At 36.5% G+C, this 136544-nt stretch overlaps 1 protein-coding gene across 3 annotated transcripts; it reads right to left on the bottom strand.

Moving 5' to 3' along the window:
* Nucleotides 1-59305: 59305 nt before the first annotated feature.
* On the bottom strand, nt 59306-107298 carry LOC137396652 (uncharacterized). Of its 3 annotated transcripts, none has more exons than XM_068082971.1 (5): nt 107245-107298; nt 101144-101394; nt 62031-62312; nt 61258-61311; nt 59306-59580 (listed from the first exon to the last, which is right to left on the bottom strand). In XM_068082971.1, the coding sequence occupies exons 1-5, from the start codon at nt 107256-107258 to the stop codon at nt 59492-59494; spliced, it is 690 nt and encodes a 229-aa protein (XP_067939072.1). In that variant the 5' UTR covers nt 107259-107298; the 3' UTR covers nt 59306-59491. The 3 variants fall into 3 exon arrangements, with proteins under 3 accessions (XP_067939072.1, XP_067939071.1, XP_067939070.1); XM_068082970.1 differs by lacking the exon at nt 101144-101394 and adding an exon at nt 63606-63856 and having other exon boundaries at nt 107245-107297; XM_068082969.1 differs by lacking the exons at nt 59306-59580; nt 61258-61311; nt 62031-62312 and adding exons at nt 96895-97348; nt 98697-98750; nt 99458-99739.
* Nucleotides 107299-136544: the final 29246 nt, after the last annotated feature.

The raw sequence follows: 136544 nt of genomic DNA, 5'->3' as shown, positions 1-136544 counted from the left end.
AATTTCATTAAGTTTTTCCTTTTCATCACAATCAACCATGATCTACCAACAAGCGAGTCTTATTATTTTTTGCATGATATTGCGGCAATAAAAATTTGTTATTATAAGAAAAGAAGTAAGTAGATAGAGATATTTGAAATCAGTCAAAATGGATGACTAATGGAAATTAAATTCCTAACCTACTGCTCTGTGCAAGAATTAATTTGATTGGTTTACGCTGTTCCTTAGAAACAGCATTTGTAAACAGAGTCATGTGAATGCTGATATTCTGGCCTTTTAGACTTCTAACACACCCTATGCAATGTCGAAATACTAGCCATGTGGTTTTAAAAGGTTAATTTATTAAAAAGAATATGCGTGTAAAACTCTTTGCCAAATAGATGAATTAATTAAAAATGGAAGTTAGGTTTCTAGCCTATTGCAAGAATTAATTTGATTGGTTTACGCTGTTATTTAGAAACAGCATTTGTAAACATGGCCATGTGAATGCCGGTATTCTGGCCATTGGGATTTCTGACACACCCTTTGCAATGCCGAAATGCTAGCCGTGTGGCTTCAAAAGATTAATTTATTAAAAATAATTTTTGTGTCAAACTCTATGCTAAATAGACGAATGTTGTTAATATGAAACTTTTAAGACAAAAGTAAAGGCATTCAAAGCCAAAGGATACTTGCAAGAAGTTGGCTTAGAAATGATTATTTAAAATTTAATGTTTTGCTTTGAGCTGCTTTGTCAAATAAGAGTAATCAACACTCTTTAAACTCATTCATTTTATTTAATCGGTTTATCTTAACTTTTAACTTATGTTAACTTTTATCTTAACTTTTAACTTATGTTAACTTTTATGTTAACTTTTAACTTTTACCAAGTAATTTTACAACCAAACATGTGCTTATACACTTGCTATTGCTTTTCCAAAGATACATCAAGCAAGTCTTTTGATTATTAATGTTAGAACTAACTTGATGCCATCAAAACGACCTCATTGAATTATTCTGTTATCTAATCAAAACATGTGTTGGTAAATCATATTAAAGCGCTAATGCATAAAACACTAGGGAAGCTTCAGTTATCATCTCTGTCTTTGAGCCATTAACTAAAAAGGTTATTAAGGATGCCGGGCTTTTAATTATTAGGAGAGCTTTGCCACTAACCTACAACTAAAACTATACCATATGATGACGATTTTATCATTTATATAATATAAAAGTTAAATAACTATTACTTTTCTTGTTAACAATCATTATTGGTATCGATCATTGTTAATGAAAATAAGGCAGCATTTCGAATTTGCTGAAACTACCATACATTCTTACGTATCATGACTGCTTTTTTTGGAGTCAGGTTCTTGCAGCTTAAGGATTGACAGCTAGCAGATATCTGAGAAAAAATAGCAGTATTTCATAGTCAGGAGCAATTTTCCTTCACAGGGCTCAATTCACACGAGCTGAGCTGACTGTAAAACACTAGTAATAATCAATAATGTCATATTAAAGATTTAAGAGACCAGCAAGAATAATATCATTTAGTTTTTTCTTCAATGTGCTTCTATAAATGAACTTTCAATAAAATTTGTCAATAATTGTAGTTTTTCATTTATGCTACTGTCTTTGTTAACTTCACAGATGTAGCATTTTTATTAATTCAACTCAACATAGCTACATGTATCTGTACTATTTGGTTCAGTAAAACTCTAGAAACATTTCCTAAGTATCTCTGCCAAAAATTTGAATAAACAATTCATTAATTCATTTCATAGGTAATACTTTTTTCTGCATAACTTCTCAGCAATTTAGGAAAAACTGTTTTTCAAAGTCACTAGTTTTGCGTTATAAAGCACTTGTGCTCTAGAAGTCTCGAGTGTTCAAATAAATTTCAGGTTTAGCAGTAAAGCCTAAACGTAAATGTGAGATAATACGAAGCAATTAATAGACAAAGGTGGAAATCTGCCAAGTAGTGACGCTGAATGTCATGGTTTCGAGTCACATTCCATGCAGTCTTTTTTCTCAGCTTCCGGCCATTTCTTTGGATGCATTGACACTGAGCTTACAATGGAAAAATTAGTGTATCTACACCGACCTTAAATAAGAGATAAAAGTTTAGTTTTACTGAATTCGCATCACACTGCTGAAATGAGACTTTTTAAAACGGTTTTTATAAGTATTAAATTCACAGTCGAAACTATGGCATCATGAGCATAGTCCATCTAGTAAACAAAAAATGAAAAAGAAAACTGTCATTTTAGTCTAGTCATTGATGTTCTCAGAGTACCTATTCTATGTAATCTTTGGCAGATTTAGCCCATATATATTAGTTTGCGTTAAATGGTTATTATTGAAAATTTATGTTAGTGAAGAACATACCTTTAACACTTTAACAAATACTAGAAATTGTATACCAACATATTGATTGCAGCTTGAGCCATTAATAATTTAACGAAACAATAAAGAACTGTTTTTCTAAGTATCCGATGGCAATAATACAACCAAAGATGAATATGTTACGAAAAGCCATTTTGAATAGACTGTCAGAAAATATTAATCACGTTATTTCCCTTGCTGTCAATGATTTATTTATGCTGCTTATTTTAAAAAGTCAGTCAAGCCTTTTTAAACAGTTTTGTTGTATTCAGAAGAGAAGCCACTTGATTGAACAAACAATAGATGAATGTCTGGAATAGAATCCATATATCTGTGGTGACGACCTTAAAGGAGACTGATGTGCGTCATTGTAAGCCCAAAGGCAGGGTATTTAGTACTGGCTTTGAGTGCTCGGCAGATTTTAACTAATGCAGTCATCAGTTTTATGTAAAGGATTTGCGCGATCATCTTTATTTGCTCCATATGTATGAATAATTCATTGCGCTTTATGTTTTTTCATGTATTGACATGGTTTATGCGATTAAAACATAAAACATGCAACAGTACACAAACAGGGACGTATGGCTTCTACTGGCTAACTTGTGAGTGACGTCTTCAATAGGTGGCAAGGCCCTCCTTCCATGTAGGGCTTGCTAGGGCCAGCTTAGGTCATCCCGGCTTGGGTTGTCTCAGATTGAGTTGGTTTTATTAAGTTTGTATGCTAAACAAAGTTAGCACAATAAAAACAAATCATAGCTTTTGACATTTACATTATTCGATCCAAAAAGCAGTTTCGCAGGATCTAGCTGAAATAATGAGGAAATTAAAGGTTTTTAACTGTTTCCTGTGCTATTAAAACACATATTCCTTTGATCAATAAAGCTGAATCAACGCATTGTAAAAATAAAACAACTATTGACTCCTTTAGCTGTAAGTTGTTTACTAAAACACACGCCTGAGTTGTGTCTAGACTAACAAAATTAAGTATGGCTGCTTCTCTCAACCGAATTATTAGGTGTTGACAGTTTTTGGGTGGTTTATTGAATTACCACAAAGAGCATTAAATATTTTTTATTTGCACCTGCTAATAATCATGAGCTTGAAGCAAGATTTTTGATCATTCTTCCCATTTTTTAAGCTTTTTAACTTTTTTTGCTCAGTAAGGTAAAAAGATGTAAATAATCGGTAATTTGACTTTGGTTCTAAAATAAAACTTCACTGAGCTCAGAATCCTTGGTGTAAGACAATTGTGACATGTTGAAAATCTTGTTTCAAAAGATATCCTGTTATTTGTAAACCCCATTTTATTTTCTGTAGGTGGTACTGAACCCCACCATTCAGTCTTTTTGAAATCAGACAAAAAACTACATTATAAACGTTTTGGCTATGTCTACCAATGTATTGTCCAGTGCATCTGTTGCTATTCCTATACACTTTTAGCCATTTAACAAAAAGTTTTAAACTGAGCTTTACATCATTTTTATAGATTAAAAAGACCTTCAATGTAGTGTTGACTAATTTATTGCAGAGCTATAAAGCATCCTAAATATATTTATTTAAGCCTTTTGCTCGAGTAATTGCTTAAAGATTGGCACATCACCTTTTTTTAGACACTAGCTGTTGAAATCTTTACTTTTCTGTGGAAAAACCTTTGCTTGCTTTGAAGATATCGCTGAAGCTTGTGGTAAAAGTCAAATTGAAGAAGACATATGCATCTCCCCAACAAACCCCTCAATAACTAAAACTCGAAAAGCGAGAACAGACATAGAGTGTGTTCTTGGCTGCAATGAGCTAAGCAGCTGTGCCTCTGTCTTTAGAGATACTGAAGGTAAGTGGTATTCTTAAGGCTGCCCAGCAATATTTATTAAGTGCAGCCTTACTGGTAATTGCTAGCTCATCATAACTAATGTAAGAGGTCTAACTGATAAAAATCCTGTTTAAACTGATTTTAGGAAAATCTAAAAAAACGAATTTTTGCTTTTATTTATTTTAAATTTGGGGGCAACTAATTATTATTTGTTAAAAGAATGAAGATACATAGTTATGATAAGATTTGATTATATAGTGACTACTGAAATAAAAGCGTTGCCTCACTATCTATTTTACATTTAAAAGCATAAAAATGTTTCTTTATAGGTTAGCATTTAAAACTTCAGACTTTATCTAGTGATGAACTGTTAATATATATTTGCTAAAAGAGTATTAAAATCAATTCAATTTTCATTGTAAGTATTCAATTGCAGTATTGGAGTATTTAATTTTTATTGTAAATGGAAAAAGATAACTAAAAATCAGTTTAAATTATTTCAGGCTCCGAGATGTGATCTCTGCCTCATTATCCATCTTTTGTTAGAAAATTTATTTTATACTTTTATGGGTCAGCCTTTAAAGCAACGAGGTTCATTTATTAGATAACACACAGACTATATACATATATACAAATATGCATATTAGGTTAAATGGAAGTAGCGTTCAACCAAAGAGTGGAGCTTTATTTTTCAAAACTTCTCTTTTAGTGGCGATCACGTCGAGGTGCCGTTAAATGAAATGAGGTGTTCAATTGAAGGTGGCAATAAATAGGAGCTGTTACAATATATATATGTGTATACATTCCAATATGTATCTTTTTGTATATATAGATATATATATATTTTTTGCATTAATTGTTTCATTACCGAATTACCAAATCATCTTTTATTGTAATCGTAGCGAAACTGATTTAATCTAGCTATTACTTGCTAACTATTTCACGTTCACATCTAAACCTTTTTATAGTTGTTTTATTTTTTGTAATTTATTTGACCCTCACAAAACATTTTCCCCATGATATGAAGTTTGAAAGTTACAGTTGTTTGACAACGTTTGAAAACCTTTACAGTTGTTTTATTTTCTTTCTTAAATTATTTCAACTACACAAAACACTTTTCTCATGATACGTAGTTTGAAAGTTATAATGGCAAATGTTGGTATATGTTAAATACAAATCAAGTTTTTGACCAAATACTTTTTTATTACCCAGGCAACACTGAGTAGGCCAGCTAGCACTAAATTCATTGTAGGTACCACTAGTTACTAAGGTTAACATAATATTTTGGTACTATTTTTAATGATGATGACTTTTACTAGAAGGTGATTGTATTAGATAATGACTATGAGTTTCTACATTACTCTATTGCTTACGATATTTTCACATGCCAACACTGAAGCAAACTGAAATCATATAATTGTATACCAAATAATTTTTTTATTGTAATCATAGTGAAATAAACTATATTTAGCCATTACTCTCTAATGAGCTCACATTTACATTTAAACACTCTAACATTTTTAGCTATCTTTCAAATTTATTTCAATGAAACACTTCTTTCAAGTTATAAAATTTTTAACTTACAATTGTTTGAAACCCTTTACAATTGCTTTATTTATTTTTAATTTAGATTTTAATTAAACTTTTTCCTCATGATATGAAGTTTGAAAGTTAAAGTTAGTTGAAAAAGTTTGAAAACCTTTGCAGTTGCTTTTATTTTTTTCCCTAATTTGATTCAACTATACAAAACATTTCTCTCATTATATGTAGTTAGAAAGTTAGAATGACAAATGTTGTTATATATTAAATACAAATCAGTTTTCTGTGCAGAGACTTTTTGTTACCGGGGCAACGCCGGTTGGCACAGGTGAGCATGGGAAACTCTAGCTTTGTACTTACAAATGTTTGGAAGCAATGGATTTCAGTTGTGAATAATATACTTAGTTTTCCCTTTTTAACATTTGAATATTCCTATACAAAGCAAGAAATTTCACATCGACATAACGATCAACAACGCAGAGACCTACTAATTAACCCAGATTAGTTCAACAGCAACTGTAAACGTTATTTATCATGTGCTTTCAATCAATAGAACAATGGAAACCTTCCCCTTATAACATCAAAGAACTTTCTTAAATTTTTCAACAAACAAGTTCATTTAACTGTGTTTGAAAATAGTTCAACACTTTGATGATGATAAAATGTAGAGTGTTCACAAATTTATCCATATTTTTAGATAGATTATGCAAAAAGATTTATCCCATTGGTGATCATTGTACCAACCTAATAGCTAGACCACGCAGCTTATTTAGGCTAATTTCCTAGTAACGCCTGAAGGTTCTATCAGCATTGATTTGTAAGGGATGCATCTCTGACAGGTACCTGCTATGAGTTGTCAACATCAGATGTTGATCAGGTGGAGAGGGGTATTGGAATCCCGAGTGGCAGCCAAGTCAAGCTGATCAAAACAGGGGATGTAAGCATGTCAAACTATAATAAGAGCTGCCAATATCCAAATTAGTTATTTGGTGGTGTTGTAAGCGGTCTTGAGCTCTTTGCACTTAAAAAACAGGCAATGCTGAAATTAGTTGAAAAAAGCCCACATGTTCCATTGTTAGTAGAATCACCAAATAGTTTCTATATTTTTTTAAAGGCGTTGTTTTAATACATATTTAATTCTAATTTAATTTAGTTTTATTCAAAAATAGGAAGTTATGAACTAGTTTACACATTTTTTTGCTTTATTTCATGCTTTTGCGTAACACCACTTCAAATCGTTATAATTCAGTAAGAGTTTTAACCTTTGTAAAGATAAGTATTTTTATTTATAAGTTTCTGTGCTAGAGTGTAAGATGGCTTTGCTTTATTTTCTTAAGCATGTAGTTGGGTGCTTTCTTTTGAATAAAATGTCTATCTATTAACTCCCTCAGGCTGACAGCTGTGGTAGCTACATGTATAACTGCTCACAAAATGAAGTTTGCTTTCAAGGATGTGGAAATACAAAACTAAATGACTCTCTCTGTGTTGGTAAGACTTCTTACAAACAATAAATTAAATAACAACTTATCAGTGATTGATTTTCAACAGATTGGTTAAACTAGGCACATCCTTTTTTAGTTTTTTACATATTTAACTTTAAAGATTAGACTCGAAATGATGCATTTAAAGGTATTATTAGCATTTAGTTTAATATTTTTAGAGGTGATAGCTTCTAACACTCCGTAGGGTCGGTGCAACCAAGAAACTATTTGTTAGTGGTATATAGCAAAGTATATTAGTCCTTTGGCAGGGTTGAAGCCCAGCAAAAACACCTGAAAGTCGTGTAATTAATTTTTAAAAATTCAATAAAATCCGTATTCCATAAACAGGTAAAGCTCAAACAGAATATTATTTCTATTGAATAAATATTTTTTACATAAACATGCATTTACATACATGTATGTACTAGTACAAAAAGCTACGGCTATGTACAGTTGTCCCTGTATGAAATGGTTGAAGGCACTCTTTTCGGTAGAGTCCAACACTACATCGTAGCCGTGCGAGCTACAATAATGATCACTTTTTCTCTGCATATTCAAAAGCCCTTAAAATTTATATCACTTCTATCATCTGAATTATTTTTATACTGATCAAACCAAAAACTCACTAACGATTGCAGGATCAAATAAGTTTTTAATTTACCGTTTTGAACATCGAGCCGAAGTTGACTGGTTTTTCCAACTTCCCTATTTTCAAGAGGCGCCATTTCTTTAGCTTTTGGCACAAGGCAACGCTTCTCAGATAATCGTTTCATAATGTGATTTATCGACTAATGTCTTGTTGATGATATGTAAATTTTACTAGCGTTCATATCCTCTGTTTAACGCCACTCGGCGACAGCTTTATAAACGTCTACTGAAAGCGACATGAAATTCGTTTCCCATGCAACCTATAAACGACATTTTTGTCGTTTTCTCAGCCAACGGGTAAAGCTTTTCTATTCTTTCCCAAAACTTCAAGCAAAAGGTTTTTCTTTGCTATCAATGAGAAATATTCCATTTTGCATGACACAGATGTATTATATATATATACATACATATATCTACATATACATGTATATCATACATGTATACTATATATATACAATATATATAGTATATATAAATCCTTTTCTCACTATTGACAAGAAAAAATTGTAACATCTGTCAGCCATAACTGGAAAAGTTACACACTAACATTTTTTCAACCATGACTTATCATGACAGGTAATGAAGCCTGAATTGTTGATAAGTGAATTGTAAAAAATAGACATAGTAGTTTATGTACTAACAATGATCACATACTCTCTAACTTACCGAAAGTACTATGATGTGCAAAACATATTGAAATACCTATCAGTTGGAATAAATTAGTTGTACTGTATGACACTGCTAACAAATATTTAGTAATTTTACAGCTGATGCCAGAAGAAACTGTCAACTTGGCCAAGAGTATAGTAATGCACGCTATTATTGGACACCTAAAACTGCTGATAGTCGAGACGCTGGTAAAGTAATGGTGAGTTTAGCAAAATGACAAAATATTGCATAAACTGGTGTATTATAATTTAACATTGATTAGAAACATTTTATTTCTAACTCACCTTACCGACTTTTTATATGACATAGTAACACATTGAAGAATACGCTAAAACAGAAAAATACTTTTTAAACCTTACAGTGTTAATAAATGCAATATTAGGGAGGACATGTTACATTCAAAAATACAAAAGAGCATTGTTCCTGCATTAGGAAAACAGTTGAAGTGTAAAGAATTTCTCGAGAGCAAACTCCTGTTTTTTTTGCATATACAAATAGTCAGATGTCAGGCAAAGCATTGGAAAGTGAGCTAGCTCAAACTCTGCACAGGTATTTAGTTATCAGTCAATGAGTAGTATTGACTGTTTTGCGCCGCGTGCAACAACTTCAGACTGTAATTAAGAAAAGTACTTAAGGAAATTAGATAAAGACACATAGCACAGAACTGTTGCACTGATGAATTAATTATTTTTATAAATTTTCTCTCAGTTTTTGCCAGTCATAAAGATTTTACAGATGCCAAATATCTCTGTAAAATATTAAAATGAAAGCACACAAAAACTCGGTTATCTGAAGTGAAATTAGGACAACCCACAAACCAGGCAAAGCAGGAACTGATGCTTGGTTACAGTAGCCGAGGCACCTCTAATAATTAACTACATTTTGACACTACCAGCGTAGAGACTGTTAATACCGATTCGCTATCATGCAGCCAATAGTAGATGATGGATATACAAAAACAATGCCAGCGATGGCTGACAACTCAGACACTATACAACACAGCCAATAGCTGACTGTGTATATACTAGCACAACCCAAGCAAGAGCCAATAAATCAGACTGTATATCGCAGCCGATAGCAGACTGTGTATATAGAAGCGCAGCCCCAACAAGAGCCAATAATACAGACTCTATATATCACACCTTATAGCAGACTGTGTATATACATGTACTAGCACAACCTTTGAGCCAAGCTGTTTAAGTTACAAAAGAAGATGATTTATGCTCAAATAAGTTTATTATAGTATTATAGTATGTCTCACCATACTAGCCAAATTCTGACTACTTTTACAAGACAGAAACGACTAAGCTAGCAGAAGAAAACAAGACATATGATTAGTGGTTATGAGTAATTAAAGTTTGTTGGTCAAAATGGCAGTTATTTTTCAAAAAAGCAAACACTATTTACAAATAAATACACACTGTAAAAACTTTGCTACATTTTTGTACTGTGTTAATTAATATGGAAAACAAAGTTAACAACAACACAAAGAACCAACGAATATTCTTTCTGAAATTTCAGAGGATTTTCTGCTCATAAGTCCGAGGTAGCGTGTGCATCATATTTTTTTTAGCGGGCACACTTTAGCTTGTATTTATTCTAATAAGCGTCTTAGCTTTGAATAGCCCTTCAAATACAGCCTAATTTATATTGTTTGGTTGGATAAATAAGCATTGGTTGACTTGCTACTATGGTTTTAGCCTTTCCTTCCATCCTCTCTTCAGCCGTTCTCACTGATACCAGCAGTTAATAAAGAGTTGTTCTTTTGCTTTATTGTTGGAATGTCTTTTTCATAAATTTTACACAAATTTACTGCATCACCCTCTTCCATTTTGCATTTGTCCCAGAATGGAACGGCTAGGTGTCTCTGCTTGCCATTGGTGGAGTCAGTATTATTCTAGGTGCAAAGGTTTTTGGGTTTGTTTAGTAGGCCACTTGTATGACCCTGAGAGTAGGCCATGTTGCATGACCCTGAGGAGCAAACTCTATAGACTTTAATCTATCTGGGTTCCCCATTTGTTCGGTTGGAGAAATGCAGCTGGATTGGTCGTTTCCATTGAGTTAACATCTAAAACTAACTTTTCAGATTTTCCCAAACACAGTTTGATCCGCCCTTCATGCTGTACTGTCAACTTCTCGTTTCACAGCATTTCATAAGTGACATAAAGAAGCGGCTTTATGATACGGTAAGGACTGACATATTTTGGCTTGGGCTTCATCTTCTTGACTCCTGAGTAAAATGACTTGAGTCAGTTTATCACCATTCCTGAAAGTTGAGGGTTCATCGCCAGTGGTAGTGCGCATGGTTCCCTGCTGTTGACGCTGCTTCTTGTAAATTAGTTTGAAGCTGAGTGACATATTCTGCTTTGGCATTTGTTTCTGATGCTTTACATTCTTGCCCTTGTGTTTCAGACATTGTAGTTTTTCTTCTGAACACCGCATAATTTTTTGTGTCTTTAGTACTGCGGTGTGGAGACGTCCTGACCGCCCTGATGATTTGTGGCAGCAATTCATTACATTTTTTTTGCTCCATACAACAGATGAGCACTCGTAATAAAATTCCCAATGTATGATTTGACCTTTTGATCACCAAACTTCCTTGTGCACGATATGGGGTGATTCTGATTTTCTGGTTTCTCCACAGCCTGCCGCATTTGGCGAAAAAATTTGCCTCAAATTGGCTTCATTGATCGCTATGTATGACTTCTGGTATACCAAAATAAGAAAACACTCTCTCATCTAATGTTTTGGCAACAGTTTCTGTATTGCCATCTGAAATGGAAATGGTATCACACCATCTTGTGAAATGATCTGCTAAAACTGATATTTGTGTGTCTTCTCGGTTTGTTTCTGAGAATGGTTCGCAAAGGTCAACAGCCACTACCTACCAAGGTCTTCCTCCATAAACATGGTTTCTCTTTAAACTAGTAATAATCTTTTTCAGACTAATGTTTGAAAGCAACTTGTTTTACGGAGTCATAGATATACCCTTGTTCCATCTACGACTATTTAATTTAAATTTGCATATATTATCTATGCAGATTTCTAGTTCTATTGTCATATTAATATAACGCTTTTTTCTGAAACCCTAAAATCTAAAGTAAGGTGTAAATAAAAGTTGAAAATTATGCATAAACTAATGCTGGATCCACAAAACTGCATTTTATGTTCATTGAGCTATGACTGACTCGTTGTTTTTGTGGAGTTTAGGCTGAAGATAACACAAAAAAATATGCTTTGCAAATTTTGCCATTTTAATAAAAAATCATATAACGTGATATGTAAAACTAATTTCGATATTATAATTACACAGATCTTCATTTTTGTTTTTATAGTTTGACTGAACTTTAGCTAAATTATATGCACCTTCAGATCATTTCAGATGAAGCTAACCAAGTTCAAACAGTAAATGCTAAGATCACGGGTCTGTGAGACTTTGTGAGTTTTCAAGAACAAATTGAATGAGCTATAGATAGCTATAATAAACTTTACTACTATTTTGTTGAGTATGACATTGCGATGGTTTTTAATTAGATGAAGTACTCTATACTCAAATGAGTTGTCTCTTCTCAAAATGGACACATAACTTCAAATTATAGAAAAAAGCCACCATGCTTCACTGCATTTGCAGCTTTGTAAATAATGTACATAACATGTTACATTTTTAGACGGTAACTTTCCCTAAGCAGAGAGCTTCTAGTGGACTTAGAGTGATTATGCACATGAACGTTAGAGGTCATAAAAACGCTGCCGGCTGTCATCACTGGTACTTGACTTTTGATGATTTGAAGTGTACGAACCCTCACAACATTGAACAACTAGACTACAGCGCTAGAACAGAAGAATTACACAGGGCTATGGATAGTAAGTCTGAACCAAAGGAAGTTTCTTAGGTTTCATGATTAACATTCATGTATTGTGACCAATAGCCAATAATTTAAAATGACCAGTTACTTACATAGATGCCTGGTCAGTGCCTCAGGGGCTAGAAGAGTCAGAATCTTCTAGTTATTAATATAGACCCTGTTAGGAGAAGCAAGATATAATTTAAAACTACCATGGTGATCATGAATGTGGAATTTTGACAGTTGATGGAACTTGCTATGGATTAGAAAAGGGAAGTCGAGTGGTAAACCTAGTTCTTAGGCAGTGTGATGGATATGGATCTTCAGATGCAGACACTGGCTGGAATGCCCCACGTAGTATGATCATCATGGAAGTGGTACCCCAACCCATGGCTGGTATGAGTTACATTTCTCTGTTTTTGACTAGAAAACCAAATACACCAGAGGTACCAAGCTACAAATTCTTTGTCTGACCACAAAACTGGAGAAGCTAAATCTGTGTGTATATTAAGGGATAACTTGTTTGGAGTTTTTCTAGCGTTTTTGAAACAGCAAACTTGCATTACAAGCCAACAGGGTAAACAAAAGGCTAAGGTGAAGAAGCTGGAAAAGAGGCGACATGCTCAAAGACATCCATTACAATATTATTTTATTAAACTAAGTCTCAGATTTCCAGAATCATGGCAACTAATTCATCCATCTATAAAGAAGCTGTTAAAATCTGTTCAAGTATATTTTAGTGTACTCACAGTTATAGACATGAGAACTTCATTTTATTTACTTGACAAGTTTGCTTTTTTTATTTCGAACAACACAGAGGCATAATTTTCTCAAAGTGTTCCATTTTTTTCTATCTCTTTTTGATACAGAGGGACACCGGCTTTGAGCGGCGTGAAACAAAATGGAAAATATATGGTTCTGGTGATAGGCCAGGTTTATTTTACACCAATCTTTCTGAGCTGAGTTAGGGCATGGGTTGATGATCTAGTTTTGAGATAAAAAAATCGACATAATTTAAGAACTGTAAATGATTGTCTATTTGTATGCCCAGAAGATTGAGGCTCAGTATTTTATGCTCACATTGTTTATTGTGGAACAAATGCTTATGGATTTGCTGGAGGTAAAACTGATAGTATGTGATTTGGCTGAAACAAAAAAAAAGAGTTTTGGTTTACACCAAGGTTATGCGTAACTTCTGGTGATGTCACATGCTGTAGTTTGTTTTAACCAGTAAGTGGTATTGCTGATTTAGTTTCGATTGACTCAGATATTTTAAACAGTCTGATATTATATGGTTATCTATTAATTGTAAAATTATTGAAGAAAATTTGCTCAAGAGGATTTGCTCTCTAAAGATTAGGAAATTTTCAAGTTTTGATATTTGTTTTATGGGTTTGAGCTGGCTAATTGGTTAATTTTTTAGATAATTAGTACAGTCAACCCCTTTTCACATAATACCATTATTTTACCTATAGATTATTTTACGTTTTTAGCGCTCGGAGTGTCTTCTCTAAAAAGCTGCCCTCACTCTGTAGTTTTCAATTACCAGTACCATTCTTGGAATGAGGCATTAGACAGAACTTTTGACACCACCACGACCTCAGAAATAGTCAAGGTAAGCAATAAATTAAACAAATATGTTCACTAAACTGTGCTTTTTCTTATAACCTAATCACTCCACAGGTAAATAGTGCTGCTATTAAAAACACAATCACTTATTAGCATCAGAAGATCATTTTTTAATCTATTTATGAATGTAAATTAATCTAATACCGATAAATACAAACGCTATTGTTCTTTTAACATGAGTAAGACAAATTGCAGCTCAACCCAGTGTTAGCATGCTAAGTATATACTTACTATGTGCTACAAGTTTGGAGAGAGAGCGAAACATTGAAGTTTTGGTTGATTTGTAGGTATTAATTAAAGTTAATTTTAACCCAAAGCTAAATACCGCCTGTTATCATTGTCAGTTGTGTATCGGATAAATGCTAATTACTAACAGTGCCTAATTTAGCAATTCACCTAAAATACCCATCTCTAAAAACATGCAGAAAGCTTTACCAATTTTACTTTTTACTAATTACTAACTTTACTACAAAATGAAATGTTGAATTAAAGGCTACGGTAGTCGTCGTGCTTAACGATGTATTAATAAAAGTTTTTCATTCTTCAGGCAGTTACCTACACCAAACTGTCTACTGATACAAGCTTGAGGATAAAATACAATGCACTTCTTGGTGTAAAGGTCACAAATGATGGATCCAGATACTGTGGTCGGTGGTAAGTATATACATGAAGACCTGTAAGAAACTTTGCAAACTATTACTTCATGATGTCATGTTTATTTGGATTGTTTACCAAATAAGCTGATGCAGAAAATATTTTAAGAAAGACTTGAAGAAAATAAATGGCTTTGAAGTAAGACTGCTATTCTATTCTTTAGTAAAATGCCCACAAAAATCTTGAAACTAAATATTCTTGCAAAATATTTTACGATACATTTCAATTATTATACTATTTGTTTTGTTAGAATCAAGTCAACTTTTGGAATTAACTCTATTGTGATGTAGAAATGCCTCAAAGCTTGTAGTCTCGCCTTCGCTGTTAAAATTTGCTCTGGTTACTCTACCATAAGATCAAGCACAGTCCCTCACAAACATGTATTTCATGTTAAGAAGTGATGAGCATAGTTTTATTGTCCTTACACAATTTTTGACAGTATTTTATATTGTTGTATGCTCATTTAAAAATGTATAATTTACCTTATTAAATCTCAAAAAAGAATGAGCATAATTGTTACATTGTCTTTTAAAGATAATAACACAATAAGTTTTACTTTATTCTTACTTTATTGTAGCTCGAATATATGTAATCCATTCCAAAGTCTAACAATATGTCAATCATATCTTATCAACATAGCTTTACTACTTTCAACTCATGACGGTGATACAATTAGTGTTTAAGAGTTTCAGAGCCATGATAAAAAACTAAACAGAATGTTTCATCATTTGTAAACTCTTCAGCTTTATGTTGCTAGTTTACTGTTTATATTATAAAAACTGTCCAAAAACTGTCCAAACAAACAGAACATTTTAGCTTTGATTTTTATTGACTAAAGCCAAATTGAAATGTAATACTCTATTTATTCATTAAGTCAATTAGGTGGTAAATGCTTTACTTTTTGCAATTATTCCGAATTACTTTAAAATTGTTTAGTTGTATAATAAAAATTATATGATTTCCAGATGGCAACACAGATGCGTTTTATTAGGAGTATTTTTAGATATTTGAGGTTTACCTTACGTAATGTGTTAACCTTGTAGATTACAATAGTGAATACAGATAGTTTTTTTGATCATTTGTTAGCTCAATGGTACTTTGTATTCCATTAAGGTATATAGCCATTGACGGAACCGAGTGTACACCCAAAGCTGATGTTATAATCAGCCATGATGATTCCAACTCATATGATTACTGGTCACACCATGTTAGGGTCTACACGGGTGAGTAGTCTAAAAAAATAGTACTGCCTATATATAGCCCAACTGTATAATGTAAGTAAAATGTTTGCAGCTTATCAAAAATAAAAAAAGAGATTTTACGTAATGAAAAATCTGAGTAACACAATGACTGATATGAATCAATAATGCATAATGATGTTCTAACTGTTAAAGGTTGACTTGCAATAAAATTCACATTACAGTTATTTGGTATCAAAAGATTCGCCATGTCTTACTCTGTTGTGTTGTAGGTGCCAAATATGTGGGAATGTGATTAAAAGCTCTTAAAAGCTCAAAAACGAACAGAAAATCGCAGCCACACGAGACCGCCCTAGTTTGGATTCGTTTCCAAAACGGCTAAAATGTGACGTACGTGTGCGAGATAGTTTATGTTTACACTTTCATGCATCCTTATTCATCGAACTATTTTCACAAATATACTTCACGCTTGCAATAAAAACCATGTCTATTGTTCTTACGCATCTGTTTTATCAGCATCGTAATGCTGTAACTTTGAGCAGTGATATCTCAAAACCTAGCATAAAAATATGTTTAGTTTTTTTAACTTAGCTTGAACGATTGCATATCATCCTCTGATAAACATGATGAGCCTTATGGTCTGCTATGATGGTCGAAAAATGCTGTAGAAATTGTTCGCGCCATATGGCGGGAATTGTAAGTCACATGATCAGATAATATTAGTTTCAGTTCAAGTTTGATCTATCGCAAATAACAGACACGCTTTTTCGTATTAAACTTGTTAATTTCAATTCGTCATAATGTCTAACGCGCCACATCATGTTTGTGCAGCTGGCAAGCTGAGAAGCACCTTTTTTTGGCCAAGAGCAGAGAAAAGACCAGACCATCACCGGGCGTGGAGCAACTGGGTGAAGCTGGATGTGACAAACTTTATTTATTCGCCTGCTTACTCTTACCTTTGTTTTCGCCATTTCAAAGACAACATGTTTTCTAACCTGTTTGCATACTCCACATGTCACCAAAGCACGTGAGTAATTTATTTTATGAACTACTTGTATTAGTAGTAGTAACTCGGGTTATTTTCTAGTATTCTCTTAATACTACTGTATTAATCTATATTTAATATTACAATACTGTCATTTAATTGTAATATGATATTATTAGTATTTTATCTTTTTAATTACGTGTATTATTCTTATTATAATAACAAAACTAATTCATACTGCATGTCTATCTGTAAAACGTAATACATTAATCTATAATTGATAAAATAATGTTATAAGTTTCACGATTAATTTCACCAAATTTCTTAACCCCACTCACTTATAGATATGTTATATAAAACAGTTATTGTCATTTTCTGGCATCATCGTTAATAGCATATTAGTATTATTAGATGATTATTATTAGTATTAGATGAGTTTGAGCGTTATGTTGGACAGCGTCAAACACTCTCCAATTACATGTAAGATAGAGCTGAACTTAACCAAACTTGACAAAATATAAAGAATATCCATAGAGTTATTACTCACATTTTTATGTTTACAATATCATGGATTTTGATAAGGTTTTGTAAAATCTGTGTCATGATTGCATGGCTATATATTTATTATTTTTCTGATCAAGCAAATATGATATAATAACAGGAAATGATGTTGTACAAATCTTATTGCCAGTCAACTATTGTGTTGTGATTTCAGACCCGAATCCTCTTTCAAAGAGGAGAAAATAATAGTAAGGGTGACAACACTCCAGCGACTATTTCACTGTCACGCCTGCACCCTCTCCTGCTCATTCATGATGATGCAAGAAGGCGGATGGGTAGAGTTCAAGGTTACATGTGCCACCTGTCACCAATCGTATACTTGGGAAACAACTGCCAGGGTGAACAGAGCTCACTTCATCAACCCCTTGCTGGAAGCTGCATCACTCTTTTCTGGCGGATGCCTTACGCAGAACCTCCGTTTTCTGTTGCTCCTGAACATTGCGATACCAAGCCACAGCGTTTGCCTCTACCATCAAAGAGAATACTTACATGGTGTGAGTGTTAATATTTACCCATAAACTTGGAAAATGTGAGTAAAAGCTAGGCACACTAATTAAATAATGACATTTAGAAACAATTTTTTTCTTGAAATGAAAATAAGTCATCCTTCAAGCGAAATATATAATAATTTAAAATTCTGATTCTTCATCATAATATAACACAAAAAGGGGGAAGAGGATTCTACATTCTTAGACTAATGATAATGATACAAATTAATCTTGTATAATGAAGTTTTACAATATTTTACAGTGTATTGCTGAGCAGTACACCCTGCATAACGAGGGATTGATGGCAGCAATCGATTGGGAGCTTGATTTGGCAGGTGACGGTAGATGCGATAGTCCGGGGCATTGCGCACTATACGGGGCCTACACTATGATGGATCAGAGCTGCGGTTTAATAGTCAGCAGCCATTTTGTCAAGGTAAAACTTTGACAGTTTTTACTTCACAGCCTGACAAAAACCCAAATTTTTTAGTAGTTATCAATACATAAACATGAAGTTGCTGATCTAGCTAAATAATTCGTTCAAATAATGTGAAAGTGATTGTTGGTCGTAACCTTTTTTACTTTGCAGTCAACGGAGACCACGAGCTCTAACGCCATGGAGCTGGAAGGCTTCAAGCGATGCCAGTCCGATCTAATTTTCCACGACCTGAGAGTGAGGTCCATTACAACAGATGTTGTTACAAAGGTTGTGTGCATACCGCAAGCTTGTGTTTTGGTTTATGCCGCAAGTTCGTCGCGGTGAGCGACGGCCTCTACCTGCCTGCTTGGTGTCTAAGATTCGGGCTCTTTTCCCACCAAAGGATGATGAAGAAGAGTTTGCAGACTTGCAAACAAGATTTGCGGCATAAACCAAAACACAAAATTGCGGTATGCACACAACCTTTTCCGAGCATTTGGCGATGGCTCTCCAAATGGGAATATATAATCTACCAAAACAATTATTGAAAAACAATAATTGCTGATCATCAAAATAATCTTGATCTTGATATAATAAAATCATAAAACTAACACACTCTCTACTGCAGTAAGTGTAGAAGCCAAATATAACAATTCTCCTTGTGTTCCACGAGGTCAGAATATGTGTGTTCAACCGATGCAATAACTGTGTAACACAAGAATTGTAGATAATGCTTGACACATTAGCATAGCTTTGGTGTTGTGGCATTAAATGAAAATCCAACTCACTATGATATCGCAGGTAATTATTCCACCCCAACTAAAGGGGTGCAGGCGCCACAAGTTCGTCCACACTACGATGCATACACAAGCATTCATGCTCCCCGCGGTCATGGAGACGATGTGCAAACTCAGCATCATGGCAGCACAAACATTCAGGAAGAGATGGCATGTCTTGACAGCGCTTGCAGACACATCACTCTGTAGCCGGTGGTATTAGCTCCTGAAGAAATGAACAGATATGTCTATGCAACCATAGCAAATACATCAGGTCGATGTTATCCAACAGTATATCAGTGCAGCACTAGGTTTAAATATTAAAATTGTTAATGTTGTCATTCGAGAAAAATCTGTAATTATTTTTTCGCAATATGAAGCGATAATTATCATCATTAAAATCATATATACATAATCATATTCGTTTTATCACTCTCTAGCTAAAACTATTACTACTAGCTAGCTTGGCACATAAGAGCTGGCTAGTGGCGGTGCTTACTTGCTGGGAAGTTTGATTCTGTTGAGGATCTTCTTCAGATAGAGTGTCAGGCTTGAAACGCCAGGGTCTTAATTTTTCAGAATTTGACATTTTTTATGATCGCAACTCGGACATGTACACGTATGTTGAATAGTCAGACGAAATGGCCAAGCTGAAACTGTAAAGTAGCGAGAATTTATATTTGATACGGGGTCTTAGGTAAAACCGGAAGTGTTTGTCATAAACTATTGCTACGATAAGTTTTATATTGAGCTTTGTATTGGCCTTTCAATTCACGCAAGAACATCACGTGACAAGACAATAACCAAACTCCCCGGATACGTCATCGAAATCAAGAGATTCCAATCTACGGCGGCTTTCCGTTTTTGAGCTTTTAAGAACTTGTAATCACATTTCCACATATTTGGCACCTACACACAATAGAGTAAGACATGGTGAATCTTCAGATACCAAATAACTGTAATGTGAATTTTGTTGCAAGTCAACCTTTAAGTATTTAAAGATATAGTAAGGAATATCAAATAGAAAGCTGCACATCAACTTTAAAAATGTATATAACAATGTAAATCTGAGCTAGAACTGATTTTAGTTCACAAGCGTTGTGGATATAATTTAATGAGCCTGATGTATGATAGCATTTTTGTTTTGAGTTGAATGATTTGGAATTCAATGTGAAGCTAATTTACAATCTACTGACTAGCAATAGGTTCTAGGAAATAATTTGCTATGCGATAAAAGTATTTAAACTTTATTTTTAGTCGAGGGGATTTGTGACAATGAGTTGGAGGCAGGTGTACACAGCATTGAAATCTACATGGGAAAGTGCTACTGGAGCCTAACTGAACCAACTAACTTCATAGTCAACTCTCATAATTCTCCTTCAAGACTTCACATCGAGGAAGTAAGAAAGGAGAAGAAAGTAGATGGAGGTAAACAGTGTGAATCTACTAAAACGTTTGTAAAGTTCTTTTGTTAACACATAGTGTATTTTTGAACTAACTAAAATAAAATTTAGTTTTGATTAAATTGAAAAGCAAAACCAAATCCTTTATAGTCAATAATTTAAGCAGTTTTAGCCAATACTATTTTCGTAAATATTGTTGACAACTGAGGTCTAATTGTTTGTGATGGTGGCGTGAATCTTTGGGCACAAAATGGAAAACTCTTGATTGCCTTACTTTGCAACCTGTTATAGTTATTTATCTTTTTACTTCAGTGTACAGTGAACAACACACCGTGTTTAGAAGTCTTACGGGCTACCTCGCTAGATACCACTACTATGATTTGAATGATGATACAAATGATGGAATTCTCCTTACCGTAGTCTACCAGAAGCAATTTGATGAGACAGCTCTAAGGCTGACAGCTAGTGGGACTCACTCTTCAGATGTGAATGGTTCATTTAGCGATTGCTCCAGATGGTAATATTACAAACAAAAATTATTTTACTCATTGACATCAGTATGACTGATCATTGTTTATAAAACTTTATTACGATGAATACATTGATTCACCTGTTCAGATCCAAATTAAAAAAAAAATGTTGCAGGATTTGAATTCTTTTTTATAATAAACTTGCACCTGCCCATATGTTCGTTTCAACTATGAGAGGTTAAAGCATATCAATTATGTAATTTTTTTATTATATATTTCAATTTATCAGAGTCTTGGATTTTGAATGAGCCTATATTCAATACACAAAAAATAATAGAACTATGAAAAACAGGGTGTCAAAAGTATGTCCTGCAAAAAAACACACCTGATCCAGGTTCTCACAATGTGATGTCACAATTATTATTTAGCCTTAGGTAGTCGATCCCTTTTACTGCCATTGAGGCTGCCCTTTTCTGTGACAATTAGTGCTGTTGAACCCAGAGGGCGCGAATAATAAACTAGGATTATAAATTATCAACAATGCCCGAGATCGTGCTAACGCTGACCAATACAAACACATGTTCTAGGTTAATTAATTATGCTTCAATACATGTACTGTCGTTGATAAAAGTAAGGAAATCACACCGATTAAATTGTGACCTGCGGTTGCGTGGCTCTAGGACTATATGACAATCGCACTTTCGCGAGATCACACAATGCTTGGAACTAATTAGTCCCAGTCGCGACCCTCAAAATCACAATAAAATGAGAGGGCTAGTGCATAATATCATCAGGAAAACATAGTATGGTGATTGGAATCTTGATTGGAGCTTTTTATCATAGAAATAATCTGTACATAGAGAACTAATGACACTGATTCCTTTGTCATTTTCATTGGTTCTCTGGAGTTGTCCTACCTTCACCTGACACTAACGACATTATCGTAGTTGATAAATATAAGCGGTAAGCAAAGAAATAGGCGGTAAGAGCACACAACACCTCATATGAAAATTGTGACGGCACAATTTCCGAGCCTATGTCAGTAAACATTTTTGCGGTAGAGCTCTGGGGAAATCCTATAAACACAAACCAATGTCTGTCTCACCATGGCAAACAATAGCTCATTCGAAAACCAAGACTCTGATGTATTGAAATATACAATAAAGAATTATGTAATTTATGCGCTTTAAATAAATGTTTGCTATGAAAAGATTTGAATTTGATACATTCAATTTACTAGACTGACACTCTGAAACTTGCACCTATCAAATCTTTCCTGGTGTTTCAGGATAGTTGTGCAGATTGTTATTTGTTGTATTTTATTTGCACACTCGACAATCTCTAGCAACAAAACAACTGCTAGGGAGCTTTTCGATATGAAATTAGAATTTTGATAGTGTTGAACATTTTAAACTGTTTAAATAAAAGGTTATGAGGGAATGTATCACTCCATTTTGGTATTTCACCAATCACCCATTTTGCACTTTTTATCAATTGCCTCATACGGAATCTATTTACATTTTTAGATTTGACTTTTTCACAATCTTAATTTTAACTTGATCAGGATTTCTTATTTTATCTTTGATTCAAAAATATATGTTTTTAACCATTTGATCAAGTTAATGAATTCATCTTTGAATTTTATTATTTATTCAAAAAGATATTGTCATGCAAGTGCCAAGTATTATTGGTACTTTGCCAACAAACATTATGCTTTTTAGCTAAAGCTTTATACAAGCTAATATTATATAGTACTGTCTCATTATAGCTATTAATAATGCTTGTAGCTTTTTACAAAGCTTTTCTATGACCAAACATATAAATACTTGGGTTTTCTGTTATCAAATCAGTTGTCTCTGGAGTGTGCAATAAACCATTTCTCTAATTTAATACTCTATTTAATTGCTTCTGTGCAGAAACATAACAGAAGCTAATTGGCGACAAGGATTTCTCTTTTGAACAGTTACAAAGAGTTTTGTTCAGATTTTATCATTGATAAAATCGATACAAAGAGTTCTAGTTTATTACAAGAGTAACTGTTCAAAATTGCACCACTACAATGGCAGAAGTAGCAGACCTGATCAAGCTAATGCAGAAGCAGCAGGAGGACCAGAGACAGCAGCAAGAGGAGCAGAGAAAGCAGCAAGAAGAGCATAGACAACAGCAGCATGAGGAGTTCAAGCAGCAACAAGAGGAATACAGACGTCAGCAAGATGAAAGAATGGAGGAGAATAAGAAACTGATGGAGCTACTACTACAAAACCTACAACGGAAACAAGAAACAGCTGCAACCGCTGTTCCAGCCTTCCCAGGTTTTGACCCAACAGCAGAGCTACTAACAGATTACATAGACAGATTCAACACATTCATTGCAGCAAATTCTATTCATCAAGACAGGATTGCTGGCACTTTTCTCACCAACCAACAGCCTACACTCTACAAGCAGCTTAGTAATATGGCAGCTCAGCTTTCAACACCCAAGCAGATCAACGACCTCAACATGGATGAAATACTGGAATTTCTCAAAGACCAGTATGACCCTAAGCGCTTCATTGTTAGAGAGCGTTACAAGTATTGGAGTGACATGCAGAGGAAACCTGGAGAAACTATTCAAAAGTTAGCTGCCAGAATTCGTCAAGATGCAACTACATGTGCCTTCATAGACATTACAGATCCATTAGATGCGGCTCTCAGAACAAGATTTATCTGCTCTGTAAACAATGAAGCAGTTCTCAAATCTCTCTTCAAGGTCAAGGACAATGAACTCAACTTCAACAAAGCTATACAGGTAGCACAGGAAACAGAAGAAGCAGCTAAAGTTGCCAAAGAGACAGTTTATGGAAACTCGTCTAAAGTCAACAAGGTTGCTCAACAGAAATCAAGATACAAACCAATCCAGAAAAACAACTCTACACCTGACAAGCAGAAGGAAGGAAAGCTATGCTACAGATGTGACCGAACTAACCATACAGCGGATGACTGCAGATTCAAAGCAGCCACCTGCAACTTTTGTTCTAAACAAGGTCACATAGAAAGAGCATGCAAGAAAAAGAAATCATCTGCAGATGAAAAACCAGTAAAGATGATAGAATGCACATCAACCAAGATGGTGAAACTTGCTGAAAACATCAAACTGGAGGGAGACAACTTCACACTTGAACTGGACACTGGAGCATGTGACAACTTCATATGTAAATCAATATGGGAGAAGCTAGGAAAGCCAAACCTAAAACCTACTACAGTTAACTACAAATCAGCCTCAGGACATCTCATAGAGACGCTTGGCAGATGTGAGCTAACTGCCCAATTGGATGCACAGAAAGAAGTCAGACTACCATTTGTGATTAGTGCTGTACAAGATCTCAACCTACTAGGAAGAACTGCTATACAGCAACTAGGCATCTCTATTGATGACAAGCTACAACAGAACCTTGTATCAACAATCACAGAGAACCAGCCAGATGGGAGGTTACAAATCAAGTGTAAGGAGATGTGCAAAGAATTTCCAGAAATATTCAAAGACGAGCTAGGATGTCTCAAGAACTTTGAACTAGAGATAAACTTCAAACCTTCAACAAAGCCAGTCTTCTGCCGACCCAGACCAGTTCCTATTGCCTTGACAGAAGAGCTCAACCAAGCATACGAAGCAGGGGTAGCTAAAGGCATATGGGAACCAACTCAATTCAACCAGTATGGAACACCAGTTGTACCTGTACGCAAATCTACAACAGGTCAAGCTGCAGGGAAGATCAGAGTATGTGGAGACTACTACAAGACTATCAATAATCAGCTAGAAACACATAGGAAACCTATCCCACTACCAGAAGAACTAATCAGAAAACTAGGTGGAGGCTATTGCTACACAAAGATTGATTTAGCAGATGCCTACAATAAAATATTGTTGGCACCAGAAAGTCAACGACGACTAGCACTATCAACACACCGAGGAGTACTACTACAGAAGAGGTTGCCCTTTGGCATAAGCTCAGCACCAGGGTATTTTCAAGAAATCATGGAGCAACTGACACAAGACCTCCCAGGAGTAGCAGTATACCTAGATGATATACTAGTGAGTGGAGCCAATGCAGAGAGCCATCTACAAAACTTACGTCGACTTCTTCAAAGATTAAAAGAAAGAGGGCTCAGATGTAGAAAAGACAAGTGCTGTTTTGCTCAACCTACAGTAGAGTATCTGGGACACAAACTCACTTCAAAGGGAATCACTAAAGGAAAGAAGGCAGATGCAGTACAACAGATGCCAGTCCCAACAGACTTAACTCAGCTAAGATCTTTCTTAGGAGCTACACAATTCTACAGCAAGTTCATACCCAATCTGTCACAACTCACAGGACCATTGCACAAACTGACACGCAAAGGAGAGACCTGGAAAAGGGGCACTGAACAAGAAAAGAGCTTCAACAAACTGAAAGATATGCTATCAACTGATAGTGTCTTAGCACACTTCAACCCAGATCTTGACATTGGAATCTCATGTGATGCTTCAGAAACTGGACTGGGAGCTGTACTATTTCATCGTTATCCTGATGGAAGTGAGAGACCAATAGCCAATGTTTCAAAAACACTGACCAGCACACAGAGGAAATATGGACAAATACAAAAAGAAGCTCTCTCAATCATATTTGCTCTAAAAAAGTATCACCAGTACCTGTATGGTCGACGGTTTATCTTGGTAACTGACCACAGACCTCTTCTCACACTTCATGGACCTAGACGCAACAGACAACCTAGATGGGTTCCAGCCATTGTTACTAAGATATATGGAACTCGTAGTCTCAATGTCAAAGTGGTACCAAAGGGACCTACTTGGAGAAGACATGTTGACCAACTCAGACCAAGATACTCAACAGAAAAAGATCAAGACCCTGGAGATAAACCTGATATAACAGAGGAGACAAAACTGCAACTACCAGCCCCTACAACTGTAACAGAGCAACCTCCGTCTAGAAGAAGACCACGCAACCCTCGTCTACCTGATGGAGATGAGTACAGCAGAGACAAACCCCGAAGGTCTAAGAGAACCAGAAAGAACCTTTAGCTTAGTGAGGAGGTGTCATGCAAGTGCCAAGTATTATTGGTACTTTGCCAACAAACATTATGCTTTTTAGCTAAAGCTTTATACAAGCTAATATTATATAGTACTGTCTCATTATAGCTATTAATAATGCTTGTAGCTTTTTACAAAGCTTTTCTATGACCAAACATATAAATACTTGGGTTTTCTGTTATCAAATCAGTTGTCTCTGGAGTGTGCAATAAACCATTCCTCTAATTTAATACTCTATTTAATTGCTTCTGTGCAGAAACATAACAGATATGTTACACATTCATACTAATTTAGGTTAATATTAAAAACTGAGAAAAAGTTTTTTGCTACCATAAATGTTGCAAGCGTGTGAAGTAAAATTTTGATGGGAATTTGATTTGGAGCAAAATATTTTGGTTCAACATAGCTAGCAAAACTTTAAAACAAAAAGTTAAAAATATCTGTCCTACATTCAAAAAGCTGGCAAACAATAATAACAAGAAAAATGAGCTTACTGAGTTTTATCAGAATTGACCCTTCTGACTGCAAGTCGACTACTTAAAGCATTATATATAATTTTCAACCCTTTTCACTGCCATCAATGTACAAGTTTAGCTATCGGCCAACTGCTAGCCATTTTACCAAAAATTGCAACTATTGCTTCATGAGATTTATACAATTTTTTTCACTTTTAAACTCTATCTGGATCATTGGTGTTATATATTTTATTTTTCCAACATATTAAAAAAAGGGTTATGCAAAATATTTAATATATCTATATTTTGTGCATTGCTAAAGCTATGTGAAGCTACGATCGCTACAAAGCTAAAACTATCCTCTACAAAATTTCTTACTCTTACAAAACTATTACTTTTGCCACCATCAGAGCCAGTGGTACTAATTTAATTATCTGTGTAATCATTAAAATCTAAATTTTAATCAGCTACAATGTCATCAAAATAAGTAATTCTTTGTTTTCTAACTCAGAAGGTTCTTACAAAAGCCGTTTCAACACTAAATAGTTTGAGCACCAGAAAAAGAAAATGTTCGTTTTTAAGTTGGAAATTCTCAAAAAGATTTTAAAATTTTCATAAATTTAAGCTATTTATTATTTTATAGATAGCCTATTGAACAACTCTGTCAGTACGATAAAAATTCTTTAAGATCGTTGGTTATGTTGTCAACAAATAGTGAAATTAAGCTACTACACGTAATTGCTGGAAAATTTGCAAAAATGTGCATACGACAGTTGACCATAGATTTTACATGAATGCGCATACGGCAGTGAAAAGGTTAATTCAATTAACTGATGAAAGCATTACTCTAATATACTTCAAAAATTTATTACACAGTAATTTAAAATCTGCTAGTGATTATCAAATATACCTTTAGTGTTGAACCGGAGTGCTAAGTTTATCAGTTCCAATGGTTTAGGAGCGAGAATCAATATTGCACGTTTGGTGTTTGTATTACCACTAAGATGGAAGATTCATCAAGAGATGAAGTTTAACAATTATTTGCAGGTACTTCATGATTGACGACTCAGCCTGCACAAATCCTGGTATTATAGAAGGCTTCAGTTTATGGTCACGAGCATCTCGATCATATCAACCGATGCAGAGTAAGTAAGGTGTTTTCTTTACCAGCATTCACACTTGTGTGTAACCATTTTAAAGTGAGTAGTTGAAACCGCGGCCAAACATGTTGGTAAAAATTTCATAGATCGTTAAGAACACCTATCAAGACTGTCAGTTAGTTAAAAATCAATCAATAAATGAAATTTGATCATGTTGGAGAAGCTATGCCCTCTTTTATAAGCATTATTTCTGGTATAAAAGCTTCTTCATAATCTTAAACAGGTAGTAAAAAATTAGTAAATTAATAACTGCTTACGCCAAAAATTATCGCAAAACTAAAACAAGGGCTAATTTTTTGTCCTTTGGGTAATACCCTCTATTAAAATTTGTTGGAGCTATTTGGTTGGAAAGTGATCCTTTAAAGATGATAATCAACTATTGCCATTTGACTAAGAGGTAGCCCATTATTCTGTTGCTAGTTATTATAAGCCGAAGACACGGACTGTTTGTTGGATGAACTTATATTCTACCTATTTGATATCCATTGCAATTATGACCTTGTTCAGCAGAATTGACTTGGCTCTACTACTGTTCCAATTGAGTGCCAAATGAGTGCGGCCAATTGAGTGTGTTAATATATATGTTTATATTTTATTGTAGTCAGCGGCATCTGTAATGGAATAGGTTCTGGAAATCGTACCGTAACTTACGCTGTCGGGCTTTGCCCCAGTAAATCAGCATCAGATGCTAAGACTGGATCAGGGGCCTCATTTCACATATTTGTTGAAGAGTTAAGAGTAGATTTGGTGAAAACATGTCATTCTAATCCAGTTCAATGTGGTGGTCCTTAGAAACTCTGTCACAGAGCTTTATCTCATTTGATGTCCTATTAGCAAACTATTATTTTGTTGTTGTTTAAATTGTAAAATGACTAAATGTGTCTTTCACATTGTCTTCTACAAACAATTAACATAGTTTTGCAACGGAACTCTAAAATTATCCTGACACAAATCTTTATTATTAGTCCAGATTTTTTGAATGTGCTTTTTATGTTTCATAAATGTTGTTTCGGTAATTTCTAAACATAATCATAAAGTGGTAACAACTGTACAAAGACCTCAGTATAATTCTATGCTACGATAGAACATTTTTCCATCATTCATTAGCTTTCCACACATCTAATGTTAGTTAAACAGATGTTTTTGCAGCTGCTTACTAGTATCATATGTCAAAAGGTTATTATCGGTCCCAAACATGTGCGAATGGCTAGAAACGGTAGAAAGGTATAAATAACAAGAAAATGTATTAAGATCATAGTTAAAACATTTTTGAAGAAAAATATTACTCAATTTCAAGACACAAATATCATAATTGATAAAAAGGGACACTTCTTTTGACACTTCTAAAGGTGAAACATATGAATCCATTTTGGATGCTTAGCCAGCACATTCTCCATTCATATACTGTTTCTCTTTTTCCAATGATAATATTTGCAGTCCTGATATGTACCATAACTTACCACAACAACCCAGTTATAATTTAATGAAACAAGCTGCATTTAAACTTGCTAACGGCTTCTCAGAGCCTGAAACTTTGTGTTGTTTAAGGTTAAGATGAAGCGATTTCTCTAATTTTTGTGTGTTCCAGTAACGCTATATATGTACTACTAAATTTTGTGTAGCGTTAGACAGAGAATGCCCTACTCTGTAGCTAAAGAGTTCTTCATGCAATTCCACCATGATTCATGTAGTTTATGAACAGACTACCAATTTATAGCCAATATTCTACCATTAACATACTATCATTGATATTAACTCCCATTAGGCAGTTACTTCAGGGCATTAAAACTGCATACTTCCCAATTAAGGTTATGTTAATATAATTTTTCTAATGATTATATATTTCACCACATACCTACATGTATGTATGTGGAACCCGCTTGCGCAAATCAAGCTGTCCATCAGACTAGTTGAGACTACTGAAAATCGTACCTGACCAGTGAAATCAGCAGTCTTAGTTATAGCATATTTCATGTCTTTATTGATGATTAATGTGAAAAATTTTCTTGAGTGCATGTGGTCGGTGTGTACCCGCATGTATAAGCAAGTGTGTCTGTGCATGTGTGACCATACGAGTATTTTTATTAGGGCTTGTCTGTGAGTGTGCATCCAAGTATTTATATCCATGTGTGCTTTACTATGCGTGTTGGTTTGCTGCTACCCCTATCGGCATAGCTCTTGTAGGTATCAAGCTGTCTGTGCAATGAATGAATTCTTTTTGCCAACTGTTACGCCATATTTGTGAGCTGGCTGATGGCATCTTGTTTTGCTATCTGCACCTTTTTTGGTAGCTTCTCCTTTGCTACTATGGTGGAGGCACCAACATGCCAGCATTCTTCTACCAAGATCTAAAAAAAATTTGGTTGTAACTTGCACGATGTCTGCTATTGAAGGAGTGGGCAACGCACTTACATAATATTTTTTGTAAGAGAGTTGTTGTGCTGGCTGTAGAAGATCTCTTTCACTTGACTTAGGTCGAGCAGGGTATACACAAAATGCACCGACTGCACCATTTTCATGACATGCTTCTACAACGGCACCTTGCTGCTTTGCTTCAGCGTGCTAAATCTGTTCTAGGCCAGTGTGGGAGACTAGTTGCAACCTGTTTAGCAAAGCATTGACAACGGCTTTGACTGGCTAAGCTTCCTGGCAATTTTCTGCTTCTTGTTTTGAAGTCTTCTTTAGGTGGAAAAGCAATGCCTTGCCGGTCTAGCAATTTGTATCGGCCTCTTTCTGAAACTACCCGATGAAGTACTCAACACTCCCAGTTCTGGTGTACTGTGGTGCCTTGAGTTGATGCACCAACATCAGAGTTTGTAGTATCATCTCATCTCCTCCATGGCCTCGATCAACTGGTTCATGCTTGAGTCGGGTCTGGTGGCCATTCACTTGAGGCAGGCAATGCTTACGTAGTCTCTTCAAGTTTTGCGCTACCATTTTTCAGGAAGGCTGTACCCAGGTTATTTTGAGGTGCTTTTCTGACTACCACTTTTAAGGCAGTGCTGCAAACTTTGTCCAAAACTAAATTGATGTGGGAATAGAGATTGAACAAATCCTACTTCCGCTCAATATAGGAATTCAACATGTACCTTTACTTTATGCTTATTATATATATGTATGTATATAAAATAATTCAACATGCCTCTTCACTTCGCCATGCCAATGTTCCAAAGTATTTGTTGTTAATTACTCAGTGCGTTGTACATTAAAAAGTGCAAGTACTTTTGCTGCCTGTTGGTACGCCCTAATTGTTCATAGCAATGGGCTTGCAAACTCCGCCCTTTAGTTTGGGTCTGAGTGATATTGAATATATCAAACAATGTTGAAGAGTGTAAGTAATACTACAAGTTAGGAGTGGATCCTACATGACAATCAGTTTGAAGTACAAGAAGTGTGATGGACTCTATTAAAACAACTTGTGTTTGTAATAAAGAGTTACTGTGGCCTGAAACACATAAATTTCTCAGGAACTATAGCTAAAAAATAAATAAATAACTAACAAATAAATAAGTAACAACACCAAAAAACTAAATTGAGTAAAGATAACTTATTCAATGAAACTAGTCAGATGTTCATTCATCTAAAAAAGGAAGAATTCATTATCAGTTTTGTTTATCAAATGAGCTGATTTGGAAAAAAAACAAACAGACAGTATAACCACAAAATCATAAGGTCATCCAGTGCACCCTCGGGATACGATTACCCTGATATACAATGTTTTACCTTACAAAGTTGAACATGGTCAGGTTTTCACCTTATTATACAAATTTTATCTTGCCATACAAATTCAAAAAAACATGTGTGCGAGTTTAAATTTGGCAGTCAGTGTGCTTATTACGTACAGTATGTCGAAATAGCCAATACGCCGAAATGGTGTTTGCCGAAAACATGTTCACAAAGTTTAAAAGATGCACAATGACCCGATTTTTTCAGGCTAGCATTCCAGGGGGGACATTTTGTGAAAAGTTCATAGGCGAGAACAATTATTCATTTTTTAGCGTTATGCTCACTTTTGCTATACGCTTTTATTCAGCATAGGTATATTACAACTATCAATATTTAATTTGTTAGCTATAACTCTGAAACGGATACAAACGTTATAAGACAAAGGAAAAAATGATTTTCGAGACAAGGTTGGAGATCATAAATAAATAAGAAAAAGGTATTGTTAATATTGCCAAGGATATGGTTGCAACCAATCAACAATTGCTATCATTATTAAAAACAAGAAATCAATTAAAGCTACAGGTACCACAATGAGGAGCTGACGACTAATGACTTGAAGGAGTTAGAAGTCCATGCATGAGATAAGCATTCAATAGGAGCAACAATTTAGTAGTGAGGAGGAAGTAGAAGAAACAGAAAAAGCTACATCGGCTGAAATCAAGGAAGCTATAAGTTGGTATGAAAACTTTACTAGAGTCATTGAAAATAAGCATCCAGAAAAGGTTCTCACAGGCCATGTTATGGCCAATATTAATGAAAGGTGCATGAGCTATTTTAGAGAAATTTTGAGGATTCATCAGAAACAGGCTTCATTTTATGGATTTTTATTCAAAAGAAGTGTCGAAAAGCACAGATGATAATGGTGAATCTAACAAAAAGATAAAGTTGAAATCACATCTAAAGAAGTACTGTTAGATTAAGTTTTCTAAAAATAATATTCAATTTTAAGTGTTCAGTTTACCGATGGGGTCTGATACATAAGAACAATAGTGTATAAGGCATGTATAATGTAAATCATTATTTATCTTCTTTGTGTGGCATGTTTTTCATGTTTTATTCATTTGGATTTTATGTTTTACTTTTTTGTTTAATCACGTCTTGGCAAGGGGGCCTGTTTTCTACTGCGTAAATACAAATCATTGTATCTGTGTAACTCATATATAACTAGCTACTCAAAATAGTTGACACGTCTACAATACCTTCTAGAACTTGCTAAAGCCCTGCTCATAGGTTATAAATATGTACACACTTCTGTATGTATGGTTACACTGATTCTTGTGCACATTTCATACAAAACACACTACAACTTTCTCTGGATCCTTTTACAAGTGTTATCTAGCTAGCAACTTTCTGCATTGCAATAGCATTTACAGTGCACCAGCAAGCATCCTCCCCAATAAGTGTCCAAGTGGGCTATCTTTTACATTGCACCAAGTTAGCTTGTTTTCTTAGAGCCCTATAAGCACCAGTAGGAAAGCTGTGTCTTCTAGGCCATTTCTGTTTTTCAGAACCGAAAAGGGGTTAACTTTTTTTTTGAAACCAGTAGAAAACTTGGAGTGGCAATTCCTTCGACATGGTCAGACAACTTCTTTTATCATACTAAAAAAAGTTCAATTCCGTTTTGCATTTAATTCATGTTTAAAGAATAGAGAAAGCATAATATTATTATGATTTATTAGTTATCTTGAGGTGTTGACTGATGTTCTGAAAAAAGAATCAAAGAGATTGACCCCCTAGAAGCTGAGATATAGACAGCCAAACACAGGTCTACCTAATAAAGAATCAGAGGAAAACCCTTCGAAAATCCCGAAAACTATGACGTATAAAATCGACTTAATGGTCATGTGCCGGAGTTGCGCACCCTTACCGCCGTTACTTATAATGATTGTTTTGGCTACGAGATGTGAAACGCTTCTCGCGATAGTAAATAATTTACATACTAGCTCTGGTTTCTCAGGAAAATCATCCAAACATTGTGTGGTAAAGGCATTTGCCCACAACCCCTCGTCATGATTTTTTAAAGCAGAAGAGCAGATTTTGACTATTGTGCTTCAAATTTTAACTCGATCTCCACGGATATGCTCCGAAGATCATCTGTTCAACGAACGGCGCGTGTATAGTCTATATGCGATATCCGCGATTGCAGTTTTTTTAGAATACGAAATAGGAATGGGACTTTTTGTTCCTTCATCATTTTTCTACTGTGTATCTACTGCAGCATTCAGTTGATTTTCATGATTATCGTCACTATTAACAGACTGGAAGTTCACTACAGCCATAATCTTAAAAAGACTAACTTGACCGTGCTGCTCTTGCTATAAGAAAAGAAAACGATAACTTTTGCTTTGATTTTTCTATTGATCTATTATCTTATCTATGATTATTTTTTATGATTTATATAATATTCATAATGCATATTATACAAAATAATAATATAACTGCGTATAGAATAAATGATGTAACTAATATAATTTGTAGAAAATTCCAAATGATAACCGAGATTGATTTAATTGATTCTATTTATTAGCTATAGTTAAAAAATCTGAACAACGCTAAAGATGAGTCTGAATAGGGAAGCTAAGTAGGAGAACAACAAAACTGAGCTGAACTAGCAAGATAGCGAAATGTTGCGAAATAATAGATGCGTGTAATTATTTTATGCTAAAACTAATCTACCCGTCAGAGGGACTGGTTCGGAATTCTAGGAGCGATGATTGTTAGGCCCAATTTGATTGTTCTATACTTCCAGGGATTAAACCAATTAAAACGCCGTGATTGTTATAGGAGAGCGCATTAGTTGGCTTAATTGACCAATGACACACAAGTCGATTTCATACGTCATATATTGATGATTACCAGAACACTTTTGTTTTTTGGTAGACCTGTGTTTGGCTGGCTATATCTCAGCTTCTGGTTGGTCAATCTCCTTGATTCTTTTTTTAGAACATCAGTCAACACCTCAAGATGAATAATAAAGCATAATAATATTATGCTTTCTCTATTCTTTAAGTGTACAGTAACATAATTAGCATTGATACATATTTACCTCTTCTCTGCTCTACTTGCTAAATGTACCAGCTCGAGTAACGTTACTCCAAAGGTATGCACGTACTGTATAGTAAATAAAATTTCATTTTTCTTTTTAATAGCCATTAAATGGTGAAGTGTGCAAGAGGTTGCTTTTGCTAGCTCCATCGCTCGACTTTTCTTGCCAAATTACGTTGAAAAAAAGTTTTACCTAGACACGCTAAATTTTATAGTGAAGGCGAAGAGAGAAACTGATAAGTGATAAAATTTTAGTGATAAAAAGTTGAAATTCAGTAAAGTACAGTGGAACCTGAGTTCTCTAATATAATCTGTTCTAGAAGGTTGTTTAAAAACCGAGTTTTTCAAGATCTGAAACAATGTGTGTGTTTGTTTGTGTGCGTGTGTGCGTATGTGTGTGCGTGTGTGCGTGTGTGTGTGCGCGTGTGTGTGCGCGTGTGTGTGTGTGTGCATGTGTGGGTGCGCGTGTGTGCGTGTGCGTGTGCGTGTATGTGTGCGTGTGTGTGCGTATGTGTGTGCGTAACTCTCTACATAATGCAAGATAATGATAAAAAAATTGAAGCTAATCTTTAGATTATTTTTTGTGGATTGTAGATTAGAATTTCAAATTGGGATATGTTAAAGAGTTTATGAGGTGCCCTCAAAAATAGACAATGTTATTCATTAGCCTTGAACCAATGTAAAACTAATAACAGTATTAGGTTGGAGTCTTTGTGTTATCTATATATATATCGTTATTTATATATATATATCTATATATATACATATATATATATATATATAAATATATATATATATATATATATAATATTATATATATATATATTTGGAGAGTGCTCCATCCAAAATCTGATATTACTAGATTGTATCTCGATAGGAAAGATGGTGGCAGGGGACTCAAAAGTATACAGCAGACAGTGAAAGAGGAAGAACAAAGCATCAAAGCCTTTGCAACTCCCATGGCCACTTCAGATAAGTTGCTAGCTGAAGTTCAATCGGCTGCTCTGATAATGGAGCTTTGCCCTGATGATGAGGAAATTGACTGGCACATGAAACCTCTTCATGATGCTTACCACTGACAAGTATCTAAGTTTGGCGATCTTCACCAGACATATATGTGGTTGAACAAAGAAAATCTAACGGCCAATACAGAGTCGCTAATCATGGCAGCCCAGGAGCAAGTGCTCCCAACAAGGCAACTCCAAACAAAAATGTATCACACTAGAGATGATCCTTGATGCAGATTGTGCACAGGTGCACGTGAGACCATTCAACACATCATCAGTGGATGCAAGCAGCTAGCAGGAAACGCATACACTGAGCGGCATAATCATGTCGCAGGTGTTATTTATAGAAGTCTATGTGATGAATATAGTCTTAATAAACCACAACACAGGTGGGAAGCTCCTGGTAAGGTGAATGAAAATGACCGTGCTAAGATTCTCTGGGACTTCTACATCCGGACTGACAAGCATGTTCTAGCAAACCAACCAGATATAGTGATGGTGAACAAGGAAAACAAGAGAGCTACTATAATAGATTTAGCAGTACCCAATGACTAAAATATAGCCAGCAAAGAAAAAGAGAAGGTAGAGAAATATCTCCCTCTTGGAGAAGAGATTGAAAAATGCTGGAATGTAAAAATAACTGTAATTCCAATAGTCATTGGGGCACTGGGCGCAATAACAATAAAATGCGGTTTGCCCAGATACCAACAGCAATCAACTCAGGTGAGTTGCAGAAAAGTGCGCTATTGGGAACAGCTAAGATCTTGAGACGAGTGATCAAACTCCCAGGTCTCTGGTAGGAGACCCGAGTTAGAGCAGACAGTACCACCCATACGGGTTAGCCGGGGTGAGGTAACAATTTATATATATATATATATAAATATATATATATATAAATATATATATACTAGCTGCATTACCCGTGTTCGGGAACAGATTTACATAAAGCAAGTTTTATTGAGAGTTGTCTTTCATACTGTAAAACAACTCCAAATATGCAATCTACTGAATTTTTGGTGCTGATCAGACTGCATACACATATGCAGTCGTGCATGTCAATAATGTTGGATAGACCAATGGAAATATGCAATGTGTTCTACAGGTAGTCTACAATGCATCAGTCTCAAGCTACTCAAATCGGAGTTGTCCTAATTTTGTACAGAACTGATAATGAAATTGACATTGCCAGGCAAACTGAAGTTCTTCAAACTAGCGGTATTGAAAAGTTTTACATATTTTAAGAAATTGTAGAAAATATTTTGCTTTTGCACTGCTTAGCTTATTACCAGCATTTATTGAATTGAGACTTCTACATGCTTAAACCACTAATCATGACTCACCAGTTCTTCGTCTATAGCCTGTGTTTTGACATGGTATATATAAACTGTGCAGCAGTAACGTGGTTGTGTTGATAAAATTTATTGTCAATAAAATTTACTATATAAACTACATATATAGCTTCTCGCCTTTCCAACTTAAGGCATTACATCTGGAGCATTTTTGGACATTCGTCTCATAGAAAAATTTAGCCCTATACTGTGTAGCAGAACTGTAGTCAAGTGGGAAGTTTTCTGCCCATACACGGCACCTGGTAACAGCTGCTGTAGTTAGTGCATCTCGCTGTTGTCGCCGTTTCATCTGTTCTGAAAATTCAGCTCGTCGAGCAGCTGTTGTAGCTAATGCATTATGTTCTTGTCACCGCTGCACCCGCCCGGAGGTTTCTGCAAGTCTGGCTGATGTAGTGGCTGCTCTGAGCCGTTTGAGTCGCTGCTGTGTTGGCTCAGCAGTCTGCACTTCTAGCAGCTGCAGCATCTATTCTGGCCTGCTCTTGATGTACTTGTTTGTTCAGCGGTTTCTGCTCTTCTAGCAGATGCTATTCTGTTTCATTGTAAGCGTAGCTGTGTTTGCTCTGCAGTTTCTGCACTTCTAGCAGCTGCAGCAGCAGTTCTGTTTCGTTGTGGGTGTAGCTGTGTTTGCTCTGCAGTTTCTGCTCGCCGAGCTTCTGCTTTGCGAATTCGGTCTCTTTCTCTACGGGAACCAATCTGTTCTTGCGTTTGACCAGTAGGCTTTTTGGGAGGCATTGTACTGCTTCAAGCGTTTCTAAAAGTGAATGAGATGGTGTACTTTTTTTGTAATATACGCTGCTCGCTTTCTTCTCCCCGTCGCCTATCGGAGTGCCCGTGCAAGTTCTGTAGTAGCTGTAGTTCTGTAGCACTTATAGCTGGAAAAAAGTAAAAGTAAGTCAGCTGCGGAAGGTAATAAACATGTTTACTATCACGAACAGTGGCAAATCCAACGTTTTTTAAGTAGTGGATGTGTGGCAATTCATAGACAATACAACATTGAATAAGACGTACTAACCTTTTCGCTGTAGAAATTTAGTAGGTAAAACGCAGTAGCAGCACCCGTGCAAGTTTGGTAGTTCTGTGGTACTCGTAGCTGGAAAAAAAAAAAGTATATCAGCTGCAGAAGGTAATGAACATGCTTACTATCATGAACAGTGGCAAATCCAACGTTTTTAAGTAGTGGATGTGTGGCAATTCATAGACAATACAACATTGAATAAGACGTACTAACCTTTTCGCTGTAGAAATTTAGTAGGTAAAACGCAGTAGCAGTACCCGTGCAAGTTCTGTAGTAGCTGTAGTTCTGTAGTACTCGTAGCTGAAAAATAAGTAAAAGTAACTTAGTTGCGGAAGGAAATGTACATGTTTACTATCACAAACAGTGGCAAATCCAACGTTTTTAACCCTTTCACTGAAGTAGACTAATTTATGCGTTTTCTATGGTCGACCGCCGTAGACGCATATTTGCGACTTTTCCAGCAATTGCTAGTAACTGAATTTTATTATTTGTTGATAACATAACCAATGGTCTTTAAGACTTTTATAGTAGTGACAGTGTTATTCGAAGATTTCTCTATAAAATTAGCCTAAAATTTAATTTTAAATCTTCGTTCGAGAATTTCTAACTTAAAAACGAAAATCTTTTGTGCGAGTTCATTAAATGCGTCCGAGTTAAAAAAACAAATAACTACTTATGTTGATGACACATGACAGATGATAAAAATGCACAAAATATAGATAAAAAGATTTATTGTATAGCAGTGCTTGTTAACATGTTGGCAAAATGAAATATATAACCAAAACAAACAGTATAGATGGAGTTTGAAATTTAAAAAATATTGTATACATATTAAGCAATATCGGCAAAATGGCTGGCATTAGGCCGAAAGCTAAATTTGTACACGGACGCAAGTGGAAGGTTTATGTAGTGGAAGTGTGGCAATTCATAGACAATACAACATTGATTAAGAAATACCTACCTTTTTTATGTAGAAATGTATGTAGTAGGTGAGAACTGCGTTTTCCCGTGACCGCAAGAAATCAACGTTCGTGTGACCTTCTCGGTACACGTTGGCAGTAAATATTAATTGCATGTAAATTACTATTCATTAATTTATTTTATTTAATGATTAGTACATTTGTATAGCTGTATATGCTGCCGAACTCAGAACTGTGCTTTTTCACACGGCCGCAATTTTACTGTTCCGAACGCACCAATGTCGTTGGGCGCCGTAAAGAGGCGCGCTAACCAGATATGACGTCCTCCGTGTAAAACTATGAATAGGTTATGTATAGAGGCGTGTAGTAATCGAAGACTCCTAGTAATGCGCCCTAGATACCTAGTAGCGGCTAATAGTCCGAAAAGTACGGTACTCTATAAAGCGGACAGACAGATAGACAGATAGATAAACAGATAGACAGACAGACAACGATTGCCGTTTATATAGTAGATATATATATATATATATATATATATATATTGTGATATCATCGACTCGGCTCGCGAGAACTCCGGCTTGACCGGAAACGAGAAAGACGCGAGACCACCGGAAGAAAACCTCTCATCGCTCTCTTACGACTAGAAGCTCGGTGAGTGTTAACGTGTTTGTTTTGCCTCCTGCTAAGTAGCTACTTGTTAAGGACCCACTGAACTAGATTAGCCCTAGTTCACATAGTACCACGAGTGTTTACTTACAGGAGAAGAGTAATACGTTTGTGTTGAGCTAAGTTGTACGATAGTCTAGTGCTAAATTAATACGACTATACAGTGATAAATCGAGGTGAGTATATTGAATTGTGTTGGACAATTGTAGAGTGTGTAGACGCTCGGCAAGGTGCATTGAGGTGTGATTACACCATAGATACACGAACGGATCTCAGCTGACCGTTCTACTATTGATACTGTTCAGTAGATTCTGTTGTAATTTTTCGAATTAAAATAGAATTATGGCTAGAAGAAGGGTGGGTGCACATACTTTTGCTAGCATGCCTGCGCTAGAGATTTTGGCTATTGATATATTCGGTAGCTGGAAAAAGTTTAGCGAAGAGTTTACCCTATGTATTGAAATTGAGGACTTTGAGATGGGGGATAGTGGGGCTACGGTGGAGGGAGAGGCCGTCGTGGTCCCCAACTTCACTCCTAGGGCTCAGTTGCTGGCACTCTTAAAAGCCATAGGCCAAGAGGGTAGGGAAACCCTAAGATCGTTGGGTTTTGAGTCCAATAACCCGAACTCAACATTTAACCAGGCTTGGGGCCTGCTGAGAGAGCATTATGAACAAAAGGAAAATGTCTACATCAAAACCCAAAAGTTTGTTTCTGCGAGACAACTTGCGGGAGAAGATGACAGAGATTTTCTCCTCAGAGTAGAACGGCTCAGTAAGCAGCTCGATTTTGGTAGGAATGACAATTCACGTAAGAGCTTTGCCCTAGTCATTGCCGTGAATGGACTGCGCGATATGAAATTGAGTAGGGAATTAATGGCCCAAAATGATCTGGATTGGAGAGGTTGACGAATCTTCTTTGAACCAGAAATGTAGTGCAAGAGGCTTCAGAGATGATCGCGGTGGAGTCTAGTTCGACTCGACCTGCTGCCGCCCAACTTAGTGAGACACAGGATGCTGCGGTGCCGACCCCAGGGGCTCGTGTCTCTTCGGAGGCGACAGGCGGTGGGGCTGGGGCACAGCAGCGTGTCAAACAGGAGGTTGGCGAGGTACGGAGGCGAGAGGACTGAGACAGTTGGCGAAAGAGAAGCGATGGTAGCAGTGACGGCTACAAGGATCGTGGGCGTCAAGGGCGTTACGATGGCTACGGACGCGGCTCTAGCAGCCATGAGGGTAGTCAGGAACGCTTTGGGTGTCGTAGTGGCTACAAAGGCGGCTCTAACAGCCGGGAAAGTAGCCACGAAGGACGTTATCGCTATCGCCGTTATAGTGTTAACAGCGATTCAGACAACCCCAAGGACCGGGTGGGCAGGAATAATTACTGGCGGAGGCGCCGTGACTCTCCCTACTGGAGAAGCGACGACTGTTGTTATGAGTGTGGCGCAGTAGATCACTTTGTTAGAGATTGCCTCCAAGTTAGATGCAATGTTTGCAAGAAACTTGGGCACATGGCAAGTGCATGCAGCAGACCAAACAGGTGCCGTACATGCGATGGCAAACATCATGCGGAGAGCGAGTGCCCCTTTAAATCAGGGAAAGACCGCAATAGCGATAAAAAGGTTAGGATAGTTTCTAACCGGGACTCTAGTTGACTGGCTGATGGTTTCAGACTCGCGCTCTCGGTCCATGGCCAAGACGTTCCTTTCTGTCTACACACTGGGGCGGATGTCACTGTGTTGACAGAGAGAACTCAAAAGTCTTTGGACTTGCCGCTCTCTCCTAGTTCCACAATTTTGGTTGGCGCAGGTGGAAAGAGGTTGAGTGTGGCAGGAGTTGCTGATATTAAGATCAACAGCAAGCGAAAGTCCACTAATTGCAAAGCACATGTGGTGCTAGGTGCTAATAGAAATTTGTTGGGAGCACAAGAAATTATAGTTTTAGGTCTTTTAGCGATTGTCAATGCTATAAACATTGAGACATTTGATCCAGTAAAGGAGTTTCCTATATAGGCTCTTTCAAGGGCTAGGAACGATGCCAGGCTTGTTTAGCATTGAACTAAAGGAAAACACTGAACCTTATCATCTTTTCTCTCTGAGGCCTATAGCTGCCGGTCTTTATGACAAGGCAAGGGCTGAAATAGAGAAGATGTTAGCGCTGGGAGTTATTGAGTGAGTAGAACAACCAACTGACTGGTGTTTGGGACTGACCATAGCTCCAAAACCTAACGGCGCTATTAGGATGTGTGTAGACCTTACCCACCTCAATAAAGGGGTGAAAAAGGAGACATATCCACTCTCAAGGGTCAGTGACATGTTGTCAAGACTGGCTGAGGATCGTATTTTCTCCAAGGTCGATGCAAATTCCGGATTTTGGCAAGTCAAGCTCGACCCTAAGAGCAAGCTCCTGATGACATTCATCTCTCCATGGGAGAGGTATTGCTTTAAACGAATGCCCTTCGGCATATCGTCAGCTCCTGAGTATTACCAAAAGGGCATGGAAAGGATATTAGGCCAGATGAACGGAGTTATCTGTCTAATGGATGATGTTTTAATTTTCGGTAAGGATGGGACCACTCACTGGAAAGGGTTGAGAAAGGTTCTATCCAAGATCGAAGCTGCTGGAGTGACACTTCGCGAAGACAAATGTGAATTTGGCTGTACTTCGGTCAAATTCCTTGGACATCTTGTCAGCGCTGAAGGCATAAGGCCAGACCCAGACAAAGTAAAAGCAATTTGTCAGTTAAATCCCCCAGAAGATAAAAAAGCTGCTAGGCGCTTCATCGGCATGGTTAACTATCTCGGCAAGTTTTCCAAAAATTTGTCGGGTTTAGCTATACCTATTTATGCAGTGATGGGAGCGCGCAGCATGTGGCTGTGGGGCAGTAGTCAACAGTTGGCTTTTGAACAGATCAAACGGGACTGTCACGAGCCCCTGTGCTATGTGCATTTGACTTGAATAAGCTGCATCGCGTGTCAGCAGATTCGAGCCAGTATGCTCTCGGTGCTGTGCTATTACAGCAGACCGAGCTGAATACTTGGCAACCAGTCGAATACGCTTCACGCAAATTGACTGAGGTCGAAACTAGGTATGCAATGGTCGAAAAAGAAGCCCTGGCAGTCACATGGGCCTGCGAAAAATTCGATTATTACCTAGTAGGTCGATATTTTGAGGTAGAGACAGACCACAAACTTTTAGCCTCCATCCTTGGTGACAAAGATCTGTCTAAGCTACCTGTGCGGGTACAACGGTTTAAAATGAGGATTATGAGGTACGGGTATTCAATCTTTCATACCCCAGGACCTCAAATGTACTTAGCAGACACACTGAGTCGGCCTAGTGCCGCTAGCAGTGAAAACATAGGTCACTGTTCTGCAGTGAAACAGTACGTCGAGACACAGGTTGCAGAGATGCTAGACCCGTGTAGGCGAACTGAGTTGTTTGACACCACTCGACGAGACACAACATCCAGAAAATGTTTGGAATACCTTGCGAAAGGGTGGCCAGACAAAAAGAAATTGGATGCAGAGCTCGCTAAGTTGTATGGTAGTCGTGATACGATTACGTCATACCAGGGTCTAATTCTGTTCAAAGGCAGAATTTACATTCCGAATGAGTTGAGGCCCATTTACCTGGTACGGGTCCATGAAAGCCATCAGGGGATCGAAAAGATGCGAGAAAAAATGAGGCAATTCACTTGGTGGCCCTCAGTGAGTGGTGATATAGACCATTATGTCTCTCGATGTAATGTCTGTATTAGACACTGTTCTATCAAACACCAGCCCATGGAGCATGCTCAGCTTCCTGAAGCTCCTTGGTTGGAGATTGGGTGTGATGTTATGGAACATCAAGGTAACTTGTACCTAGTCATGATGGATTATTACTCCAGATGAATTGAAGTACCCCGGATTCGAGCTCAGACTTCTTGTCTTGTAATCCAGGCAATGAGGCCGGTGTTTGCCAGGCTGGGGGTGCCAAACTTAGTCAGGAGTGATAACGGACCATGTTTTGCTAGCCAGGAATATCGCAACTTTGCGCAAGCATGGGGTTTCCAAATAGCCACCAGCAGCCCAACGTATGCGCCATCCAGCGGACTAGCAGAACGGGCAGTAAAAACCGTCAAATGGATGTGGGACATGTCAACGGACAAGGAAAAATCACTCCTTGATTACCGATCAACACCCCTCAAATTGGGTTACTTCCTGAGCGAGTTAATGTTTGCTAGATCGATCAGGACAACGTCGAGAAAACCTGTTCCCCGAGTTGTAGACTACAACCTATTTGAACATAAAGAACTCGAAGCCAAAGAGGCTAAGCGTGAGAAATGGAACGCTAAGCACAGGGCTAAGCCTATGTCAGACCTCCTACCGGGGCAGCGGGTATGGGTTAATGCTCAATCTGATGTCGGTAAAGAAGGGGTTGTAGTCCGGGCGGACAGCTCTCCGGAGAGCTATTGGGTTCGCGTAGGACAGAGCGACCTTCGTCGCAACCGTAAGCATTTATTTGTGCTTTCCGACTCTGATTGTAGAGAGGATGACTACCTTTTTATACATCCTACCAGTGTGGGGAATGCCGAAGAGGCAGCCATGAGTAAAAGGGTCATAGATAGACAAGCTTTTCCCGCTTTACTAACCCCTAGGGTGCCTAACTTTACTACCCCCGCTTCAATTAGAGATAACACTGGTAATGGGGAGGACGCAATAGACGACGAGGCTCACGCCAGTAGTGATAACACTTATAACAGTGACACTAATGCTTGGGGGGATGGTATCTGCAGCAATGGTGGTTACAATAACACGCTACCTGTTAACCTGAGCATAACTGATAGTATAGAAAGCGATTTAGCTTTATATACCTTGTTTTCTGACCGCTTAACAGAGGGTGAGGCTTTGCCTGACAGACCTGCAGAAGCAGGACAAACCAGTAGTAGCAGCCGGGTTGCAAACCCCGTTGCTCAGACTGGTGACAGAGTGACCAGAAGTGGTCGGACTGTCAAGACAAAGAGGCAAGATGGGTTCCTCTATTATAAATAGTGTTCTCCTTTTGTAAATTACTAAGTTCTACTACATCCAATCTACGATCCAATATTATGAAGTGTCCCAACACACACTGCAAGGAGTCAGGAGATCACCTGGGGAAAGACTGCCCGAGATGCTGGAGATGTGGAGAGACCTTCCACGCAACCGACCGGTGCACCCGCGTCAGGTGCAAGAAGTGCAGGCAGGAGGGTCACGAGAGGAACATGACGAGAGGGGTCATGTTGCAGACTATGCGGTCGGTGCCCCCGCATAGTCTGCAACATGTGTTGAGAAAAAGGGCTACACAGTAGAGGTCTGCCGGAACGCGTCGAGAAGGGGAGGAGGAAAGCCCTTCAGGCCTCCAGTATCGGCAGGTAATCCTTCAAAAACGGGACAGGCCTCAGGCCAACGAAAGGTAAAAAGACGGGAGAAAGGTGGGAGCAGGCGGCACGCGACATCCCGTACTCCGTACAACCCACCCATAGCTAGACAGGCTGCAAGTGCCACCGATGTCACCTTAGAAGACATCCAGGCAATGATCAGGGGGACTCCGGTCTCCAGACTGATTTTGAGGGAGACCTGCGGACCCTCAGAGAAGAACGTGCTGCACTAAAAAGGCGGTACGACAAGGAAATGAAAGAGCTGGAGAGACGGGAGAGTGAGCTCCACGCAAAGAGGCGGGAGCATGAGCGAGTTCGCCCTCTTCGGGAAGTCCTGGCCTCGGCTGGCTCCCCTAGTCCCCGGATGGCTCCTCAGACACCCGCGCCTCAAAAAACACCTGCGGCTACCGCCATGCCACCGCTGTCCCCTGCCAAGGACAGCAGCGAGGCATCTGGTGGAGACGATGGAAGAGACCACCTCAAAATAGAAAGTCTTCCGTTGGAAGGAGGCGGCTCCACGTCCTCCGCCACAGCTGGAGATCCCGCGACAGTAGACCGCGCTGAACAGGCGACTACGGCCGGAAACTTGCTTGCAGGAGACCGTGCTGAGCAGGCGACTTCGGCTGGAAACCTGTCCACAGGAGACCGCGCTGAACCAACCAACGAAGCCAGAGACCTTTCTCTAGAAGGAGACTGTGCGGAGGAGAAAGAAGACATGGACACCGCCAATGAGGTCCTGTTGCTCGGTCCAGGCAAAAGCGCGGTGTGAGCTTCACAAGGGGGAAGTCACGTCGGAGAGATTCCAGACTCTCGGCGATATTTGGAGAGATCCTAGACTCTCAACCCTTTTAAAGGAGTTCCCAGACTCCTTTTCCGAAACCTCGCGTTTCCAAGGATACCCGGAGTACCAAAGCGCCCTAGAAGCAAAGTAGAGTTACTAGGCTCTACTCACAGAGACACCAGACTCTGGGGGAAAGCCCATGTTTACCCATGTGCACTTGAGAGTGCAGAAGACCAGTAAGTAGTCGCCTATAGGCTATACAGGCTGCTGAGGGTTTGGCCTCATGGGATCTCCCAGAATCCACTGAACACCCCCAATAAAGGATCAGCACCAAACAAACAAAAGGAGATGTGATATCATCGACTCGGCTCGCGAGAACTCCGGCTTGACCGGAAACGAGAAAGACGCGAGACCGCCAGGAGAAAACCTCTCATCGCTCTCTTACGACTAGAAGCTCGGTGAGTGTTAACGTGTTTGTTTTGCCTCCTGCTAAGTAGCTACTTGTTGAGGACCCACTGAACTAGATTAGCCCTAGTTCACACACACACACACACATATATATATATAAAATTGAGTAAAAATGAAAGTTAAAGTTAAGTTTAAAACAACTTTATTACTAATAGTTTCATATTGCCATGCAATAATCATCAGATAAAATTGTTAGCACTGAAAACGACTTATATATAGATGGAAATAAAAGCGTAGGTCTTAAAATACCTAAATACACCACTGATACGTAGGATTAAAATTAAAATTAGCAAGCAACACGATTTAAAGCCTCAACAATGCAGAAGTTTAAAAGTTAAGTCTTAAAATTGCTTAAAAGGAATTTGCCAGCATGTCTACATGTTGAAACTAGTTCGCAGCGTTTGTTTAAGGTAGCAATGTTAGGATTGTATATAATATAAAATTTCTCATACAGACATAGGTTGCATCTGCCTGTGGTCTTGTTGTATGATGTAGCTCTTTTGACTATGCTCCACTTGATGTTATATTCTATGCCTTGGTCTTTTAAGGTCCATATGTGCTAACTGAGCTCGGTGCTTGATCTTTTCTCTACATTTCTAAAGGTTGTCATATGATTGTAATAGCGTTGTTTGAATGTGGTGTCAGTCAATCCTATGTAATGTTCGTCCGCAGATTGATCATTGGTGGTGACTGTCGCCTTATATATAATTGACTTGCTCAGGCACTTTCCTTGTAGTGGGCAGCCATTCTTATGTCGGCAGTTGCATTCTCTTGGTTCTGTAGTTATAGGGGTCTCATTGTGATGCTGCAGCAATCTGGTATTATGAGCGCTAATGATACTTGTTGAGGCTTTAAATCGTGTTGCTTGCTAATTTTAATTTTAATCCTACGTATCAGTGGTGTATTTAGGTATTTTAAGACCTACGCTTTTATTTCCATCTATATATAAGTCGTTTTCAGTGCTAACAAATTTATCTGATGATTATTGCATGGCAATATGAAACTATTAGTAATAAAGTTGTTTTAAACTTAACTTTAACTTTCATTTTTACTCAATTTTACATCGCTCTATTTTAATATTGAGCACTTTCATGCAAGAGACTGTTCATACTGCATCTACTGTATATATATATATATATATATATATATATATATTATGGATGGTTGGATGGTCTCAGGTGCAAAGATGCACCTGAGACCATCCAACACATCATCAGTGGATGCAGGGAGCTAGCAGGGAACGCATACACTGAGCGGCATAATCATGTCGCAGGTATTGTGTATAGAAGTCTATGTGATGAGTTTGGCCTTAATAAACCACAATACTGGTAAGAAGCTCCTGGTAAGGTGAATGAAAACGACCGCGCTAAGATCCTCTGGGACTTCTACATCCAAACTGACAAGCATGTCCTAGCAAACCAACCAGATATAGTGGTGGTAGACAAGGAAAACAAGAGGGCTACTATAATAGATATAGCAGTACCCAATGACTACAATATAGCCAGCAAAGAAAAAGAGAAGGTAGAGAAATATCTCCCTCTTGGAGAAGAGATTGAAAAATGCTGGAATGTAAAAATAACTGTAATTCCAATAGTCATTGGGGCACTGGGCGCAATAACACCAGCGCATAAAATGCGGTTTGCCCAGATACCAACAGCAATCAACTCAGGTGAGTTGCAGAAAAGTGCGCTATTGGGAACAGCTAAGATCTTGAGACGAGTGATCAAACTCCCAGGTCTCTGGTAGGAGACCCGAGTTAGAGCAGAATTTACCACCCAAACGGGGTATCCGGGGTGAGGAAACAATTTTATATATATATATATATATATATATACATACCCATATTTTCAAAGTTAGGAGTTGACTATATATATATATACCAGTTGAGAGGTTTTGAAGTATAAGGTAATAGGAGTTAATGCAAATATATAACGGCAAGCCTCCCATATGGTGTATATTATTCACATGGCAAAATATATATATATATATATATATATATTTATTTACCTTCTAATTAGCATATAGTTTTAGAGACAATTTAAGATGAATATGTTAACATATATGTTCAGTAAACTATCATACCTCGTATACATGCATATTAGACAAACTGTAAAAACTTGAAAATTGTCTAGAAGGTTATGGTAAATTACATATTACTTCGAAGGTAACCGTAATTTATGCCTCAATTAATCAATTACTGGACATCTACAAAAATCAAAAAGAAACACATTCATTTAAAAGTAGGAATGGTGAAAATTACTATGTATATATAAGTATATATGAATACATATATCAAAATACATCTATATATATAAATACATATATATATATATACATATATATATACACATATATATATATATATACATATATTTATATATATATATATATTTACATGCTACTATATAAAAGCGAAGGCAGTGGTTGGTAGATCTACTTTTGTCTCTTACCAATGCTTATTAAAAGTCTTGGTTTAGTTATTTTGATTTACTAAGGGCTTTGCTAAGGACAAGTGTATTTTTCAGCTGTAGATTTATTGCACCAAACTCTTTATTTTCAGTTCTCAATTTCTGTTTCAGTTCTCAGTTTCAAAGATGTATGAAAACTTTCAACTGGAATGTTGGAGCTTTGTTGTATTCTTGTAAAGAATTGAAGCCTGAAGTAGTGTAGATTGAAATGTAGTTTATTCACTGATGGAAACACACACTTGAACTGAAAATGTTGTGGGTATTTATATGGAACCAAAAGTAGCTCTATAAATATTAGCTTAGTACATGGTGAAAATACAATAGAGCGCTATATGGCTGTCTTGCTTCAGATGTAAACAGAATTGTTTTAAGCAAAATGATTACTATAGCCATAAACTATTATCTCATAATTGTCACAATCCCTTATAGCTCAATAGCCATAACACCTCCTTCCTAGCCATTGGTACATCTATGTAGTCTGGTGGTCTGCTAGTCTTTTAGATCGTCAGGGGTTTTCTGGTCCATATTTCCTCCTGTTGTTGTCCTGGGATTTTTCCACGGTTGACGACTATTGGTAACCTCTGAATGGTTTGGTGATACATGTGGCTCAGCCCTAGTACCATCTTGTTGCTTTTCATCGTCTGCTGGCTCCGAATCTTTCTCTACTCCATAGCGGGGTAGCAGCTGCTCAATGTGTCGCCTCCATGTTGATCCTCGGGAAATCACCTTGACATTCACATTTTGGGCTCCGAACACTTTGGTGACAATGGCTGAAACCCATCGAGGTTCTTTATCTCGTCGGGGCCCGAAATAGAGAGCATAGCAAGGGCTGTCAATTGTGTAGGTGTAGATCTTTGCGATAGTAGTTTTAGGTTCAGCTTCCTCGTTCTTGTCAGTTTCCTTGCTATGTCGTCCTTGGGCCTGATGTGCGGGTGAGGGCAGAAGAACATCGGTTTTGCAGCGTATTTGCCGTTCATTCAGTAGCTCACTCGGTAAATATCCTTTCCGTCAGTGGCGTACGCTGGTAATGCATGAGGAATTCTGTTAGTGCGAGCTTGGGTGGTAACTCCGATTTCTTCAGAGCTTGTTTGAATGACTGCACTAGCCGTTCTGCCGCCCTGTTTGTTGCTGGGTGGCAAGGTGCTCCGGTTAAGTGGACTATTCCACGGTCTCTGCACCATCTCTGGAACTCTTCTAACTTGAAGGTGGTGGCATTGTCCGACACTATAGGGTAAGGATAGCCAAAATGTGCAAAGCCTTGTTCCAGTAGCTCTGTGGTTGTCTTAGTGGATGTTGACGTGGTAGGGTGAATGCATGGACATTTAGAATAAGCATCCACCACTACCAGCCAGTTTGATCCCAGAAAGTTGATCGCATGGTCGATATGTATACGACTCCATGGTTTTTCTGGTAGCATCCACGGATGGTTGGGAGCCTTAGCTGGTTGGTTCTGATGTTCGGCGCAGGAGGTGCATTGCTTACATGCTTCCATGATGTCAGCCTCAATCCTTGGCCAATACAATACAGCTGCTTCATGCGTTGCATGCCAAAATGTCCTAGATGAAGTATCTGTAGAACTTGTGGTTGAAGGGTAGGCGGTATGACAACTATCGATCCGTATAATAGACAACCATCGGAAATGAAGAGTGATCCAGCAATATTTTTGAAGCATGGTACCTTGTAATCCACATGGTGAACTTGGTCTTCCGCTTTGGTGTTTGCTTCTTTGATTGCTTTAGGCCATCCTTCTCTGGTGTAGCGAATAATAGTAGAAAGAATAGGATCTTTCAAAGTCTCTTCATGTAGCAATCCTGGATCTGTCGGTTTTAGTTGCTGACCAATGGTGCGTATTGTGCAGATTGTGTCCATATCTTTGCCATCTTCCTCCTCATCAAAATGGTGATTAGGTCCGACATGGAAACGACTAAGCGCATCTGCATTGCCGTGTTTGTTGGTCTTTCTGTATTCGATGGTGCATTCGTATTGATTAAGCTGTAGACCTCATCGAGCTAATCTGTTGGCCGCTAATGCTGGCGTTTCTTTAGTCGGCCCGAACAATACTAACAATGGTCGATGATCGGTGACTAATATGAAACGTCTGCCATACAGATACTGGTGAAACTTTTTCAGTGCAAAGACGATAGCAAGTGCTTCTTTCTGTATCTGTTCGTACTTCTTCTGCATGCTGTTCAGCGTCTTTGATACATTGAAAATTGGTCGCTCTGAACAATCCGAGTATCGATGGAAAAGAACAGCGCCCACTCCTACTGATGAGGCATCGCAGGAAGTTCCAATTTCTAGTGATGGATTGAAATGAGCTAGTACAGCCTAGAGCATAGCATAGCATAGCATCTCTTTGAGTTTTTGAAAACTGGCTTCTTCTTCAGATCCCCATATCCAAGGCACATTTTTTGGAGTGAGTCGATGGAGTGGTTCTGTTACTGTTGACCAATTTGGTAGAAATTTGCTGTAGAACACCACGGATCCAAGAAATGAGCTAAGTGATGAGATATCTGTGGGTTTGGGCATGGCTTTGACTGCATTTGCCTTTTCATCTTTGGCTATGCCTCGGTGAGAAAGTAGATGTCCGAGGTAGTTGACTGCAGGTTTTGCAAATTCACACTTCTCCCTCCGACAGCGTAGGCCCTTCTCATCTAAGCGTTGCATTAGTTTTCTTAGGTTGCTTAAATGCTCCTCCGCTGTAGATCCGCTGACTAGAATATCATCCAGATAAACTGCAACACCTTCTAAGTCACTAGTGAGCTGCTCCATAATTTCTTGGAAATGCCGATGCACAATCCCTTAAAACTCAATAGCCATAACAAGCATGAAATTAAATTTTATACAATTTCCCATGAAAGTAATTATTTTTGTACATACATGTATATGCATGTTAGTTCGTCTTTTGCAACAATACTCCAGCAGTCACGCAATTCATAAGCAATGATAGTTGTTTATTGCTGTCAACTTAAGATTGTATTTGGTATACTCTTATTCAATTATGCTGCATGACTGCCGAAATGCTCTAAAGTTTTGCATTTTTGGAATTTTCCGCTTTTAGTGGCTGTGATGTTTTTGTTTTATTTTGTATATGGTAATAACAGGGTTACATAATTTGCATGTTTAGACTTAATCTACTGACACTTGCATTATACAATAACTAACCGACCCAGTCAAGGTTACCTTGGAGGCTAACCACTAAATTCTGATGGACAACTAAGCATCAATTAACCATGGAACTGGAAAGTTCATATTAAAGCATCGAGTTTTTACTTTATGCCTCAGGAAGCAGGAACTAGTTATGGAAATTCACCCGCCACCTTTTATTTCAGTCAAGCACATAAAAACACTGTACGTAGATGCCTTTTCAAATCAACAACAAATGAGACAATGCCTGAGCAATCACTCAGAACAAATAATGAAAAATATCATAAAAAGTTAATTAATCAGATTAGCTATGCAAGCGAAAACTTTGCAGGAAAACATAATACTTAGATGTGTTTTTATAGATCAATGAGGCACAACCAATCATGTCGTGTGTATGTACAGTTTACTGCCAAATGCTCAGTGAATATACAGCCACGACATTCCGCTGTGCTCATTCTCTGACCTTTTGCAAATAAGTAAATGTAAAAGCAAGAAATGTTGGGCATGTAGGAAGCTGCCTCTCATCTAAGGTACCCTGTCCTTATGATGCATGGTGAGTGAAGAAGCAGTTAGTGTGCTTCTTTACGCTTCATATTACTACTCACACTCGTCTTGTTTCATATTACCACTCACACTCATCTTGTTTCCTATTACTACTCACACTCTTCTTGTTTCATATTACTACTCACACTCACCTTGTTTCATATTACCACTTACACTGATCTTGTTTCATATTACCACTCACACTCATCTTGTTTCATATTACTACTCACACTGATCTTGTTTCATATTACTACTCACACTCATCTTGTTTCATATTACCACTCACACTCATCTTGTTTCATATTACCACTCACACTCATCTTGTTTTATATTACTACTCACACTCATCTTGTTTTATATTACTACTCACACTCATCTTGTTTCATATTACTACTCACACTCATCTTGTTTTATATTACTACTCACACTCATCTTGTTTCATATTACTACTCACACTCGTCTGTTTTCATATTACTACTCACACTCATCTTGTTTCATATTACCACTCACACTCATCTTGTTTCATATTACCACTCACACTCATCTTGTTTCATATTACTACTCACACTCATCTTGTTTCATATCACCCCTCACACTCATCTTGTTTCATATTACTACTCACACTCATCTTGTTTCATATTACCCCTCACACTGATCTTGTTTCATATTACCACTCACACTCATCTTGTTTCATATTACTACTCACCCACATCTTGTTTCATCTTACCACTCAAACTCATCTTGTTTCATACTACCACTCACACTCATCTTGTTTCACATTACCCTTCACACTCATCTTGTTTCATATTACCACTCACACTCATCTTGTTTCATATTACTACTCACACTCATCTTGTTTCATATTACCACTTACACTGATCTTGTTTCATATTACCATTCACACTCATCTTGTTTCCTATTACTACTCACACTCTTCTTGTTTCATATTACTACTCACACTCACCTTGTTTCATATTACCACTTACACTGATCTTGTTTCATATTACCACTCACACTCATCTTGTTTCATATTACTACTCACACTCATCTTGTTTCATATTACCACTTACACTGATCTTGTTTCATATTACCACTCACACTCATCTTGTTTCCTATTACTACTCACACTCTTCTTGTTTCATATTACTACTCACACTCACCTTGTTTCATATTACCACTTACACTGATCTTGTTTCATATTACCACTCACACTCATCTTGTTTCATATTACTACTCACACTGATCTTGTTTCATATTACTACTCACACTCATCTTGTTTCATATTACCACTCACACTCATCTTGTTTCATATTACCACTCACACTCATCTTGTTTTATATTACTACTCACACTCATCTTGTTTTATATTACTACTCACACTCATCTTGTTTCATATTACTACTCACACTCATCTTGTTTTATATTACTACTCACACTCATCTTGTTTTATATTACTACTCACACTCATCTTGTTTCATATTACTACTCACACTCATCTTGTTTTATATTACTACTCACACTCATCTTGTTTCATATTACTACTCACACTCGTCTGTTTTCATATTACTACTCACACTCATCTTGTTTCATATTACTACTCACACTCATCTTGTTTCATATTACCACTCACACTCATCTTGTTTCATATTACTACTCACACTCATCTTGTTTCATATCACCCCTCACACTCATCTTGTTTCATATTACCACTCACACTCATCTTGTTTCATATTACCCCTCACACTGATCTTGTTTCATATTACCACTCACACTCATCTTGTTTCATATTACTACTCACCCACATCTTGTTTCATCTTACCACTCAAACTCATCTTGTTTCATACTACCACTCACACTCATCTTGTTTCACATTACCCTTCACACTCATCTTGTTTCATATTACCACTCACACTCATCTTGTTTCATATTACTACTCACACTCATCTTGTTTCATATTACCACTTACACTGATCTTGTTTCATATTACCACTCACACTCATCTTGTTTCATATTACTACTCACCCACATCTTGTTTCATCTTACCACTCAAACTCATCTTGTTTCATACTACCACTCACACTCATCTTGTTTCACATTACCCTTCACACTCATCTTGTTTCTTATTACCACTCACATGCATCTTGTTTAATATTACCACTCACACTCGTATTGTTTCATATTACCACTTACACTGATCTTGTTTCATATTACCACTTGCACTCATCTTGTTTCATATTACTACTCAAATTCATTTTGTTTCCAATTAATACTCATGCACATCTTGTTTCATATTACCACTCACACTCATCTTGTTTCATATTACCCCTCACACTCATCTTGTTTCATACTACCACTCACACTGATCTTGTTTCATATTACTACTCACACTCATCTTGTTTCATATTACCACTTACACTGATCTTGTTTCATATTACCACTCACACTCGTCTTGTTTCATATTACCCCTCACACACATCTTGTTTCATATTACTTCTCACACTCGTCTTGTTTCATCTTACCACTCACACTCATCTTGCTTCATATTAGCACTTACACTCATCTTGTTTCATATTACCACTCACACTCATCTTGTTTCATACTACCACTCACACTGATCTTGTTTCATATCACCACTCACACTCATCTTGTTTCATATTACCACTTACACTGATCTTGTTTCATATTACCACTCACACTCATCTTGTTTCATATTACCCCTCACACTCGTCTTGTTTCATATTACCACTCACACTCATCTTGTTTCATATTACTACTCACACTCATCTTGTTTCGTATTACCACTCACATTCATCTTGTTTTATACTACCACTCACACTCATCTTGTTTTATATTACCACTCACACTCATCTTGTTTCATACTACCACTCACACCCATCTTGTTTCATATTACCACTCACACTCATCTTGTTTCATACTACCACTCACACTCGTCTTGTTTCATATTACAAATTGCGCGACATTACTAAACACTAATCATTATTATGTGACATATGGTCAGGTCCAAACTTAAAAAAATGGTTTTACCTAAAAATGTTCATTGATTTACTAAATATGAATATATTATATACCATCACTTTTAGCACATGTGAAAAAAAAGGAAGTGTTCTACAGAAGAGTGATTAAAATTAACGATGTAATAATTGCAAATGACATATATTTGCAATTTTGGTTTTGAATAAATGATCAGGCAATGTGTAGGGTGATATTGACCTTAATAAGCCTTGACTGCTTGTATGCTATTGACTAAAGTTAGAGTTGATCAAGGTAAACTTTCATTACCCATTCTTTCTGTCTGTGTCACAGAGTAGAGTCTAGACACGTAAATATGAATTTGCAAGCACTATGGTTAGATGATGCTCACTTTTCTATTACCATTTAGTGGTTAGTTTGCAGCGTAACCTTGACTTGGTCTGCAAGTTGTTGTCATATTGTATAAAAAGAAAGCAGACATCACAACTAATAAGAGAAGAACATTCCTAGAAGCAAAACTTATTTGTGCACATAAGCTGAATTGCATCATTAGTGTATACACAAGATCCTAAGGAAGACTCTCAAGTTGACAGAAATGATCGAATAAAGTTGAGCCCTTAAATACAAAACTACCAAGCACCTATTAGTTACCTAACACTTCGATGTAGTTATGACATCTAAAGGCATATGAAATAAAGGCTAAAGAAAAAATATGAATGAAATAAAGTTAAATGAAATAATCATTAAGTGTTTTACCGTAATTTATACTATCCGGAATACCTTTACACCTGCTTACACCTTGCAGCCTGTGTCAAATGAAGAAATAATCATGTGTTGGAGACACACCCATTATGTCAGCTATCTTTGTTCATGTATTGTAATGTGGGAATTCGTTTTCAATCTTACCCCAAATGTAGTAAATTCTAAAGTAAAGGTTTTTATTCTTCTCTTTGAGGAAGATGTTACTGACAATACAATCTGGAGTTGGATTATGTTGTATAATGAACAAAGTTTACCATCTAGCAGGAAATGTCACAGAATAATTTTTGTTGCCATGTTGGTTTCTGCACAGATTCATAGACTGAAAAGCATTTTTGTGCATTGAATGAACAAATCAACTGTGTGTGCCTTGCCATTACGCTACTTCAACACCAGACTTCAGATAAAGTTTCATCATTTATTTTCATATCATTTTGTGTCCGAGTGACCAAATTGTCGACAGTCTGATTTAGTTTAATTTAGAGTCTGCAAAGTATGCCCATTTAAGAAGAACTTTTTTTACACCACAAAAGTCTGTTTTATTGCATTTCTGTGCCAGTATGTTAGGAGTGCCAGGGTGCTTCTTATCAGTGCTTAAGCAAGTCCATTGAGGTTCTTTATTCCGTATGCTATCTCAACTCTTATAGCTTTGAGCAAACATAATAGTCCTATACAAGTGACTATTAGACAGTCTTATCACTAAGATTATTTTATTATCACTATCCAACTTGACCTTTAAAACCATTGATGCACTCACGTACCGCAATCACTCAGTTCTGCGTTTCTCTATAAGCCTCTTCATCTGATCATGTAGATAAGTCGGGGTTGCTTTTAGTATAATCCACATCCATTTGATAACAGAACTGAAGGTGACTCATTCCTTCCAAATTGTATCCATAATTATAATACTGCTCATTTGTTTCATTGTCACTCATTATCACCAAACCCTAAATTTAGAAAACTTGTTAGTAGTTTTACTACCCATTTCACATGTCAACAAAGGAGTTGCCACAAAAATGAACAAATCTTACCAAGTTTTAATCAGTGTTGCAAGTGATTAGAACCTGGTGACCTTTTCAAACCTGTACAAGAAAATTGGGTTTGTGTAGCCTATTATGAGAACATTCTAGGCACTTGTGCGGTTAGCTAGTAATCCAAAGCTGGCTGTTACAGAAAGTCAGAGGGCTGTTAGCATGATTTGTTAGGCCTTTGTATAGGTCAGTGAATCAGTACTGTAGAAAAAGATCAGTAAGAAGAGTAGAGAGATGAACTGGGCCTTCCTGCCTTTTTCTTTTGCTTACAGGAAAGGCAGACAGGGACCGTTGTGTATCAGTGGATGCTGTTGAGTGGTTATTGTTTTGAGCCTAGGTGTTGGAAGTAGGAACTGCCAAAAAGGTTGATATGCCATTATTGCAGTTTGATGCAGCGTAAGAACCTTTTGTTGTTTTGCTCACAGTTTAATTCAATAGAACATGAACTACTTTTGCATGCTCTAGACCACACAGAGTGCCTTGGATAAGTAACCACATCTTACATACCCCATAGCTTCAACTTTGGCATTTAAATTTTTGGCCAACAATCAGAGCATGACCACAGCATAATTTTGAGCCAATATGACAACTGAGTTGTGACAGGACTGTAAATAGACACGATATGAGTGATAAGATATTAGTGATATTTCCTGATTGCTTCGGAACAATCCGTCCGTTTGGGACATTTCCATATATAATTTGTATTTACATGTCTCATCTGACTGGTCAACAATGCAGAATATTTTGCATTATTGGCTTTGCTTGAGTGATGAGGCAGTTTCTCATCTGTTGTCTACTTGAATATGCAACAAAAGCTTATGTGAGCTCTACTAAAATAAGAGGTGACAGAGTGAACTTCCATGATACAGTTATGCTTTCTGTGTCACAAACTGCAGGTTAGATGCTTCAATATGAACTTGCAAGCTTTTTCGTGTGTTCATCAAAATTTAAGGATTATTTTGCAGCGTAACCTTGAGTGGGTCAAAGATCCAACAAGAACAAGGTTTTTGAATACCATTGGTTGGTTGTACCAAATAAATGTAGATATATCAACTACCGCCCTTGTTCTTATACATTAACAACCAGCAGCTATAGATCCTATTTAATTCAGTGTATCTCAAGGTTTACTAACAAATCATATTATCTGCATAAGTGCAAGTTGAGTGGAGAGACCAGTGGGAACTGTTTATACTTTATCATTCCATTAGATCTGATATAGAATGACGATTTTGCTTTAAAGTCTTAGTTTTACAATCCAAAGGTGATGCAGTTCTGGTTAGTTGAATAGCTTCTCTTTTGTGGCAGTTTAAATACAAAAGACTTGACACAGAACAGTTGACACAACAGCTGACTTTTATAAAGATGGTTTACTCTGAAACTAAACTTGCTTGAAATCTTGATTTTCCAATGTAAGTGGTTTGATATCATTTTCAATACTCGTTGCTAAAAATAATGTTCATCAGGATAAGTTTGTTTAATTATATTGCAATATCACAGACTATAATATACTAAAATATAAAACAATAACAAATAATAACTCTTATCAAAGGTAGATTAAATAATAGCAAAATTAGAAAGAATATAAATGAAAAATCTTTTACAATATTAAGTGAGGTTTTGAAAGATATAAAAACATACCAAAATTTATTTAGGAAAAAGCTTGCATTTTTCGTACCAACAATGAAATTTATTAGAATATTTTTATTAACAGATTTATTGAAGCAAACAAACATAAAACAGTTAAATGTATATGTTTTTTGCTATTTACTACATGTATGTAAAAATCAAGCCCTACTGTCAGACAGAAACAAATAATCAAAGGTTTGTTAAGTTCTGTGTGGTTGGTGCTACAACTGCTCACATCTAATCAACTATCCCCGCTTCAAATTCATCAAATTTTTTAATTTTTTATGTTATCATCATGATCGCCAATAACTTGTATTAGCTAACCTGAGAGACAAAATCAAATAGCTTAACTAATTTTAGATTTACTGGAAATGACATCAACTGGTAAAGATGAAATCTACAAGGTGTATAAGATGAAGAGTGACACAGGGAAGTTAATCATTAGAAAAGGCTCTTAGAATATCCATAAGTGACTGAAGAGACAGTTTTCACCAGTTTTTTATATACTGAGGTTGAAATAAACTCAAAAGGGCTATTGTTCAACTTTGATATACTAATCATAGTTTAGTACTTTGATATTAATTACAATTAATAAATTCTTCATGTGTGTATTAGAAATATAAGGTAAGGTAAGTGTGTCTTATTTATTTATGTACTTTGAAGGTAAGTGTATGTTATAAATTGATGTGTTTTGAAAAAAAGTGTATGTTGAGAATAGATGTACCCTAAATTTAAATGTGTTATAAATATATGTACACTAGAGCTAAGTTTATGCTATAAATAAATGCACACCCAATGTTCAAAGTTGAAATGCAAAAAAATTAAAATTCAAATGCTCTTTGATAAATAAAATGGGAAAGGTGAGTTCAGTTAGCAGATTAAAACTGACAAACAAACTCGGTAGACTCTGCGGTAGCTCATTATTGTGATAAAAGTGCTCACCCTTAGTCAACAATCATGACCTCACACTCATTTTCCAACTTTTCATTTTTCATGTTATGATCAAGATCTCCAATCGCTTGTACCGGGTAATCTGCAAGATGAAACCAAACTTTTTTGCAAGCCTTAACTTTGAGAGAAATGATATAAACTGGTAAAGACAAAATTTACAAAACTCATGAGTTGAGCAGTGACAGAGACAAGTTACCTGTTGAAATGAAACTCTCGGAATCTTACAGAAAACTTACAAAGAAAAAATGTATCAGTTTTTCTAAATAAGAAATTTGAAATAATCACTCATGAGAGTCTATAAAAACATTGTGTAGAGAAAAATGTCTCAGTCACCTCTACTCTTCACAAGACAGTCAAACCACAACACTGAGTGTTAAGTGCTAATGAAATATTTATTTACTAAATCTATATATTCAAATCTCAAAGTTTGTTTGTAGTTCTATTTGTAATTCGGTTTGTCCAGCTATAGCTCTTAAAATCATAGAAGGAAAATTTCATATCACAAAAGATTTGATCTCAGAACCTCCTATTTACCAGGCAATAAACTGACCAAAGGAATAATGCAAGATGCTATTGATTCATTGAACGATATGAGTCGATATCTAGGTTAAAATATGCATATCACTCTGTATTACAGCGCAACGTCACTTATTAGTAAGTTTAGCAATGCTAGCTTACTCAAATTAACTGTTGGAAATATGTCAGGCTAATGGCTAGTAGCAGGCAAATACATTACCTGCCACTTTTCTTAAGCGGTTTTTTAATACACGTGCAACGCCGGCCATTTTGCTAGTAAATATACAAGTTTACATGCATAACAGGCAATAAACCGCATGGAAAGCATGCAAAGAGTGCGCATACTGCTGTACCAAAACGATCAAATCTTCTTCCATTTATACTTTTACTTTCGTTTTAGGCTTCACCCCTATTCCTTTGTTCCACGCTCAGTTTTTCATTCATAGTTTTCTTGGTCTCTCAGTTTCTTTGTGGTATCCCGAGTGCTTTAATCGTGGCCGAGCCTTCTTCTGTGATTTGAGGGTTAGACCCTACAACCGCGGTGACCAGGAAGCCTATCGCTACGACACTAGTCCCAGCGCTCTGTCGTACCACTGGTAACAAATTGAATACGTTCTTGCGTAGGTGTCAAAAATAGACATACACTAGTTCAAGGCAAATATATGCTATAAATAGATGCACATGGATAGTAAGTTTATGCTATAAATAGATGCGCACTGAAAGTGAGTGTATGTTATGAATAGATGTTCCTGAAAGTATATGTTATTATTAATTATACCCGGAAGGTAAGTGTATGCTATGAATAGACATACATTAAAGGTAGGTCTATGTTGTAAATAGATGTACACTGAAGGTAAGTTAGCTGTATGTTTTAAGTAGATGCACACTGAAAATAAGTGTTTGCCATAAATTGATGTTTTTGAAAGTAAGTATATAGTATAAATGGATGTATTTGAAGGTGAGTGCATGCTATAAATAGATGAATGATGAAAGTAACTGTATAATATAAATAAATGTACCCTAGAGGTAAGTTTATGCTATAAACAGATGTACATTGATAGTAAGTTAATTGTATGAACAGATGTACACTGAAGGTGAATGTATGTTGTGAATAGATGCTCGTGAAGGTATGTATATGTTATTAATAAATGTACCCTAAAGGTAAGTGCTTGTTATAAATAGATGTACACTTAAGGTAAGTGGATGCTGAAGCTTACTGTTAAAACACAAAACTCTTGTATACCTGTTGAAAGCTGTAGAGACAAACTGCAGGTTTCTCCAAGTTCCTCGTGAGCCACTACAAAATAACAAGGTAAAAGCTTAAAAGACTTTGGTTAAATGCCTAGTAGTATTTATAAAATCTCATCCATAGTCTAAAACATTTACTAAAAAATTCTGTAGTAATTTGCTAGCTAATACCATTTGACTTATACTTGTAAACTAAAGAAGTTAGTTGTGTTTTGATTACAAACTTTGCATGTGGGTTTTATGATTATTTAAAAATGTTGTATATTTTCTATTATAGTAGCGTACAAATTAACAAGACTCATTTATTGGACGACTAAAATTCTCATTCACAACATTAGTACTAAATGTGAATTTAGTCAATAGCAATAAATTATATATTAAATTAATCTTCATTTTGTTCTGATTTTAAACGTAAAAGCTGCACAGCAGTAAAACTATGTTTATGTAATAATGTGAGTTGAATTCTGAACATTACATTTTTTATGGTTGAAGATAACACTCTGTACAGATATGATTACACAACATTTATTTTTATTTGCTTATTTCAAGTCATATCCATATGAGTACTCAATAAACTCATACAAAATCATCATTTTTACTTTGATATTCTCCGATAATGTTTATATTAACAGTTCATCTATGATTTATCCTTTTTGAGTGTCTAGTTTGAGTCAAAGCAACAACAGAACTTTTATTACTCTCTTTACTGAGTATGTAAAGTTAATCTGATTGAAGAGCTAAACTATAAATAACTACCTCATTACTTACCTGTTTTGTTAGTAGGCAGTTTTGCATTATTCTGAGCCTGAAGTCTCGATCTCTTCTTTTTACACTGCAGACAAAGGACCACTGAGCCAATTGTTAAAAACAGTAATAGACACGCAATAAATATCAGTGTAGCCAATACCACCAACTGTACTCTGTCAGAGGCGTTCATCTGAGTAGCCGAGGAGATTTCCGGGTTCACCCTGCTCATGCTAGAACTTGGTGCCGGCTGAGTTGCAGCCAAAGCTTCAAGGCTTTTAGTTTCACAGTAGTTGTTAAGGTATTCTAAAATATACAATTTTATTATTTTGCTCATATTTTTAGAAATATACTAGCAAAGTTCAGTGTTGTGTAAATGTTATTTTTAAAGCAAGTCACTGTTAAACCTATAATTGAATAAAAATTTTGCATCTTTCTAATTTGAAACAGAAATATTTGCTTGGCCAGTTGCATTCTGATAGTTTCTTTTGATGGAATGAACCTCTTCTGGTTGTTTAATATTTATCACAGTGTTTTCTGACCTCAACTCTTCTTTTGCATTGCTGAAATAGTCGATATTGGCGTCAAAAACGTTTTTAGCAGAGCTAAATTTCTACGAGATGCACTTTGCACAAATATATGTAGGGTCTAATGATAAACATTTACCAGCTGCATGCCTTCTAAGTGTAACTTTTAGCCTAAAATAGTCGTTCATATACCATCCTAAATTTAAACCATTTCTTTATATACATGTACTTTGAAGTGTCAAACCACATTAAACAAGGAACTGCTAATATATTAGCCTGATAGTTATTATTATTTATATGATGTTGTTTTCAAAGTTTTAAAGACAAAAAATGAAAAGCCTTGGAGTTGGACAACAAGAAAGTGAATTGTCATTGAAATAAATGATTCATTTTTAATACAATGTAATGGTGGACACCTTTTTTACTGAATACTTGCTATTATGGGTTTGTAGAAATCAAAGAACGTCAAAGAAAGGATCAAATTTGTGGCTCTTTAATTTCTAACTTTTTTTACATAGCGGCTGTCAAATAGAGGTGGCATTCAAATAGAGGTTAGGTCCAATTAGAGGAATTATGGTAATAGTAAGAACGTAATTTAAAACCTTTTAATTACCGCTTATCAAAAAACAACTATGAAAAGTTTAGTGGAATGACCTGACATGAAGATGAAATTCTGAAAGTTGGGAAATTTAATGAAATTTTCAAAATTAAAAATGGAACATGGAAAACATTAAGTTTTGCAACGAACTCTCAGGACAACCTCGATAGAGTTTTACAATGTGTTGTACCTGGTTTGAGTAAAAGAGAAAAAAGGAATCATATATAGTATACTAATGTAAGAAGAAGCAGGATGATGAATGCATTTAAACATTAATAGCACTTAATAATAGTTGATGAGATGTCTGTAAACCGTTCGTATACTAAAGCTACTTACAAATTTTAAAAGCTCATCAAAACCATCAATCCACCTTCCAGCTATCATTAATACAAAGAACTTTACAAAGTCTTCACAGACTTAAATCTAAGGTTGTACTAATATACAAAGATGTGCTGACTTTAATACTCTGATTACCTGGACAGTCAGCATTACATCTCTCCTCATCTCTAGATCTAACTTCTACTCCATCACAGACCTCATTACAAGGTTTGTACTGTGCAAAGTGGATCAGGTAGTAACAGCCATCAGTAAGACTTCTGTCTGTCTGACAATCAAGGTAGGTATACTGTGACTGTTTACCACTGCACTGCCAGATAATCTTTGCTTTGAGTAGCGCAAAGCTATCATGTGACATTAGCAAGTGAAGGAGGAGCAGCAGGCACAGCCTGTCAATACAACCAGGAAGCACTGAACTACAATCTCCAACATCTACGAGGGCGATTCGATAAGTAAAGATAATTTCCTTATAAGTTAAAATATTATTGTCATGCATGCATAATTTTTTGAAGTTATATTCTTTTAGGTGTTGTCTTCACACTTTAATCATTTTCAATAATTTTGAGGCTATAAACCTTTTTGGAGACTATTTCAAAATGGCTGCCCCTCTTGAAATTTGCTCACATGTTGAACAGAGAGCTGTAATAAGATTTTTTGTCAAGTGGAGGAGTCAGACCAAGTGACATTTATAGGAGAATGAAAGCTCAATATGGTGAGAGTTGTTTAAACCAAAACAGAGTTTTCAAATGGGCTAGCAGTTTTAAGGAAGGAAGGACCTCTCGTGAGGATGAACCAAGGTCAAGCAGGCCAAAAGAGGCAGCCACACCATCCAATTTGGAGGCTGTGGACAAGCTTGTCAGAGCAGACAGGAGGATAAAGGTAGATGAAATTGCTGAATCATTGAGCATCTCCATTGGAACAGTGCATTCCATTCTTCATGAAGATCTTGGGTACTCAAAGGTGTGCTGCAGGTGGGTACCCAAAATGCTCAGTGAAGCCAACAAAGCTAAGCGATTGGAAATGTCTAGGAAGAATCTGGACAGGGTTCTAAAAGAATGTGATTCCTTTTTAAACATACTTGTGACTTGTGATGAGATCTAGGTAGCACACTATGAGCCAGAGTCAAAGCAGCAGTCATTGAGGTGGAAACACCCATCATCTCCTGTCACAAAGAAGTTCAGAGCACAGAGAAGTGTCAAGAAAGTGATGTTGACAGTGTTTCGGGATGTGAGAGGTCCCTTTACAGTAAGCTTTCTTGAGCAGGGAACCACAGTAAACAGTGAAAATTACTGCCAACTGCTACAGTAAGTCAAGAAGGACATTAAGAACAAGAGAAGAGGCATGCAATCTCGTGGCGTCATTCTCCACCAAAACAATGCAAGGCCCCACACGGCCAATCGAACCATTGAGACCATAAACCAACTAGGTTGGGAACTGTTGGACCACCCACCTTACAGCCCTGATCTTGCACCTTCTGACTATCATCTCTTTGGTGCTCTAAAGTCCTATACCAGAGGGATTCATATGGAGACTCACGACGAGGTCAAAGCTACTGTGAGCGAATGATTACGAAGGCAATCTGCAGAATTTTATGCAGGTGGGATCAAGAAACTGGTACCAAGATGGCAGAAATGTGTTGACTTGTCTGGCAATTATGTTGAAAAAAAAGAAAAAAAGTATATAACTCAACTACAACTTGACTTATTGTAAAATTATCTTTACTTATCGAATCGCCCTGGTATTTAATCTATATCCCTGTTTAATATGATCAAGTATTTTAGATCAATTGCTTGATACCCTGTTAGTTTTATTTATCATTAAAAGAAATGAGACAAAGCAATGAAAGCTTTGAATAAGCATTGATGAATTGTCGTTTATGTTAAATCAATACAATTAACTTCAAAGTTTACTAGTAACATAGCTTATTTTCATTGAAGTGAGTAAGGACTCATGAACCCAAAAACTCACCATTGCTCATCAATCATCAAAAATTTATTAAATATACCTAGACCACAAATAACGCCAAATTTGAAAGCAGTGCTTGTGCGCTAGGTGGAAAGGTAGAAGTTTGTAAGAATACAGCATCAAAGAAACATGAAGATAAAAACAACAAGCGCTTTCTTTGTTTCAACCTCTTTCATAAATCAACTTTCAAACAGATTTATGATTTTGAATATAGTAACTTTGTTATTGTTCAAAAGTATTAATTAATTATACTTTGTAGAAAGTTTACTAGAGAAATATATAAGGGAAGGGTTCTTGTGAAGTCAATAACAAGAAAGTGACATCCTATCAGTAAACTGTGCTCCAGGTCTACATGTAGAACACAGAGATTTACTGCTGAAACAAAATAGCTGAATAAACTGGTAAAAAAAACAACAAAACAAACCTCTAACACAATATACGAGCATTATGGTTTGAGACAAATGTTTCCCATATGGAAAACTTTTCTAATAATTTTTAATCCCCAAATGGATACAAATGAAACTATAATGTTGGCGTTTAAAATTGTAATGACGGACACAGAAAATGTGAATCAAGCGCATTGTGGCTCTTCAGGTTATTGCTTGCTAAAAGTGTCAGCTCATCAATGTTCTTTATTTAAAAACCAACTTTGCGCAAAAGGCAGAAAACATTGATTATATTATATTGAGCGGTGATCAAACTAAATAATTCTGTGCACCGAGTTATACGTGTATAATAAAATTTATAGCTTTTGTGTTGCGTCATCGACTTTGTATACTAGGAGTTACAAACTGCTGAAAAAGATTAATTGATTTCTGACTCTTGTAAACATATTTACTTTCTGGGTGGTCTAGGAATTGCAATGTTTTCTACAGTCACTTTAGTTCATTGTTGAGTTGAATAACAAAACTAAGAATGAAGAGAGCCTTTATTCTTAGTAACCATTGACATTGCTTATGTAATTGTGAAGTCTTAATATTTTAATCCAGCATTGTGGCAGTTAAACAACTTGTCAATATTATTCACTTTGTAACAGGTTAGTGGTAACAATAGCCACTACACCCAGCAAAGTAAAGTTTTATTATCACATCTCAGTATATTATTTTGAAACCTTATCAAAATGTTATAGAAAATAATTTAAAAATGTGTCAGGGTTTTTTCATATCTACATGTATTAACATTTTTATGTAATTGCAAAGTCCTAATATTCTAATCCCACTTTTTTGTGATCATTTGTTAACATTCCATCCAAATTTATGCTAGCAATCATCATTGTATAAATTACTGTCGATACGTACTTTATTAAAAAGTCAACTTCTTTTGTTATAGCAACTCTTTAGCAGCAAATAACTAAAGACAGTTCTCTTTTAGGCTGTAAACACTAGTGACTGTTCCATAAAACTATTGACCATTGACAATAAGTGCAAGTATTGGACGTTGTTAATCTCTCGCAAGGCACAATCTTTCCAAAATTTACTGTACAGAAGAAGATTGGCACAAGATTACCAACAGTGTGTCACAGCTGATGTGAGATCTTTGCCAATTATCTTTTATTTTCTGCTGAAAATAGTCATTTTCAAAATGGCCTTGGGTTGCCACAAAAGCTTGGTCATGCAATAAAATGTTACCAAAATAGAGCTGTTTTCTGATTTACGGATACAGTTAAATACAACAACAGTGTTCCTGTAAGCCATATGCATAATTAGTACATTAGTACAATATGAGATAGAGCTAATGAGTTGTTAATTGTTTGCTTGCTTACTTTTATATTAAAGCTGTAAATACTATAACAATGTTCTGCTTTTCTACACTGTAATTTAGCAATAAAGTTATACAACAGACAGATAAATTAGCCAAAGAATGATCTATAGCCTGCACTAAATGCACTACTTTGTTATTGATCTGCATTACAAATATAGACCTAAGACACGAACTTCCTAGTAATGGAGCTCTTTGCAAATGCATACACAAGCAATGCACATTAGATAAAATGCATTGATTATTTTTAATGTTTCTTATGTTTACGATGGTACTGTCTGAATGACCAGTGTTGCATGAGTAAGAACATACTTTTCTACCCAGAAGTGTAGCACTAGCTGCTAAATTTAATTGCCATTGACTAAGTTTCTTTACCCAATGAATTTGAGTAACTTAGCTGCTAGCTTCAGCTTGTCTAAAGTGTTAGTACAATAAAAGCATTTTCCAAATATGCCTAATGCCAAATTCTTTGTAATCATTGATTGCTGATAATCATTACATTGCATATCAAAAGTAACTTCAGGCGTTCTAATATCAATCAATAGTATGCTGCATAAATATGTGCAGCTGCCTGTAATTGTGCTGCATAGTTGTGTGCTCAATTATTACTTAACATGAAAAAGGCAGCATAGTGCATTGGGTAGCATGCCTGCCTGCAGAAATGGTGGTTCCGAGTTCTACTCTGGTGAAGTAGTTCTTATTGGTAGATTCAAATCGCTAAAACTAGCCGAACGACAGGAAAAAGATGATAAACTAACACTAAGATTAATATATAGATAAATGGTAGAGTAAAGCAGCTTTAGTTCTCATTCAAACTGAAAATGTCCAGCATTGTGAATATACTTAGGCCTATTTGATCCCCTGACTTTAACAGCCAGGTTTATTATGACCTTCTAACCTGCAGCCTGCGCCTATTCTATGCTAAAAAGACATTTACCAAAGTGCCATGAACAGCCTCATTATTAGGCCATAGCCGATCAGCTATTCTGTTAGCTTAGGAAAAAACTCTATGGAAGAGTCATGGTCATTGTTTAGTGCTATGCTGGACTATTCTGAGGTAATGCTAGCAACTTCCTTCACCTTGCAGCAGGATCCCCATAATCTCTAGGCAGGGTTAAAAAGCTCATATTCAAGACTTCTTGAGAAGTTGTTGGTTACTCTGGCACCTACAGAAGGCTATAGCCTTATGGCTTACATGACTTATGAGCACCCGATTCATTCACTAGTAATTCTACTGCAGTATAGTATCTGCAAGTATGATACTAAAGAATGTGGGTTTGCAGGAGATATAGTGATATTATGCAAAACTGGTATAAGATGCGAACAGATTAACTAAACACACACCTCTATCACTCCAAGCAATGTGCGCATGAATTTGCTTAGAAGCTTACCTTTTAAGAGCCATCAGAGCTGATGCAATATACTTGCTTTTGAGCTGGGTGGTTATAAGGAAGTGATTGACTAGTGCCGAAACCCTCCAATAAAGGCTTGTTTTTCAGACCCTGGATAATGTGACTAGTGGGAAATACCAATAAGTTCCAATCTTGTTATGCGTTGTAAAGTGAAACTGCTTCAACGTAGCGCCTTTCACTGCCAAACAGCTACTTGAACCCAAGTATCTTTTTGGCAGTGACACAGCTTATTGGTCTATGGGGACAAAAACACATTACACCAGTAAGCTGTGCTAAGTAAGTGTACATCTGAGCCTACCTGTGTGTGCGTGCGTGCGTGCGTGTGTTTGTGTCACAAATGGCAAAGCTTAAAGCAGACTTAGATTTGACATATAGTAGTAATCACATGTATATTGTGTCCAGTAATCATGTACGCTACATGATACAGTGAAAGTGACTTGATTTGTTGCTAACCTAGATATTAAATAATGTATGACAGTCAGCATGTGAATCTGGTATGTTGCAGTATTGTATTAAAAGGGTACTATAGAGTAATTATTCCTGCCTGAGAACCAGAAAAAGACTGAAGCTTTCTGGTAGACGATCTTTGTACAATTGTTCAATTAGTTCAATCCCTTGATTACAATTGATAATGTTCTCTATTTACCTATCTGTTCAATTTTAAGGAACTTCACAATATATAATCTTTTTGAATCTATAATTAAATGCCTTCACTATTTGGGTCCTGTATACATTGTCAAACTGAAGTAAATGAAAATGGAACAGACTTGGTAAAGGTACCGGCAAAGAAAAGGGTCTACGGGATTGAAAAAAATCTGTATCATAGCCAGGTTTACGATTAAGGCATTCATAAGGTCACTGCTACGTATGAGACCCATCAAAGTGTATAACAACGCCCACAGAATTAATTGACAGAACTCCAGAGGCCAATTTCTTTAAACAACACGTAAATTGGCATATTGAAAATGAAAACAAATCTATAAAAAGTAATATATATTTTACTTTTCATATATTCATTTATATTTGTAAATACACTTTTTTGTTTCTATCATTCTGTTAAAGTTTTTGCTATTAAATATTTGCCATATTTATTCTTTTTGTTATCTTGACCCTAAGGTAAAAGGTCAGTAAATAAAATACTCTACAAACAACTTAACTTAATCTTGAAATTATTTGAGCTCACACACAAGTCTTCCTCAGCGCTACTAAATCCTTAATCCATAGTTCATTCATTTTTTCAATGTATTAAAAAAACATTATAATGCAATATAACTTGACCAAGAGGACGATTGCCTATATAGCATTAGTGACTATTGATTAAACATGTACTCTTATATTTATACAGCCTCTAGAACTTTTTCAGTTAGCTAAACTTCTATAGTAGTTAAACTCATCATATCTATTTATTACCAACTTGTGATGCTGCTGATATATGCTTTATGCATTTGTTGCAAAGCTTCCTGAATCAGTGTCCGCTAGGACTCAATTCTTTGCATTTTGTTATCAACTCTCTTGAGTTCTATTAGTTTTTAATCATGGTTATATAACCACTTTAGTTCATCTGACACTACTAGTAAGTTTGTCAATGCTATCTGATCTTCAGAAGTTTAATGTATAATATAGCCTTATGTGTTAATTGACCTTCAAAGTAAGATAACAATGGCTTATCTATTCTCTGCAGTTAGGATGATATCTACAGACAAGGGAGCTGAATAGACATAAAATATTTCATATTACATTTCAGACTAACATTAAGGATTCCATGGTAAAAACTTAACTGTTGTACATGATCTTATAAACTCTATATGATCTCTCCGAGTACAAAGGTCAACTGATGGTCAAATAAACAGCCAAACGCTGTTAAAGAGTAAACAAAAAGCCTTTTCTGTGTTGAGTGTTAATTTATTACTACATACACTACCGTGACAGGCTTGAGAATCACATAGGTGCTTCTGTACTTTGCATAGTATATTTATGCCTGACTTAACTTTAGGGAAGTACACAAATGGGACAGTGTCTGTCTTGAAAACTACATGCAATTTGTTCTGCTAAAAGTTGCAAAAGTTGCTAAAAGTTTTAAACATGTTGTTATATTTAGCTCATTAGGTAGTAGAAGTGTATTGAATTAAATTATTTTTAAGCTAGCAAACTGTTTAACTACAGTTTAAACTGGAAGCTACTGGGAGCATTTAGTTCTAGCTGAACTGTGCTGGTCAAAGGTTTATTCTGCCTTTATACAATTTAGTTAAACATTTAATTTAATATGGCATTTTGATTAGGTAACATTTGACAGCTAGTTTTGTTATTAAGGTCAACTGTTTATCTTTAGGAATAAGCACACAAGTTTGAAATAAGAAACCATTCATGATAAATTTCTAGGCACTCCTTTCATATAATATGAAACCAAACAGTTTAATAGTATTGACTGAGCGTTCCTGTTGCTTTCTAATATTAGACTGTAATGGATGTATCCACAGTTCCTTGTCAACTTTCTCATGACACTATAATACGTTGTCAAATATACAGGCTACTGGATAATTGATTACACCGTTAGCCAATAAGCTTGCTAACATTGTTTAATACAATACTGTAAATAAAGCCAAAGATTGAGAGATAAAAATAGCGGCATATACATGCAAGAGTAGTTATGTTGCCGCCTCTATGCTTCAATAATTTTCACTTCTGAACTTTTTTGCAGTGCGCAACAGTTTTGCACTGACAATATGTAAACAAGTTTTAAATAAAAAACCATGCAAGATAAACTTCTTAGCACTCCTTTCTTATAGTATGAAGCCAAACAGTTTAATAGTATTGACTGAGCCTTCCTGTTGTTTTGGAATATTCCACTGTGATGGATGTATCCACAGTTCCTTGCTAACCTATTTATTATGCTGTTAAAGATAATCAATAATACACTCTGCTGAATAAATTGCTGTACCATCAGCCAATGAGCTTGCTTCTATTGTATTAAACATAAATAAAACCGCAGCAAAGAATGAAAGATTAAACTAGCAGTGTACTCGTGTCAACCACATATAAATGCGTTGAACTGCCTGTTTAGCTTTTTGTAAAAGTTTCACAAGATCAGGCAAAGATAAAGCAAGAGATTTTGCAGAATCGACCGCATCATGGTTTCTTTACACTATCAAAATCTGTCTTTAAAGAGATTATTGTACATGTAGTATAAACTCTCTGTTTTAACTAGTTGGTTCTGTTAAAGATGTTTAGAGGACTCTAATAAAAAATGTCTACTCATATTTCTAAAAAATGTAATACTAAAAAAGGTTGTTATAGCCACCGATTCTGTCATATAGAAATGATCAACTTTGTTACTTATCACAATGTTAAATGCATGCTTTAGAAGATTACTGGCAGTGTTGAGATCTATTTTAAGTTTTTTCTCTTATAAACCGAAATCCCCAGTCAACAGGAACCAAAACTTTAGTATTAGTCTATCATAATGTGCAACTATACATATAATTATGTAACTGTATTACTATACATGTTACACGACAATATGAGAAATTGTCAACAAATTTGATTGTGTTGTACACACAGATTCCAACATTCATTGTTTCAAACCCTGACAGAGGACGCCATGACAGTAAAAAAAGTTGTTTACACTTGGGGAAAATATTCAGAAAGCAGTAACAGAAGCATAAACAAGCTACAAACAAAAATCTCCATTTTCTTCCAATACGCTTTTATTTCATATTTTTCGTTCATTTAGTATTGCAAAAACGATCGTTTTTTTCTCAAAATGGCTAAACTTTTGGTAACTAACGGAGACCAATATATTTTAGTTTACTATTAGTAAAAAAAATAAATAAAAAAACGCTATAAGTTAACCAGAAATCTATTTAGAAAAAAACGTTCGCGTGGCGACATAATAGTTGCTCTGTCCATTGGCGTCAGTATTGCTAAACGACAATAATGTCGCTTTGTCTGCCAAAGGGTTAACAGTCAAGATCATCTTCTATAGTGATATAAATGTGAAGTTCCTTTCTTCATTCTTTTTATTATATGTATATCCCCTCTAACAGCATTTGTGTTATCGACATGTCGTTGTTCGTAAAAGGAAATTTTGTCCTTTGATGATGAGGATTTCCCCTTCATTGCAGCTATCCAATAGTGTGCCTTAAACATGCCAGCTACATTACTTCAGCACTAATTTCCTACTGACTCGAATAGCAAACACTAATAGACCTCTGGTGAGCCAGACAAAATATTATAAAAATTAATTATATATCCTATTCTTCAAAAAACTTAGAGTAAGTATTATGCTTTTTACCTCTGAAAATTCAAATTTGATAAGCCAATGTAAACTTGCATTGGGTAATAACAGGCTACATAATGCTGGGTAACCATTAGCATTCATCAAATGCTGGTATTGCTTTGCTTGTCAAAACCTACTACACCATGGCACAGATTATGCATCACTTTGGTGTAAACAGAACTCTACACCTTTGACTACTGCCAAGTTAAAGACTATCAACTTATACCTTCAGGGAAGCTGTACTCAGCCCTTTCTACCAAAATAAACGATGTAAACATAAAAATATTGACAATGCCAAGCCTTTAGGCATACAAATAGACAATCATTTACGGTTCTCATGCTATTTTAACTCTACTATCTCAAAAACTAGACCATAATTGCATGCTCTAATTGAACTCTAGCAGAATTGTACATGGTCCATTTTGCTCCCAGCTGGTTCCCATTTATATCGAAAAGCGGTAAAGAAAATTGAGAACGCTCTACAAAATGACACCTTATTGTTGTGCTATCTGATATAGACAGTTATGAGTAGCTTTCAAATGACCTCAGTGCTGAAGAGCTAAATGTGTTTGTAAGTATTTACTGTTTCAAATACTGAAATCAAACTGTGAAGGATTTTACTGGCCTTTACTCAGATACGATCTGGAATGTAAGAATGGCTGCATAAAATGCAAAAGAAGTAAGAATGGTTTCGCTCATTTTAATCGAAGGAATTCCCATTGGTAGCGTACCTACCATTACTCTGCTATCCTAGCGAGATTGCTCTCTATATATGTACATATACTAGCTGTGATACCCGGCGTTGCCTGGGTAATAAAAAAGTCTTTGAACAGAAAATTGATTTATATTCAACATATAACAACATTTGCCACTCTAACTTTCAAGCTACATATCATGAGAAAAGGGTTTTGTGTAATTGAAATAAATTAAGAGAGAAAATAAAAACAACTGGGAAGGTTTTCAAACTTTTCCAAACCACTGTAACTTTCAAACTTCATATCATGAGGACAAGGTTTTCAAACCATTTTAAATTTAAAAGTTCACAACTTTCAGCGACGTATAGCTTTTAATAACGTACAGGGGAACCTAGGTTCTTGAACATAATCCGTTCCAAAAGGTTGTTATGTGTTACCCATTAGGTTAGGGTATGTGTTGGGTTGTTGTAGCGCTGCTAACCGAGTTTTTCGAGATCCGAAACAATTTTTCCCATTAAATAAAATTATGTAGATTTCAATCCGTTGCAAGATGAGAAAAACTTGGGTAAATTCAGAGATATACTTTGGTAAAGTATTTTTTTCAACATTTTACACCATAAGCTGTACCGTATACTGCATACTAAAATAGAAACGGGTATATATAGATGGTGTTTAATTTTAATAAAAGGCTTTATATTTATGATGATGGAAAAAGAAAGCAAAAGCAAACATTTCGTATGTTTGGCTTTTAAAACAACCAAAGCAACAAAGGTTAAAATACAATACTAAAAGTTGCAAAAATAGATAATGAAACAGCAAAAAATGCAACAGATAGTTACATCAAAAATCGTAGGAGAAAGAAAATATAAACAACAATGGCCTGTTTACTTTACATCTTTAAAGGAGACTCATCCTCCAAAACATTTTAGGGTAACTCGACTGGAAGGGTTATCTCCCTAGCAAATTTCTTTGGTAAAGGAGGCGTCATCCCACATGGTTTCTCCCTTTTTGTATAGATTTTATGAAGCGTAAAATGCTTATGCGTTTCCAAGAGATTCCGGAGCTTTGCTAATTGCAATGCGCATGCTCCAGTTTAGTCGAGAACCGAATTTATGTTCAAGCTCCGAGGCAAACAAATCTCAAAATCTTTGGGAGAAAACTAAGGCTAAAATAATTAGCATGCGTGGGCTGTATATTTTATATAAAAACGTATCTGATCACCATAATGGTGTTCTAGCTCTGTGGTAGAACATCCGGATAAAACACATGCCGATTCAAAAATCGTTGTAAGTTCAAATCCATCAGGTTGTGGAAAATCAAGATTTTAAGATCCATAGCCCAAAAACTCACAGATATATATCTATCTTCTATATATATATTTCTCAAAGTATGTTGTAAATCCAGCCATAGATCTTAAAATCTTGAATTAAATATTCTATACTGAAGAGGATTCGATCTCGGATCAAGCCGTTCATAAGTCTTATGCCTAGCCCACTGGACTATGGAAGTCGAATTGCTAGCCTGCCAATATAAGGCATTATATCAGAGCAATACCTAACTGCTTTATGTATGATGCGGTCATAGCATAACATCACGAGAAGCTGTTGCTCACATTATTAAACTGCCTAATAGCTAAACTCTCACTACTTCTCATTGTTTGTAATACAAAAAACTTTTCTCATGATATGTACATGTAGTTTGAAAGTTAGAATGGCAGATGTTGTTATATGTTAAATACAAATCAATTTTCTGTCCAAATACTCTTCTATTGAAAGGGCAACGCCGTGTGGCATAGCAAGGATATATATACATATATATATATATATATATATATATATATATATATATATATATATATATATATACCAATATATATATATGTATATATGTCTATGGAGTGCCATTTGTAAAATTTTGTGATATCCACACTATAAAAACATTTTTAGTATGCCAGTTTACATGTTTAATATGTCAAGATTCATGTTTAGTATGCTAATTTACATATTTAGTATGTGAAGATTCGTGTTTAGTATGTCAGTTCACATGTTTTACGTATATGGCAAGATTCATGTTTAGTATGCTAATTTACATGTTTAGTATGTGAAGATTTGTGTTTAGTATGTCAAAATTCATGTTTGGTATGCTAACTTTAATATTTTATATTGCGAAACGCGCATGTTCGCTATTCCGCTGCGATCCTGTTTAATATGCCAATACGCATTTTTGTTATTCAACTTTTATTTTACAGTATATGTTTACTTTATATGCGATTTCTTTTTTATTACATTTCGAAGAAATGCTCCTAAGTCAATCGCGCCTTTTTTTACACGTAGCCCGCGGCCCATCGATAAATAGTTGGCAAACTTGTAGAATTTCGATCAATAGCCCTGGAGAGCGAAGACACTAAAGCAAGATTTCCTCACCGCGGGCACCCGAAGCGAGCTTTGCCACATTTGTTCGTTTAATAGAACAAATTTTTAAATTCAAAAGTTACTTGACTTTAAAAAAGGTAAGAGTTAACTAAGACTCAACTTTTTAGCTTACTTACTTGTTAATTTCTCAAATACCAAGTCTTTATCACAGCAAGTGAGTATTGTAGGTTGCTGTTCTGCAGTAACAATGACGTAGATTTCTTCATCGACCTTTTTTATAATATACTGAGGAAGTTATCCATCGACTTACTGAGACTCCACTCACTCTGCATTTTTTAACTCTTGCTCGTTCAGTGGTTTTTTGTTGCAAAGAAGCTTTACCATTCATACAATTGTATTAGCAGCAAGCAAATGATTTTAATAACGGAAACTTTTGTATAGTGTGTGCGTATATATACATGTATATAAATATATAGTCACTGTCATTAGCGTCAGTGTGAGTCAATCAGTGGTCAGTCAACAAATTTTAATGGTTTTTTTTACGGTGAGTTATAAGATATCAATGCTAAAAGTGACAGCATTACAATGACAATAAAATAGACGCGTAAGAACAATAGACATAGTTTTATTGAATGCGTGAAGTATATTTGTGAAAATATTTTGATGAATGAGGTTGCATGAAAGTGTAAACAGAAAACATCCTGTGACAACTACGTCCCATTTGAGCTGTTTTAGAAAGCGGATCCAAACTACGGCGGTCCCGTGTGGCTGGGATTAAATGTTCGTTTTTTGCTTTTAAGAGCTTGTAATCACATTCCCATATATTTTGCACCTACAACACAACAGAGTAAGACATGGTGAATCTTATGATACCAAATAATTGTAATGTGAATTTTGTCGCAAGTCAACCTTTAATAATTATATATATAATCATCCTACCCATATTGGTTGTGGCATATATGGTGTTAAATGAAAGCTGATGTTAAAATGCACACTTACCAAAGACCTGTCTAGCATAAGTGTGGAACATTCGCATGATCTTATCTTCTATGACTCGACAAGCAGAGCCTTTTGGTGAAACATCAACTCTGAAGATGCGAATGAATGCAGCCATGCTTTCATGTCTTTGGACCACCATTTTTGTAACAAAAGACCAAACAGTCCCAATCGACACCAGCTGAAAGATAACTTAATACTTGAAAATATATAAATATTTAGGTTTGATAGTTGTGTGGCAATCGGGTTACGTATAGGGAAGACCCTTCTTTCTCACAGCTGAGATTGAACATGACAACCAAAAAGCAATAGTGGTGCATATTTACAGCAGCTTATAAAACAACTGTACATTGACTGTAAATTTGATTAGTCTGGTATGACCGACTCAAGCAGTCAGTAAAGAGGTAGTGTGATGCAAATAGGACGAAGCACCATAGGAGCAGGCTATTTTTATGACTGGAGAGCTACATTACTAACCTGCCAGACTCCAGTACGGGAAAGCCCTTCCACAAATTGAGTATACATGGTGCCTTCCCCCTTCCATTGCTTCAATTGAAATGTTGGGTCAGCTTGTAGTAAGCCGAGTCCTGAAAAATTACAATTATCAATCCGTGTTGCTCATGGTCTTTGTTTTTGCTGGCAGTATTCAAAGGTTCAGTAGCAGGCTAGTTATAGCATCTTGTTATGATCAAAGCCTAAAAGGCCTGTTAACTACAAAACTTATTGGGAAACAGAAACAATTTTTGCTACAATCAAACACAAAAAGGTAGCCTAATCATTTCAGCTCAAAACAAAATTGAGCCTAGGAACCCTTTCTTCCTCCACTCAAGTATTTATTTACCTATAACCAATCCAAAGCAATAATAATACTTTTTCTCCAAGAAATTTTCCACAAGATGTAGTTTCTCATTTTTAACTAAAAGGTCTCCCATTTTTTGGAGGCATAGCCTGAAGAACTCTTTTCCTGGTCCTCCAAAATCTATGCAGTCTGAATAAGAAAATTCCCTATAGATAATGAACTTGTAAAATGTTGGTTACCATTGAGTTTTTATCTACTTGATTTCATAAATAGATTTTAAACAGATGTGTATGTATACATGATTTCATAAGTTGACTTTCAAACCACTGCATCAATTAACTGTTATTAATAATTTTCTCTCCTCACTTACTTTCAAGGTTGAAGTTAACTTCAAGTGGAACCCTGCAGTCTAAACTGTCGAAGTTACAACTCTCAGCCTCAATAAGCTCCTCAACACCGGTTTCAACTATTTTATACCTTGACATACATATAGGTACAGTTGCTCATTGTATGTCACTGCTTTCGCTGATCAGATCTAATGGCCTGGAATCAGGTCGCCAAAGTCATTTAGTAAATGCCTGTATTATTTCTTTCATCCCTTCAAACTTCTGGTCAGCTCTGAAATACAGCAAATAATATAGCATGAAAAATATAAATCACAACAGGCCGACAAAATATCATGATGTAGCACAATGTAGGGATTACATGTTTGTATGAGCAACAAGTTTCAGTATAGCTCCAGTATAAAGCTTTCGCCCAAACCAAATATAATATAATAATACATATATAGTCATTAATCAGGCAGCAGTAGTTTTGACAGAAAAAGGCATTGACTATGTTGGTTGAATACCTGTGAGCTGCATCGAGCGCGGCATTGATGACTTGTGTCTCTGATTCATGGCCTGAAGCAACGGTTGATGTAGAGGCTGAAGAAGAGGCTGACACACTGGCTGATGTAAAGGCTGGCACACTGGCTAAAAAAGAGGCTGGTACACTGGCTGAAGAAGAGGCTGACGGAAAATCTGGTACACTGGCTGATGGTTCTGTATCAGGGAGACGACTGAAAGGAGTCCAAACAAGGGTTGTTAAACTGTCGTATCACGCCAAAATTACTTGCCAGATATCTAACACACACTGCTATTTTCCTAAACGAGAAATACAGAAATACATTGCCACCTACCTAAGAGCCTCGTTTTCCACAATCATGACATCTTTATCCCAGGCCAGGTCAGGTAGACTGACATCTGATTCTGAGGTACTAGAAAATAACATTAAACTAGAGATGTAATTGAATACAAAAACATACTACACCATCATTAGTTTATGACATTGAAGTCGCAGTGAATGTAAAAGCTGCATTCACGATTAATTTTAACTAATATCTAAAGCTCAATATTAGTATCACTAGTAGCTGTCTACTACTCGTTTTTTATTGTATCCATTTGATTTTTCAATCTGTTTACCAGAGCCGCTCAAATTGTCGTCTCGCATCAAAATTTTTAGAATTTCAAAGTTTTATGATAACAATAATTGCTTGATCGGGCAGCTATGAGCAGTTGTTGACCTATAGTTTATCATCTAAAGACATGCATCTTTCTAAAGCCTGGTTCCCATATCGATCGCGATACTCCGGCGGTTACTTGTGCAGCAAAACATTTGCGACGTTAGGCTCGGCAGCATATGTTCACATATAAGCTGTATCACTAAACATAATCGCCATGCTGTTTCTATAATGGTGACCTTCACCTGTACAGTGCATTTCGGGAAGGTTTTGTCTGCGGCCTTTTGCGAAAGTTGAACAGCGCTAAACTATTGCGATGCCACCGGCAACTACCGGCGGTCCTCGGTGGTACCCCGAGCGTAGGTTCCCATTTCACTGCTAATAGCCTGCGGTGCTGTTGCCGGTGCTTTGCGACATATATGGGAACCAGGCTTAACGAGCAGCTATGAGCAGTTGTTCACCAATAGTTTATCATCTAGAGACATGCATCTTTCAAACGAGCAGCTATGAGCAGTTGTTGACCTACAGTTTATCATCTAAAGACATGCAACTTTCTAACGAAAATTGTAGATAGAGATAGAAGCAGATGTTGTGGATAGAAAGCAGTATCTTACCTATCACCCTGTTGCTGAAGGAATTGATAATAATAATTAAGATGATGGCATACATTCGGCTGACCTTTATTGATACAAGCTAGCATGACCACTTAATAGCCACACCTAAATAATCTCTATAAATCAGGAGATTCATGAACACCCAAGCCACCACTTGCTAGTGTTGTGTATGTGGCTCTAGAGTTTTAGATACTCCTTGACATGAAAAAGGTTGTGATGTCATGACATGTTGTCAGCTAGTCAAAAATACAAGGTTACAGAGTATTTAGGTATTTGTTAGTTATTATTAGTATTTATTAGTATTTGTTTTGCCTGCCACTAATGCAGTGAGTGAGAGATTTTTTTCTGCATTGAAGCGAATCAAAACATCGGTGAGAAGGACTATGAGGCAGACTCATTTAAATAATCTTCTAATATTACACATACATGTATATAATAAAATTCCAAAAATTCAGCATAAAATTCCGCTCTGTTTTTATCCATATTTATGTTCCAAAAACATTTGTGTGTTCAATAAACGTTGATCCTGCTCGGCCCACAACCTACATTGTGCTTTGAATTTTGGCCCCTCGGACAATTGAGTTTGACATCCCTGGTCTAGGGGGAATGTGTAGTTAACTCAATATTGCATCATCAGCTATTCATGTTACAGAACAGAATTTGATAAGCCAGCTAGAGAATACTTACATACATGTAGTAGTCAAATGGGATCTCTGGTGCTTTCAAGGCAGATGATGGTAGGAGGTATATATGTTTTCCTTGACCAATCACCTTTTTCAGAGTTATGGAGTTCAGTGTTTCCCTAGATGGTAAGTTAGGCTCCACTAATGAGTGTCCTAAAGCCATTCTAATAGAGCTTATACTACAATCAGAAATCTAGTTTTTCAAATTTTAGTTTCTATCAGTAGTAATAACAAGGAAAAGCTTTATTTGTGTGAGTTGCCTGGGGAACAACATGACTCTCAAACGGTTTTCTGAATCAACATTTGGTGGTATCATAAAACGACATGTTGGAGGTGGGTATCTCGACTCGGGATGGTACTGGAGGATGAGGTCCACTATCATGGTGACCCACTCTGGTACGGTTGATGGGGTAGCCTAAGCACCATGGGCAAAGTCAACCCTTGCCCATGAAAAATAACTTTGATGGTCATTTTAGGAACAAGGCTTAAGAAAAACTTGTCTAAGCATGAGGTCATGGTGGGCCTCTGGCTGGGATGGGTAAGCGAGGCCTCAACCTTTTTAAACCACTTGGGATCGAAAGGTTTTTTAGGTGATTGCATAGCAGACCAAGTAAAAAAGATTGTATACAGAAATAAATATAAAACTTCCCTGACAAATCTGGCTGTGAACTTAGAGATTTCTTACCGTTAGAATATATTAGCTGTTAATGTTTGCAATATTCTAAAATAGGAGAATGAAGGCTTTTTAAGTAATGAGGTTTAAACTTTATTTTAATTTTGCATGAACTACAGTGGCCGACCTTCGCTATAAGAATACAGTATCTCCTATTGAACCATGATCAGAAATGAATAGTGTAAACTTTCATACATTGTGCCTTTCAGCTTATCGCTGAATACATTTCCAAAAAAATCTTTAAGTTGGTCAACATCCTTGTCTAAGGGTATGTCAACTGCATCCACTATATGCTTCGATAGATACAACTTCAACTTTTCTTGCCCCATAGGGACTTTCCTGATGGCAGGTGATTGAAGCAGCACAAGTGGTTTGGTAAATGTTTTTGTTGAGGCACCATGCAAAAAAATTGACCATGAGTCTATTGGCTAAACTGGCTAAACAATTCCATTACATGTCAAACAGGATAAAAGCAACAAATGCCAAACCATTGCATATTATGCAAACAGATAGAAATTAGGATTATAGAAACACGAGAAAAGTGACAATGAGGAACAAGATTATTTCATTCACTGCTGGCATACCGCATTTGCCTGGGTCGTATGGTGGCCCTTGAGCTTGAAGGCTGGAGGAGCGCTCTCAAATCATTTAGACGGTTTTGTTGAGCCATATCTAAATTAATATAAAACTAGATAAATAAGATGGGACATTCTTGACAGCACAGACTGTGTGATACAAACATCCAACAAGGTCAATAAGATGCAAACTATTTGCGGATCAAGATCTTGCTGCTGTTCATCTGTCATCATGATGACAGTCTGATAAAATCTAAACTCGCTGCAATTTTTTTTGAATTAGGATAAAATGATGAGCAATCAATGAATGAGGCTGCCTAGATTGCGATTCAAACAAGCAGAGTGCAGACAGTGTTGATCGGCCAGATAGTTGGGCATATTATTAAATTATGATTTTATTCTGAGTATACAATTATGATTATAATAATAATAATAATGTTTATTAAATAATAATTACATTGAACGAAATAGTTAGTTATACTTCACTATTATTATTATGCTATTCTACACATACGATACTTTACTGTGCAATATCATGTATGTATTTTATTAATCATCACTTCAATCAATGAGCTAACAAACAAACATTCAAATCAGAGACAATGAATAATAATAAATTATTATTTATCATCGTGCATTCACATCTCCAAGCACTAGACTGATTGACTAACACTAAAACTAACGACACAGTGACTATATATATATATATATATATATATATATATATATATATACACACACACACGCACGCACACACACCACACACCCCACACACCACACACACCACACACACCACACACACCACACCACACCACACCTCACCTCACCTCACCTCACCACACCACACCACACCAAACCACACACACAATACAAGAGTTTCTGTTATTAAATTCATTTTCTTGCTGCGAATACAATTGTATGAATGGTAATGCTTCTTTGCAACAAACAACCGCTGAACGAGCAAGGGTAAAAAATAGAGAGTGAGTGGGGTCTCAGTAAGTCGATGGATAACTTTCTCAATGTATTATAAAAAAAGGTCGACGGAGAAATCTACGTCGTTGTTACTACAGAACAGCAACCTACAATACTCACTTGCTGAGATAAAGACCTCGTATTTGAGAAATTAACAAGTAAGTAAGCTAAAAAGTTGGATCTTAATAGAATCTTGACTCTTACCTTTTTTTCAAAGGCAAGTAACTTTTGAAAATGAAATAATTTTCTATTAAATGAACGAATGTGGCAAAGCTCGCTTCAGGTGCACGCGGTGAGGAAAGCTCGCTATAGTGTCTTCACTCCCCAGGGTTATTGATCGAACATCTCCAATTTTGCCAACTATTTATCGATGGGCCGCGGGCTATGTGTAAAAAAGGGCGCGGTTGACTTAGGAGCATTTCTTTGAAATGTAATAAAAAGGAAATCGCATATAAAAGAAAAGTTGAATAACAAACATGCGTATTGGCATATTTAAACAGGATCGCAGCGAAATAGCGAACATGCGCGTTTTGCAATACAAAACATTAAAGTTAGCATACTAAGCATGAATTTTGACATACTAAACATGAATATTCACATGCTAAACATGTAAATTAGCATACTAAACATGAATTTTGCCATATAAAACATGTGAACTGACATACTAAACACGAATCTTCACATACTAAACATGTAAGTTGGCATACTAAATATGTAAGTTAGCATACTAAACATGAATCTTCACATATTAAACATTTAAACTGATATACTAAAAATTTTTTTATAGTGTGGATATCACAAAATTTTACAAATTGCACTCCCTAATATACCCATACAAAATCATTATTTTCATTTCGATATTCTCCAACAATATTAATATTAACAATCCCTTTATCGTTGATTATTTTTAAATGTCAAAGTTTTCAGTTTGACAGCAGGCGTTAAGGTATTCTGAAATATACAGTTTTAAAACTTTGCTTGTTCTTTATTTTTGTTAGTTTTTTAATTTGATTGGCTCATAAACATTGTTGGTGATGGGCTACCACAGTACATTCAGCACCGGCAATGGAGACGCGGCACAGACCACCAAAGTGGAGCTTTCCAATGAAGGAAGGGACTTTGCCAATTTGGCAGCTTTCACATCAGCTGGGCTCAGAGAAAGAGACAAAGGCTGAACTTGAAGTTCTATACCGTTTGAGCACCAGACTCATTGAGCCGGCTCCTAGAGCTCCTCGGTAGTGTTGGTCTAGAGAAAGGGTAGTAAGTCACAGTTCTGGGTAGACTACTAACGGCTAAATACCATCAACAGGCAGTACGCCTACCCTGTACCCCAAACCATTGGTGGCATTGATGCCTGTGTGGCAGCAGTTATTTCAGCACACCTGACATGGTCGATGGCTACTGGCAAGTACTCCTGTACACTGGTGAGCAGGAGAACTCGGAAGTTGCTAACTGCTCTAACCCTTGTAAATAAAAGGTCTTGCCCCTTGGTCTTACCTCCGTGCCAGCTACCTTCCAGAAGCTAATGTAGTATATGTCACACAGCTTGCATTAGAGAACATTGCTGCTTTACCTAAATGGCATCATTGTTTTTGCCCCTGACTTCAATACTCACCTGCACCAACTGACAAAAGTGCTCCAGCACTTAAAGAAAGCCGGGCTAATGAGAAAGGCCTCCAAGTATCAGCTACTCAATCAAATGTGGATTACTTATGTCATGTGGTTCGCGCTGAAAATGTATCTACTGACCTGGAAAAAACGCGATTTGTGAATTGGTTATACTTGGGGGTTTTGGAGAGCTGCAAAGTTTTTTGAGTATAGTGGGCTCCTATCGCTAGTATATCCTAAGCTTCGCTATTACAGAACAGCTTTTGCTGATCCACACCAACCAGGGGGCATAATTTGAGAGTCAGTTAATAATCAAGCTGTGCAAGCTTTAGCAGGTGGAAAATACTCACATCATTCCTATCACCTTAATGCCAATGATGTACTAGTTGAATGCAATGACAGACAACTACACAATACTCTGCAAGTATTACTGCTGACATAAGGCCAAGAGGAGAGAAGAAGTTGCCCCTTCAGCTGATAAAAGCATACCGATATACGGTGCATTTGGCCACAAAAATACCACAAATCTGTTGATGCTCTGCCATTAGCTGCGCCAAAATAACGGAAATCTAGCCATTCACCCTCAAAGGCCAGCCTTACATAAGTATGTGGTAGTTATTCTGAAGAAGCTAGAGGAGATTCATACAGCTCTCAGAAAGGAACAGATGACCCTCTACACCATCAGAAAAAAGTGCCGAGACAAGGGGTGCTGTCTAGCCAACTCCAAAGTCGATGACATGACTGAGCGGAGTCTTGATTTGTTTTGAGTTTGATTCTTGTTGCGCAGGATTAGGGATCAACAGTTTATTGTCAGTCTGTGGTGAAGAGTTGCAAATGTCCTCATAAATAGACGTCCATTAATAAATCTATAGTAAAGATTGTTCCAAAATTGCGGAAAATGATCGGTAACACAGGTTATTGATGAGATGATAACGATTACCAATTGTGGATAATGAAAACTGGAAACAAGATAATAAATTGTGAAGGTAATAGAGTGTCGGGCTACTAAATCAAATGTCACAAGTATAAAGTCTGTACAAAGAATATCTTTATAAAGCATTTAGGCATCTAAATTACAGCTTATATTACATCTCAAGTGTGAGAAGGTTCAAACAAAAATCCATGATGATTGAACTTTTATACGTATCTATATATATATACATACTTGTATATATATATATATCTATGTTTCCTAGTGTTGGTGTGTGCGTCCAGCTATAGATACGGTAGTGGATCGTGTCTACCTGCTAAACAGAGCCAAGCCGAGCCAAGCCAGGCTGAGCCAAACTGAGCCGAACCAAAGCCGAGCCGAGTCAAATCCAACCAAGTAGAATAAGAGGCAGGGCCTACCAGCTATATAAGCTTGAACAGTTGGGTTAGAGAGCAAAACTGTTCTGGGCCTGTTCATTGCATGTGCTTAATTATTCTTGTACTCTTATGAACAAAACAGAAATACATGTATAAACTTATGCATCGAGTCTTATACTGGTGGAGTGAGTAAGGGTGGCACAAAACCTTCACACTAGTGGAAGTAGTGAGATAACTACGATCCCAAAAACCACTTAACCATGAGACTCATACTGGATTGCTAGATTTCTAGATCAACTTTCTGCTGCCGTAAGAGCGGCAGTAGAAAGAAACCCAAGCATCAGTGGACAACGGCTTGCCTGGAAAACAGCAGCTCTGCTCATACTGAAGGAATTTCCCGGCAACAGGAAGAAACCCATATAGAGCTGTGTAAAACCCTGCAGCAACGGACTCAGTAAATGAACTGCTCTAGGAGCAGAAACTTACTAAAAGCTCTGACAGGACTTTCCTGGGAAACGGCAGCACTGCTCCTCCTGGAAGAACTTCCTGGCAACAGGAAAAAGACCGAGGGAGCTGTGTAAACCTATGACCTCAAACTCAGTAGATAAACTGTCCTAGGAAAGGAGCAGAAACCTAATGAAAAAATCCAAACATGGCCAATAATATGGCACAAAGCGCCGATATGAGACCCGACCGGCTAGTCGAAGCACTGCAATTGATGCTACAGATGCCAAAGGCCCAAGAACTGGCACCGCGATTCAAAACTCTCCAGTACACAGGAAAGGGAGACATGGAATATTTTGTTGCCTGCTTCCTAGAGGCGGCCGACGCCAACCAGTGGGCAGAAGGAGCAACACTGTTGCACCTCCGAAAGGCTCTGGGCAAACAAGCTGAGGACTTTGGGTGAGCCGAGAATCCGGAGGCCATATTAAATGCATTCCGGGCAAGATTTGGGCTGTCCGCTAGACAGGCACTAAACCAGCTCAACGCCCTTAGAGAGGGTACTCCAAGCCCTTAAGAACATGCTCTGGTGGACACTTCTATAGTGCAAGCCTTCAGCCGACCTCAATCCACCAGCCATTTCCTTCCAGGAAAATCGGAGGGGCGGCCAATCCACACGGAGTGTACTACTAACCTGTTAAATAAACAGGTCTTTGCATGACTACCTGAAGCCGCACAAAACCAGCTCGATGAGAGCGACAGCCTCAGCCTACTGGCTGATGGGACACCCCTTCTATTGAATAATCCGGTTGCCTACTTGTCTGAGGGACATAAGGACGGAGAAAGTTTTTGTAGTCAGTCGCCTTAGTGAGGATGCCATTTTGAGAACGCCATTTTACGTGGCCCATCAGTGTTCTCTTGAGTTTGAACAAGCAGTGGTTCGAGCGGGTGGCAAGCAGCTATTCTGCACAGACCAGTATGGATGACTACTACAGAGTAAAGTGCAGGTGATCAGGGGTGGCACCAGCTTGGACAGAGATGGCGATACATTGTTGCATCACTACGCGGAATTAATGCCCCATAGGGGTGATCAAAGAGTTCCTAGACAGATCCCCAATGACAAATTGCCTAAATAAGTCGAGACCAAAGGAACAGGTCATCACCCGATGCATGAATACGACGGAATGGCTATTGAAATTCCGGTCTGAAGCTACTATGGGCAATTACACGGGAGTGGACATCCAGCGAGTCAAAGAGATCGAACGCTTATCATATGAAGCCGGCCTGACTTCAACCAGTAAAGTGCCGACTCACCTTGAGGAGTTGTTTCAGATGACCCGACCAAACTGTGAGAGGACAGGCCAGACAGCGAAGTTAGCCTTCCTGCTGAGTCGGTATGCCACTCTGTTCAGCACGGATGACAACGACGTAGGAAGGACCTCTGAGGTGGAACATTTTATTCCGCTCAAGAAGGGTACTCGGTCGATCCGGCAAACCTCCAAATGCTTAGGCTGGAGAAAGAGGTGGAGATTGAAAGACAGGTCTAGCACCTACTCAAGAGAAGACTTATCGAGCCAGCTGGAAGGGCTTGGAGTGCCCCCATGGTGCCGGTCCGAAAAAAGACGGAAAGTGGCGCATCTGCATAGATTACTGGCACTTGAATCGCCGTTACCAAGCAGGATGCCTAACCCTTACCCAGGAATAATGACAGCCTGGACGCGCTGTCTGGCAGTCGTTACCTCAGCTCGTTAGACCTAGTGAGCGGGTACTGCCAAGTGCCCCCAGAAGCAGAAGCTCAAAAGAAATCAACCTTCTAGACGTGATCCAAGTTGTGGAAGTAGATGGTACTACCCTCTGAAGTGATTTCTGCCCGAGCTACCTACCGAAGCTGATGGAACGCATCTTAAACGGCCTCGGCTGGAGGATGCTGTTGTTTTACTTTGATGAGAGCGTAGTCATCGCACCAGATTTCAGCATACAGCTGTACCGACTAGAGGAGGTCTTCCAAAAACTCCACAAGGCCAGATTAAAATTGAAGCCATCTAAATGCAGGCTATTGCAACCCCAGGTCCACTATTTGGGTCATATATTGAGCAAGGACAGAGTTTCTACAAACCCCCATAAAGTCTAGGCGGTCACAAAGTGGCCAAACCGGTGCGGAATTAAGAAACTCCAAGGGTTCCTCGGGACAGCCGGCTACTACCGACAATACACTCTGCAGTTTGCCACAAAAGCGCATCCCTTGCACCAGTTGACTGCAAAGGGAGAGACCTAGAAATGAACGGAAGAGGAAAAGATCGCCTCCAACAAACTGAAGGACAGCTACAGCACCGCCCCCATTTTTGGCTATCCAGACCCCCGACGGTAGTATGTTTTGGATACAGATGCCAGTAGATGTCGAGTAAAGGTTGTGCTGTTCAAAGTACAAAAAGGCTGTGAGAAGATCATTGCTTATTACAGCAAAACCCTCACCCCCTCCTCGCGCAATTACTGCATTGACTCGACAAGAGTCGCTTGCGGCGGTCAAATCAGTGAAGAACTTTCAGCTCTATCTGTATGGACAGGATTTCCTTCTATGAACAAATCACATTCTGCTCCGGTGGTTGTGTAGAAGGAGAAACCTTCAAACTACATGGCCAAGTAGATCGAGATCCTGGCAAAGTTCCTATATACCCTGAAACATCGACCAGAAATTTGCCACAAGAACGCATATGGGCTGAGTAGGCCAGCCTGCGAGAACATCCAACAATGTGTGACCATTGAACAGAGGGACGGCGGCTCCTCACGAAAAGAGTTGGTTGGGAAACAGGGGCTTTTGCCTAGTGGGTACCGACCAATTGCCTTGATAGGACTCCCACTCTTGACAGGGCGGGATTGACTCTGAGCAACAATCTGCATACCCCGGGGCACCAACCGGCAGCTCACATGGGACTCCCACTCCAACCGTGGTGGGATTGAACCTGAGTGCCAGTGGTGACACGAAGGGCTATTAGTCCCACCCGAGAAGCAAGTACCAAAAGGCGAGCTGGCTTGGCTACAGGCCACAGGACAAGGACCAGCGGCCATCATGTACCACACAATCGCCATGGGAGAGGAGGTGTCGGCGGAGCACCTGGAAGTTGGAAGCAGAGAGCTGGACACACTGCATCACATGCAGGGCTCTTTGCGCATACGACAGGACGGTGTGCTAGAAGCATGCGTGGCCCCAGAAGGCTGCGGTAGATGGTGTGCCATCTGCCCACCGGCCATGCAAGGACCCACAGTGTGGCAAACAAAAATCCTGGCTCACTCTGAGGTGTGAAAGGATGACAAGTGGCCTCCAGCTGACAGTGCTCCACAGTCAGATGGCTCATCAAAAGTTGCGAGGTGTGCTAAGTCGCCAAGCATAGAGGACAAAGGTGGCCGAAAGAAAGCAGAGGCTCTACGCCAGAAGACCCTGGCAGAAGGTAGCCGTAGATCAGGTCAGGCCATGTCCGGCCACTCCAAGAGGAAATAAGTGGGTGCTGGTCTGCACCGACCATTTCACCCAATGGCAAAACTCGCTGGCAATGGCGGACGCCACGGCACCGGTGGTTGCGAACGTGCTGGAGGAGTGGGTTCTATGCTACCTGAGTCAGCCAGAGCAGATCTACATGAACCAGGGGTGCAGCTCAAGTGCCAACTGATGGCCGAACTGTGCCAAATTTAGAAGTGGAGAAGACACACCACACCTTAACACCCACAGGACAATGGAATCGTGGCATGGAACAACTTAGGACTCGGAGATTCCTTGAGAGCATTTCTTCAAGCCCGAAGACAGGACAAATGGGATGTGTTGCTTTTCTAGCTAAAGAGGGCATACCAAGGCATTGCCCACTCCACAAACGGAGAAACATTCAACATGCTGATTTTGGGACCAGAATATAGGTTGCTAGATAAGCTGGAGAGTCACCTCCTACTGACTGAGTTCTTTCCTGCCTACGAGCATTCCTTCAAGGTACAGCAAAGACTGCAAACAGTGCATACAACACTATGTCAGAACCAGACGAAGGTGAGACAGTAGGACCGAGAAGAGCCACCGCTGTACCCGCCAGGCAACTGGATATGGCTAACAAACAAACGCTGGAAAGGGGGGGGAACCCCCAGCTACAGGCAAAGTTTGTGGGACCGTAAAAAGTCCTAAAGGCCTGAAGCAACCACACTTATCTGGTAGAGAGACAGAGCCGGTCCTCAATTCAGAGCAAAACGAGACTGAAGCCCTGATTCCCCTGTCCAGAGAAGCTGGGACTAGCCCCAGCCATCCTAGAGACAAGAAGGGGTCCTTACATGAAGGGAGCCCAACCCAGCAGGTTTGAGAAAAATTTGGAGGAAATCAGAAATGACCCCTTGCCAGTAATGCCGCCCCCCAGCAGGGAAAAATTGCTGATGAACGCTGCAAAAGCCCAAAGGCAGAAGACAACTCTTGTAAAAAACCCGGCTTAACCAGAAAGAAGGAATCCTCAAAGACCGAGCTCAGTAATAATCCATCCGGCCCAACTCGAAAAAATTCCAGAAGAACCAAAGAGGAGGCCAGAGCAACGGCGAAGCCAAAAATTCTATCAGCTCTGATCCGACACAATCCGAGGCCGGCCCGAACTACTAGAAAGCCAAAACGATATAAAGATGGAGTGCATCTCTCCATGGAATTGCCAGAAAACAGTTCGGAGGTGGAACGGGAAAATAGTAAAACTTTCTCAGTTTTCACGGATGCAACCAAAGCTTTCCTTTTAAAGAACTTCTTTTTTTCTGGTCTATGTTAGAGCACTCAAAAATGGACAACAAAGGTAACACCTCTCTACAGGATTTATTGACCTTGGTCACAATTGCATAGCTTGAAACTAGCTGGAGAAGCAGTGGATAGGCCAACCTCGGTGAATGTTATGGCCTACGAAGGAAATAGTGAAGGTTAAGACACAACACGAAGATCAGGATATTTAGGCGCAGCCATGCTAGAGATAACAGACGAAGGAGCAGAGGCACTATTGAACGAGACCCTGATGAATGATGAAGAAGTGTGCTGGGTGGCTGCAGTACAGACCAAGAAAAAACGAATCAGCCCCCTCACCTCTTCACCAGAGTTGATCTTTTCTCCTCCAGCTGTGGCAATCTGGGAAAGCATGCCCGTCAGGGAACCGGAGCCGAGGGAGAATACCGCAACAAAAAAGCCAATGGTAAAACAATCAAGCATCTGTCTTCCTAGACTATCTCATGAGTGGAAGACAAAGTGAAAGAAAGGAGCTGCCATAATTGTCGATTCACTACCAGCAGTCGGCGGATCCGTTTTCATGGGTTGCATCACTATGCGATATTTGTGTGCTCTTGTGACTGGCAACATGCATCGAGAGATCAAATTTTGATTCACCATGCTACTCATCGACAAGGAGGAGTCGAAATGGTTGTTTACCTAGTGGATCAGAACACCTGGGAGCAGTTCCATTTGAGAACATGTGAGCTCCCTATCCATAGCTGCATTTACCCCCACTACCTAGGGAAGGAGACAACGCAGTCCACGCGGAGGAGTCCAGCAGACTGCAACACGGGCCCGCTCCCCAACACGGACTAGTCCGGCCTGGACTAAGAGGAGCCAGACAACCCTAGACCAGCCTGGACATCGTACTCTGACTAAAATAGTGGGCCAGATCCCTGCTAGTCAGGTGCTGCTCTAAATTCAGCGTAGCAAAACCCGGCTGCTGTTTCAGGATGCACCGGACTGGGAGAAGGCCGCGGAGACCATGCAGAACTTACTAAGATGAGTAAACTTGGAGGGCCAAAAATGCCAGTGTCTACTGAACAAAGTGGAGTTCCTTCACTACGGAGCCCGCCAGCATGAAGTCCTGGCGCAGTTATTACTTCCTCAAAATGTTAACTGAAGACCCTACTTGCTAATGGGCGGAGTGTGTGGTGGATCCGCGTCCACCTATTAAACCGAGCTAAGCCGAGCCAAGCCAACCCGAGCCGAGTCAAGTTCAACTATGTAGAACAATAGGCAAGACCTTCCCGCTATATAAGCTTGAGCGATTGGGTTAGAGAGCAGAGCTGTTGTGGGCCTGTTTATTGCATGTGCTTGATTATTCTTGTACTCTTATGAACAAAACAGAAATAAATGTATAAACTTATGCATCGAGTCTTGTACTGGTGGAGTAAGCAAAGTTGGCACAAAACCTTTACAATATGTGACCCCGGTGGTCAGAATGTACAATTGCGCGGTAATCGCATTGTTCACAATAGGGCGATACACGTGCTATACGCTAGTATATGACCCACCATCACTATTTTAGTAAACAGTGGTTTATAGTGCATTCAACCCTGCTCTCTTGCATGGTCTTGTTTGTTGTTGTGTCTGAGCAATCATAAAGCGAAAATTGCCATTTAACTCCATCCATGTCAGTGGTTGGTAGGGAATTTTTCATAGCCAACGATCATCACTATGGGCGTATAATTGCAGGCACGTGCATGTATTTGGCTATTTCCTGTTTTAAAGCCGTAGGCTAAAACAAAATGGAACCTTTGCAAAAATTACGACTAGTTGAGGCTAACAATTTAGATGAGTGTTTCTACATAGTATCTGAGTTAGCTGCCTCAGATCATAGTGAAAGCGATAACGAGGATATTGATGAAAATGTTGATAATAGGGAAACTATTGAAATACAGCTGCTTAGACAATATGTGGCTGCTAATCATAATGACCGTAGGATTGATAATCGTAATGAATTAAATCAAATTACAGAAAATAACGATCAGCCTATCACTGCTGATAACATTCAAATTCTAGCTGTTGACATCAAACTAATTAGCAAATGCAAGTAAAGGGAATTCTGTGCTAGTTTTATGTCATCTGAACAAATAAACCTCATTAGAACTGTATATCAAGGATTACCGAAGGATTCATTGGATATGGTTGTGTTGGGACAAATTGCCACAAACATAGCTAGATCTGGTGCTACCAACAACACCAGTCATGCTGCCAAGCAGCGCAAAAAGCACAAAGTTTGTTACTCCCTTGAAAATCAGCGTGAATACGTTAACTCATGAAATTTAAATAACCACATCCAGCAGTAGAATCTAACCATCTTTGGATACCATTATTACATTGGTTATTGTCTGTATGACTCTTTTGGGAAATGAGATATGTAGGAATGTGTTTCTCTACATCAATGCCATTGATCAGAAGAGATTGGCAGCACTAACTACTCACTACAAGGAGTACAGTCCAATCCCCAGGAATTTAAATGACAGAGGGTGGACTAGCCGATCAATAAACTTTGAGGAGGCCAAGGATATAGTTAATTTTCTGGAAAGCGTCATTAGTATTCATGCACTTTCTCTACCAGGAAGAGTACCAGGTGTTTTAAATATCCGAGTCACCAATCATAACAATAGGTTTGTTCATTCATATAAGGCTCTTTTATCCCCTTGTGTTTGTTAGTAAATGGATTATTTTTCCAATCAAAATTAGGATTCAAGAAAACAAAGATAAAGGTACTACCATCAAACTTGACTGTGCAGGCTTTATATGATAATTATGTCGATTCTTGTGTCGCCAGCATGGCGGCACCTAACTCTCTGAAAAGCTTTCGAAGAATATGGAGAGCAGTGATGCCTTGGCTTATACTATCAAAACCTAGCACCGATCTATGTTGGACCTGTCAGCAGTACAACTACAAATACCAAAGGTATTACTCTTAAATGACTTTATGAATTGGCTAAAGAGTAAGTTAGAGTTTAACCATTGACACTCCAGCATTTTTGCAGCTCTATCAACCATACTGAAGCTGAAAAGCTGCAGCTCATAGCAGATCAACAGAAGCATCTGGATGAAGCCTCTAAAGCCAGAGAACACTTAAATAAGTGAACTTATGATTGCAGAAAGAGTATTGGCATTTCTTCCTTCTTTCCTTCATTTCTTCTTTACCAACTACGGTCTAGGGGAGAAATCTTTGCTTCTTCAGGCAGATAACTTCTAGTGAAAACTACTAAGGGCTAGTTTGCTTTGGTTTAATATCTTCTACGCTGTATGTCTTTCTTGCTAACATCACTCATTCAAATCTAGCTGTAGCACAACTTTTACAGTGGTCAAAACAAAAACAACAGTATGCTGGCGTAATTGTTATGGCGTGTGATGACAGGAAGAAACCAGAATATCCAGCTTAACCTCCTCATAGTAGGGCACACCAAGTTCTCGTGTGATTTGCTTTTCAGTAATTTAAAGAAGAAAACTAGGCGTACCAAACTTTCTTTACTACAAGAAATAGAAGAGGTTAGCAATCTTTCATGTTCCTGTGCTAGCAAAATTTATAAACCCAATTATACCAATTTCATAGTTTGCATGGTATTTTAGTGTGTGAACCAATCTGCCGCTTCCAACTTGTGGAAGATGGTAGAAACCTAGGATGGCCATGTGGAGGTACCTGTACAATTATGACTGGGCGACATTTCTGCAAGTGAGAATGCTGTAAGGGATAAAGAAACTGCACCAGTTTGAAATGGACTCCGCTAGGCCAGGCTTGTGAAGTTGTTGTATTTATGCTATGAATGATATCACCCTTACTTTATAAGACAATGTTTAATCTCGGAGTTTCAGGACTCATTGGTATAATTGTATTTGTAGGTGTTATTACTTATAAAAAGTAATGTCCATCTATGAACTCAGCAAATTTCACTATGCTTGACCCGCTGCCAGATGGTATGCCTGACCAGGTCTAACCAGAAAGACTCTCGGTAGAACGAAAACAATATCTGTTCAAACAAATAAGAGAATTCTGCTCTCTAGAGACAAGACATTTAGTCTGTCCTCAACCTGAAGATTGTAAGCATGTCAGATCTGTTTTGTTTGAAATTTCTTGAGAGATAGAGTTAGTATGACTAAATCATTTTTCATTGTTACAGATGATATGGCTGTTGAGGAAGAAGAAGCAGGAAAAATTCCAACATCACCAGCCAAAAAAAATCCAAAAAACACTGCCAAGTGAAAATTACCTACATTGTACTTGCTGTGGACAATTATTATGATAAAACTCTAAACCTCTTATAGCTTATTGATCTTGATGTAGACCATACATTTCAGTCACCTTTCAATTACCTTGATAGTCATATAACAAGCAAGCACTTTTAATGTGTTTTAATAAATCTCTGCAATGTACTCTGTGCTGCACTGTGTGAGTGTTAAACTGCATTAAAAGAGCTCTAGATTGAATGGTCACTTGATGAGTTGGGTTGATATTTCCGCATCTCGTTGTCTTCTGCGGTCACCTTTCATTGACCTTACCATGACCTTCTGTATAGGTAGACAATTCTGAACACACTTCCAGCAACTCTGATTGTCTTTATATGCAGTCATAGCAATATAGCTTGAGAAGAAGTGCCCAGTTTGAAGCATACCCTTTTAATGAAAATCTCCAGGACGGTGAGCTTTTAGCCACATATATTGTTGAAATTACCATGACCTTTCGGAGGTCAACCGTTGATCGAAATTTAAAAAAAGTGTGACCATTTTTTTCAGGGTCTTAATGTGTAGAATGCCAGGTCTCAACAATATAGGTTAAGATTAAGTGGTTGGCTGCTATGGCATTTTAATTTGTAAACAAATACCATGAGTTACGATTCATAAATCGCCAAATTTATCCTGCTCAAACTCAAAACAACAGTTTTAGTTTATCACAAAACCTTCTCTATTGAATCTTGCATAGCCTGGCCATATATTCCCCAATTTAAAATTCTCTGAATTTTTTGATTTTCAATATTTAAATAACTCAAAAATATTGTTTTAGCACGATTGTACATTCTGACAGCCTTGGTCACATATAGCTACAGTGCACACTGATTATTTTACGGATGCGGCTACGCGTTACGATGTTCCTGTTAAGAAATATTTTTCATAAGGTTCAATTACTATGTCTGGGGTCAAAGCTAATTTTTTGTGCAAGGACAATTACATGCTACATGTTACGTGTTACATGTGGAAAAGTCTCTGTAGAGTAGGAGTGTCTCTGTATTCAAAGTTTTGATGGATATTTTCTGGTGGCACAGTAACTTTTGTTATACACACATTTCTATGCAAAAATTGTTATTATTAAATTTTCAGATTTAGAATTTTTATTTTGTTTTCTCTGTTTGTATTTTTGTATCATTACCGCAGCAAAACTGACCTAATTTACTTAATACTTGCTAATTATTTCACATTTACATGTACATTTAAACTTTTTTATAGTTGTTTATTTTAATTTATTTGACTTGCACAAAATATTTTCTTCACGATATCAAGAAATATGAGTTTAAAGGTTGCTTGACAAGGTTTGAAAACCTTTACATTTCTTTTTATTTTCTGTTAAATTATTTCAACTGACACTTTTCTCATGTTATGTGGTTTGAAAGTTACCATGGTAAATGTTGTTATATGTTAAATACAAATAAAATTTCTGACCAAAGATGGTTTTATTACTCGGGCAACGCCGAATAGTATACATAGCTACCCGCTAGTATATATAGTTATTAATAGATGGTTATATATACATAATAGTATATATAAGAGCTAATATATATATATATATATATATATATATATATATATATATATATATATATATATATATATATATATATATATATATATATATATATATATATATATATATATATATATATATACATATACATGTACAATTGTATATATATATGTTCAATTGTATATATATATGTACAATTGTATATATGTATATATATGTATATATATATATATATAAATCTATCACTTAAAAATGTGGTTAAAAATGTGAATACCCTTTGTCTCCCTAACCTACTGCATTGCAACTTAAAAAGAATATCATCATTATGAGGAAACAAAAAGTAAAATGTACAAAGAATTAACAGGTAATAATCAAAATTTAAAACCCCGAATAGCTCAGTAGAGATAAAACAGCTGTGCAAAAATTGCAGGGTAAAAGGTTTGTGTTGGTTTTGAAACTGATTAAAAATATACAGACTATATACCTTCATCTACAGAAAATTTAAACTTTAAATGCTCTTTGATAAATAAAAAGGGAAAGGTGAGTTCAGTTAGTAATGTAAAACTGGTAGAAAAACTCGGTAGACTCTGTGGTAGCTCATTATTCTGGTAAAAGTGCTCACACTTAGTCAACCATCATGACCTCACACTCTCTTTCCATTTTTTCATTTTTCACGTTATGATCAAGATCTCCAATCGCTTGTACCGGATAAGCTGCAAGATAATACCAAAAATTATGAAAAACCTTAACTTTAAGAGAAGTTACATCAACTAGTAAAGACAATATTTACAAATCTCATGAGGTCAGCAGTGACACGAACAAGCTGTTTCTTAAAATAAAACTTTTAGAATTTCCATGAAAATGCTTACAGAGAAAATTGTATCAGTTTTTTTTTAAATAAGGAATTGGAAATAATCACTCATGACTCACGAGCGTCAATAACAACATTGTGTAAAAAAAACGGCCAGTTCCCTTTACTCTTTACAAAGTAGTCAACACAAAGTAACCACAACACTGAGTGTTAAGTGCCAATGAAATATGTTTCCACTAAGTCTATTTTTATAAATGTCAAAGTTTTGTTTGTGGTTCTGTTTGTAATTCGGTTTGTCCAGCTCTTGCTATTAAAATGTTACAATGAGAATTTTGTATCACATAGATTTGTTCTCAGAACCTCCTGTTTACCGGGCAATAAACTGACTAAATAAGCTACATGAGATGCAGTTGATACAATGGACGATATGAGTCAATACAAAAAATGTCGGTTAAAAAATGCGTAGCACTCTGTATTACGGTGCAGCGCCACTGATTGATGAGTTTAGCGATAATAGCTTACTCAAATTAGTCATTGGAAATGTTTCAGCCTATTGGCAAATAGCAAGCAACTACATTACCTGCCACTGTTTATAAGCTAGTTTTTTATATTTACTAGCGGAATGTCGAGCATTCCGCTAGTAAATGTAAAAGTTTACATGCATGACAGGTAATAAACCATATTGAAAGCATGCAGAGAGTGTGTGTATACTGCTGTGCCGAAACAATCAAACCTTCTTCCAATTATACTTTTACTTTTGTTTTAGGCTCTGCCCCTTTTTCATTTTTCCACACTTGATTTATCTTTCATAGTTTTCTTGGTATCTCAGTATTTTTTGGTACCACGAGTGCACTAACAATGGCCAAGCCTTCCTCGCCCCTACGATCATAGTGACTAAGAGGCCTATTGCTATGACCCTGGTCTCAGCGTTCTACGATAACACTGATAACCATTTAAATAGGTTCTTATGTAGGTGTCAGAAATAGACATACACTGATTCAAGGTGAATGAATGTTATAAATACATGAACATAGATAGTCAATGTATGCTATAACTTGATGTACATTGAAAGTGAGTGTATGTTTTTAATAGATGTTTCTGAAGCTATATGTTATAAATAATTGTAGCCAGAAGATAAGTGTATGTTATGAATAGATGTACACTAAAGGTAAGTCTATGTTATAAATAGATGTACACTGAAGGTAAGTGGATGCTGAAGTTTAGTGATAAAGCATAAACCTCTTGTATACCTGTTGAAAGCTGTAGAGACAACATGTAGGTTTCTTCAAGTTCCTTTTGAGCCACTACAAAATAACAAGGTAAAAGCTTACAAGCCTTTGGTTAAATGCCAATTAGTAACATTTATAAAATCTCATCGATAATCTAAAACATTTACAAAAACAATTCTGTAGTAATTTGCTAGCTAATAAAATTTTACTTATCCTTGTAAACTAAATGGGTTAGTAGTGTTTTGATTACAAACTTTGCATATGGGTTTTATGATTATTTAAAAATGTTGTATATTTTCTATTATGGTATCGTAAAAATTAACAAGACTCATTTATTGGAAAACTAAAATTCTCATTCGCAACATTAGTACTAAATGCAAATTTAGTCACTAGCAATAAATTATATATTAAATTAATTCTCATTTAAACGTACAAACTGAATAGCAGTAAAACTATGTTTAAATAATGTAAGTTGAATTTTGAACATTACATTTTTTATGGTTGAAGATAGCAATCTGCACCGAAATGACCACACCACATATATCTTTGTTTGCTTATTTCAAGTCATATCCATATGAGTACTCAATAGACTCATTCAAAATCATCATTTCTACTTTGATACATTACTTTGGATAATGTTTATATTAACAGTTCATCTATGATTTATCCTTTTTGAATGTCTAGTTTGAGTCAACTACAGAACTTTTATTACTCTCTTTACTGGGTACGAAAAGTTAATTTGATTGAAGAGCTAAACTATAAATAACTACCTCATTACTTACCTAATTTGTTAGTGGGAAGTTTTGCATTATTCTGAGCCTGAAGTCTCGATCTCTTCTTTTTACACTGTAGACAAAGGACCACTGAGCCAATTGTTACAAACAGTAATAGACATGCAATAAATATCAGTGTAGCCAACAACACCAACTCTACTCTGTCAGAGACATTCATCTGAGTAACCGAGGAGATTTCTGGGTTCACCCTGCTCATGCTAGAACTTGGTGTTGGCTGAGTTGCGGCCAAAGCTTCAAGGCTTTTAGCTTGACAGTAGTTGTTAAGGTATTCTAAAATAAACAATTTTATTATTTTGCTCATCCCTCATGTTTTAAAAAAGTAAATCAACAGAATTAAAAAAGAATACAAGTCTTTCATGATCTACAAAAATTAATGAAGTCCAAAATCGAAATCATTATGCCATGCACAATCTCAGTGTATGACACGCTACCATGCGCCTACACTACATGTAGAAATATTCAAAGTTCAGTGTCGTGTAAATTTTTTTTTTGAAGCAAGTCACTGTTAAACCTAATTGAATAAAAACTTTTGCATCTTTCTAACTTGAAACAGAAATATTTGCCTGACCAGTTGCATTCTGATAGTTGCTTTTGATGGAATGAAAATATTTTGGTTGTTCAATAGTTATCACAGCGTTTTCTGACCTCAACTCTTCTTTTGCATTGTTGAACTAGTCATTATTGGCATCAAAAACTTTTTCAGCAGAGCTAAATTTCTACGCGTTGCACTTAGCACAAATAGATGTGGGATTTAACAATAAAAATTTAGCAGCCGCATGCCTGCTAAGCGTAACTTTTAGCCTAAAATAGTCGTTCATATACCATCCTAAATGTAAACAATTTTTATATATATGTACTTTGAAGTATCAAGACCATGTTAAACAGGGAACTGCTATTAGCCTGATAGTTATTATTATTTATATGATGTTGTTTTCAAAGTTTTAAAGACAAAAAATGAAAGACTTTTGGAGTTGGACAACGAGAGAATTAATTGTTCTTGAAGTAAAAGATTCATTTTTAATAAGATTTGATGGACACGTTTTGTACTTTTGTACTTGCTATTATGGGTTCGTAAAAAACAAAGAGTGTCAAAGTTGGGATCAAATTTGTTGCTCTCTATTTTCCAACCTTTCTTTTATAGTGGCTGTCAAATAGAGGTGGCGTTAAATTAGAGGAATTTTGGTAATAGTAAGAATGTAGTTTAGAACCTTTTAATTAACGTTATTAGACGACAACTATGAAAAGTTTAGTGGAATGATCTGACATGAAGTTGAAATTTGGAAAATTGGAAGTTCCAATGAAAGTTTGGCAATCAAAAATAGAACATGGAAAACATTAAGTTTTGAGATGAACTCTGGGAACAACTTCAATAGAGTTTTACGATGAGTTGTACCTGGTTTTAGTAAAAGAAAAAGATAGGAATCATATATAGTATACTGATGTAAAAAGGCGTAGGATGATGAATGTATTTAAACACTAATAACGTCTTATTGATAATGAAATGTCTGTAAACCGTTAGTATTATAATACTACTTACAAATTTTAGAAGTTCGTAAAACCCATCAATCAACATTCCAGCTATAATTTTATGAAAAACTTTACAAAGTCTACACAGACTTAAATCTATGGTTGTACTAGTATACAAAGATGTGCTGACTTCACTACTCTGAGTACCTGGACAGTCAGCATGACATCTCTCCTCATCTCTAGACCCAACTTTTACTCCATCACAGACATCATTACAAGGTCTATATTGTGCAAAGTGGATCAGGTAGTAGCAGCCATCGGTAAGACTTCTGTCTGTCTGACAATCAAAGTAAGTATACTCTGACTGCTTACCACTGCACTTCCAGATAATCTTCACTTGAAGTAGAGCGAAGCTATCGTATTGCAGTTGTGAGTGAAAGAGGAACAGCAGGTACAGCCTGTCAATACAACCGGTAAGCATTGAACTATATTCTGCAATATCTATTTAATCCATTTCCCTGTTTAATATGATCAAGTATTTTAGATTAATTGATTGATACGCTGTTTGTTTTACTTATCATTAAAAGAAATAAGACATTGTAATGGAAGCTTTGAATAGGTAATAAGGAATTGCCGTTTATGTTAGATCAATACAATTAACTTCAAGGTTTACTAGTAACATAGCTTTTTTCATTGATGTGAGAAAGGAATCATGAACCTAAAAACTATCGGCCTCCACCTATGCTCATCAATCATCAAAAGCTTATTAACTATACCTAGAGCACAAACACTGTCAATTTGGAAGGCAGTGTTTGTGCTCTAGGCAGCGGGGTGGAAGATTCTAAAAATACAGCATCAAGAAAAAAACATGCACATAGAATCAACAAGCGCTTTCTCTGTTTCAGCCCTTTTGTTAAATCAACTTTCAAACAGATTTATGATTTTGATTATAGTAACTTTGTATTGTTCAAAAGTGTTAACTAATTGGACTTTGTATAAAGTATACTAGAAAAATATATAAGGGAAGGGTTCTTGTGAAGATAATAATGAGAAAGTGACATCCTATCGGTTAACTGTGTTCAATATCTGCATGTACAACACAGATATTTACTCCTGAAATAAAATAGCTGAATAGACTGGTAAAAAACAACAAACCGAACCTCTAACACAAATTACGAGCATTATGGTTTGAGAAAAAAGTTTCCCGTATGGAAAACTTTTCTAAAAGGTTTTAACCCCCAAACAGATACAAATAAAACTATAATGTTGGTTTTTACAATTGTAATGATAGGCACAGAAAATGTGACTAAACTGCATTGTAGCTCTTCAGGATATTGCTTGCTATAAGCGTCAGCTCATCAATGTTCTTTATTTACAAACCAACTTTGTGCAGAAGGCAGAAAACATTCCCCACATTATATTGAACAGTGATCAAACTTAATAATAACATGCACCTAGTTATACGTGCATAACAAAATTTATAGCTTTTGTGTTGCACAGTCGACTTTGTATTCAAAGAGTTACAAACTGCTGAAAAAGGTTAATTGATTTCTGACTCTTGTAAACATATTTACTTTCTGGGTGGTCTGGGTATTGAAACATTTTCTACAGTCACTTTAGTCCATTGTTGAGATGAATAACAAAACTAAGAATGAAGAGAGTCTTTGTTCTTAGTAACCATTGACATTGCTTATGTAATTGTGAAGTCTTAATATTTTAATTCAGCATTGTGTCAGTTAAACAACTTGTTAATATTATTCACTTTGTTACAGATTAGTAGTAACAATGGCGACTAAGCGCAGCAAAGTTTACTTTTATAATCACATCTCATTATATTGTTGTGAATTCTTATAAAAATGTTATAGAAAATAATTTAGAAATGTATCAAGGTTTCTTTCATAACTGCATGTATTAACATTTTTATGTAATTGCAAAGTCGTAATATTTTAATCCCACATTTGTGTGATCAAGTATACTGACTTACCTCAAAAAAGGTTTCTTGCAATTATATTTACTGCTTATAGCAAAGAAACATTTTAATTTAACTTGTTAACATTTCAAACAAACTTATGCTAACAATCCTCATTGTATAAATTACTGCTGATACTTTACTAACAGGTAACCCTATTTTGTTATAGCAACTCATTAGCAGCAAATAACTAAAGATGGTTATAATTTAGGCTGAAAACACTAGTGACTGTTCCATAAATATATGGACTACTGACAATAAGTGCAAGTGTTGAACATTGTTAATGTCTTGCAAGGCACAATTCTTCCCGAAATACTGCACAGGGAACTTTGACACAAGATTACTAACAGGCTGTCACAGCTGATGTGAGATTTTTGCCAATTACCTTTCATTTTTGATGTGAATAGTCATTTTCTAAATGACCTTGATTTGCCACAGGAGCCTGGTCATGCCATAAATTGTTACCAAAGTATAACTTTTGCTTGATTTACAAAAACAGTTAAATATAACAACAGTGTTCTTGTAAGGTATCTGCATAATTAGTGCAATGTGAGATGGAGCTACTGAGTTATTTATTGTCAGCTTATTCACTTTTAAATTAAAACTTCAAATACTTTGATAATGTTTTGCTTTTCTACACTGTAATTTAGTAATACAATTATACAAAAGACAGATTACATGTAATTAGCCATAGAATCTTCTAGCAAGCACTAAATGCACTACTCTGTTATCGATCTGAATTACAGATATAGACAGAAGACATGTACTTTCTAGTACTGAATAACCTTGCAAATGCATACACAGGGACTGCACACTTCAGGTACAATGTATTTGTTTCTCTGAATGTTTGTTATTTTTATGATGGCACTATCTGAATGCCCGGCATTGCATGAGTAAGAAAACACAGTTTTACCCAAAAGTTTAGCACTAGTTGCTAAATTTACTTGCCATTGTCTAAGCTTTTTATCCAATGAATTCAAATAATTTAAGTTAGTAACTTCGACTAGTGTAAATATTTACTATAATAAGAACCTTGTCCAAATATGTCCGAAATCAGCTCGCTTAATAATTTTGCTACGTGTCAAGGGTAACTTCAGGCGTTCTAGCTGTAACAAACAGTAAGCTGCATAATTAAGCGCAGGCAGATTTAATTGTGATGCGTAAGTGTATGCACATTTATCCCATAGCATGAAAAATGACTCGTAGTATACTGTGTAGTCAATCTTTCATGCCTGGCTGCACAATTGACCGTTGCTAGATTCACATCGCTAAAACTGCACAAAAGCCACAAAACAGATGATAAACAAACACTGAGCTTTATATATATAGATAAATGGTAGAGAAAATAAGCATTAGTTTTCACACAAACTAGAAATATATAGCATTGCAAGTATGCTTATTTGATATTTTAATTCAGCAGCCAGGTTTATATGTACCTTTTCATCCGCAACTGGTGCATTTTCCATATTAAAAAAGGAATGTCTATGAAAGTGCTTTGTGCAGTCTTATCATCAACCTATTATAGTTTATCAGTTGTTGTGTTAGCCTCAGAAACAGACCTTTTGCAATAGTCGTGGCGAATCCATAATGCAACGCAAGGCTATTAGGATGTAAGGGTAGTAACTTTCTTTATCTTAAAGTAGGATCTAAACCAGTGGTTCTTAACCAGGAGAGAATTCCCCCCCCCAGGGGGGATTTTAGGGATTTTAGGGGGGAATTTGGCAGTTTGCCTAAGGGGATTTCCGTAGCACAAATTTTTATTTTATAAAGGGCAGCGAGGAGTGAATGAATTTCAGTAGTTTCAACAAAGCCAAGATCTAAAACTGTGGAAAAGTTAAGGATTGCTACACTACATGCATATACATACCTGCAATATTAATTGTTCAGTTACCGATTTGGTTTGCATAAACGTATAACATTTTGACAATTTGCTCTGTAGCCTAACATAAGTATGATGTTTTGCTCATGTAGATATTGAGCGTATTCAAATATTTTGATTGCATATCCCATATTGTAGGTGTTAGAAATGTCAAAGACAAAAAGACGAACATATGATGATTCTTACCTTAACTATGAATTCACTTGTGTGATTAAAAGCGGCATTGAAGTGCCACAATGTGTTTTGTGCATGAAAGTGCTTGCTAACGACTCCATGAAACCACATCAACTTAAGCAACACTTAAGAAATAAACACACAGAACACAAGGATAAATCAAAGCCGTTCTTTGAAGCTAAAGAGAGAGAACTCAAGCGGGCAAAACTGGATTCCACTGGCAGCTTTCATATCCAGGCACAGGCCATTACCGAGGCATCCTATGCTCTGTCTTACCGTATCCCCAGAGATAAAAAGACACACATTAGTTAAACCTTGTCTGCTGGAGTGTACTAAGATTATTCTCGGAGACACAGCCACTCAAAAGATAGCTGATTTATCCCTCTCAGACAGCACAGTGAAATCGAGGATCGATGATATGTCTGCGGACATAAAGAGGCAAGTAATTGAAAAGATCAAGTCATCTCCCATGTTTGCCATTCAATTTGATGATTTTACAGCTGATTGTGTTTGCACGCTATGTACACAGAGGGACAATTGAGGAAGAATTTCTGTTCTGCAGTCCTCTAACAGAGACCACCACAGCTGCTGATGTTACGAACTTGGTTTCCGACTTCTTCAGCTAAGAACATCCGGACTGGGGCAAACTAATTGGAGTTTGCACTAATAGTGCTACAGCCATGCTTGGCTGCCGTGCTGGATTTGCACAGTTGGTAAATGAAAAAAATCCTTTAGTAGTGAGTACCCATTGCTTCATTCACAGACAAGCGCTAGCAGCAAAAAATTTTCCCAAAGGATTGCAGGAACACCTTTCTTCAGTGATTAAAGTAGTAAACTTTATCAAAGGCTCTGCCTTGCAAACACGTCTCTTCCACAAGTTATGCAAAAATATGGATGCTGTGCACTCATCACTATTGTTCCACACTGAACTTCGATGGTTATCAAAGGGTAACATGCTTCTGCGTTTCTTCAATCTACAAGCAGAGGTCAATGAGTTCTTGAAAACTCATAACAAACCCAAACTACTGGCTTCAATGCAGGTGGAAGGCTTCCATCAGTGTCTTGCTTACCTGGTTGACATATTTGGTTCAATCAATGAAGTGAACACAAAGATGCAAGGTAGAGACAGAAATGTGTTGAATGTAACTGATAGTATCAATGCATTCAAGGACAAGCTCAAACTCTGGGTGGAAAGACTGGCTACTGGGAATGTAAGAGCTTCATTTTCAGTTCTGCATTCATTAGTTGACAAGAAAGCTCCTCCCGCTTCTTTGCTAATCAACGTAAAGCATCACCTGAACAGCTTGATATCAGAGTTTGAGAGATAGTTTCCAAAGTTAGATCTTAGGACAGAGCAACTGATGAGCCTGACCCGAGACCCTTTCAGGCGCAATGCCCACGAGATTCCGGAACAGGTTCAGGAGGAGTTTTTGGAGCTGACAAACAACTCTACATTAAAAGATGACTTCAAGGAGCTATCAATAGAGCAGTTTTGGGTTCAGGCCCAAAGATTTTATTCCAACATAAGCCTGGCCACTTTCAAAATGCTCATACCATTTGCTTCTACATATCTTTGCGAGTCAGCATTTTCATCAATGCTAACCATAAAGAGCAAATCTAGAAACCATCTGGAAGTAGAAGCTGACCTACGGTTTGCCCTATCTACAACAACTATTAACATCAAAACTCTGGTCAGCTCCAAACAAACACAGAGATCACACTAGTCTGCTGACTGTCTTACAATAATAGACATATTGAGTTTCAATATACATTCATTTTTAATATTCCATGTAAACATGACTGTAATAATTGCATATATACATGTATATATATGTACATGTATATAAGTTATATATGTAAATAAAGTTCACTATCTAGTTGCGGTGCATTATTTGAAGGAGTTGGGAAGGGGGGAATTTCTGTCTTTAGGTTTGGAAAAGGGGAATGGGGCAATAAAGGTTAAGAACCTTTGATCTAAACCATGGTTAGGCAGGGTGCAATAGTTTATATTTAGAACTCATTGAAAGGGTTTGTTCACTCTGACCACCACATAAAGCTATGCCCTAATGGCTTACGGGCTTTATGTGCACCCTAATCACTCACTAGTCATTCTACTACAGTATAGTATCTGCAAGTATGGTACTAAAGAAGGTGGATGTGTCTATTATAATGATATACTAGAGATATAGTGATGCTGAAGCAAACTGGTGAAGATGCTTAAAGATGAACTATGCATGCAACCCAGTGCTGCAAATAACTTGCACACAAATAGACGTAGAAGCCTACCTTTTGAGAGCCATCAGAGCTGATGCATTTGACTTGCTATTGAGCTAAGTGGTGATAAGGTATTGATTGACTAGCGCTGAAGCTCTCCGATAAATGCTTGTTTTTTAGACCCTGGATGTGACTCATGGAAAATACCAATGCGCACAAAGCTTTGTTATGCATTCTTAGAGAGATTATTCAACATACAGGTAAGCACATTTTACTGGCAAAAAGTTACATGAACCCAAACTAAACATGTTAGGCTAATAAACTGCAAGTAGTATGAGCTCTTTTGATTGTAGGTATAGCCTAAGGGTTTTAAGTTAGGAGCCTTGAATATCTGATTTCCAGTATTATCAAACCTTCATGCTTTCCATATTTTTGTTTCTATCAGTTGAAAAACCATTAAGTTAAAATTTTTACTACTGTGTGTGCCTTTTCCCGTGTGAGTGTATGGTGTGTGTGTATGTGGGGTGTGCGTCATGTGTGTTTGGTGTGTGGGTGTGTTTGTGCGCAAGTGCGGTGTGTTTGTAGTGTGCATGTGCTGTGTGTACGGTGTATGTGTAGTGTGCATGTAGTGCGTGTGCAGTATGTGTGTGGTGTGTGCGGTGTGTGCGCAGTGTGTGTGCCGTGTTTGTGTGGTGTGTGCTCATGGTGTGCGTGTGGGGTGCACAAAGTGTGCAAGTGAAGTGCGCGTGGCATGCGCATAGTGTGTGCCTGGTGTGCGTCTGGTGTGTGGGGTTGTGTGTGATTTTGTGTGCATGGTGTGCGCGTGGCTTATTGTGCAGGTGATGTGCATACGGTGTGCATACTGTTTGCATCTAGTGCGTGTGTGGTGTGCAAGTAGTGTGTGTGCAGTGTGTGCGGTGTATGTACAGTGTGTGTGCAGTGTTTGTGTGACATGTGCGCATGGTGTGCGCATGGTGTGCGTATGGGGTGTGCGAGGTGTGTGTGTATGTGTGTGTGGGTGTGTGCGTATGTGTGTGTGTGTGGGTGCACGCGATGTTGTGTGCGTGGTGGGTGCATGGTGTGTGCGAGGTTTATTTGTGGTGTTTGCGTGGTATGCTCATGGTGTGCGTGGGGTGTGTGATGAGATGTGTGCATGAAATTCTGTGTGCATGGTATGTGGGTGGTGCATGTGTTGTGTGTGTGTGTGTGGTGTGCGTCGTGTGTGTGAAAGTGTCTAAGAATGAGAATAGCTATCTCTTAACTTTATTCAACCTATCGAAATTGGCAACTTGTTATTTGTGTAGTAGAGTGACAATTTGATTCTTTCGACTCATAGAAAAAGGCCTTCTCAAAAGCTTACATACTTTTTTCTATACTTGTTATTTAGATAAAGAACTGTCACAGTTTCTACTTGACGTTTTCATGTAATATGTATTAACTGATGCAGTATGGTCTCAGAGGTATAATTGCTGATCCCCTTTGTTAAAAATGCACGAATACGGAAAGCCTTTAGAGTTTCGCAAATCATTATTATAATAAAATAGCAAGCAAGAAAATTAATTGTTTAACATATATCACTTTCAACAAAGTTATATTTCCTTAGAGTGATTTAAACTGTGTATTTTTTCTTTCATATGGTTTTCTCATCTTCAGATCAAATAAAATTGGTTTCCTTAAATAATCTGGTAGGCAAGTGCTTGTACGTTATGAAAAAATTGATGGATCTTCTGCATAAGTTTACAGCCTACACCATAGAAAGTCAATGACAAACATAAAGGCTTTAGATTTTGTTATGCAGTCCATTGAAAATTATGAATAAGTTGGATTCAAATTTAGTAGAGAAGGTGTGGAGTTGATTTCTCAATGAGGAATATTGGTAAGCTGGGCTTATGAGCGGACATTTCCCTACAATAAGACATATGAAGTAAGGCTTTGTATGCATTGGTGTTTCCCATTTCCGGTACTATCAACAAACAAAAACACAAAGAATGATTGAAAAATTCTAGTTTTAGTGAGTAACACCTCATCATCAATCACTTTACGAGAAAGTCAAATACATCAGTTCCAATTGCTGTAGGCTTCTACACATATTCATGTGCACACTGTTTAGAATTGTGAATGTGCATGTGTAGTACAATGTGCAGAATTTTTTACCAGTTGAGCTTTGCTCAACTATGTCTCCTGAAATTAGCTTAGTTGATTTGCATACATTTAGTTTCATACTGTATTGAAGAGACTATACTGTTGTAGACTGACTAGTGAGGACTAGGGTGCCCATAATACATGCAAGTCCTAAGGATATAACTTTATGTAGTTGTCATTCTAAGCAACACATTTAAAAAGAGCGCTGAATATTAGCTTTTGAAAACTGCCTAAAGATGCTGATGATCCTGGTGCAGGATCAACAGGTTGCTTTCGTTAAAGCACAGTAGACTTGATTTTGACACACTGTGAGTGCAGTTCACACAATCAGCTTGTTCTTAAGCAAATGAAGGTAATGAGAAGTTATTAGCTAACACGGCAGCTGAAAAGCTTAAAGCATGGTTCCCATATACGCTGCAAAGCCCCGGCGACAGCACCGCAGGCTATCAGCGGTGAAAAGTAAACCTATGCACCTGGTACCATCGAGAAACGCCGTTAGTTGCCAGCGGCAACGCAAGAGTTTAGCGCTGTTCAAATTTCGTGAAGAGCCGCAGGAAAAACTTTTCCAAAATGCACTGTACAGGTGAAGGTCAGCATTATCAAAACGGCATGGCAAGCAAACATTTTTTATGCCTTTTTTAGCGATGAAGCTTTATGTAAACATAAGCCGCAGAGCCTAGCGTCGCAAGCATTTTGCCGCGCATTATTACCGCCTGAGTCTTGCAATCGATATGAGAACCAGGCTTTAGGCTGATGATAAGACTCCACCTTGGTTGTGGATTTTTGACCTATCAAAGGAAATGTGCCAGTCTCAAGACTTACCAACACTTGTCTACTGAAACAGTTTTAATTGCTAATAAAAATACGATGCACCAAATTCAGCAGTCAAAGTCAGCTATCAAAAAGTAGCATTTTCTATGCTAGATATGATTAGCTTGAGGAGGACCTATAAATGCTTTTTTCTCTTTAATGATTTGTTGTCACCAAACTAACAAACAGTTAAAGGGACAAATGGATTGCAATCAAAGTGTGCAGTGCTTGTGTATGCATTCGCAATAGACACACAAGGCCTGTGTGTCTTATGTTTATAACTGAAGTGAAGACCAATAGCGGAGTAGTACAATTAGTGTATTTAGTGTGTGCTAATATACTCTATGACCTCTTAATCTGCTTGTTACAATGTGATTATTGAAAAACTGAGACTTTATTATTTTGTGTTTTTTTAAAGTATCTTTCTTTGCAGATATTTTGTCATATGTCATTCAGTCGAACACTTGCAAAATAAAAGGCAATATGTAATAATAAAGAAGAGTCGTAATAATAACTGCTACTACTCCACATGTGCTGAGCTCTATAACAGAAGTGGCAAGAGGTCAGGAAAATAAATTTGCTAAAAAATATGTTCAAGTACATGTATGTTGTTGAACAATTTATATACTTTGCACTGTTATACAAAGCTACACCTGTATCTAAACTACAATATTTCTTAAACACCTGTAAGAAAATTCTATCAACAAATGCTATAAGAACTATTAAATATTTCTTTGTTATAAAGATTTATACAGTCTTTAGGAATACAATATGGCATAGAGTTGTCAAAAGATGCTAAACGTTGGCAGCTGTATAACATGGTTGCATTTTTATTGAGATCTACATTACTGTGATAGTTCTGATTTGTATATAAATGTGAGTAAATGAAATCATTCAAGCTCCATTGTTCAAGAACGGTATTAAAAAACGCCAATTCCACTTCAAGTATCGTAGAAGGTATTAGGTCCTAAAATACAGTATAAGAGTTCTCTGCTTATTACACAAGATTACTTTGTTAATTGCAGTTGCTATAATAGTCATTAATTTCTAATCAATATAATATATGTATTGCACTGACAACATTAATTTAAAATATTGATGGTCTATGATTGCATCAGCAATGTTAAAATTAGCCAATAAAAGCGCCTTTACATTATTAGATTCAGGATTTATATGAGTAGTAAGCTAAAGTAGTTTTAAAATGCCTTTCAGAAAATTCGTTGTTGAAAACAGAATACTGCAAGTGCAATGATTGACATGTCAATTGTTTGACTGGTTTCTTATATAACATTTCACAAATATTATTATTTTTCTTCGCGATTTATTTAATTTCAAAAGGGTCCACACTTTCACAAACTCTTGCACAATAACAATACTTAGATGCTGAAAAAAACATTTTGATATGAATATTTTTTTTAAGTGACTTTTCATAGGAGAAGCTATTTATGTGTCACAAAACTAGACACTGAAGGTTGAAGCATGTGGGTAAGGAGAATGAACATATAGTTTATATATAATATGTAGTATACATATTATATGTAAATATGTGCAGTATATATAATGTATAATAAATATATATATTTAACTTTGCATATACATTAAATATGTATACTATATACATGTATACATCTATTTAAATACTTAATTTACTGTATATAATATATAAAGTACGTAGAGAGAAAATACAGAATATTACAGTATTGCTAATTCATTAAATATATTATTTGAAGAACTGTAAAGATTAAATCATTATAGAAAATCATCAGTGTGCATTTGAAAAAGATAGATGTAAAACTTAACTGAGTGATTCTAGTTATTGTGATTGATGCTTCAATGATAAAAAGTTAAAAACGCTCTCACAAGAAGGAGAGATCTATACTTGGAAACTATCAAGATACTTCAATTGCTTTAACCCATAGACCATAGACACTTCCAGTTAAAGGAACAAGCTCAACTCAGCTTTTGGCCTTCTATCCTGGTCTTGGAAAACCAAGTGATGATAGCCCATGTGTCTAAATAAACCTATATATATATATATATATATATATATATATATATATATATATATATATATATATATATATATATATATATATATATATATATATATATATATATATATATATATGTGTATGCAATTAACTTTACATATGGTCTCATGTACACTCTCTAGTTCATTGCAGTTGTCTGATACTTTACTGTTCCAGATGTTAGAGCAGCAATGACTGCTTAGTTCTGCTCATAACTGGTAAAAGGTGAACCAATTAACTTTTTGTATCAGTATTATGTCTTTATAGTTTACTTTTAGAGGTATTTATTGTCGTTGAAGGCTGTAAATATACTTCTTGACTTATCATTTAATCTTAATCATATTTTTATAATAGGTGAAGGTTGTGAAACAGATTAAAGCACTATGCTTTGAGGTTTCTAAATACGCTGCCCATATAACATATGTACGCGCAATATTTTAAATCTTACCTTTTATGCAGTATTTGAGACTAACTGTCATGCGACAAATATTATTCTGCTAAGTTACATTTGACAACCAAGATCTCACTCAATTGTGTTATAAATGTGAAGTTCTTTTCTTCTTTTTTTCTATAAAACATCCCCTCCAACAACACGTGTTGTGCCATCGAAGTAGAAGAAAACGGCTTTTGCCATTAAAGGAAATTTTGTTCTTTCATGATTGGGATTTTCTCTTTATTCCAGTTATCCACTATTGTGCCTTTACTATTCAACACTCCAGAGCTAATCTCCATCTGATTTAAAAATAAAATATTAACAGGCAACCAGTGAGCCAGATATTACATTATATAAATTATAAACTCTCCAGAAGCCTTGGAGCAAATGTTACGTTCTTGAAACCTATATGATCAATTTTCATTGACCAATATAAATCTACATCTAATATAACTGAGCTAAATCAAGCTGTGTAACCATTTTGATTTAGCAAATGCTGGTATTTCTTGGCATGTAAAAACTATCACTTTAGTGTAAACAGAACTACAAACCTCTGAATATTGCCAAGCCACAAAATATTAATTTTACCCTCAGGAAAACTGTGTGTATGCAGATTTTCTATCCTTATAAACAACGTAAACATAAAAGTTCTGACACTGTCAAGCTTCTAGGCATACAAATAGCCAAATTTTTACAGTTCTCAAGCCATGTCAATTTTATTATCTCATAAATAGACCATCATTGCATGCTCTAATTCTGCTCAGAATGATGGGTGGTAGAAAAAACACCTATCACTCTTGTACCAGTCTTGTACATTTTCCATTTTGCTCCAAGCTGATACCCCTATGCTTGAAAACAGAGGAAGAAAAATCAGAAGGCTTTAAAATATTGTACCTTATGGTTATGCTGCATGATAGGGCCAGCCACAAACAGCACCCACATGACATTAATGCTTAAAAGCTAAATGTGTTTCGAGGTATTTGTTGTGTAAAATACTGAACTTGTATCTTCAATCTGTCTTAACCTTTATTGCATTCCTACATTCCCCCATAAAAACACTCTACTACACCTTATACCTGCCACCAACACCTTGCCTGCCAATTTACATCATAGAACAGTGTTATGCAACAAGAGCTTTTTCCGCAACATAATTTACTTTACTATGTTTGGTCTATTGTCTCATTTAATTTGCTTTGACCAGCATTGAAAAGGGTAAATAAAGTAAATCTTTAGCTATGTAAATGTTCTCTGTGTCCATAGCCACAGCCTTGCAGGCAAAACTCTAAAACATGCTAAATGAATTACGCTGTCCTTGGTATAAAGTTTAGATGTAAACATAGACCCCACAAACTTAGTGTGTTTTGCGGAAGTGTACACAAGCACTGCTTACTATAAATGCAATCAATTAATTCCTTGAACTGTTTGTTATATTATCATAACAATATGAGCAAAAAAGCATTTGATAGTGGTCACTTATGCTAATCATATCTAGGAAGGCAAATGCACCTAATTGACAACTGACTCTTGCAGCTAAATTTGATGCATCACCTCTTTATTACAAATGAAACTGTCTCAGTAGAGAAATGTTGGAAAGTCTTGCAGCCTCAAATTTCTTAAGAAAGACAAGAAATATCTTTTAAAATGATCGGCGCATTCTCATCATCAGCCTAAAGTTCTTCAGCTGTTGTGTTAGATAGTAACGTGTTATTCCATTTATTAGCCTTGGAACAAGCTTTTTACATAAGAAAGCTCTTCAGCTGTTGTGCTAGGAAAGAAAAGTAGACTGGTAAAAGATAAGCTACATACCTTTAGCCTATCTAACTGAGTGGTGATAAGGTAGTGACAGACTGGAGATGGAGTTCTCTAATCAATCCTTGTTTTGTTGCTCTCTGGATGGTGTGAATAATGAGCAATGCCAATGCGTGGGGAATCATATGGAATTGTCTGCTCTTAACCTAAGCCTATCATTATGCTTTGTTGAGGAAACAATTCCACACACACTCTATTGAATACAAATCAGATTTATTCAATTTGTTCAGAAAACTGCAGAACAAAATATTAAGCTTTCGTGTTTGTCAATGTTTTCTCATTGTATGTACTGCAAGCTTCTGAAAAAGATGTATCGACTTCTTCAGAAAGTTGTACAAATACTTGCTCGGTAGATTATGTCAGCAACTAATCTATTTAATCTAAATAGAAACGCAACATACGTAAAAAAATGCACTCGAAATCCCAATTGCAATAAATAACTCTCTTCGATATGACAATAGTTGAATATTTTATTTTCTAGCTTATCAGTTTATTCTAATAGAATTGGTTTATGAAATATTGAAAGCTTTTTGTATTTCTGTATTTTTAACAAAGGAGCCCAGCATGTGTAATTCTGAAAATAGCAAATACAAACTGTGTTTTTTTATCTAAGTAACAAGATCAGAAAAGAATTGCGTAAACTTTTGGAACAAACATTTTTATATGAGTCATTGAAATTAATTTGTAGCTCTTCCTTCACAGATAACAAACAGCCAATTTGATTGGATTATGTTGAGAGATAGTTAAGTTAGCACCAGATAGTTGGTTGTTGAGAGAGACATTTTATAAGTAGTAAGAACAAAAAAACTTCTTCCTAGTCAGAAATGTCCAAACCCCGTGTCACATGAGTATATCTCGACAAGAAATTGTGCATGTAATTGTAAGATTTTATAACAAAGCTGGTGAATCCATTATGTTTTATCTTTCTTGGTAACATCTATTTTGCGTGTGTCGATATGATTACCAGTGAACTTCATGGCCTAAAACTAGTAAAAACAATTAAGTTTTTCTAGTTTGTGTCCGGAGACACTATGAAATTATCGTATTGCCCGAGTATGTTCTTCAATATAATCCTCTTCTCCCACCTCTTGTATTGGTGAACCTTAAAAGGGAAACCGATTTTATATCTTGGATTATATAGGGATAAATGGTTTCTAGAATTTTTTTAAATTACAAGAGCATCTAATTCTTAATAGAGCAATTTTAATCTGTCACATTCAGCTAGAAGCATCAGTCAGAAGATAACTCCAAGTTTATGGATACATCTAGGGTTTTATGATTGTTTATTGTCTAACCAATTTTAAAATTGAAAACCTACAAGACAACCCATAGTATAGTTTACATCTAGAAATCAGTACCAAGAGTTTTTAGGTTATTTCCAGAGTTGGAAATGTTAGTAAAATAACAGACCAATAAAAATGTTGATAGAGTAATTATCATTTAGTTCAAATTCAGTGGCAATCAGCATACAAAACTTTAGGTTTATGCATGTACATAGAACCACGTGATTGCTTGTTCTGCACATAGTTTTATTATAGAATAGTTTTCACATTTTAACACTCACACCTTACTAAAGTACACACAGAAATCTGAAAATGCTTTATCTTTAACAGATATATCAACTAATGGTATATGGCTTTGTCAGAGTAAAAGCTGTAATCTTACATCTATACATCATTACTATTGTATGTTCATTGTAATAATAGATCTACATGCATCAAGATGAAGATACTTGTATAGTTAGATCATCAAAACAAATATATGATTGTATATGTTTATCAATATGTTATTGACCATTCAACAAAGTCAACATGAACTAGAAATAGAAACAGTTAAACAAGATTTTTTAAAATTAAAATTCAATTGTTTCAGGCAGTCGGAGACATGCCAAATGTTATGTCAATTATAAATATAGACATAATGACTTAAAAATGTTGTACCACATGTCCATCAGCTAAGTTTTGACTACTAAAGTGATGTAATATGTTGGTTCAGCAAAAACGTGATGTGAGCTAAAAATAACAAAGCATTAGCAAGTTTTTCCTTCATGAGTTAACTTCTACCTTTGTTAGCCAATGCTTCAAGTATTAGGCGGATGGTGAGTATAAACACGCTTGTTTAGGCCTGGTTTACAATATGTACAATATGTTAAGTATAGACTATGTAAGGGACATAACATTTTAGTATGTTTATTCTCACCATTTAATTGCTTACCTGGCTTTGGCTTCAGACACATGCACATTTTTTGTAGCAGCTTCACCAAAACAGCTGAAATGCAACAAGAATGGATTGGTTAAAATGGCCACGACTAGGAATATTTATTGAAGGAGAAATGTAACAATAAAACATTTTGTTTAGCTATGCCATTTACTAATTAATTTAATAACTAACTTATGCTAGACATAAGCAACTACATATCTATGAAAACATTAAATGCTAGCTAACAGAGTGTAGAGAACAATGTTTACAAAGAATAGTTTAGTTAGAATTGTTTCTCCGATGTTTTTATTGCTTATTAATCTGTAATTAATTTTATATAATATGCTATTTGGTCTGTATATCTTACATATATGTTATACTATATCCACAGTATAGTAAGGGCTTACTATTAAGCCATGTTTAGTGAAATGGGAGTTCAATGTATTTGCGGCTATTCGCATGAATCATAAACACTAGCGCAGTATTACACTCTCGAGTACCGCCCTTATCAAGTACTGCCAATTTTAGGAGACAATGCACCAATCTAAAAAAATCACTTCCGGAACAAATTAATTTACGAGTAGCTGTCCCACGGTACTAAAAATGCTGAATTGTGATTAGCCACCGATTTACTCAGCAGTGATTACTTTTGTTATCAATCAATATCATAATAACCCCTATTGCCAGCTGCACAATGAGTAATAGAAGGCATTTTGAACAAATTATAAAGTGTGGGCTGTAGAAACATCCAGGAAAAGCAACATGAGCTTGAAATAATGAAAGTTAAACAAGTATTTTCTCAAAATTTTAACTTTGTAAAAATATCCATAATTTTTTCTGGACAACACCAAGACCTCTGTAAACATGTTAGTTGCAAAAGACGTCAGTGAGTGTATCGTATCAATTATTTATTAGAAATAATATGAATTGTACTTACAAAACAGTTTAAGAAATGCATAGAAGAGGAGTTGAGTCATAAATATGAGCAGCACGTCATCTTTTATATTTGTAACAGTCTGGCTCGTGGAGTTGAGCAGCTTAAATTTTGAATCCACCATGGCTTTAGCAACTGCTATGCTTATAGCTCGGTGTACAGGTTCACTCAGACCAACTTTTCTATCGACGTCTCTCTCATTGGCCTGCCGCTTGTCGCCAAGGTTACCTATAACAAGTACAAAACGTGTGTAAATTAACTAGCAATGATATGAACCCACACAAAGCAGAGGACCGTTTTATAGCTGTGAAGCAATAATTGTCTTTTGAACGAAGGCTACAATAGTAGATTTGTAGTTTCTTTTTTATATAAATAAATTAACAGCATTAAAAAATAATACAGTCATACTTCAACTTACGAGCTTAATGCGTTCCGAGACTGAGCTCGTATGTCAATTTACTCGTATGTTGGTGCAATTTATTTATATATAGAACAATTAAATATATATTTATTGGTTTCCATACTCTGTAAAATGTAAATAAAACACTCAAAACAAGATATTGTAACAGAAAGAACATGTTGATTATTGTCCTAACTTACCACTTGCTTTCAAAAAGCAACAAATAAAAAATAATGCAAGGAAATGTGTTAAATTAAAATGTAAAATCAAATACATAGGCTACAATAGCAGCTAACGCTAGCATTTGCGAGAGAGAGATATATAAGTTATCCTTCATTACAACAGTTGACTTTGATAGATTTGGATTTTATCAAAGTCTTAAAATACAAACTTAGAAGCAAATCTAAAAGCAAACTTTCATTTTTAACTTAACTTAATCAAAATTTCTTCGGCGTTCATAGTTTGAAGTTTCTCGCTAGTTAGCTAATTTTTCCTTTGTTTCGCTTTCACGACTAGCCGGCCGTTTTAAGATGAACCTATCTAAGGACGTTTGCCTTTGTCGCCCTTTCAACATGTCGCGATTAGGACGAACACAGGTGTCGTCACAAAGGTTTAATGCACGACCACTAGTCAACTTGTCCGAATGTCTATTTTTTATAGTTTTGATAGATAGCAACGGCCTTTTCAAATAGCGTCGTTTCAGTTACGCTGTCACCGGCCAATTGTTTATCTTATATCCAATGCCTGAGCGGTCTCTCCATCAGCGGTGATAAAGATCGCCGCGCCGTTTAGAAACTACGGTTAGTACTTTTGCGAGCTAAATGCCCTGAATATAATCCTTCTGATTGATAATTGTGGATGTATTTCTGTCATATTGCTGAGCTAGCTCAATCATGCATACACATTTCGCATATTTTTCAATAATTTTCCGTTTAATATCAATTGTTATCATTTGATATTAAATGGAAAATTGCATTCTTTTTCTTTGCATTATTTTTCATTCTACTGGCAAACTTTCGGTTTACGCACAGTACTTTTAATTCACATAATTCTGCACTGAAAAGCGTGCACAAAAACACGGTACAAAAGTATAACCTGTGCAGTTGAAAAATACAGATTGATGCTGTTGTCATAAAACACCTCCGGCATACTTGGCAACTGACTCACGTGCTCGTATCTCAAATATGGCTCGTATGTTAGTGCTAAAACTTGCTTAAAAGCTGGCTCGTATCTCAAGTTTCTCGTACGTTGGAGCACTCGTAAGTTGAAGTATTACTGTACATGTCTTTCATGATCTACACAAATTAATGGAGTCTAAATTTGAAATCATTATGCCATGCACAATCTCAGTATATGACATGCTATCATGCGCCTACACTGCCTGTAGAAATATTCAAAGTTCAGCGTTGTGTAAATGTTATTTTTGAAGCAAGTCACTGTTAAACCTCTAATTGAATAACAACTTTTGCATCTTTCTAATTTCAAACAGAAATATTTGCTTGGCCAGTTGCATTCTGATTGTTTCTTTTGATGGCATGAACATCTTCTGGTTGTTCAATATTTATCACAGTGTTTTCTGACCTCAACTCTTCTTTTGCAATGCTGAACTAGTCGATGTTGGCATCAAAAAACTTTTCTAGCAGAGCTAAATTTCTATGCGTTGCACTTTGCACAAATAGATGTAGAGTCTAATGATAAACATTTAGCAGCTGCATGCCTGCTAAGGGTATCTTTTAGCCTAAAAATAGTCATTCATATACCATCCTAAATGTAGACCATTTTTTATATACATGTACTTTGAAGTATCAAGACCGTGTTAAACAAGGAATAGCTCTTAGCCTGATAGTTATTATTATTTCTATGATGTTGCTTTCAAAGTTTTAAATTACAAAAAATGAAAAGACTTTTGGAATTAGAAAACGAGAGAATTAATGGTTTTTGAAGTAAAAGATTCATTTTTAATACGATTTGGTGGACACTTTTTTACTGATTTCTTGCTATTATGGGTTCGTAAAAAACAAAAATGTCATAGTGGGAATCAAATTTGTTGCTCTCTATTTTCCAATACTTCTCTCATAGTGGCTGTCAAATAGAGGTGGCGTTCAATTAGAGGAATTTTGGTAATAGTAAGAACGTAGCTTAGAACCTTTTAATTAACGCTTTTAGAAGACAAATATAAAAAGTTTAGTGGAATGACCTGACATGAAGTTGGAGTTTGGAGAGTTGGAAGTTCCAATGAAAGTCTCACAATCAAAAATAAAACATGGAACACGTTAAGTTTTGAGATGAACTCTTGGGACAACTTCAATAGAGTTTTACAATGGGTTGTACCTGATTTGAGTAAAAGAAAAAGATAGGAATCATATATAGTATACTGATGTAATAAGAAGCAGTATGATGAATGTATTTAAAGGTTGACTTGCAACAAAATTCACATTACAGTTATTTGGTATCAAAAGATTCCCCATGTCTGACTCTGTTGTGTTGTAGGTGCCAAATATGTGAAAATATGATTACAAGCTCTTAAAAGCTCAAAAACGAAAAGCCGCCATAGATTTGTATCTCTTTATTTATCTGACGTAGTCATTACAGTTTGGTTATTGTCTTGTCACGTGATGTTCTCATGTGAATTGAAAGGCCAATAAAAAGCTCAACATAAAACTTATCGTAGCACTAGTTTATGACAAACACTTCGGGTTTTACTAAAGACCCCATATCAAATATAGATGCTCGCTACTTTACAGTTTTGTTTTGGCTTGATCAAATAGTCAAGTCGTAATCTGATCATGTGACCCAATACTTTGCAAACAATTTTTGCAGCACTTTTCGATTATCACAGATGACCAACAGGCTCGTCATGATTATCGGACAATTATATGTACTCCTTCGACGTAAGGTTAAAAAATTAAATGGATTTTTACGGTAAGTTATAAGATATCACTGCTAAAAGTGACATCATTACAATGATGATAAAATAGACGCATAAGAACAATAGACATGGTTTTATTGAATGCGTGAAGTATATTTGTGAAAATATTTCGACGAATAAGGATGCATGAAAGTGTAAACAGAAACCATCTCTCACAACTACGTCACATTTGAGCCGTTTTGGAAAGAGAATCCAAACTACGGCGGTCTCGTGTGGCTGCGATAAACTGTTCGTTTTTTAGCTTTTAAGAGCTTGTAATCACATTCCAAAATATTTGGCACCTACAACACAACAGAGTAAGACATGGTAAATCTTTTGATATCAAATAAATGTAATGTGAATTTTGTTGCAAGTCAACCTTTAAACGCTAATAACGTTTTATAGATAATGAGATGTCTGTAAACCGTTAGTATTGTAATATTACTTACCAATTTTAGAAGTTCATCAAAACCATCGATCAACCTTCCAGCTATCATTTTACATAGAGTTTTATAAAATCTTCACAGATTTAAATCTAAGGTTGTACTAGTATACAGAGATGTGCTGACTATACTACTCTGAGTACCTGAACAGTCAGCATTACATCTCTCTTCATCTCTAGACCCAACATCTGTTCCATCACAGACATCATTACAAGGTCTATACTGTGCAAAGTGGATCAGGTAATAGCAGCCATCGGTGAGACTTCTGTCTTTCTGACAATCGAGGTAAGTGTACTCTGACTGCTTACTACTGCACTGCCAGATAACTTTCACTTGAAGTAGTTCAAAGCTATCATGCAACAGTAGCGAGTGAAGAAGGAACAGCAGGTACAGCCTGTCAATACAACCAGCAAGCACTGAACTACATTCTGCAACACCTATTTAATCCATTTCCCTGTTTAATATGATCAAGTATTTTAGATTAACTGATTGATACACTGTTAGTTTTACTTATCCATGAAAAATGGGACATTGTAATGGAAGCTTTGTTTAAGTAATAGGGAATTGCCGTTTATGTTAGATCAATACAATTAACTTCAAGGTATACTAGTAAAATTGCTTTTCTTCATTGTTTGCAAACCCAAAAACTATCGGGCTCCACCTATGCTCACCAATCATCAAAAGTTTATTAACTATACCTAAAGCACAAAACGCTGCCAATTTTGAAAGCAGTGTTTGTGCTCTAGGTAGCAAGGTAGAAGTTCCTCAGAATACAGCATCAAGAAAAAAACTTGGGCATAGAATCAACAAGTGCTTTCTCTGTTTCAGCTCTTTTGTTAAATCAACTTCCAAACAGATTTATGATTTTGAATATTCATTCTAGTAACTTCCTATTGTTCAAAGGTGTTAACTAATTAGACTATGTATAAAGTATACTAGAGAAATATACAAGATAAGAGTTCTTGTGAAGTTAATAATGAAAAAGTGACATCCTATCACTAAACTGTGCTCGATGTCTACATGTAGAACACAAAGATTTACTCCTGAAATATAATAGCTGAACAGACTGACAAAAAAGCGACAAACCAAACCTCTAACACAAATTATGAGCATTATGGGTTGAGAAAAAAGTTTCCCATATGGAAAAATTTTCTAAAGTTTTTTTTATCCCCAAATGAATGCAAATAAAACTATAATGTTGGCTTTTAAAATTGTAATGACAGACACAGAAAATGTGACTCAAGTGCATTGTAGCTCTTTAGGTTATTGCTTGCTAAAAGTGACAGCTCATCAATGTTCTTTATTTAAAAACCAACTTTGCGCAGAAGGCAGACAACATTGATTACGTTATTTTGAACAGTGATCAAACTTAATAATAGCGTGCACCAAGTTATATGCGCATAACAAAACTTATAGTTTTTGTGTTGCACCATCGACTTTGTATTCTACGATTTACAAACTGCTGAAAAAGATTAATTGATTTCTGACTCTTGTAAACATATTCACCTTCTAGGTGGTCTAGTTATTGAAAGGTTTTTTTACAGTCACTTTAGTCTATTGTTGAGATGAATAACAAGACTAAGATTAAAGAGAGCCTCTGTTCTTAGTAACCATTGACATTGCTTATGTAATTGTAAAGTCTTAATGTTTTAATCTAGCAATGTGGCAGTTAAACAACTGCTCAATACCAATCACTTTGTTACAGATTAGTGGTAACAATAGCAACTAAGCGCAGCAAAGTTAACTTTTATTATCACATCTCATTATATTGTTTTGAATTCTTATAAAAATGTTATAGAAAATAATTTAGAGATGTATCAAGGTTTCTTTCATAACTGCATGTATTAACATTTTTATGTAATTGCATATTCGTAATACCGTACAGGATGAATTTATTCGCGGAGTTATATTTTGCGAAAATTGTATTTTTATGCATATTCGCGGATGAATTTATTCGCGGCTGAAAACTGCCACTCTCTAGGAAAAGTTAACTCTATTACGTCTAGCAATAGAGTTAACCTTACGCATGCGCGGCTGCGCGCATTTCGCGTTTCGTTTTCTATTTAGCTTACAACTACGGGTGGATCGTTCAAAGCTATAAATTCTTTGTTGCGTTCAGAGGTTTTCACGAATATTCACAGATTTGGAGGCCTTTGATGAACCAACAATTTGTGGTAAGTAATGAGTTTTTCACATTTACTAAATTAGTTGAATCTTACTTTGGTTCTTCGGTAAAACGCAATATTCATGTTTTCCATCCCTACCAATTCATTATTTGTTTTAGTGTGAGAGAGAGATTTTTCATCATACACGGAAGAACAATGATTGCAAGGGTGGTGTATGTCACGAATCATTCAGGGAAGTCTGGAAATTCAGATAGAAGTGACCGCAGCTACTTACGAGGAGAATATATCTGATTTAAAAAAAGAGCTAAAACGCCTTTACGAGCAAAAATCTTTGGCCAGCCGGCAGAACTTTGCAATAGTAAGCTACGAGGAGAGTTCTGATGATAACTTCCTTACCAGCCATGTAGTAGCAAGAGAATCGCCTTTAACATCTACTCAAGACAGTGACAGCGATGTAGAGCTGCTATTACCAAAATAACTAGTCAGAGAGCGCCATTACACGCTAGTATTCACTTATCAAGAGTATCAGTTTAATTTTATTGCTCTAGACAACCGCAATATAGACTAAACTATTTATATTTACTCCATTCATCGTTTGTAAAATTTTATTTGTACACTCAAGTTTGTAATAAATTATAATATATCTATACATGAAATAAAAAATATAATTTAATCATGTTTGCTGCAGCGATATCAAGGAGTTGTTGTCAATGAAGGGGGTCTAGGTTGACTGGTTGCTTCTCTGCCAATATTCCTGCCTTGATGAATATTACTACTTGTCTCTAGTTTTCGTAATCGGAGTAGGTTGTTTTATTCTCAATCTGCAGTAAACACAAAAAAGAAAAAAATCTTAACAAGTGTCAAGGAAGTACAAAAACAATAGCTGAAGTATTTGATGAAAGCGATCAGTTTTTAAACAAAAGAATTAACTAATGCAGTTAATAATGGAAAAACGTATCTGCACTGCACATCAAATACATACCATAATGTCCAGATCAGAATCATGATCGTCCTCAACTTCGGTATTCGAGATTGATAGAGTTGATTTCAATGTATAAAGACTAGGAGAGCTTTTTTGCGATGATGAAGCCATGCCGAACTACTTATAAAAACCTTGAATAATTTTGTAAAGTTTGCTGCAATGGCAATAAAACTCGAACCCCGGCGAGGATTTTAAAGACGATTTGGAACTCGGCTACGTTTAGTACTTCTGTCTAGTGGCTATTTTCGCTATGACGCCGTTCTGCCTATCTTGTGACAACCTGGCCACAACCTGGAATAATTTTGTAAATAAATGTGATGCATTGGCAATGGTGTTAGCTCAAAGTCTAGGCAATGATTTTAAAAATGTTTTGGAACTCGCCTACGTTTAGTAGTTATATTAAAAACTAGCCTAGCGACTAGTTTTCAATTTGATGCAGTAGTTATTCTCCCTTGTGATAAAAAATAGAACTAATTATTCACGGAATTTAATAATTCGCAGAGTTGACTGTTCGCGAAATCGCGAATTTTTATATCCATCGGATATTTTCATCCTGTACGGTATTTTAATCTCACATCTGTGTGATCAAGTATACTGACTTACCTCGAAAAAAGGTTTTTTGCAATTATATTTACTGCTTATAGCAAAGAAACATTTAAATTTAACTTGTTAAAATTTCAAACAAACTTATGCTAACAATCCTCATTGTATAAATTACTGCTGATACCTATTTTACTAACAGGTAACCCTATTTTGTTGTAGCAACTCATTAGCAGTAAATAACTACATATGGTTCTCTTTTAGGCTGTAAACATTAGTGAGTGATCCATAAAGCTATTGACAACTGACAATAAGTGCAAGTGTTGAACATTGTTGATCTCTTGCAAGGCATAATCTTTCCCAAAAAAACTGCACAGGGAACTTCGGCACAAGATTACCAACAAGGTGTCACAGCTGATGTGGGATCTTTGCCAATTGCCTTTCATTTTCTGATGTGAATAGTCATTTTCTAAATGACGTGGAGAAGTCATAGAAGTGTAGAATAATGTCATAAAATAATATACATGATATATAGCAATGGATAGTCAGGCGGAAATGCTGACAGATAAACTAAGTCTGCACCTTTATTACTCACAACAATGTAGATATGAGCAGATGTAGAAGCCTACCTTTTGAGAGCCATCAGAGCTAACGTATTTGACTTGCTATTGAGCTGAGTGATTCTGAGGTATTGATTGACTAGCGCTGAAGCTCTCCGATAAATGCTTGTTTTTCAGACTCTGGATGTGACTCATGGAAAATACTAATGCGTACAAAGCTTTGTTATGTATTATTAGAGAGTTTATTCAACATACCGGTAAGCACATTTTACTGGCAAAAAGCTACATGAACCCAAACTAAGCATGTTAGGCTAATAAACTGCAAGCAGTATGAGCTCATCTTGTTGTAGGTATAGCCTGAGGTTCTTAAGTTAAGGAGCCTCGAATATCTGATTCCCAGTATTATCAAATCTTCATACTTCCCATATTTTTTGTTTCTTACATCTGAAAAACTGTTAAATTAAAATTTTTACTACTGTGTGTGCCTATCATGCCCGTGTGGGTGCGAGTGTGGGTATGTTTGTGTGTATGTGTGTGGTGTGTCAGTGGTGTGTGTTATGTGAGTTCAGTGTGTGAGTGTATGCGTGTGCGTGTGCGGCGTGTGGGATGTGTGTGTTTGGTGTGTGTGTGGCATGTGTATGGTGTGTCGGTGGTGTGTGGTGTGTAGAGTGTGTATGGTGTGTGGGTATGTGGTGTGTGTGTCATGCGTGTTTGATGTGTGGGTGTTTTTGTGCGCAAGTGTGGTGTGTTTGTGGTGTGCATGTGCTGTGCATACGGTGTGTGTGTGGTGTGCATGTGGTGAGCGCAAGGCATAATCTTTCCCAAAATACTGCACAGGGAACTTCGGCACAAGATTACCAACAAGGTGTCACAGCTGATGTGGGATCTTTGCCAATTGTCTTTCATTTTCTGATGTGAATAGTCATTTTCTAAATGACGTGGAGAAGTCATAGAAGTGTAGAATAATGTCATAAAATAATATACATGATATATAGCAATGGATAGTCAGGCGGAAATGCTAACAGATAAACTAAGTATGCACCTTTATTATTCACAACGATGTAGATATGAGCAGATGTCAAAGCCTACCTTTTGAGAGCCATCAGAGCTGACGTATCTGACTTGCTATTGAGCTGAGTGATTATGAGGTATTGATTGAATAGCGCTGAAGCTCTCCGATAAATGCTTGTTTTTCAGACTCTGGATGTGACTCATGGAAAATACTAATGCGTACAAAGCTTTGTTATGTATTATTAGAGAGTTTATTCAACATACAGGTAAGCACATTTTACTGGCAAAAAGTTACATGAACCCAAACTAAGCATGTTAGGCTAATAAACTGCAAGCAGTATGAGCTCATCTTGTTGTAGGTATAGCCTGAGGTTCTTAAGTTAAGGAGCCTCGAATATCTGATTCCCAGTATTATCAAATCTTCATACTTCCCATATTTTTTGTTTCTTACATCTGAAAAACTGTTAAATTAAAATTTTTACTACTGTGTGTGCCTATCATGCCCGTGTGGGTGCGGGTGTGGGTATGTTTGTGTGTGTGTGTGTGTGTGTGGTGTGTCAGTGGTGTGTGTTATGTGAGTTCGGTGTGTGAGTGTACCCGTGTGCGTGTGCGGTGTGTGTGTGGCATGTGTATGGTGTGTCGGTGGTGTATGGTGTGTAGAGTGTGTATGGTGTGTGTGTATGTGGTGTGTGTGTCATGTGTTTGATGTGTGGGTGTTTTCATGCGCAAAGGTGGTGTGTGTGGGGTGTGCATGTGGTGAGCGTGTGGTGTGCATGGGGTGTGTATGTAGCGTGCATGTAGTGTGTGCGGTACGTGTGTGGTGTATGCGGTGTATGCGGTGTGTGCACAGTGTGTGCCGTGTTTGTGTGGTTTACACTCATAGTGTGCGTGTGGGGTGCACAAGGTTTTCAAGTGAAGTGCGTGTGGTGTGCTCACGATGTGCTTGGTGTGCGTTTGGTGTGTGTGGGGTGTTTGTGATGTTGTGTGCATGGTGTGCGCATGGCTTGGTGTGCATTTGATGTGCATATGGTGTGCAGGTTGTTTGCATCTGGTGTGTGTGTGGTGTGCAAGTAGTGTGTGTGTGTGTGCGTGCGTGCGTGTGTGTGTGCAGTGTGTGCGGTGTATGTACAGTGTGCGTGCAGTGTTTGTGTGACATGTGCGCATGGTGTGCATGTGTGCGCGCATATGTAGTGCGCATATGGTGTGCATGTTGTTTGCATCTGGTGTGTGTGTGGCATGCAAGTAGTGTGTGTGTGCGTGCGTGTATGTGCGCAGTGTGTGCGGTGTATGTACAGTGCGCGTGCAGTGTTTGTGTGACATGTGCGCATGGGCTGCACATGGTGTGCGCCAGGTGTGTGTTTGTGCACGATGTTGTGTGCGTGGTGGGTGCGTGGGTGTGCGTGGTTTATTTGTGGTATTTGCGTGGTATGCGCGTGGTGTGCGTGTGGTGTGTGGTGGGATGTGTGCATGCAATGCTGTGTGCATGATGTGTGGGAGGTGCATGTGTTGGGTGTGTGCGTGTGTGTGTGTGTGTGTGGTATGCGTCGCGTGTGTGTAAGTGTCTAAGAATGAGAATGGCTATCTCTTAACTTTATTCAATCTATCGAAATTGGCAACTTGTTATTTGTGGAAGTAGAGTGACAATTTGATTCTGTTGACCCATAGAATAAGGATTTCCCAAAAGCTTACACAATTTCTTCTAAATTTGTTATTTAGATAGAGAACTGTCACAGTTTCTACTTGATGTTTTTATGTAATATATTAACTAACGCAGTACGGTTTCAGAAGTGTAATTGCTGATCCCCTTTTTTAATAATGCACAAATACAGAAAGCCTTTAGAGTTTCAAAAATCATTTATATTATAATAAAATAGCAAGCAAGAAAATTAATTGTTTAACAGATACCACTTGCAACAAAATTATATATCATTAAAGTGATTTAAACTGGGTATTTTTTCTTTCATATGGTTTTCTCATCTTCAGATCAAATAAAATTGGTTTCCTTAAAGAATCTGGGAGGCAAGTGCTTGTACGTTATGAAAAAAATTGATGGATCTTCTGCATAAGTTTACAGCGTACACCATAGAAAGTCATTGACAAACATAAAGGCTTTAGATTTTGTTATGCAGTCCATTGAAAATTATGAATAAGTTGGATTCACATTTAGTAGGGAAGGTGTGGAGTTGAGAGTTCTCAATAAGGCATATTGGTAAGCTTGGCTTATGAGCGGACAATTCCCTACAATAAGACATATGACATAAGGTTTGTATACATTGGTGTTTTCCATTTCCTGTACCACCAACAAACAAAAATACAGAGAATGATTGAAAAATTCTAGTTTTAGTGAGTAACGCCTCATCATCAATCACTTTACGAAAAAGCCAAATACATCAGTTCCAATTGCTGTAGGCTTTAACACATATTCCTGTGCACACTGTTTAGAATTACAAATGTGCATGTGTAGTACAATGTGCAGCATTTTTTACTAGTCGAGCTTTGCTCAACTATGTCTCCTGAAATTAGCTTAGTTGATTTGCATACATTTAGTTTCATACTGTATTGAAAAGACTATACTGTTGTAGACTGGACTAGTGAGGACTAGGGTGCCCATAATACACGCAAGTCATAAGGATATAGCTTTCTGTAGCTGTCATAGTAAGCAACACATTTAAAAAGAGGGCTGAGTATTAGCTTTTGAAAACTGCCTAAAGATGCTGACGATCTTGCTGCAGGATTAACAGGTTGCTTTTGTTAAAGCACAGTAGACTTGATTTTGACACACTGTGAGTGCAGCTCACACAATCAACCTGTTCTTAGGCAAATGAAGGAAATGATAAGTTATTAGCTAACACAATAGCTGAAAAGCTTAGAGCTTGGTTCCCATATACGCCGCAAAGCACCGGCAACAGCACCGCAGGCTATCAGCGGTGAAAAGTAAACCTATGCGCAGGGTACTACCGAGTACCGCCGTTAGTTGCCGGCGGCAACGCAAGAGTTTAGCGCTGTTCAAATTTCATGAAGGCTAAACCTTCCCGAATTGCACTGTACAGGTGAAGGTTCCCATTATCAAAACGATATGGTGAGTGAACATGTTTTATGCCTTTATTAGCGATGCAGCTTTATTTGAACATAAGCCGCAGAGCCTAGCGTCGCAAGCGTTTTCAACGCCGGAGCGTTTTCAACACGTCTCAAGGCCCGAGTCTGGCAATCGATATGAGAACCATCCTTTAAGCTGATGATAAGATTCCACCTTGGTTGTGAATTTTTGACCTACCAAAGGAAATGTGCCAGCCTTCATACTTACTAACACTTGTTTACTAAAACAGTTTTAGTAGCTAATAAAAATATGATGCTCCAAATTCAGCAAACAAAGTCAGCTGTCAAATAGTAGCATTTGCCAAACTAGATAAGATTAGCTTGAGGAGGAGCTAAAAATGCTCCTTTCTCTTCGATGATTCCTCATCTTGAAACTAACAAACAGTTAAAGGGACAAATGGATTGCAATCAAAGTGTGCAGTGCTTGTGTATGCATTCGCAATAGACACACAAGGCCTGTGTGTCTTATGTTTATAGCTAAACTGAAGGTCAATAGCAGGAGTAGTCCAATTAGTCTATTTAATGTGTTAAGATACTCTATGACTGTTTAATCTGCTTGTTGCATTTTGATTATTGAAAAAAATTGAGATTTTATTATTTTATGTTTTGTTAAAGCATTTTTCTTTTGCAGTTATTTTGTCATATGTCATTCAGTCGAACACTTGCAAAATAAAAGGCAATATGTAATAATAAAGAAGAGTCGTAATAATAACTGCTACTACCCCACATGTGCTGAGCTCTATAACAGAAGTGGCAAGAGGTCAGGAAAATAAATTTGCTAAAAAATATGTTCAAGTACATGTATGTTGTTGAACAGTTTATATACTTTGCACTGTTATACAAAGCTACACCTGTATCTAAACTACAATATTTCTTAAACACCTGTAAGAAAAATTCTATCAACAAATGCTATAAGAACTATTAAAGATTTCTTTGTTATAAAGATTTATACAGTCTTTAGGAATACAATATGGCATAGAGTTGTCTAAAGATGCTAAAAATTGGCAGCTGTATAACGTGGTTGCATTTTTATTGACATTTACATTACTTTGATAGTTTTGATTTGTATATAAATGTGAGTAAATTAATTAGTTCAAGCTCCATATTTCACGAACAGTATTAAAAACGCCAATTCCACTTCAAATACCGTAGAAGGTATTGGTTCTAAAATTCAGTATAAGAGTTCTCTGGTTATTACGCAAGATTACTTTGTTAATTGCAGTTGCTATAATAGTCATTAATCTTTAATCAAGATACTATATGTATTGCACTGACAACATTAAATAAAAATATTTGCGGTCTATGATTGCATCAGCAATATTAAAATTAGCCAATAAAAAAGTGTCTTCACATTATTAGATTCAGCATTTATATGAATAGTAAACTAAAGCAGTTTTAAAAAGCCTTCCACAAAATCCGTTGCTGAAAACATAGTACCACAAGTGCAATGACCGGCCTGTAAAAGTATGACTGGTTTCTTATACAACATTTCACAAATATTATTATTTTTCTTCGCGATTTATTTAATTTCAAAAAGGTCCGCATTTTCGTAAACTCTTGCACACTAACAATACTTAGATGCTGAAAAAAACATTTTGATATGAATAGTTTTTATTTAAGTGACTTTTTATAGGAGAAGGTATTTATGTGTCACAAAACTAGACTCTAATGGTTGAAGCATTTGGGTAAGGAGAATGAACATATAGTTTATATATAATATGTAGTAAACATATTATATGTAAATATGTGCAGTATATAATATATATAATAAATATATATATTTAACTTTGCATATGAATTAAATATGTATACTATATACATCTATACATCTATACATCTATTTAAATACTTCATTTACTGTATATAATATATCAAGTATGTAAGGAGAAAATACAGAATATTACAGTATTGCTAATTTATTAAATATATTATTTGAAGAACTGTAAAGATTAAATCATTATAGGAAATCATCAGTGTGCGTTTGAAAAAGATAGATGTAAAATTTAACTGAGGGATTCTAGTTATTGTGATTGATGCTCCAATGATGAAAACACTTTCACAAGAAGGAGAGATCTTTACTTGGAAACTATCAAGATACTTCAATTGCTTTAACCCATAGACCATATATAGACACTTCCAGTTAAAGGAACAAGCTCAACTCTGCTCTTGGTCTTCTATCCTGGTCTTGGAAAACCAAGTGATGATAGCCCATGGGTCTAAATAAACCTATATATATGCACTTAACTTTACATATGGTCTCATGTACACTCCATAGCTCATTGTAGTTGTTTGATACTTTACTGTTCCAGATGTTAGAGCAGCAATGACTGCTTAGTTCTGCTCATAACTGGTAAAAGGTGAATAAACAAACCTTTTGTATCAGTATTATGTCTTTATAGTTTACTTTTAGAGGTATTTATTGTTGTTGAAGGCTGTAAATATACTTCTTGATTCATCATTTAATCTTAATCATATTTTTATAATAGGTGAAGGTTGTGAAACAGATTAAAGCACTATGCTTTGAGGTTTCTAAATACGCTGCCCATATAACATATGTACGCGCAATATTTTAAATCTCACCTTTTATGCAGTATTTGAGACTAACTGTCATGCGACAAATATTATTCTGCTAAGTTACATTTGACAACCAAGATCTCACTCAGTTGTGCTATAAATGTGAAGCTCTTTTCATCTTTTTTTCTATTAAACATCCCCTCCAACAACACGTGTTGTGCCATTGAAGTAGAAAAAAACAGCTTTTGCCATTAAAGGAAATTTTGTTCTTTCATGATTGGGATTTTCTCTTTATTCCAGTTATGCACTATTGTGCCTTCACTATTCAACACTCCAGAGCTAATCTCCAACTGATTTAAAAATAAAATATTAACAGGCAACCAGTGAGCCAGATATTACATTATATAAATTATAAACTCCCCAGAACCCTTGGAGTAAATGCTACGCCCTTGAAACCTATATGTTCAATTTTCATTGACCAATATAAATTGACATCTAATATAACTGAGCTACATTAAGCTGTGTAACCATCTTTATTCAGCGGATGCTGGTATTTCTTTGCATGTAAAAACTATCACTTTAGTGTAAACTGAAATACAAATCTCTGAATATTGCCAAGCCACAAAATATTAATTTTACCATCAGAAAAACTGTGTGTATGCAGATTTTCTATCCCTGTAAACAATGTAAACTTAAAAGTTCTGACAGTGTCAAGCTTCTAGGCATACAAATAGCCAAATTTTCACTGTTCTCAAGCCATGTCAACTTTGTTATCTCATAAATAGACCATCATTTCATACTCTAATTCTGCTCAGAATGATGGGTGGTAGAAAAAACACCTATCACTCTTGTACCAGTCTTGTACATTTTCCATTTTGCTCCAAGCTGATACCCCTGTCCTTGAAAACAGAGGAAGAAAAATTAGAAGGCTTTAAAAAATTGTACTTTATGGTTATGCTGAGTGATAGGGCCAGCTACAAACAGCACCCACATGCCATTAATGCTGAAAAGCTAAATGTGTTTTTAGGGATTTTCTATCTAAAATACTGAATTTGTATCTTCAACCTTTATTACATTCCTACATTCTCCAAAAACACACTCTACTACACCTTATATACCTGCCACCAACACCCGGCCTGCCAATTTACATCATAAAGCAGTGTTATGCAACAAGAGCTTTTTCCGCAACATAATTTACTTTACTATGTTTGGTCTATTGTCTCATTTAATTTGCTTTGACCAGCATTGAAAAGGGTAAATGAAGTAAATCTTTAGCTATGTAAATGTTCTCTGTGTCCATAGCCACAGCCTTGCAGGCAAAATTCTAAAACATGCTAAATGAATTACGCTGTCGTTGGTATAAAGTTTAGATGTAAACATAGGCCCCACAAACTTAGTGTGTTTTGCGGAAGCATACACAAGCACTGCTTATTATAAATGCAATCAATTAATTCCTTGAACTGTTTGATATATTATCATAACAATGTGAGCGAAAAAGCATTTGATAGTGGTCACTTATGCTAATCATATCTAGGAAGGCAAATGCACCTATTTGACAACTGACTCTTGCAGCTAAATTTGATGCATCGCCTTTTTCTTAGAAATAAAACTGTCTCAGTAGAGAAGTGTTGGAAAGTCTTGCAGCCTCAAATTTCTTAAGAAAGACAAGAAATATCTTTTAAAAGGATCTGCACAGTCTCATCATCAGCCTAAAGTTCTTCAGCTGTTGTGTTAGATAGTAACTTGCCATTCCATTTATTAGCCTTGGAACAAGCTGTTTACATAAGAAAGCTCTTCAGCTGTTTTGTTAGGAAAGAAAAGTAGACTGGTAAAAGATAAGCTACATACCTTTAGCCTATCTAACTGAGTGGTGATAAGGTAGTGACAGACTGGAGATGGAGTTCTCTAATCAATCCTTGTTTTGTTGCTCTCTGGATGATGTGAATAATGAGCAATGCCAATGCGTGGGGAATTATATGGAATTGTCTGCGCTTAACCTAAGCCTATCATTATGCTTTGTTGAATAAACAATTCCACACACACTCTATTGAATACAAATCAAATTCATTTAATGTGTTCAGGAAACTGCAGAACGAAATATTAAGCTTTCGTGTTTGTCAATGTTTGCTCATTGTATGTACTGCAAGCTTCTGAAAAAGATGTATCGACTTCTTCAAAAAGTTGTACAAATATTTGCTCGGTAGATTATGTCAGCAAACCAATCTATTTAATCTAAATAGAAATGCAACATACGGCAAACAATGCACTCGAAATCACAATTGCAAAAAAGAACTCTCCTCAATGTGACAATAGTTGAATATTTTATTTTCTCACTTATCAGTTTATTCTAGTAAAAGTGGTTTATGAAATATTGAAAGCTTTTTGTATTTCTGTATTTTTAACAAAGGAGCCCAGCATTTGTAGTTCTGAAAATAGTAAATACAAACTGTGTTTTGTTATTTAGGTAACAAAATCAAAAAAGAATTGTGCAAACTTTTAGGACAAACATTTTTATATGAGTCATTGAAATTAATTTGTAGCTCTTCCTTCACAGTTAACAAACAGCCAGTTTAAACGGATTAAGTTGAGAGATAGTTAAGTTAACACCAGATAATTGGTTGTTGAGAGAGACACTTTATAAGTAGTAAGAACTGCAAATGTCCTTCCTTTCTCGACAAGAAATTGTGCATGTAATTGTAAGATTGTGTAACAAAGCTGGTGAATCCATTATGTTCTATCTATTTTGGTAACATCTATTATGTGTGTGTTGATATGATTACCAGTGAAATTCATGGTCTAAAAATAGTAAAAACAATTATTTTTTCCTAATTTTAGTCCAGAGACACGATTAAATTATCATATTGCCCGAGTATGTTCTCCAATATGATCCTCTTCTCCCACCTCTTGTATTGGTGAACCTTAAAAAAGGCAACATATTTTATATCTTGGATTGTATAGGGAGAAATGGTTTATGGAACTTTTTTAAATTTCAGGAGCATCCAATTCTTAATAAAGCAATTATCATCTCTGTAACATTCAACTGAAAGCATCTGTCAGAAGATAACTCCAAGTTTATGAACACATCTAGGGTTTTATGACTGTTTATTGTCTAACCAATTTTAAAATTGAAACCTGCCAGACAGCCCATAATTTACATCTGGAAATAAGTACCAAGAGCTTTTAGGTTATTTCCAGAGTTGGAAATGTTAGTAAAATAACAGACCAATAAAAATGTTGATAGAGTAATTATCATTTAGTTCAAATTCAGTGGCAATCAGCATACAAAACTCTAGGTTTATGCATGTACATAGAACCACAAGATTGCTTGTTCTGTACATAGTTTCATTATAGAACAGTTTTCACATTTTAAGACTTACACCTTACTAAAGTACACACAGAAACCGGAAAATGCTTTAACAGATTTACCAACTAATGGTATAGAGCTTTGTCAGAGTAAAAACTGTGATCTTATATCTAAACATCATTACTACTGTATGTTTATTGTAAAAATAGATCTACATGTATCAAGATGAAGATACTTGTATAGTTAGATCATCAAAAAAATATATGATTGTATATGTTTACAAATATGTTATTGACCATTCAACAAAGTCTACATGAGCTAGAAATATAAAAAGTTAAACAAAATTTTTTAATTAAAATTCAACGCTTTCAGGCAGTTGGAGATATGCAAAATGTTACATCAATTTTAAATATAAACACAGTGACTTAAAAATGTTGTACCGCATGTCCATCAGCTAAGTTTTGACTACTAAAGTAATGTTATATTTTGGTTCAGCAAAAACGTGATGTGAGCTGCGAATAACAAAGCATAATCAAGTTTTTCCTTCATGAATTAATTTCCACCTTTGATAGCCAATGTTTCAAGTATTATACAGGTAGTGAATGTAAACATGCTTGTTGAGGCCTGGTTTACAATATGTACAATATGTTAAGTATAGACTATGTAAGAGACATAACATTTTAGAATGTTTATTCCTACTATTTCATTGCTTACCTGGCTTTGGCTTCAGACACGTCCACATTTTTTGTAGCAGCTTCACCAAAACAGCTGAAATGCAACAAGAATGAATTGATTAAAATAGCCACAACTAAGAATGTTTATTGAAGGAGAAAGGTAACGATATAACATTTTGTTTAGCTATGCCATTTACTAAATAATAAAATAACTAACTGATGCTAGACATAACTACATATCTATAAAACATTAAACGCTAACTAACAGAGCGTAGAGTACATTGTTTACAAAGAATAATTTAGGTAGAATTTTTTCTCCAATGTTTTTATTGCTTATTAATCTGTAATTAATTTTATATAATATGCTATCTGGTCTGTATATCTTACATATATGTTATACTATATCCACAGTATAGTAAGGGCTTACTATTAAGTCATGTTTAGTGAAATTGAAATT

Source organism: Watersipora subatra, chromosome 5 (assembly GCF_963576615.1).
Source record: "Watersipora subatra chromosome 5, tzWatSuba1.1, whole genome shotgun sequence".
NCBI classification, from domain to species: Eukaryota; Metazoa; Bryozoa; class Gymnolaemata; order Cheilostomatida; family Watersiporidae; genus Watersipora; species Watersipora subatra.
The sequence above is the reverse complement of the archived record's forward strand: the minus strand, read 5'-3'. Positions and strand labels throughout refer to the sequence as shown.

What these genes read in the sequence shown, in the direction of transcription:
- LOC137396652 (XM_068082971.1), bottom strand. An exon ending in ACTGCCTACTAACAAAACAG is followed by an intron (nt 61,312 to 62,030) that starts GTAAGTAATGAG and finishes GTTATTTTGTAG; the next exon opens with TGGCTCACGAGGAACTTGGA. An exon ending in GTCTCTACAGCTTTCAACAG is followed by an intron (nt 59,581 to 61,257) that starts GTATACAAGAGT and finishes TTCATCTTGCAG; the next exon opens with ATTACCCGGTACAAGCGATT.